This window comes from Carcharodon carcharias, chromosome 32, assembly GCF_017639515.1.
Source record: "Carcharodon carcharias isolate sCarCar2 chromosome 32, sCarCar2.pri, whole genome shotgun sequence".
Taxonomy (NCBI): Eukaryota; Metazoa; Chordata; class Chondrichthyes; order Lamniformes; family Lamnidae; genus Carcharodon; species Carcharodon carcharias.
Window position 1 is genome coordinate 17259318 of NC_054498.1, and position 144179 is coordinate 17403496.

Sequence of the window (144179 nt, forward strand, 5' to 3'; positions counted from 1 at the left end):
AGCATCCTTCACTTTGACACAATTATTGACTATGTCAACACCTTCAAATTGATTTTTTTTTACTCATTGTGGGTGTCACCAGTAAGCCGAATATTTGTTGCCCATCACTAAGTTGTCCTTATGAAGGTAGTGGTGAGCCACCTTCATTGAATACAACTGAGTGGCTTGTTAGGTCATTTCAGAAGGCAGCTAAGAGTCAACCACAATGCTGTGAGACTAGAATTGCATATAGGCCAGCAAATTTCCTTCCCTAAAGGACATTAGTGAACCAGGCAGGTTTTTTTTTGACAATCTGATAGCTTCACAATCACTGATGTCAGCTTTCCATTCCAGGTCTTAATTCAATTGAATTTAAATTTCCCAGCTACTATGGTGGGATTTGAACTCATACCTTCAGATTATTAGGTCAGGCCTAAGTAGCCAGTAACATAACCTGTATGCTATGGTACCCCTTTTTAAAGAAGCAAAATTTGTGTTGTGAAATTGAATCCAAAGACCTCATTCTTATCCCAATGGCTGGCACACGATAATACATTAGGTCCAATAATATAATAGAATGCACTGCTGAAGGAATGGGGGTCCTATGGTTAAGGTTACAGGTCTGTAAAGCCTTCTTCAAAGCATTTATAAATTCACTAGAAATAGCAATCAGAAAATATTGCCACAATTGCAATTCCAATGTTGGTACACGGAGCAACCAGTGTGATTCTAACCCCTACGCATGTGGCCTAATATAAAAGCAGAGCAATTTTAGCCCAGATCACCAAGTGGAATACCCATGTGATTGGATGGCACACTGGTTTTACTCCCTGCCTGTTGCCACTCTCTGTTGACCTCAAAGGAGAATAAAACCCAGCGAGGTATAAAGCTGGCATTACATGGTCCCTTCAGTTGGTTAAAATGAACCATAAAGTTTCTATCTAAATTGATGTGCATTCAGGACTGATCTGAATCAATCCTTGTAATGTTCTCAAGGATTCTAGCTAAATCCAAACTTGCTCCCAGAAGCAAAAAGGTTTTGTTAATATTTTTGGCAATGCACAGTGTGTTTTCAATGGTTTCACCTTGGACACCAGCTCCCTCTACTATAAAATTGAGTGAAAATTATGTCCCAACATTAAGGCTTCTCTCATATCCTTTCACCAATATTTGGACTTTGATTTTCAATTCCAAAATACCTACACATGTTCAGCCCTCAATAAGGGATTGCTAGTTCCCAGAAGTCTGGCTTATGTTGGCCCCTAATGATCATGGAGATCACCCGTTATGCTCAGGTTGACTGTTTGCCCTCAAGAGGCTTTCTGAGGAAGACATTTTGCTTCAAGGAAGTTACTTCAGTTGTAAATGTGTTAAATGGAAAATTGATGCTTTGCCACTTGTTGCCAAAAATATGTTCTCGGAAACCAAAACCTCATTGTGTGTTTTTCAAGAAATGTCTCCAAGCTCAAATGCCCCAGTGCAACACCCAAGATAAACTGAGAGGAGAATTTTGTGGCAACAAGAGTTGCTGGGGGCGGGTGGGGGGTAGGGGGCGAGACCAGGTTACACTTGGTCATCATTCCTGCTGACCCACTAAAACCACACCATCAAACCGATCCTGGCATCAAATCCAAAGAGAAGAAGAAGCTCAAGTCAAGTTGGGATACACAGCTGGGTAAGTTGCTGCAAGCAATTGGAGAAGAGCTTTGGATAGATTTTAAGTCCGTTCTTGTTTATTGGTACTCGTACATTGTCTCAGAGCAGAAGGCCGTTGAGGATTCAAGCAGCTTGTCGAAGGCGCATTTACATCTGAAAGCAGTAGGTGCTCTCGAGAGATACTTCGGGCCGAAGCAAGGTGTGATGACTGAATTATATACATTCTGTCAGAGATGCCAGGGTAATGATGAGTCCATAAAACAATATATGGAAGAGATGCAGCAATTGGCTTCTACCATGTAAAGTTGCACAATAACTAATAAACTAATTCATGACCAGTTAATCGAAAAGTCTTCAATTCCATGAATTAGGGAACACCTCCTCATGGAAAATAATGATTTAACCTGAGAAAAAGCCACAACTTTGGTGGTCCAAATTGTATCTGCCATGTTAGACTTTAAGAGGTTGCACAGAAATGCACTCTCAGGCTCAGGGTGGCAGACACAGCTTGCCCAACCAGCTCAAGTGCAAGGGATACAGGCAAAAAGGCCTCAGCAGCCTCATCAACACGTGACCCATCATGGTCAGACCCCCTCGAATAGGTGCCCAATTGGTGGAAGTGGTCATCGATTTACAACCCCACATCCAGCTCGAGGGGAAAAAAGTGGAACTCAAGATTAAAGTGGGATAACTTGGCAAAGGTGTGCAGGGAGAAACCGTGTTCCACACATGGCAGAATCTACTCTTGAGAGTGAGCTATGACATGTGTTCACTATCACGCACGGTAAAGCACCAGGTCATTTTAATAAAGCTCAGGTGAGATCGCGAGCATCTGAGTATTGCTTCTCATCGATATTGGTGCAAAAGTGTCTATATTGAGTGATAAATTCTACCATAGATATTTTCCACAACTTCCTCCAGCTCCTTAAGAGCAAGTGGTGGTGTAGTGTTAATGTCACTAGGCTAGTAATCCAGAGACCCCCAGCTAATGTGCTGGGGATGTGGGTTCAAATCCCACCACAGTAGCTAGTGGAATTTTATTTCAATTTATAAAAAATTGGAATACAAAGCTAGTCTCAGTAATTGTGACCATGAAACTATCATCGATTGTTGTAAAAACCCATCAGATTCACTAATGCCCTTTAGGGAAGGCAATCTACCATCTTCACTGGCCTGGCCTACATGTGACTCCAAACCCACAGCAATGTGATTGAATCTTAACTGCTCTCTGAAATGGCCTAGCATGCTACTCAGTTCAAGGGCAATTAGGGATGGGCAACAAATGCTGGTCCTGCCAGCGACGCCCACATCCCATGAAAGAATAAATCAGTCCTGCAGCAAACACTCTTCAAGCTTACGATGACTATCATTGTGGTTTTGGGAACCAGCACAGTTCCAGGACAATACAGAAACATCAGCCTAAACAGGTTCATGGCCTATGTAGCCAAAGGCCTAATGGGGGCAAACATTTTTGAACAGCCTGGCTTCAAACTTGAAGACCCCAACGGAGCACACATTAACACGATGGATGGTGCAGACCTGTACAGGCCACTACCCTTCTTCATTTAGCACCTTTGAGGAAATTAAGGGGTATGACATGCTTGTCATGTCGATACTCTTCCACAGAGAGCAGTGGAGGCAGTGTCACTGAATATTCTTGAAGCTGAGTTAGACAGGTTCTTCGGTGAAAACAAAATGCTGCGGATGCTGGAAATCTGAAATAAAAACAAAAAATGCTGGAAAAACTCAGCAGATCCAGCAGCATCTGTGGAGAGAGAAAAAAAAAGTTAACATTTTGAGTGTCTATGACATTTTTACTTCTCCTTAGCTCTGAGAAAGGGTCATAAGGACTTGAAACGTTAACTCTGTTATTTTTTCTCTCCACAGACGCTGTCAGACTTGCTGAGTTTTTCCAGCATTTTCTGTTTTTGTTTCAGATTTCCAGCATCCGCAGGATTTTGCTTTTATCAAGGGATAAGGTGTTGTGTAACAACAGAGGAGTGACAGGATAAGTGTGAGAGATACAAGAAATATGCACTGCATGCAAGCCTTAATAGATTAGAAATATTATGGTTGTAAAGGAAGGGGTAATAGTTGGGCTGCTATAAGAAAACATCCGAAGTGCCAACTGCTGTTTAACTTTAATGTTTTATTCTGCAATTGGTAGAAATGTTAGCTATAAATACTATGGCGGCAAAAGCAGGTCAGAGGCTAGGAATTCTGCGGCGAGTAACTCACCTCCTGACTCCCCAAAGCCTGTTCACCATCTACAAGGCACAACTCAGGAGTGTGATAGAATACTCCCCACTTGCCTGGATGAGTGCAGCTCCCACAACACTCAAAAAGCTTGACACCATCCAGGACAAAGCAACCCATTTGATTGGAACCCCATCCACAAACATTCACTCCCTTCACCACTGATGCACAGTAGCAGCAGTGTGTACCAGCTACAAAATGCACAGCAGGAACACACCAAGCCTCCTTAGACAGCACCTTCCAAACCTGTGACCACTACCACCTAGGAGGACAAGGGCAGCAGATTCATGGGAACACCTGCCACCTACAAGCTCCCCTCCAAGCCACACACCATCCTGACTTGGAAATATATCGCCGTTCCTTCACTGTCGCTGGGTCAAAATCCTGGAACTCCCTAACAGCATTATGGGTGTGCCTATAACACATGGACTGCAGTGGTTCAAGAAGGCAGCTCGCCACCACCTTCTCAAGGGCAATAAATGCTGGCCTAGCCAGCGATGCTCATATCCCATGAAAGAATAATTACAAAAATATTAAATAGACTTCACTGGGGTCAGAATTTTTAATACTTCTATCGGAACAATACTTTTTGATGAAGTCATAATAAGTTTGCTAACCGTTTATATGTTTGGCTAGATCATTAGCTGCAAGTTTCAGAGAAACACATACCTGCCCAAGTTTGTCGTTCTGATGAAAATAGCGAATTGTTTTCACACTGAAACCTAAACAACATCCTCCTTCACTTACTTCATCCTTTTTGTCACTTTTTCCACCAAATAACAATTTTTGTTTTTCCATTTCAAGTTATTCTTCTGAATAGTTGTCTTCATTTATATGCTGGAGGTCACGTATCAAAACACCTCAAAACCCCACTGTGACAGAGTGAGGTCTGTACCACCTTGCCCTTACTTGTGCGGATGTCATTTTTGGCACACCAATGTGAATCATTCACCCATTGAGTCTCAATGCCAAGTCTTCACATACACAACAGTGGTGACTGTTATTCATTGATGCAAAGTAAAAGTAAAGTCCAACTTAATCAAATGTTGTGACCTGCACTAAATTTAGGCAAATGCATTATTGCCACCCTGTTTGCCAAAGGATTCATTTTCAGGCGATATCTTTCTGCTCCTGATTACATAATCAGGAAAACCTCTGAAATCCAGTGCATGTAATTTTAATAAACATAATGTATGTTTTCGCTAAGGACAAGGCAGCCTGTGTAGAGGATTGCCTCTGACCAGATGTGACCAGATGTCAGCTGTGGCTCATCTCGTGCCTCTGAGCCATCAGCCTGCAGGACTTGAGCACAAAAGTCTGGGCTGACACTGTAGTGCTGCACTGTCAGAGGTACTGTCTTTCAGATGAGGGATGGCATTTGCTGGAGGTGACAGGGGTCTTGCCCATCAGTTGGAAAGCCAATGGGGACCCTCCATCACCTCTGTTAGGGAAGGCCAGCTAGAATTAAGTGATGAACAGGCACTTAAGTGGCCAGTGGCAGGTCTTCCATGGGATCAAGGAACCCGGGGTGGAAATCCTGTACCCCCTCTCCACCCCGCCCCCGGCCAAGAGCTACTGGTCAGAGGTTGGCAACTGTCCGTTGCAGGCATTGTCAGTGGGAGTAATGGAAGCTGCTGGTAATGCACCCAGGAAGAGGCCTAGGGTCACAGAGGGACATAAGCCACAGGCAAGTGAAGGCAGGGTGGGGGTGGTACTGGTCAGTGGGACTGTCAAGGAGTTGGCTCCCAGTGGGCTCTCTCTTCCCAATGCCAGGCAATATGTGCCTTTGAACAAAGGACCCCCACCAACCCCAACCAACAGCACCCCCACAACCCTGGGGGCCCACAAGTAAAGATGATAGGGTTTGCTTTTCAGGCTTCCTGTGTGGCCACTCCCCTGCCTACCGCTAGGTGAATACCAGCAGCAGTGGGGATGAGGGCCTTCATTGCCCATTTAAGGGCACCAGTTGATGGCTACGCAGGAAGGTCGTCCATGAACCTACCCGCCCCAGATTTAACCGGGGAAGAGGCAGGAAGGCAGCCAATTAAATACTTCCACCGCCCCCCACCTCCAAACTCGCTTCAGTGCAGGTCGTTAAGTTCTTCCCCAGATGTTATGTCTGCCCTCTTAGGTGGATAAAATATCCCATCGCGCTATTTTGAAGAAAATCAGGGGAGTTCTCCCTGGTGTCTTGGCCAATACTGACTCCACTTCATTGGCTGTAAAGTGCTTTCGAACATTCTGTGCAAGGCGCTTTATAAATTGAAGTCTGCTTTTTCTAAATGTCACTCAAGTAAGTCAGATGTTGTAGCTGTGGGGTCACTCAATGGATGCTGTAGGTCAATGGAGGGATGGACCGATTGCCATGTCCATTCTGCTCAAGTAGAACTATCTGCCTGATGTTTGTTCTGCCTTGGTCTTTAATCTGCTTACTCATTTCCTCCTTTACACAGCTCTTGTCTGATAACTGCCTATACTATTGTCTTAACCTCCTTACTGATTAAACCAGTTCCGGTTCTTTCAATGATTAAACCTGACCCAAGTTCCTTCAGCAACATGTCGGAAATTGCTGGAATTTATAACTTTGAAGTGTTTGAATGATTGACAACTGAATGTCACTAGTGGAGTTTTTTTTTGGAAAAAATACTTTATTCATAAAATATCTGGAAGAACATTACAAAACATTTCTAAATGACCATCACAAAACGTGCAATCAGATTCAACTTTTACACATGGATCACGAGGTGCTTCAATACAATCAGTGAATATTACAGTCATTTCAATGTGGTCATTACAGACAGTCAGACAGTGCAATGGTATTGGAGTTATCAACATACATCATGTTGCATTCTCAGATGCTTCAATACAATTATAATACAAATAGTATTCAATGCATACATTCATTGTGAGCCATACAGTCTAAGGATACCTTTCCTATCCCCTCAGTGCACTATAGCAGAAAGGTCTCAGCCAGCAACCTTTCCTCATTGTGCCTTTGCGGCAGCTGCCCCAGGCTTTAGTGTGTCCCTCAGCATGTAGTCCTGGACCTTGGAATGTGCCAGTCTGCGACACTTGGTCAGGGCCAACTCTTTGCACTGGAAGACCAACATGTTTGGGCAGTCCAAAGAGCATCTTTCACCAAGTTATGATCCCCCAGCTGCAGTTGATGTTTGTCTCGGTGTGTGTCCCTGGGAACAGCCCTTAGAGCACAGAGTCCTGTGTCACAGAACTGCTCGGGTCACCAGTGGAGATAGTTGAGCAATAGAGGAACACTGCTATTTTTAAGTTCTGAAACCTTTTCCAGTCTGTTAGCAGTTGGAGTTGAGAATAAGCACAATACAATTAATATATTTTAAACACTATGCTTTTCTCCATTCATTCATTTGTATATTCTTCACTGAAGGCTGACTTGGAGGCACCCAGAATCAAAAGAAGCTGCAGCGAACTCCAAACAGCTCCATAAATGTGCAATTCACACAGGGCATTGCAGAGCACTCATCACTGCTGCGCAGAGTTCAGGCAAGACATAGTCATGGAGTGGAAATGAGTAAACGAAACACGGGCGCATTGCATACTTTTGTATAACTAATCACGTGGAAGAGGAAGTATTTTGTACTGACGTTAAATAAAAAGGGGAAGAATGTGGATTAACAAATCACCTTTTCACAACCTCAGGACATCCCAGAGCGATTCACAACCAACGAATCAATTATGTTGCATAGCAAGTGAAGACCTTCCCCCATGTCCAATATTGTCCATGATTTCATCAGCAAGAAAATTGCTTCGCCTGTAGTGTATTGAAAATTGCATCATGCATTTTCTCCACTTGAGGCTACTTTGCACACATGTACCAGCAGAGGGAGTCTGCTCAGGGGGAGATGATAAAGGTACCACATTTAACAGCTCGTGCATTTCTAATTTTAAGTGCCTTTGCGGAATATATCACTGATTCTGTCCCAAGAACTTCACATCTCCTGCATGCACTTACTTTGCACCAGTACTTCCTAGTTTCACTTTCCAACTGGAGAGACCAAAAAGGAAAGGATAGCACCTTTCATGACCTCAGGCCACTTCATAGCACTTTACAGCCAATAAAGCATAGTCACCACCATTGTAGGAAAGGTGGGAATATTATGGAGGCAGATTCATCCGTAGCACAAAGTTTTTCTTTTTAAATTCAATCCGGGGATATGAACTTCACTTTAAGGTCAGCATTTGTCATCCATCCCTAATTGCCTTGCAGTCCATGTGGTGTAGGTACACCCACAATGCTGTTAGGAAGGGAGTTCCAGGACTTTGACTTCTGGAATAGAAATGCTGGGAGCTGACATGTACTTGATTCTATGCGTCGGCATGACAGTGACAAGTGGGCTCATTCCCCTCTCTGGCAAGGCACCTAATCCAAGATATCTTCACAATAAAGACTCCAGAGAGTGTAAGCTTTATATTTCTGGCCTGCACCAACAGTGGGAGAACTGTGTGTCCAGTGCTAGGGATGCCTCTCAAGGTATTGGTACCAGGCATCACAAATAGAGACATATCATACATAATGTAAGCAAACCAATAGGGTTAGATGAAATAAAATGGGAGGAGGCTTGTGTAGAGCACCAACAACATGGACAAGTTGGGCTGAATGTTCTCTGCTGAAATTTTTCATAATTCCGTATAATAATTAGTGAACATGATCCAGGACTCAAATGGATGTGGATGGAAGTAGCTTTGAATCCCTGCATGCAGAAGAAAATGGTGTGAGCTTCAAATTAACAAATCTCAGGGAGGAAGTTTAGAATAAAGCAACGTCCCTGAGCTGTGGATGAGATGTCAATCAGTTGTCCTCTCAGTGAAAAGCATTGGCGTTGACAAGTTCTGTACTCGCGCTGGGCTCCTTTTTGATGATTTCAATTGGATTAAAGCCTGTATGTAAATGATCCTGGAAGGCATATGGTCAATTCTTTGATAACACTTTGGAGCAGTTTGCTACTTTAAAGGCACCTTATGAACACAAGTTTTGTTGACATTGTTCCCATTTTCAATTGGAAAGTTACCTTTCATCATGTTTCAAGACTATTAAGCCTTAAGATTTGTGGATGGCTGTTGCGTGGCTAACCAGGGGTTACTGAAACTAGCGCTTGCAAGGTGTCAGCCGAGGCTCAGGGGTAACACTCTCACCTCTAAGTCAGAAGGTTGCAGGTACTGGTCCCACTCCAGAGATTTGAACACATAGTCCTGATTAAAACACTGGTGCGGTACTGAGAGAGAGCCGCACTGCGCGAGGTACTGACTTTTGGGTGAGATGTCAAACCAAGGTCCCGTCTGCTCCATCAGGTGGATATAAAAGGCAGCATTGAAAGTAGATAAGGGAGATTTGGGGCAAATTTATCCTTTAACCATCAACTTAAGGAAAAACAATAATCTGGTCATTTAACTCATTGCTGTTTGTGGGGCACTAGTTGGCTGCCAGATTTCCTACATTACAACATCCAGCTGCTAAAAACTTTACAACAACCCGAGGCCATGAAAGGCAGTTCAGTAATGCAAGTCTTTCTTTCGTTCATTAACATTAGTTATTGACATTTTCAATTTTGGAAACTCAGGATGGAAAATCTTTGAAAAACAAAAGGTCAGTTGCACTTTCATACCCCCAATTGTACAAACCAGCAATTAGAACATAGTGATCTTCTAGATGACGTTCAGTACTTTAGTAATTTATCAGGGTGTTTTCAGGAATGAATCTGTGTTAAAAATATTGTCACTTTGACATATTTACGCCGACACTTTCCAGATGCCAGACATCAATATTGCACCCTTGACTTTCCAATTATGTCACAATTTTATCCACCCTTTATATAAACTCTTACCTGGCTGTCAAACTGCTATCTCTAAACTCCCACGTGTCTGAGAACATGAACTACTTAGTGAAAAATGCTAAAAATACTCGGTGCATGGTCGTATCAGTTAGTGCCACGAATAAAGGGAGTTTATCACTCTGCACTTAACATCCTTTGGGAGTTTCATCATGATTGCTGAACCTGACTACACATAGAAAGAACCTGTATTTCTCCAACATCTTTTGCTGCCTCAGGTCATCCCAAAACGTGTCACCAGTAATTAGTACTTTCGAATTGTAGGAGCCATTGTGAGGTAGGAAATGCAACAACCAATTTGAGCACGGCCAAATGTCAAAAACAGGAATGGAGTAAAGGCTGGATAACCAGCTTTATTAATGTTAGTCGAGGGATTAATATTGGCAAAGGTGAGGCTGAAGCATTTGCAACAATCTGCAGCTAGACATGCCAAGTGGATGATCCACCTCGCCCTCCTCCAGAGTTCCTCGGCATCACAGGTGCCAGTCTTCAGCCAATTCAATTCACTCCGAGTGATATCAAGAAACAGCTGAAGGCACTGTATACTGCAAAGGCTATGGGCCTTGACAATATTCCGGCATTAATACTAAAGGCCTGTGCTCCAGAACTTGCTGTGCCCCTAGCCAAACTGTTCCAGTACAGCTACAACACTGGCATCTACTCGGCAATGTGGGAAACTCCCCAGGTACAACCCAACCACAAAAAACAGGTCAAATTTAGCCCAGCCAATTACCGCCCCACCAGTCTACTTTCAATCATCAGTAAAGTGATGGAAGGGGTCATCAACAGTGCTATCAAACGGCACTTGCTCAGCAATAACCTGCTCACTGATGCTCAGTTTGGGTTCCGCCAGGCTGTAATGAGCTCCTGACCTCATTACAGCCTTGTTTCAAAATGGACAAAAGAGCTGAACTCCAGAGGTGAGGTGAAAGTGACTGCCCTTGACATCAAGGCAGCATTTGACAGAGTGTGGCGTCAAGGAGTCCTAGCTAAACTAGAGTCAATGGGGATCAGAGGGAAAACTCTCCACTGGTAGGAGTCATACCTAGCACAAAAGAAGATGATTGTGGTTGTTGGAGGTCAATCATCTCAGTTCCAGGACATCACCGCAGGAGTTCCTCAGGGTAGTGTCCTTGGCCCAACTATCTTCAGCTGCTTCATCAGTGACCTTCCTTTCATTAAAAGGTCAGATGATTGCACAATTTTCAGCACTATTCGCGACTCTTCAGATACTGAAGCAGTCCATGTCCAAATGCAGCAAAACCTAGACAACGTCCAGGCTTGGGCTGATAAGTGGCAAGTAACATATGCACCGCCAGGCAATGGCCATCTCCAACAAGAGAGAATTTAACAATTGCCCCATGACATTCAATGGCATTACTATCAACATCTTGGGGGGGTTCCATTGACCTGAAAGTGAACTGGACTAGCTATATAAACACTGTGGCTATGAGAGCAGGTCAGATGTTAGGAATCCTGTGGCGAGTAACTCACCTCCTGACTCCCCAAAGCCCGTCCACCATGTATAAGCTACAAGTCAGGAGTGTGATGGAATAGTCCCCACTTGCCTGGATGAGTGCAGCTCCCAAAAACAGTCAAGAAACTCAACGCCATCCAGGACACTTGATTGGCACCACATCCACAAATGTTCACACCCTTCACCACCGATGCACAGCAGCAGCAGTGTGTACCATCTACAAGGTGTACTGCAGGAACTCACCAAGGCTCCTTCAACAACACCTTCCAAACCCATGGCCACTACCATCTAGAAGGACAAGGGCACCAGAAGTGTGGGAACAGCATCACCTGGAAGTTCCCCTTCAAGCCACACACCATCCTGACTTGGCAATATATTGCTGTACCTTCCCTGTCACTGGATCAAAATCCTGGAACTCCCTTCCTAAAAGCACTATAGGTGTACCTACACCACACGGACTGCAGTGATTTAAGAAGGCAGCTCACCACCACCTTCTCATGGGAATATGGGATGGGTAATAAATGCTGGCATAGCCAGTGACACCCATATCTCATGAATGACTAAAAAAATGGACATTGGTGAAAACTCCCCTGTTCTTCTTCGAAATAGTACCATGGAATCTTTCCCATCTGAAGGACAAGGGCAGAAATATAGTGGGAGAAAGTAATATTTTGCAGATCCACAGGCCAATATTGGAACCTATTAGCAAAAATCAGAAGGATTGCATTTATATAGCACGTTTCACAATGCCAGGATGCCCAAAAGTGCTTTACAGCCAATTAAGTACTTTTGAAGTGTAGTCGCTGTTATATTGTAGGATGGTAATTAATACTTTACAAAACAAATGCATACCTCTGAAAGATAAAGGGGTATTTCCAGGGCAAGGCACCCATGTTCTATAAGATTGGGTGCGGCCAGTCTTAAACAAGAGGAGTAGCCTTAAGTAAGGGCAAAGAATGGTGGCAAAAGTAAGGACTGACAGTATTATGGGAAGCAATTGGAGACCAATGAAGTCAATGAAACGTTATGGGCAGGAGTGTATGGTTCCCCCAAGTAAAGCATGTGGATCAAGTTCTCACTAGAAGTATATACCTGCCTCAATAGAATCAAACAATGAGAGCTAGACATAGGAATAGATACATTGGTGGTATTCAGATACACTCATGCATTAATTTACTTCAACTGCATTTGTTAAAGCCTCAGGTGGAGCAATTCCATGCTAACACAAGTGCCGTTTGTCATTAATATTTGTTGCTAATTGTTCAATTGAAAGGCCCCCTTGGTTTTGTCCCATGCTGAGGAAGAGTCATATTTGACTCGAAACATTAACTCTGTTTCTCTCTCGACAGATGCTGCCAGACCTGCTGAGATTTTCCAGCACTTTGTGTTTTTATTTCAGATTTCCAGCATCCACAGTATTTTGCTTGTATTATCTTGGTTTTGTGAGCAGGCTACTTAACCCTCTGTTCAATAAGGCTAATGATTGGAGAAAAATACACCTCATTCCACATCTAACAATAATGTCTACACTTCCAAGGTAACTCATTGGCTCAGAAAGGCTTACGGACATCCTGAGATCATGAAAGACACTGTATATACGCAAATTCTTTCTTCTTCTATTCAAGAATTGACATGGCTTGATGAAGGCACTATAAATAAAACCCAGCAGAATATAAAATGTCATTGTGAGTGAGAGAAGTATGTGGTTTTGGAAGAATGGGTTACTCTTGAGATAATGGAAATAACTGTGCAACATGTAAATCTTGTGACACTGTCACCTTAATCTTGTGAGCAACTATCAGTTCCAGGAATAATAATGATGAAATTATCAGTAAGTACTGTTATTAAGGAGTGAACCAGGAAGCAACATCTAATGTCTGTGCATGAGCAGTTAAATGTGAAAGTCAGTGAGTTGTTGTCTGAGTTACCCAACTCTACCACAAATGTCACCACACCAACACCGCACTGGGAGACTTTGGACTGAACGAAATGAAGGACATGGAGCTGAGCTACTTAGTCATTCAATACTCATTAAAAACAGTAGAAAATGCTAATGTTTTTTTAATGGAGTGATTACTGCCCAGCAACTTCTCTGGCCCTGAAAAATGCGTTTACAAGTAAGGGGTCACATTCCTTCTGATTTTAATTATTGTTAGAGGGTTTTTAAAAATTAAAAATAAAATAAATAAATCGCAGTGCATAAGTCAGCCCAACATATAAGTCAACCTTTCCTTTTCAGCTACGACATTTATGCTCACATTTGTATTCAGCCTCAATTTTTCACATCATAAATGCATGTGTTACTTGTCTAATAACTGGGGTCAAGAGAATGAGCAGATGGTACGGCTGTATTGCAAAGATGCACAGGAGTTTAAGACATGGGAATTTAGGACACGCCCACACAGAGCGGACCCCACATGGCGAAGGATGAAGAGAAAATGTGTCTTCCAACAAACTGAAGTATGAAGCTGGTTTCAAGCTAAAAGCTGTAACATCAGCTAACTTGTGTCTACATTTGAATTCAGTGTTAATGAAAAACTGGTGCGAGAACGGAAGGTGCCCTGAACACCAACTGCAGCATGAGGACAGGCACCAGCCACTGACTTTATCTTGAGAAGCATATATCTGAACAGGTCCTCAAAAAAAAGGGATAATTAAGGGGGGATTAAAAAAAACGGATAAACAATGAATAAATGAAGGAACATGAAAATAAGTAAAGAAATAAAAATAAATTTTAAAATCAGAGGGTAAAACAAGTGGTAAAGATGGAGGAGAGAGTTCATAGTCTGAAGTTGTTGAACTCAATGTTAAGTCCAGAAGACTGTAAAGTGCCTTATCGGAAGATGAGGTTCTGTTCCTCCAGTTTGCATTGGGCTTCACTGGAACATTGCAGGAGACCAAGGACAGACATGTGGGCGTGAGAGCAGGACGGGGTGTTGCAAGCGACAGGAAGGTCTGGGTCATGCTATCGGATAGACAGAAGGTGTTCCAAAAAGTGGTCATCCAGTCTGCGTTTGGTCCCCTCAATGTAGAGGATGCCGCATTGGGAGCAGCGAATGCAGTGGACTAAATTGAAGGAGGTGCAAGTGAAATGCTGCTTCACCTGAAAGGAGTGTATCGGCCCTTGGATGGCGAGGAGGGAGGAGGTAAAAGGGAAGGTGTTGCACCTTCTGTGATTGCATGGGAAGGTGCAGTGGGAAAGGGATGAGGTGTTGGGAGTGATGGACAAGTGGATCAGGGTGTCACGGAGGGAATGGCCCCTAAGGAATGCTGACAGGGAGGGGTGAGGGGAAGATGTGTTTGGTGGTGGCATCATGCTGGAGTTGATGGAAATGGGGGAGAGTGATCCTTTGAATGCGGTGGCCGATGGGGTGAAAAGTGAGGACAAGGGGGACCCTATCATGGTTCTGTGAGGGAGGGAAAGGGATGAGGGCAGAGGCGCTGGAGCTGGGTCGGACACAGTTGAAGCCCTGTCAACCACAGTAGAGGGGAAACCACGGTTAAGGAAGAAGGAAGACATGTCAGAAGCACCAATTTGGAAGGGGACATCATCAGAACAGAGGCAAAGAAACTGAGAGAATGGGATGGAGCCCTTCACCACTATTATTAACATTCCGTTTGTCTTGTGTCCGTGACACCTTCATCATTCAATCCCTTCAGCTCTGAAGAAGAGTCATATGGGCTTGAAACGTTAACTCTGTTTCTCCCTCCACAGATGCTGCCAGACCTGCTGAGTTTTTCCAGCATTTTCTGTTATCATAAGAGAAGACAAGACTCAAAGTGGTCCTAGCCTGAGTGGCTGACAGAACAAAATTAAACCCATGGGTAATTTTCAAATGTAAAACCATGGCGAGCTTCCAGTTTCCTGCAGGAGTATTTGTGCATGTCCATGACAACAGTTGAGGAATGAACTTGTGGGTTGATAATGAGTAGAATAGGCGTCCCGGTGGCTTATCTAAAGAATCTATCTTATTAGTGTGGGAAACGTTCAGATCCTTTATAACCAATGAGACTGAAGGGCACCTGCAAAGAAATAATGCCCACACTGCAGTTATACCAGGGGGTCTAATGTCCATAGTTAAACCTTTGGATATATGCCACAACAAACCATTGAAGGACCAATATCGCGCCGAAGGGAATAGGTGGATAGTTGATGGAGAAAAAACTTTTACAAAGAGTGGAAATATTCCACTTGAGATTTTGTGTCGTTTCATCGTCAAATCGTGGGATGCCATTGGTGCCCCAAGTGTCATCAGATCATTCAAAAAATGCAGAATATCTCATTCAATGGAGAGGGGAATGATTTGTTAAGGAGGGCTGACTCTGAAACTGCAAGCACCACATCTAATCCAGAGTGGGATCCTTACAATCAAGTGACTCAAAATGAAATCAATCAACTCTTTGCATCGACTGCTGAAGGCAGTAAATTTGATGGGTTTTAAAATGCTTTGAGTGTGCTTAAATGTTTCTTTGTGCAGTTAATTTATTCAATAAGCCATACCGCATTTATTTAGTATGAATTACCAGTGTTATGTGTTTTTGCACATTTCAAAATGTGGCACCCACACCCAAATCGGCGGTTTGAATTTTATACTTGACAGATAAGTTGACCCTGTTTTTGGAACAATTTTTGAAGGCTTCAGAGGTCAACTTATATACTGACATCTAGGGTACTTTCTCTTAGTGTTGCTTTTATCTCTCTGTCTTAATCTCATCTTCCTTTCCCTCTCTTTATTTTGCTTTCTATACATGATTTTACATTTTACATTGAATCAAGTATTATAACTTGCACCTCCTGGTTTAGTCTCGGTGAGGATTCTTCAATCTGATTGGCTTCGGAAACACATTGCTGCTTGCTCACACATTGTCCTGACCCTCTGGGGTGCAGGGCTAGAAATGCCTTGAGGGATGTATGGGCAGCTGTAAGTGTGATGAGTGACAAGCAGCATTTCTTCAACACTGACCACAAAACTCAGGCCAATAGATCAATGTGTCCAGCAGTTTGTACTGAGGTTACTTCCCCTTATTCTACCATTCTCCTCACTACAGCAACAGGGAGGATATGCAGGGGAAATTCATCTGCAGTGAACATAAGAACATAAGAAAATAACATAGGAATAGGAGTAGAATATTCAGCTCCTCGAGTCTGCTCTGCCATTCAATAAGATCATGGCTGATATTCCTGTGTTTCAATTTCCACATTCCCATCTAACCCCGTTAACAAGTGATTCCCTTGCCAACAAGAATCTATCTACCTCTGCCTTAAAAGTATTCAATGACTCTGCCTCCACCGCCTTCTGAGGCAGAGAGTTGCAAAGTCACACAGCCCTCTGAGACAAAAAACATCTCCTCACCTCTGTCCCAAAAAGGCAACCCCTAATTTTAAAACTAGTTCTGGACTCACCCACAAGAGGATACATCCTTTCGATATCCACCTTGTCAAGGCTACTCAGGATCTTGTATACTTCAACCAAATTGCCCCTCACTCTTCTAAGCTCCAGTGGAAACAAGCCCAGTCTGTCCAACCTTTCCTCATAAGACAACTCACTCATTCCAGGTATCAATCTAGTAAACCTCCTCTGAACCACCTCCAATGCATTTACATCCTTCCTTAAACAAGGAAACCAAAACTGCACACAGTATTCGAGGTGCGGACTCATCAATGCCCTGCATAACTGAAGCATAACATCCTTACTTTTAAGTTCAATCCCTCTTGTAATAAAAGATAGCATTCCATTGGCCTTCTTCAATGGTACAAAAGACAAAGTGCAAAGGTCACTGGTGCGCTGCTCAGCTGTGAAAACTCAACTGTTTTGGTAGGGGATAACTAAATAATCATTTTAAGTGATAAACTTCTGTAGCTTTTTCCAACAGGTTGGGGAGATAACCAGGAAGAGAGAAAAAAAATTAGCGTTTACACCAATTAAGTAATTTTGAAGTGTAGCCATGGTTGTAGGAAACAAAGCAGCCAATACGCACACAGAAAGGTCCCACAGTTATTTGACAATGACCAGGAGTTCAGCTTTACTGATGCAGGCTGAAGGGTAAATATTTGGCAGCAACTCCAGGAAGAGCTCTCCTGTGGAATGGTGCCATGCAAATCACTTATATCGATCTGAGAGAGCAAACGAGGCCTCAGAGTAACATCTGATCCAAAAGCCAGCACTTTTCACAGTGTATCGCTACCTCACTCCTGCACTGGGGTGTCATCTGTGATTATGTGCTCAAATCCTAGGGGTGGGGTTTGAATCCACAGCCTTCTGACTCAGGAGCTTGGGGGATTAAGGCTTATGTCAGGTTGTAGCATGTAAACTGAGTTTAGAATTAGGGAATTCACTTTGGCAACGCACATCCCGAGACTCTGGGATGAACAATACTGGTGGGTGGGGTGGGGGAGTGGTGTGGACAGGCAGATAGCATGACCCCCACCCCCAAAAAAGCACCATGCTACACCCTGAACCGCCCCGCAGCCATAAAGCATTGTGGGGCTGTATAACGGGGACTGAGTGGAACTTCCAGCCCTCATTGGGTGGAAGTCACGCTGTCTAGAGCTGCCGGCTAATCCAATTGGCCAACAGCTTCATCAGTCCCAGTAGCATCAGGAAGGCATCAGTGGCAACTACCAGGACTACAGGAAAAGAGGAAGAACAGACCCATGGTCCCCAGAACATCAGACTCTTGGGCCAGGAGGGTTTGGGTAGTTAGGTAAAGGGGCATGGAGGTAGTGAGGGTAGATTTAAGGGTTGGAGTGGGTAGGAAGGAAGCAGGGCTCAACCTAAGTGGGGGAGCCACCCTATAACTGGCCAAGGGCAGCCCCCGAAGAGCACACCCCCACCTCCTTCCTGCCCTTCAGACATTGAAATTTTAAAAATAGGCATCTGCTCCCACTCTGCTCCCCATGTCAAACATTTAATGGCACTTATTACCAGTGTCAACTGGCTTGACAACAACCCTAATTGACCCTTAATTGTTTTTTGAAATGCGGCAGGTGCACCGCCGATTTTGGCGTCTGCCCGCAGTATGGGGGTGAGCGGGAAGGTGGTGGGATGGGTACCCACCCAATTTTACATGTAGTCACACCCCTACTTAACCCCCACCCTGCCAGGGCCACATAAAATTCAGCCTCCTGTCTGCTAGAGCCAGTGATTCAGGCTCAAGATCCCACAATACAGTTTGAAGAAGGTTAAGGCATGTTCCTGGAATAATGCTCACACTCTCAGGGTTGCCCTCGAATGTCAAACTTCAATATTTAATGGCCAAGTGCCTCATACGGAGACACAATCAGCAGAATTTTACGACAGTGGGATTTTACATCCCCGCTGAAGTCAATGGGGTTTAGAATGTCTCGCTGAATTTTACAGCCCCCTCCCCACTGAAACGGGGCCATAAAGTTCTGCCCAATAAGTTTTTCCTACATTGTACTTCCTGTTTGGATTATGTGGATTTTTTTGTGTCTAGCCATAAAGTATTACCTGGCCGTGGTGCAGCGAGGAGGCAAGCACAGCTTGTAATGGAGCCAGTCCAATCTTCCTTAGCAGGATCAGTCATGGTTATGTCATGCTTTTGTCGACTTAACACCACTGGCTGCACATCAAGTATCACTTCATTGGTTATGAACCACTTTGGAATGTTCTGAGGACGTTGCAGTGTTGAACTGTTCTGTGTTTAATTATGTGAGTCTGCTTACTACTAATGTTCACTATGTTTGATTCGTTGCACTTGGGTGTGGACTCAGAGGAAAGTAAACAAGCTGCAAAAAGAGCTGGCAGCCAGAGCTGAAGCATGGTGTAGACATTTTAAAGCATTGTAGAAAGCGCTGTAAATAAAGTTCATCCACACTTAAAAATTAGTCTCTACATAGATCTGAGATATGAAATATACAACAGATGTGAAAGGCACTATATAAATGCAAATTCATTCTTATGGCAAAATCAATGACTGTGATACCAATAAAGGATATGAAGCAACGCCTGTAGCTGCAAGTTAATTTGCATAGTATTGTAAGTTCATTTTTCATAGTGTCGTTTTGGGGCATTCATTATCTAGCATAGATTACAATGCTAATTTTAGCATCAGTCAGTGTGAAAAAAAGTACAAGCAAACCAGCCAAGATTTCTTTGTGTGATGAAGTAGAATTACAGGACTGACATCATGTCCAGAACTTTGCAAAAGAGAAAAGCACATCGCACGGTAAATTTTGGCCTGCCAACTCAGTGCGGTTGGCAGGGGAATTGCCAGGACAGCATTGTTTATGAACATACATAGGAACATATGAATTAGGAACAGGACTAGGCCACTTGGCCATTCGAGCCTGCCTCTACCATTCAGTAAGATCACGGCTGATCAGAATGTAATCTCACCTCCACATCCCTGCCTACCCCCGATAACCTTTCACTCCCTTGCTTATCAAGAATCTATCCATCTCTGCCTTTAAAGTATTCAAAGATCCTGCCTTTTGAGGAAGCGAGTTTCAAAAACTCATGACCCTCCGAAAGAAAAAAAAAAATCCCTCATCTCTGTCTTAAATGGGCCACTCCTTATTCTTAAACAGTGACCCCCTAGTCCTAGATTCTCCCACAAAAGGAAACACCCTCTCCACATCCACCCTGTCAAGCCCCCTCGGGGTCATATATGTTTCAATCAAGTAATGGAGTAATTATCAACTTATCAGGGAACATGCAGAGCGAGACTCACAAAATGGTTGACGCTGCACCACATTACAGGCATAAAACAGCTGGCTAAGCATCCAATACGGTGGGTGGCCTATGTGTGCGTATGCCAACTGGGAAGTGTGCTCCCTGTCATCTTGGTAAAGCATGAAGTATAGGCATTTGGGAATCTTTGCCTGAATCAGGCATTAGGATCTTTCAGTGTCATAAATGCCTGCTTCAAAGCTCCTTCCCGAAATTGCGCTGCCCTGTACAATGCCAGCACCAAGCCTGTTGCCCTGGGGATAACCAAATCCACATGCGACATAGCCCTTGATCCTTAAAGGGACCGCTGGCGATGGGGGCAGGGAGTGGTGGGAGGGAGAACCAAAAAGTTCGACTTTCATAAAAATTACTTAACTGAATGTTGTCAGATCAACTGTTAGTCAACCTCCCTCCTTCTATGATTCACGTGAAAACATTTCGATTAAGCATTAAACGCTTGATGGTGGGGTACGTGGAATGGACTTTATTCATAGGTGATTGAACTACAAAGGAGTAGCTTCTGATTTCTCTCCCTCTTTTGAGCTGTCCAACTAACCATGGAAAATAATCCTGCTTCATACAACAGATTTCCCACTTCAGGCGTATATTTAATTGCCCTCAAAAATCCTTTTAAGAACCATTTGTTTACATGTTTGACCTTAGTTGCTTACTTCAAAGGTACTTCTCATAAACAAGACCTTATGGTCTATCTGTTCCTGGATCCTTTGGAGAATAGTTTATTGGCAGCTTACTTAGCTAAACATCCACTCTATGGCATGGTTATCTGATCCTTCTGCTAATGTTTATGACACTTGTCACTAAAGCCATATATTAATCACTCATTATTGGTGGCATCTCACTCAGTTATTTCCTAGCAGAGGCAATCCACTGTTTCTCTGTTTATCTTCGAAAGCCTTTTGCTCTGATATAAGTGAGTCTGAGCCTTAGAACTCTCCAACATACCTAACAGATGTGGCGCTGCAATGGCAAAAAACACTGCTCCTGGCTCTACAGCAGTCCAGAAGCAACCAGTCCTTAGTCAGCTCCTCCTGGTTGCCTCCCTACCACAGCCAACCCTCTCAGGGTCTTCCTGAGGGCTGCTGCCAGTAATAAGACCATTAGACATAGAAGCAGAAATTAGGCCATTTGGCCCATCAAGTCTGCTCCGCCATTCAATCATGGCTGATAAGTTTCTCAACCCCATTCTCCCGCCTTCTCCCCATAACCTTAGATCCCCTTACCAATCAAGAACCTATCTATTCAGCATCCCAAAACTTAAACCAGCTTCACCAGCACACTGCCCTGGCCTCCCTGCTCTGATTCAAAGGAAGCCCAAGGCACACTCAATATCATCAAGGATAAATTCCTGCACCTAGTTTGCATTGGCCGAGCGGCACTATCCAAATTCACCCCCTATATGCCTGATGCTCTTTCTCAACCATGATGTGATGGGTTATCATTTCCCATTAGAGTGGAAATGATAGATCAAGCTGAAAATTACACTGCTGCGTCAATTGTTTAAAATCGAGTATTTAATTGCGTTCGGGGGGTATTAACCTGGGATTCACTTCTGCTCCTATGCAGACTGAAACTGTGGTTGTTGGGTTAGGAGGTGCACGTGTGTACTCTGTATCGCTGTAAATAAAAGCTTATAAAAGTGTGTAAAGATATGTTCCAATTCTTTCTGGTATAGAACATGTGGTGGTTCCGATAAGCTGCGAGGTTGATTTTAAATGATTTTGGGCTGCTTTTCTCATTGTGCTTAAAACTATTTCTCAGGATGCTGGCATCACCAGCAAGGTCAAAATTTATTTCCCTAGCTCTAGTTGCCATGAATACAACCGAGCAGCTTGTTGGCCATTTCAGAGGGGAGTTGATAGTCAATCAAACTGATGTGGGACTGGAGTCACATGTAGGCCAGACCAGGTAAAGGTGGCTGATTTCCTTTCCTATAGGACATTAAGTGCACCTGTTGGGTTTTTACAGCAATCCCACAGTTTCAGGGTCACTTTTACATTTACCAGCATCACATTTCCAGATTTTCTTAGAAACATAATTCAAATTCTCAAATTGATGCAACGGAATTTGAGCTCACATTTTCCAGATTATCAGCTTTGTGCTTCTGTCATTTGAGTAACATATCTGTTCCAATGTAAGAAGATCTACAATCAAAAGTTGCAAACCTTGCCAGAGACCAAGGCTGTCAAACTTGCAGCTCATCGAAAGCTTGAAGAGTGACTCCACCTCAAAGCATGTAAGGAATTTAATTTGTGAGGACTTTCTCCCTTCAACTAGTTCCAAATGTGACAAATTATGTCGGAGATGAGACTTGTTACCATGAGAAGTTCAAAATAAGTTTATTAAGTGCAACAACTTACGAACTTAGGCAGAATTAACATGTGTTAACCTTTACTTCCCATGTCAGGCATGGACAGCTGAGCACACTGTTATGATGCAGCAGATGATGTTCAGGCAGATCAAATCCACGGGAGAAAAGATTTCAAGCACATATATAAAGGACTACAAATTATTACCTTAATAACTCCTAAAATTCTTAAGTAACCTTACTCCCCATTACACCCCCTTTATGGCAACGGTCCAAACATATAATTTAAACAGGTCCAGCAAACTAACACAATACCCTGGAAAGTGGGCTTTTCCCAGTTTCAGTTTCAGTAGACAGCAGACCTCTGAACAAACACTAGGGGCTCCATTAAGGCTGTTTCACACACTTTTACAAGTGAGAACAGTTTCTCCCTATCTACTCTGTCCAGCCCCCTCATGATTTTGAACACCTCTATCAAATCTCCTTTTAGCCTTCTCCTCTCCAAGGAGAACAGTCCAAACTTCCCCAAGCTATCTTCATAACTGAAGTTTCTCATCCCTGGAACCATTTTTTTAAACCTCTTTTGCACTCTCTCCAATGCATTCATGTCCTTCTCATCTTCTCTTCTCAGTGCTAAATGGCCATTCCATTCTGTGAGATAACGCCACCTGGTTTGAGGCTCTCCAGCCGGGGTAAAGTGCCCCTCAGAGTATTATTTATCTCAACAGAGCCTGCCCATTATTCCATCAATTAACTTAATTGCAAATGTGGAACAGCTATTCTTATGTTTGTTACCTGAACAGAGGAACTTGCTCTTTTAAAACTATAAGGCAGAGGAATCACACGGGGGATCTCATTGAAATGTATAAAATTCTGATAGGCTGGGTCAGACTGGATGCAGGGGCAACATTTCCTCTGGCTGGGGTGGTGGGGGGAGTTTAGAACAAGGGGTCACAGTCTCAGGATATGGGGTAGATCATTTAGGACTGAGATGAGGAGAGATTTCTTCACTCAGAAGGTGATGAACCTGTGGAATTCTCTACCACACAGAACTGTGGAGGCCACGTCACTGAAAATATTTAAGAAGGGAATAGATAAATTTCGAGACTCTAAAGGCATCAAGGGGTATGGGGAGAGAATGGGAGTACGGTGTTGAGATAGAGAATCAGCTATGGTTATATTGAATGGCGGAGCAGGCTCGAAGGGTGGAATAACCTACTCCTCCTCGTTTTTTTCTATGTTTCATTGAATAACATAAGCAATGATTTTTTTTTCCACCCAGGTTACGGGAACAACGTTATTCAGAAATGGGGCTAGCATTCAAATGTGCTGGGGAGAGTGTAGGAAACCACCAACTGCAATGGTAAGTCTCAGCTACGCAGCGATACGGGGCTGTGATTAATTTATCATTCCCCAGTGCTGTTGGTACGGTCGTTCAATGGGCACCCATGCGTTTGTGGTGTCCCACAAAATAGGGAGTTTCGCTATTGGGAAACGCTCTCATGCCACATGACTCGGAGTTTATAAGGCACCAGCGTTACACGTAACCCATTGCGGTCCAAGCCTTGTGAAATTAACTTTGGCTGACTCATTACCCATTAAAGCTATGCCACATAGCTGCTAAAACTCTGACAACGTGTCAGTCAATTCAGCTCATAGCCCAGTGCACCCCTTCGCTCCTCTTCAATGGGGAAAACTAGTACATGAATCTTTCAAATTAAACCAGATCAAATAATCCTGCGCCTGATGTGCTGTATAGGAAGAAAATGACACTTGCTGTTATATTGACAACATCTGACTTTCCCCTGTTCTGGGAAGCATCCCAAAATATACACCCCTAGGGCATCTATAGATCCAGGATGCAAACAAACCTTCCAAAGAATTTCTAGAATCAACACTTGTGACAAATGGAGAGTGCCAAACAGTCACTTAATGCAACTGGCCTGTCAGAAAACTTGTTATCAGGAGGTCAGGATCTCTTATGTTCACTAAAAGTTGATCATTCAGTTGCCTTTAACTTATCCTGCCCATTTTTAATCGAGAAGGGATTAAGAAAACTAAGGCAGAAACCTTATATTTCCTTCCTACATTCCGACGGTGGCTACACTTCAGAAGTACCTTATTGGCTGTGCTTTGGGATATCCTGAGGTCATGAACAGCACCATATAATTGCGAGCCTTTGTTTCCCTTCCTTTCTAAAATTTTCTTGCAGTTTCGGAAGAAACAGACAAATTACTAATCAACTGGACTAGTCAGAGGTCAGGAGAGCAGCAATTTCAGGAATTGTGGCAACGCAAGTGAAAATCTAAATACTTCTTAAATGTTACTGTTGGGCACTGGACGTGACACTGTAAATCCCTGTGCTGTTTCCCTGCCTGGGACATGTGTTCTCTCACATTAAAGGCAGACTAGATTCGCCAGTGCAAACTACATGAGGGGAGGTCATGTTTGACAAATTTAATCAAAGTTTTTGATGAGGTAACCAGGAGTGTTGGTGAGGGTAAAATTTTGATGTGTTCTACATGGGCTTTAGCAAGGCTTTTGATAAGGTCCCACATGGCAGACTGGTCAAGAGCCCATGGGATCCAAGGCAAAGCGACATGTTGGATCTAAAATTGGCTGAGAGGCAGGAAGCAGAGGGTGATGGTAGAGGGATGTTTCTGTGACTGGAAGTCTGTTTCCAATGGGGTTTCATAGGATTGGTGCTGGGACCCTTGCTGTTTGTGGTGTAGGTAAATGATTTGGACTTAAATGTAGGGGGTATGATCAAGAAGTTCGCAAATGACATGAAAATTGGTCGGGTGGTAAATAGTGAGGTGGATAGCTGTAAACTGCAGGAGGATATCAATGGACTGGTCAGGTGGGCAGAGCAGTGGCAAATGGAATTAAACCCAGAAAAACGCGAGGTAATGCACTTGGGGAGGGCTAACGAGGCAAGGGATTACACTATGAATGAAAGGACCCTGGAAAGTACTGAAGATCAGCGGGACCTTGGTGTGCATATCCACAGATCCCTGAAGATAGCAGGGCAGGTACATAAGGTGATTAAGAAGGCATATGGGATACTTGCCTTTATTAGCCGAGGCATAGAATACAAGAGCAGAGACGTTATGCTGGAACTGCATAAAATGCTGGTTAAGCCACAACCGGAGTACTGCGTGCAGTTCTGGTCACCATATAATAGGAAGGATGTGATTGCACTGGAGATGGTGCAGGGGAGATTCACCAGGATGCTGCCTGGGCTGGAGGTCAGAGCTATGAGAAAAGGCTGGCGTTGTTTTCCTTGGAGCAGCGAAGGTTGGGAGGGGATCTAATAGAGGTGTACAAGATTATGAGGGGCATAGATAGGATGGATAGGAAGGCACTTTTTCCATTAGTAGATGGGTCAATAACCAGGGGCATAGATTTATGGTAAGAGGTAGAAGGCTAAGAAGGGAGTTGAAGAGAAATTTCTTCACCCAGAGGGTGGTGAGAGTCTGGAACTTACTGCCTGAAAGGGTGGTTGAGTCAGAAACTCTAGTAACATTTAAGACATATTTAGATATTCACTTGCATTGCTTTAGCCTCCAGGGCTAAGGGCCAAGTGCTGGAAAATGGGATAAGTGTAATCAGATCTTTGTTGACCGGCGCAGACATGATGGGCTGAATGGCCTCCTTCTGTGCTGTAAATGTCTATGAGTCTATGAGCCTATGAAAAGCTGCAATTTTCCCATTCCCACATATTGAGGTCATTGCCTGGTGGAAAACGACCCATGTTAGACCTCGCCTGATACTATCTTCCACAGAATTTAACGGGTGGAGTGGACCCTTGCAAGATAGAATTTGCCTTCTCTGCTCCCCTCCCCCTTGATTCAATGGGAGGGGAAGCAAAAAGGACGTCAACGGTCAAGGGTCACAACTTCCAATATCTATAAGCATGGGCATGGTTGGACGATAGCTGCCTCTGCAGGGTCCGATTAAGTGGAGATGTGCCATCTGTTTTGAGGGTACCTGCAACCAACTGACTTTAGAGGAATGGCTCCCCTAGAGGCTACTGCCTTCAACTTTATGCCACTCGCTCCTTCCATGCTAGCACAGCCACAGTATCGGTCAACCTGTATCAAACAGTTGACCAGTGCATTGTTCAGTCTGATCAATGTGTCCTTCTCCGTTGAGTAACAACAGAATGACAGGGCTGGCCAATTTTCCAGGGGATAATAAGTGTCATCCATGTGCTTATCTCTTGGCAATGGCCTTTAGCGCTGAAAACCAGAGACCTCGTTACTTTTGTCTTAGGAGAAATGTCCATGGTTTAAGGGAAATAAAGAGTGGAGAAACTGTTCCTGCTTCAGATTTCTTGATGGATTAAAGGTTTAAAAGCCATTGTTAGTCTGCAATTAACCAATATGTAGAGCCCCAGCCATGGGGGAAGGAGGAAGTGGTAACGTTGAAATCAAAGCCAGAGCGGGACACTAACCAAGAATGTGCAGAAACCTCAATTCAGCCAGAAAGGTCAAATGCTAATCCAAGATTTATTCACTAATTATCATCCCTTTAAGGAACATTACTGTCTTCATGCCATAGAGGAAGTGGTTTCAAACTTTTTCTATACCCTTTCTTCTTCCAACGCAACCTGGTTGATCTCCCACATTCTACCCTCTGTAAAACTGAGGTCATCCAAAACTCTGCTGTCCGTATCTTAACTGATAGCAAGACCCGTTCCGCCAGTGCCCATGTGCTCACTGACCTACATTAGCCCCTGGTCGAGCAAAATCTTGCTTTTAAAACCCTCAGAAGCACCTCCAGCCACGTCTGCATGGGTTTTGCTGCATCCAGCTCTTAAAGGTAATAATTGGGCTGGCCTGGATTTTTAACTTTAAGGCCAGAAACTTACCTGCGTTGGGAGGGCTGGTTGGGAGCTGGCGGGGGCGGGGGCGGGCCCGGAGCCGATCGCCACCCGCGATTGGCTGCGCGCCGCCATTTTACACGGGCTGGCCAATTAAGGCCCAAGCAGTGTGATGCACGGCCAGTAGCGCTACCTGTGCGGGCGTGGGGGGAGGAGGGGCCTGCGCTCTTCCGCGCATGCACACAGAAGCGTGCCGAAATCTCCCTGAGGCACGGACAATAAAAGCATAATAAAATTTCTTACATAATAAAGTTAAAAATTATTTAAACATGTCCCCTCATGTGAGAGTGTCGCATGAGCTGGGACATGTGAATTGTGCAAAAATTAATCAATAATTTTATAAAAACCTTCAGGAAACCTCATCCTGCCCGTGGATGATGTTTCCTGAAAAACGTGAAGGCCGCTTGGGCTCTTCGTCTGCCCCCCACCACCCCCCCCCTACCCCCGCCGACCTTAAGGTTGGACAGGCAGTGTTGATAACTGCTTTAATTGATTTTTAATGGCCTTAATAGGCTGTTAACAGTTCAGCGGGCACGCAGATGTCTCCGGTGCCCGCCCACCGAACAAAATATCCAAATGACGTGCGATGACATCGGGACACACGCACAACGTCATCACACATCATTTTGTTGCCTTACAAGGGCGTGTGTTTGGGAGTCAGGTCAGGTTGGAATTTAATATCTACTATAGCATTAAGTAACTTGAATCTTATGCACGTATTTGACATCTTTTCTTTTGTTAATAAATATTTCAATTTAATTTTTAAAAAAATCTCTGAAGGTCCCGGTGTACTTATTACCCCTGAATTCAACGCATGCATCTTGAAGTAAATACAAATTGCAAAACCATTGCGATAGCTGGATCAAGTTTCCCTCATGGATTTAATCACATCATCTGCCACATCAAAACAAATTGGGGGCTTATCCAGGATATTTGAAATTCCTTGATTGGTTTGGAGTTTTGTGAATCTTAAGGCTACGTGTATGAGAAGCTCTTTAAATTCAGGAGTTGGTGTGAAGGAACTTTAAAGTGGTGAAACTGCAAAAATTGCTGTAACCTTTTTGAAGTAGAATATATAACTCTGATTGGGTTACAAAAATATCTAAGGGGAGGTTAAGAGTTGGAAAATAAGTTGCAGTTGATGTTACCCTGCAGGGGTAAGGAAAGCAAACATAGTTAAAAAGTGTGAGCACAGCATTTGAAGTTGGAAGTGATGCCTGACACTAGTGAGTTACAGCTGGAGGTGGTGTGACTTCAGTTAGAAATGAAGAGGCTTGAATTTGAACAAGGAATGGAAATGAAAAACCTTGAACAAGAGGCAACAGAGAAAGAAAGGTGATTCCAAAGAGAACTGGTAGAAAGGCAGGAGAGAGAAAAAAAGGCAGGAAAGGGAATTTGAAATGGCAAGGTTAGAAAAGAGAGAAAGAGAGAATGAGAGAGGGAGAGTGCCAACTTGAAAGGCTGGACTTTAAAAAAGAGACCTCAGATGCTGAGGAAGGTTCTGATCATGAAGAGAACCTTCAAGCTAAAACCCGGTGGAAATGTTTAAGTTTGTGCAAGCTCGTCTGACGTTTGAAGAAAGGGACGTAGAGGTGTTCTTTATTTCATTGGGAAGATAGCTAAACAGATGAATTGGTCATAAGAAAACTGGATGTTGCTTTTGCAGTCTAGTTTAGTGGGTAGAGTTCATGAGGTTTATGCTTCACTGTCAGAAGAAGTGTTGGTGGATTATGATGAGGTTAAAAAAAAAGACTTTTTGGAGTGCATATAAGTTGGTTCCTGAGGCAGACATTAATGAATATAAAGAAACAGCCTGGGCAGACTTATATTGAGCTGAGGGAGTGCTGCACAGCTGGAGGTGTCGTTACAGGTAGAGGGAATGAATGTTTAAATTGATGGATGCAGAGCCAATCAAGTGGGCTGCTTTGTTTTGGATGGTGTCAAGCTTCATGAGTGTTGTTGGAGCAGCACTCATCGAGGCAAGTAGAGAATATTCCATCATGCTCCTGACTTGTGCCTTGTAGATGGCGATCAAGCTTTGGGGAGTCAGGACATGAATTACTCACTGAATTCCCAGCCTCTAACCTGCTCTTGTAGCCATGGTATATATATGGCTGATCCAGTTCAGTTTCTGGTCAATGGTAACAGTCATGATATTGATAATGGGGGATTCAGCCATTGAGTGCCAAGGGGAGATGGCTAGATTTTCACTTGTTGGAGATGGCCTTGCCTGGTCATTGTGTGGTGTGAATGTCACTTGCTGCTTGTCAGCCCAAGCTGGATATTGTCCAGGTCTTGCTGCATTTGGACATAGGCTGCTTCAGTATCTGAGGAATCATGAATGGTGCTGAACATTGTGCAATCATCAATGAACATCCCCACTTCTGACCTTTTGATGGAGGGATGGTCACTGATGAAGTAACTGAAGATGGTTGAGCCAAAGACACTACTGTGAGGAGCTCCTCAGTGATGTCCTGGGACTATGATTGACCTCCATCAACCACAACTATCTTCCTTTGTGCCAGGTATGATTCCAACCAGTGGAGAGTTTTGCCCCTGATTCCCATTGACACCAGTTTTGCTAGAGGTAGAGCACAAGTCTTCAGTACTATTGCCAGGATGTTGTCAGGGCCTATAGCTTTTGAACTATCCAGTGGCTTCAGCTGTTTCTTGAAATCACATGGAGTGAGTCGAATTGGCTGAAGATTAGCATTTGCTGAGAACCTCAATAGGAGGTCGAGACCCACTCGGCACTTCTGACTGAATATTGTTGCAGGTGCTTCAGTCTTGTCTTTTACACTGATGTATGGGCTCCCCCCAGCATTATGAATGGGAATATTTGTGGAGCCTATTCCTTCGGTTAGCTGTTTAATTGTTCACCAGCATTCACAACTGGAAGTGACAGCACTAGAGAGTTTTTATCTGCTCTGTTGGTTATGGGATTGCTTAACTTTGTCTTTTGCAGGCTACTTCCACTGTTTGGCATGCAAGTAGTTCAGTGTTGCAGCTTCACCAGGTTGACACCTCATTTTTAGGTATGCTTGGTGCTGCTCCTGGCATGCCCACCTGCACTCTTCCTTGAACCAGGGTAGATCCCTTGGCTTAATAATAATGACAGAGTGAAGGATATGCTGGGCCATGAGGTTACAGATTGCGGCTGAGTACAATGCTGCTATTGAACCCACAGCACCTCATGGATGCCCAATTTTGAGTTGCTAGATCTGCTCTGATTCAATATTTAAACAAAAGCAAGAGGGAGACACCCTTGGTCCTGTGATCCTCTTGTAATATTGTAAGCACAGCAGAAAAAGTCTGCATTAGTAACATGATAAATAATCTCCTTTAAAACGTGCTCACCAGTACTATTGGGGAAAATCTTCCTCCAGGTGTTATTCTGATTCCCAGCCAGATGGTGAAATATGAAACTAGACACCAATGCTTTTCTTGATAGTAGGTTTATTCACAGAATGGAACATTACCAAATGTCTGCTTCTTACCTACCAACCCAGTGTCCAGGCCGTTTCTCTTCATACTCTTTTGAGAGGCCAGTTGAACAAATGGGCAAACTAACAAGTTAAATTAAAGTGATAGCCCCTTACAGGGGGTATTGAAGGGAATTATTGTGGAGGAATGCTGTTGTACCTTCAGAGCTGTCAGCAAAATGATAGCACAGCAGCTGCCAGATGGGTTGGTTGTTTGTGGAGGATTACAGCCTTGGAGACCTGGTGTTTTCTGGTATGGAGCAAGGCAATTTTAGCCTAATCTTCTCATTGGAAAGTTGACAGTGGGGGGAGGTGCAATGCCAGTTTTACACACATTCCGATTTGACTCCGCAACATTGGGTTTTGTTCCCACTGGTTTGGTTATAACACAAAAGCAAACGGTGCTGGAAATGGGAAATAAAAACGGAAAATGCTGGGAATGCTCAGCAAGTCTGGCAGTGTCTGTGGAGAGAGGAAACCAGGGGCCGGGACTTTCCAGCCCCTGGCACGGCAGGTCCTGCTGCGGAGGATGCGGCAAGCCATTCAAAGGTCCATTCACTTCGACGGGACCGTAAGACCCCCGCCGGCAGGAAGGAGTGGAAAATTCCAGCCAGGATAACTGTTTCAGGCCAACGTCCTTTGGTCCAATTATAACTATCCCCTGGGTGCTTTTTGTGTTGAGAGTTCCACAGCTCAAAGAAGCCAAAAAATTGGCACAAACTCTTTCATTCTCTTGGTGTTATTAAGACTAAGTAGATTAAGTGCAATTATTTTGGCACAAGTCAAAAATGATATAATATTAATAAAACACCCGCAGCCAAATATGTTGAGATGATTTCCTAAGGGAGTCAAAGGGGCAATTTTGGCTTGCTTATTTTTTAAAAGGCAACATTTGCACCAGTTAACAATTCACTGGAAAAAAAAGCGAGAAATGTGAGGTGGGAACCGTCCTACCTTCAAGGGTGCTGTCATTTATTGTGAAATGGTTCACATGGTAGAAAGCCGACATTGCAAGTGACCACTCCAAGCTTCCTTTTCCACCTCGTTAGTCACATGCTTCACCCGCACACAAAAGCTGTGGTTCCCATTGAGCCAATCGTTATTGCGTAGACCTGACTAGACTAACTCAACCAGAAACTCTCAGGAGCAAATGCCAACTTAGAAGACGTGCGCCCCAAGCCACACTTAAGTAGGGTGAAATGTTACTGAAAACACGCCGAGACTCCTTTTGCTGTGTTAATCAGTCACAGCAGTGTCTCACATGAGTCCGAGTGCTTGTTTCTGGCAACAAAGTTACCTTTTAGCGCAAGAGAGAAGCAAAGCGAGAAGCTGGAGGACAAATCGTTGTGGTTCTTTTTTTCAGAACAATCTGCTGGCTTTAGGCAGCACTGGGAGTGGCAGTACAACATTAACTCCTTCAACTTTCAGTGCAAAGATGGGGTTAGTGGCACAACTTTTCAGTTCTACAGCTTTCTGGATCAAGGTGGAGGGATAACCCACTTCCTATCGTGTCCACGGACAGTCTATACATGGCCCAGCCAGAACTGGTCACATTTTTGCGCCTTGTTGTTGAATTTGGCAAGATCTGCAACAGTGCAGGGTTCCTCTAGTGATAGACATTGCAGGAGATGTTGCATAGTCTGTGGCTCAGTTCCACATTCACAAGTTGTCGGGCAGGTTGTATATCCCCATTTGCTTAGTGACACCTTTGAACAACTTACACCAGTCCTCAGTATGTTAAGGCACTTCCAGGTTGCCCAGTTACAATTAGCTCCTGGGGGAAGGTTTTCATCCGGTAGTATTTCCAACGCTGGGGGTTGTTTGAGACCAGAAAGCCGGTCTTTCCACAAGGCGATGCTGGCTTCAGATGTATTCAGTTGAACCCACTGATTGGAGACTGATGAGACACAACCCTGCTGTACGCTTTGCTCGATTTTAATCTCCATTCAGGGTCAGGGATGTAAAGCTGGTGTCTCACCTAATCCCAGGATCCTCCTGCCTATCGAGCTAGTTTAGAATTACCCCCATTCTCTTTCTTTCCCATTACGTTACACCTGTGATCAGAGACATTGCTGTCCTTTTTGGCCCTCATGCACCCAGGCATCATCCCAACTTTAACGTTACTGAGACTGGGCATGGCAACAAAGCCAGAAAGGATCAGCACTGGTTGCTTATACACCGCGGATTAGATGCACCTCAGGCTAAGACTCAATTTAATTTGATTTAACAGTGTGAGATATACATAAAATCAGACACAGCTCCATCAGTCTATAATTGGTCACGATTATATTTATCTCACCTGTAACATTTTCCCCCTACAGACAGCTGGAGTGGAAAGGTTGATTGGTGAAATAAATTAAACTGAAGGTTTCTGCATTGCCTTCCCATATGAACCCAAGAGTCTGTTACTCCTCTTAAAGGCCAGTGTGAACTGTATTTGTTGGGACTCATTATGTTTGATAGAAAGATAAGTAAATTTACTGGGGTAGAGTTTCTGCAGGCTCTCTATCAATCTTCTTCTATAGTCATGATGGTCATTCTGGATATTAGCTATAGAGTACAATACTTTAGTGTTGGTGTCATTCGAATCCTTGAATCCAAACTAAGCTTTTTTTCATTCATTCACTGGATGTGGGTGTCACTGGCTGGGCCACGGTTTATTGCCCATCCCTTATTGCCCTTGAGAAGGTGGGGGGTGAGCTGCCTTCTTGAACTGCTGCAGTCCCTGTGGTGTAGGTACATCCACGGTGCTGTTAGGGAGGGAGTTCCAGGATTTTGATCCAGTGACAGTGAAGGAACGGCGATATATTTCCAAGTCAGGATGGTGAGTGGCTTGGAGGGGAACTTCCAGGTGGTGGTGTTCCCATCTATCTGCTGCCCTTGTCCTTCCAGGTGGTAGCCGTTGTGGGTTTGGAACGTGCTGTCAAAGGAGCCTTGGTACATTACTGCATTGTGTCTTGTAGATGTACACACAGTTGCCACTGTGCGTCCGTGGTGGAGGGAGTGAATGTTTGTGGATGTGGTGCCAATCAAGCGGACTGCTTTGGCCTGCACAGTGTCAAGCTTCTGGAGTGTTGTGGGAGCTGCACTCATCCAAGCAAGTGGAGAGTATTCCATTACAGTCCTGACTTGTGCCTTGTAGATGGTGTTCAGGCTTTGGGGAGTCAGGAGGTAAGTTACTCATCGCAGGATTCTTAGCCTCTGACTTGCCCTTGTAGCCACAGTATTTATATAGCTAGTCCAGTTCAGTTTCTGGTCAATGATGACTCCCCAGGATATTGATAGTGGGAGATTCAGTGATGGTTATGCCATTGGATGTCAAGGGGTGATGGTTAGATTCTCTATTGTTGGAGATGGTTATTGCCTGGCACTTGTGTGGCACAAATGTTACCTGCCACTTGTCTGTCCAAGCCTAGATTGTCCAGGTCTTGCTGCATTTGGCCATGGGCTGCTTTGGTATCTAAGGAGTCACACATGGTACTGAACATTGTGCAATCATCAGTGAACATCCCCACTTCTGCCCTTCTGACAGAAGGAAGGTCATTGATGAAGCAGCTGAAGATGGTTGGGCCGAGGACACTGCCCTGAGGAACTCCTGCAGTGATGTCCTGGAGCTGAGGTGACTGACCTCCAACAACCACAACCATCTTCTTTTGTGCTGGGTATGATTTCAACCAGTGGAAAGTTTACCCCTTGATTCCCATTGACTCCAGTTTTGCGAGGGCTCCTTGATGCCACACTCGGTCAAATGTAGCCTTGATGTTAAGGGCAGTCACTCTCACCTCACCTCTGGAGTTCAGCTCTTTTGTCCATGTTTGAACCAAGGCTGTAATGAGGTCAGGTGCTGAGTAGCCCTGGCTATTCAGCAACCAGCCATTTCTATGACTCCCACGTGTCTTTTGAAGCCTTTAATTGCCCATCGAATTGTAGCATGTGATTAAGTGAAGAAGCCCAGCCCATTTGATGTCAGACTTTCTGGAATTTCGATCCTATCACCTTGCCATTGCTCCACTTTGATGCTTCTTAAATGGGTCCATGCTCTAGTCATGATCACCTTTCCTCATAACTGCAGCTCAAGAAATAGTCCCCCTCCCAACCCACATTTCCACTATATTTCTCATAACATTCACAATGTACCAGAACTTATGAGCATAAAAATCAAGACTGACACTCAAGTGCAGTACTGAGGGAGTGCAGCACTGTCAGAGGTGTCATCTTTTGAATAAGACATGAAGCCAATGCCCTGTCTGCCTTTTAGGGAGAGGCAAGAGATCCCATGGCATGATTTTGAAGAAGAGCAGGCGAGTTATCCCCAATGTCCTGGCCAATATTTATTCCTTAATCAACAGCACAACAACAGATTATCTGATCATTATCACGTTGCTGTTTGTGGGAGCTTGCTGTGCACGAATTGGCTGCTGTATTTCCTACATTACGACAGCAGCTAAACTTCAAAGTATTTAATCAATTGTAAAGCACTTTGAGAATTCAAAGTATGTACTAGTGCTCAAAGAAGCGAAAAAAAATTGGCACGAACTCTTTCATTCTCCTGATATTATTAAGGTTAAATAGATTAAATACAATTATTTTGACACAAGTCAAAGGTGACATAACATTAATAAAACACGGCGCAACCAACTAGAGAACACAATAGATTTTATAAAAGAAATTCTGTTCATATTTTGTCAAGGGAGGTCAGCAATCTTTGAATTTGAAAAATGGGAAAATGTCAGTAACATTAAGTGTGCTATAGAAAAAATTAAAGAACATTGAGTTCTAAGTAAGTCAAACACAGACCACTACAGCATTGCTTAATTGTAACCCAAATAAATTCTCAGATTCAACCATATAGTTGCTGGAGACTTAAGAAGGTAGATATCGGCTGAATGGGTGGCAGGAGAGAGATTTATTGTGCACTGGCTCTTACAAAATCATAAATCTGTTTATAGAGAGAACACACTTATAATTTTACAATGCCTTAGTTACAGCAGGAATTGTGGGAGGATAAAATCCATCTCAGATGTGATGCTCCCCGTTGATGAATAGGTTGCGGAGGTTCACAATCAAAGAACAAGCACTTGGCTAAGGTAATAGGGAGCTGTGGCCTAGAATTATCTCTGGAGTCAGTGCTTTCAGGAGGGGAAGAGAGATACTTTGGGACCTCTTTTAAATAAATTGAAAATCAGGTGTTTACGTTGTACTTAAGGAGTTGCATATTCCCTGTGCTGAATTCAACTGCGGGCAGTTCTGGTTGCCATATTAAAGAAAGGATATAGACGCATTGCAGAGGGTGAAGAGAAGACTTACAAGGATGTCATCAGAAATGTGTGGGTATCAGGAAAGGATTGACAAGATGGATTTCTTTGCTATTGATTAAAAAAAAGGCCGAGGAGTGACCTAATCGAGGTCTTTAAAACTCTGAAAGGTTTTGATAGAGTAATGTGGGGAGAATGTTTCCAAATTGTGGGAAAGAGCATAAACAAGAGGCCTTCAATATAAGAAAGTCACCAAGAAGCCCACTCGGGGATCCAGAAGAAACTGCTTTAGTGGTGACAATGTGGAACTTACTACTACGGAGAGTGGCATGAAAAAAATCATGTTGATGCAGTTAAGGGGGAACTAGACAGGCATTTAAGAGAGAAGCGAGGGAATTATGATGGCAGATTTAGATGAGGAAGTGACTCAAATGGCCGGCATGGGCTGTTTGGCTGAATGGCCTAACCCATTTATCCCATGTAATCCCATTTAGCGAGATTACTGAATTGTCCCTGCATCTTTCCCCTGTTAATGGTACATAGGTGTCATGAAATGTTTTGGATAAACATATAATTATTCTGATTAAGTTTATTGCGCATTAACAAATTGAGCAGGTAAAAGGGAAATGGCTTTTAATTATCCTTTCTTATCCTAGAGCATATCTGGAAAAGGTCGACATACTATGACATTTATATTTGGTTGAAAGCTTTGGTGGGCAAATAAGAGAAAGCCAATTACCTACAATATCGATCTGTCAAATACATCAATGTTTACAACCCCCCCCACCGTGGTAGCGAGTTCCACACTCTCACCTCTCTTTAGGTGAAGAAGCTTCTTCTGAATTCCCAATTGCATTTCTTGGCAATTATCTTATATTGATGGCCCCTTGTTATACTCTTCCCCACAAGAGGAAACATTCTCTCTGTATGCACTCTGTCAAAACCTGTCAGAGTCTTGAAGATCCCTATTAGGCCACCCCTCAGCCATTTTTCAAGAGAAAAGAGACCCAGCCTGTCAATCCTTTCCTGATATTCATACCCATGCATTTCTACAAAGTGACATAGATAGGTTAAATGGGTCGGCAAAGATTTGGCAAATGGAGTCTGATGTGGACAAATGTAAAATCGTTCATTTTGGCAGGAAGCTTATTATCTAAATGGTGAGAGATTGCAAAGCTCTGAGATTCAGAGGGATCTGGGTGTCCTAGTGCATGAATCACTAAAGTCTAGTATGCAGATACAGCAGGCAATTAGGAAAGCTAATAGAATGTTATAATTTATTGTGAGGGGAATTGATTACAAAAGTAGGGATGTTATGCTTCAGTTGTACAGGGCGCTGGTGAGGCCACTTCTGGAATATTGTGTACAGTATTGGTCTATTTATTTATGGAAAGATGTAAATGCATTAGAAGCAGTTCACAGAAGGTTTGCTAGACTAATACCAGGAATGGGCGGGTTGTCTTATGAGGGAGGGCTGGACAGGTTAGGCTTGTATCCGCTGCAGTTTAGAAGAGCAAGAGGCAACTTAATTGAAGTCTTTAAGATCCTGAGGGGTCTTGACAGGGTGGATGTGAAGAGAATGTTTCCTTTTGTAGGAGGATCTAGAACTCGGGGTCACCATTTCAAAATAAGGGGTCGCTACTTAATACAGAGATGAGGAGAACTTTTTTCTCTAGGTGTGGTGATTCTTTGAAACTCTCTTTTTCAAAAGGCTGTGCAAGCAGAGTCTTTGAATATTTTTGAGGCAAAGCTAGATAGATTCTTGATTAACAAGGGGGGGTGAAAGGTTATCTGGGGTAGGCAGGAATGTGAGGTTGAGATTACAGTCTGATCAGCCATGACCTTACTGAATGGTGCAGCAGGGCTCGAGGGGCTGAGTGGCCTACTCCTGCTCCTAACTCTCATGTTCGTATATACGTATATCATCCTTGAAAAACTTTCTCTGCACCCTCTCCAGTACCTCTATGTCCTTTTTATAACATGGCAACCAGAATGGTACAAAGTACCCTAAGGGCAGGATTTTCAGCTTGGAGTGCAGGCGAGCGCTCGACACGCCTGACCCTGAAATAGCGGGCGATGATGTCGGGCGAGCATACCGGAATATTTTGGTCGGCAGGCGTGCGCAAGAGCTGGCAGTGCACCCGCCGACAATTAAGAGGCCTATTAAGGCCATTAACCGATTAATTAACGTGTATTTTTCGCCGCCCGTCCAAGGTAATGGTTGGCAGGCGGGTGAATCGGCCAGGCGGCCTTTGGATTTTTAGGAAACCTCATCCACAGGCACGATGAGGTTTCCGACATTAATTTTTAAAAAATGAAAAATGTTTTGACATAATTGTTATTATGTTTCTGTTCAGGCGAGCAAGTCCTACGTGGGGACATTTTTTTTCCCGATTTTCGAAATCTTTAGCTTTGATTTTTGAAATTCTTCAGCTCCCTGAGGCAGCTCCCTGCCTTCAGGGAAATTTCAATACACTCTACCCTCACCACCACCGCTCCCACCTACCCCTGCCCCACCCCCGCCCCCCCACCCCCGCCCCACGCACGCACAGACTTTTGCACTCAGCCTCCTCCCACTCCCCCACACTGCTCCCCCCTCCCCTCGGCAGCGCTGATTGGCCAGCCAGAGTTAAATCGCGGTCAGTGGCCGATCGCGGGCAGCGGGCCATTTCCCAGCTGCTTCCAGGCCCATCCTCCCAATGACCGGAAAATCCCGCCCTAAGTGTGGCCGAACCAAGCTTCGATACGGGTTTAGCATAACCTGCCTACTTTTCAATTCTATCCCTCTGGGAATAAAGCCTAGCTCTTGCTCTGCTTTTATTTACGGCTTTGCTAACCTGTGATGCAACTTTTAGTGATTGGTTTATATTTCTCCAAGATCCCTTTGCTCTTCCACCCCATCAAGGCTCTCACCTTCCAAGTAATAAGTGGCCTCCCTACCAAAATGTACTACCTCACATTTATCTCTGTTGAACTTCTAGAAGTTTATTAATGTCCTTCTGGAGTCTGTTGTAATCCTCCTCAGTTTTGACTGTCTCCCCCTCCCCCCAGTTTGGTGTCATCCGCAAATTTAGAAACTGTGTTTGTGATTCCAAAGTGCAAATCGTTCAGGTGAATTGTGAACGGCGGTGGTCCCAGCACTGATCCCTTTGGAACATCACTTCTGCCGCTCCGCATTCCCACTCTCTGCTTCTCCTCTTAGAAGCCAGCTAGCAATCCATCCTACCACTTGTCCCCTGACTCCACATTCTCTGGCCTTATTCATTCGTCTATTTTTTGGAAATCCAGATAAATTACACCTACGGCATCACAATTGTCTTTCTACCCTTTTAACCTTTGTCTTCTTTATCTCCTTAAAAAATTCAAATAATTCTCACAATCACTTTTGTCTGCTCCTTCAGCTTTTGACACCACGTAACATTTGATGTCCCATTGAATGATCGGTTTGCAGAGAATGTTTTCATTTTGACTTGAACGATTTGCTTACATTCCAGACCTACAACCACTTGCATTTGCATGTCACCTCTAACGTCCCAAAGCACTTTGCAGGTGCGTTGTCAAATAAGTGTTGACACTGAGCCAACATAAAGAGACGTTAGAGGACAGGTGACCCTCAAAAGCCTGTTAGAAGGAGTAAGTTTTAAGGAGCATCTTAAAGGATGCAAGAGCAGTGGAAAGGTTTAGGAAAGGAACCCCAGGGATTAGGGACTGAGGGAATTGATTTATTATCCTGAAAAGGAAGGATGTGCAGGGTTATGTGTAGAATGTGTAGTGGGGGGTGGGGGAATGGTACTAGGTGCATTGCTCATTCAGAATGGACTCCTTCTGTGCTGTTACTATGCTGTGATTCTGCAATAGGCAGCTAGTGGCATGGCCATTGCTGGTGGAGCACTTAAAATTGGGGATTCTCAAGAGGTCATAATTAGATGAGTGAAGGCATCTCAAAGGGTTGTGGGGCTGGAGGAGGTTACAGAGATAGGGAGGGGCAAGGACATGGAGGGAGTTGAGAACAGGAGCGAAAGCAGGGGCTGATGCAGATCAGCTAGTACAGGAATGATGGGTGAACAGGACTCAGTGACATGGGCAGCAGAGTTCAAAGGTCATCCATTGCGGTGGGGGAGGGGAGACCAGCCAGGAGTGCATTGGAATAGACAAGCCTAGGAAAACTGTTAATATCGATGTAGAAGGCCTTGCCCCCAGCAGTTTGGGAAGAGTTATCCCCACCAAGAGTCATTATGGTTAACTATCATTTATCAGTGAGCCTGAGGGATGAAGAATCTCTACCATTAAAGAAGGCACAGTTTCAGGAGAAGATAATCCACCGTATTAGCTTAAAGGGATAACATTTCAAAGATAACTAATTTTTATTATGTTTTGGGGTTTTCACATAGATATTATCCTCAGGTTTTGTTGTCACTCACTGCTTCCGCAAGGGGACCTCATGTCCCTTATAAACTAAAGCACATCTTTTCTTTCCCAATACTTGGTTACAGACAGCAAGACTCAGTAGCCAAACGGAGGACTCTTGTCGATGTGTTTCAGTCAGAAGCATTATGTTATGCTCTGCCACGAGGTCTTAGCTTGGGAAGATGGGTGAAGAAATGCTCAAGGCTGTAATTTAACATGGAGATTTACCTAGCAATAAACAGCCAAACTACTGAACAAACTGTAATTGCAGATGTTATAGTAATTACTCATCTCCTCAAAATCAAAGCAAGAATGCTTGTCTTATACAAATGTTCAGCATGAAATTAACTCATGAAACACACACACTTTGTTTCTGAAGTGATTAAGCCTGAACAGAGTGCCTTCCAGTTAACCCTATGGCTGCATTTGACTTCAGATTCTCCTCTAAGACTGCAATTAAATCCAGGCTAAAATAAACCTGCTAACAAAAAGAATGGCAACGGTAAATATTCCCTCGCAGGCGTCCAAAGTTGAAATGAAAATAATTGTCCAGCCACCATGTAAGCCAACAACCTGGAGTATCCATGTTGTGTCAGCAGCGTGCACACGCTGCATCCTCAGTATTAGTCATAGGAAATTGTGCATGCTTTAATTCTATAGTTTCAATTTCCATGAGAAATAAGTACCCAGATTGTTTTTTTTTTGGCAAGAACTCACCTCAGGTCCTACCTCACTAACAGTTAGAAAGCTGCTTATTATGGACAAAGACCCTCCAAGTGTGGCTTCCCTCTCCCCTCCTGTAGGAAAGTAGCTATCAGAAAACCAACTTTATTGTTAATATAAATGTCTGGTGCATAAAGGGTCAACATGTGACTGAGTACAGTACAGCCCACACAGTGATGTAAGAGAATACATGACCTGCACCTAGGGGTCAATGGAGCGTTGGACAGAGCAGTGTGTAGAAGCAAGCATGGAGACAGCTCCTTTCTTGGACCTTTACTGTACCAACTTATATAGTGTCCAGTAGTTAATAAATACTCACCGTTGAACTACCTAAAACTACAAGTACCTTAATAAGACCTACTGAACTACACCCAACACCTATCTACACTTATCATGGTAATAGCCTCCTCTACATTGAGGTGGGGTAGCAGGGTCTTTTGAGATTTCGATGGGGGGCGCAATGGGATGACCAGGCGAGGAGTCATCCCTACTATTTTGTGAGCTGTCCAGGCCCAGGTGGGGGTCCCAGGCTCAGGGTTATGAGCCACGTCCAATGGCAGAGCCTGGGAATTTTCAGTGGTGATGATGGAAGAGTTAGAATCCTAAGAATGTGTTGAGTATCCCCAGCGTTTTCTGTTTTTATTTCCAGCATCCGCAATATTTTGTTTCTTGTAACCTTATAACATTGCTGCTGTCATCGTACCTTGCAGGAACCAAGTCTTTCCTGTTTTTCCTGAAGGCTGAGGGAATTGAGCCATAAGAATGGTCCAAACCTTCCGATCAACGCCAGGACTGCTGAGAGTGACACTGATCAGCCAGAAAACTGTGCAGTTACCTGGTTACTTTTAAAAAGCCCCGACTTCTGATGCAGCAGCCAGGGGAACTGGCACAAGAATCCACACAGAGAGCAGCGAAGAGAATCAGCGCAAGAAACGTGCTCCCTTTTTATGGCACTAGCTGCTGTAAGGTAAGTTTAAAAGTCTATTGTGAATGTTAGTGAATGGGTGAATGGGATGGGTAGGCGGGTGAGTTTAGCTGGTAGGTTGGCAGGCAGCTGAGGTGACAGGTTGGTGATTTGGCAATTGGCTAGGGTGGCAGTTGGGTAGGATGGGTGAAGTGACAGGTGAATTGGGGATAGGGGATGGGGTGGCAGGTGGAGAGGGTGACAGGTGGGTAGAGTGGGTGAAGCAGGTGAAGTGACAGGTGGGTAAGGTGGCAGGTGGGTTTGGGGTAAGGGGTAGGGTGGCAGGTGGGTAGGATGGGTGATGTAGATGAGATGGCAGGCGGGTTGGGGGCATAGTCGGGTTAGGTCGGGTGGGATAGTCAGATCAGGGGCAAGTCAGGTTGATTGACGGGGGTAGTCGGGTGGTGGGGGGTAGTCACGTCTGGTTGGGGGAGTGGTCAGGTGCTCGAGGGTTAGCATGATTGAAAGTAGTAGTCAGGTCTGGTCGTGGGGCTGGTCAAGTGGTCAGGGGACAGCATGGTCAGGAGAAGGGGTCAGGTCTGACTGAGAGGGTAGTTGGGGGGGTTGGGTGGGTCAGTGTGAGTGACTGGGGGATAAGCTCTGTAAAAATCCAGGAGTTAGACTAGGAGTTTTCTGTCTAACGTTTCCTTGGTAACTTTTCGGGTAAGTCCCACTGAACTGCCCGAAGTCTCCAATTCTAACTCAGAATCAGAGACTTTTGTGGAGGGTCCCAGGGAGCAACATAGCTACCCATCAGAAGTTCAAACTTTCACTGAGGTCAGCGTGTTGGGACTTCCGCAGGATCCCAATGTGCATCTTGGGTCTTATGTCTGACCCCCAACGACCCAGAGACTGGAAGATTTGGGCCAATATTTCTCTTAATGTGATGAGATATCCCTGAACTAGAAGTGGGTGAACTGAGTTGGCAGTGAAAACGTAGCCTGATTATATATTAATGGGAAATGGGTGAAAACAGATACACAACAACTTGAATTTATATTGCACCTTTAAGGTAGCAAAACATCAAAAGGCACTTCAGGAGAGTGCTGCCAAGCAAAACCTGACACCAAGCCACAAAAGAAGGTATAAAAACAGATGAGTCAAGAGATAGACTTTAAGGAACATCTTGAAGAAGAGATGGCAGAGATGGATTGGGGGCAGAGAAGGTTAGAGACAGAGTTCCAGAGCCTAGGACCAAGGCAAATGAAGGTGAGAGTCCAGAATTGGAGGAGTGCAGAGATTTCAGAGAGTTGTGGGGCTGGAGGAGATTACAGAGGTAGGGAGGGATCCAAATCAGAAACCAGTCAATTTGAGCCACAAATGTTAATTTTACCCAACCTTCAGATTTGGTATCAGATTTGGCTGAGTGGTAATGATCTTACTCCTGAGGCTCAAAACTGATTCCCCCTGATCACTGTTAATGGCATTGGAAAAACACATTGTAAATGGAGCAAGAAAATTACAGTGTCCTGGTTTAACTCGCATCTTTTGAACTTGGCTCGGTATAGCTCCGTTGGAAAGTTGTGGGTTTAAATTCCACTCCGAGGATGTGAGCGCACATGCTAAGCGGACACTTCAGTGCAGTACTGAGGGAGTGCTCCATTGTTGGAGGTGGTAGATACTCTGATAAATGAAGGGTCTGCCCTTTCAGGTGGTCATAAAAGATCCCATATTACTGTGTAAATAAGAATGGCCTAGTCACAAATTCTTCCTTAACCAAAACAGATTAACTGGTCCTTTATCTCATTGCTACTTACAGGCATATTACTTGCTCTTAACAACAGTGACTCTGCTTCAAAATTAGTTCATCGACTGTGAAGCATTCAGACACGCCCTGAGAATGTGAAGGCCAATGTACAAAGGGAAAATGGTGCAGTAGTATTCATGTCATTGGACTAGCACTTCAGAGGCCTGGGACATGGGTTCAAATCCCACCCATGGCAGCTGATGGAATTAAAATTCAATGAATGAATCTGGAATATAATCTCAGTCACGGTGACCATGAGAACTATCATTGATTGTTGTGGGGGGAAAAAAACTCATTGGATTCACTAAAGCCCTTTAGGGAAGGAAATCTGCCATCCTTACCTGGTCTGGCCTAAATGTGACTCCAGACCCACAGCAATGTGACTAACTCTTAACCACCTGCTGAAATAGCCTAGCAAGCCATTCAGTTCTAGGGCAATTACAGACAGGCAACGAATGCAGTGATACCTACATCCCGTGAAAGAATTTAAAAAAGTCTTTTTTCATTCCCTTCCTTTAGAAGTGAGGGGATAGTTTATGTATTATCAAATAATTTGACTGCATTGAAACTGTTAGAAGTAATAGGACAGCCATTAATTGCATCAGAAGACACAATGTTGGAAAATGACCACTAACCTCGAGATCCATTCAAGCTCATTAAGTGGGGGGCTTATCCCAATGGCGGTAGGAGGGCTGGCGCAACCATGACATTTCAAGTCCCATGCCGGGACTTGAGTACCAGAGTCAAGACTGATGCTCCAGTGCAGTAATGAGGGAGTGTTGCACAGTCGGAGGTGCTGCCTTTCAGATGAAACATGAAACTGAAGCGCCATCTGCCCACTCGGGTGGATGTAAAAGATCGCGGGACACTATTTCGAAGAAGAGCAGGGGAGTTATTGCCGGTGAACTGATCAATATTTATCCCTCAGTCATCAAAACAGAAACAGATTAGCCGGTCATTATCGCATTGCTTTGTGCGGGAGCTTGCTGTACATATACTGACCACCGTGTTTCCTACATTACAATGGTGACTGCACTCCAAAAGGAACTCGTTGGCCGTAAATGCACTTGGAGACGTTTGGTGTTCATGAAAAGTCGCTACCTAAATGCAAAGCTTTCTTTGTTTTTATTTGTGAATTTGACAAGCTTGGTGTGGCCCTGACCTGTGCTTAGATGTTAACATGAGCCACCATAGTGCAGAGTCCATGAGCTGGAGGAGTTTCATGCGGCAGAAATTTGCCGTCGGCGTTCGGGGGCAGGTCTGACACGATGATGGGCAATGGCATTGGGCGTGCGCCTCAACATCATTTCCATATTTCATTCGGCCTATTAAGGCCATTAAAAATGCAATTAAACTTGTTAGGAACACTGCCCACACAACCTTAAGGTTAGCGGGGGTGGGGGGGGGGAGGGTGTGGGGGGTGGGGGGGGGGGGGGGTGTGGGGGGTGGGGGGGGGGGGGGGGTGCAGGCGAAGAGCCCAGGCGGCCTTTGCACCTTTCAGGAAACCTCATCCACGGGCGGGATGAGGTTTCCTGAAGGTTTTTATGAAATAATTAAATAACTTTTCCAAAACCCACAAACGTGTCCCAAGCTCATGTGACACTGACACATGTGGGGACATGTTTAAATCAAATTTTACTTTATCCGTTAAAAGCTTTTATAATCCATTCAATCTCCCTGAGGCAGCTCCGTGTCTCAGGGAGGTTGCTGCACTCTTTGGTGCGCAGGCCCTCCTCCCCACCGCCCGCACAGGTAGCGCTGAGCGCTACCGGCCGTGTGTTATGCTGGGTGGGCCTTATTTGGCCTGCCTGCGTAAAATGGCGGCGTGCAGCCAATCACAGGCAGCAATCAGCTCCGCGCCCGCCCCTGCCCAGCCCACCCACCGTAGGAAAAGTTCTCCCCTTGCTTCCTGCGTTGTGCCGGTGTTTAGCTTAAAGTAGGAAGCGTGGGGCCTACATGATGTTTTTCATCCACATTAAGCAGGATCTCACTAGAGGTGACAGGACAGCTAACAGACTAAGTTGGAATTTTTTTTTTTACTGTGTAGCATCTTGGTTTTAGCTCCCAACACAATAACTGTTGGTACAGCAATTCTATATGAGCATAACAAACTTTGGAATGGGGAATTCTTCTCACCGGAAGGATGGCTGAATTGGGTCAGGTTACTCTCCTCCTAACCCATTTTTTTTTATTCAATGGGCAGAGTGAGCTCCTGACGGTATCTCTTCTCTTTAATGGGAATCCAACACTGGCGGGGGAGGAATATGGGGACAGGACTTCATTCGACCCTTTGAGTGTGTTCTGTCATTCAGTGAGCTCATGGCTGATCTGTATCTTAACGACATCCATTTGCATTGGCTCCATATCCTTTGGTGCTCTTCTCTAGCATTTAATATTCTGAACTGAGGAAAAAGCCCTCCTGCTGCAGCAGAGCAATCACTGCAGCATCTGAAATAAGTGTGAAGCCAGATTACAAGTTCTGAAGGCATAGAAGTCTTCCAACTTCCCAATTCCAAATGAGTCCATCCACGAGGAAGCCAGCAGGTTGGTAGACTGAGAATCTTCCAGCGTTCACCTCACCGACAAAAGGAAAATCGACCCCCGTTGTTCCCGTTACCACAGTTCCACCTGTCCTTCTTCCTGTTGCCTCTTTGGTGACTATGAACAGACAACAAGGGAGGAGCATTGGTCAAAGATGAGTGATTTTTCTGCCATTGACATATAACCAAGTCGCAATAGACATCTGTGGTAAAGTGGTGAAGAGTGGACAAGGGAAGAATCCAGAGACAATATTACGGACAGTAATTATTAGGTGAGTTGCTCCTGCAGAAAGACAGCACTGACACAATGGGCTGAATGGCCTTCTTCTGTGCTGGAACCATTCTAAGGTTTTACAATTCTATTTCCTTGATGCTCTACCCATTTCAGCCTGTGATTGGGAAAGAAATCCTGTGATATTAGTCAATTATTTGCTGCAGTAAGACTGATCAGTGTAGGAAATAACAGAAAAACATCAGTTTTCTGAGTGTTACTGAGTAATGGGTTATCCTATCAATGGAGGGAATATTACTCACTGGGAATCTTGAACACACCTGCATTAACTGTGAACCAATTCTCTTTTAATATGTTCATTTTTTTTGGATAGTGGGGTTCACTGGCAAATCCCTAATTGCCTTTGAGAAAGTGGTGGTGAGTCATAGCCCTCTCTCAAGCTCTGTTCACTGCATCACAGATGCTGTACCCTGCAGGCTGTTGATAAAAAGGAGAATCATAGAGGGGTAGCAATGCATCAACAGGCCTTCCGAGCACACAATCGCAGAGAAAACGGAAGTGTCCCACCTCAGGCAGGAGTGAGCTGATGTTAATAGCTGCGTGGGAGATGGTGGTGCAGTGGTAATGTCACTGGGCTGGTCATCCAGAGACCCAGAACCCATTCTCTGAGGACGTGGGGTCAAATCCCAGCACATCAATTAGATTCAATTCTTTACTTTCAAAAGAGATCGGGGATTGAATGCTAGTCTCTGTAAAGGTGTTGTGAAGCTATCATTGATTGTTGTAAAAAAGAAATCTGGTTCACAAATGTCCCTTAGGGAAGGAAATCTGCCGTCCTTACTGACTCCAAGCTCACAGCAATTTGTTGACTCTGAACTGCCCTCTGAAATTGCCTAGCAAGCCACTCAGTTTAAGGGTAATTAGGGATGGGCAACAAATGCCAGCGTTGCCAGTGTCGACTGCATCTGCTGAAAGAATAAGGGCACTGCGTTGATATGTTTTCCATACATAGAACATTAAACTTTCCAATGAGTCCATTCACACATTGATCACAGACTGGTTGGCAACACTTCGGTCACATTAAATAGGATAACAGATATCTTAGCCTTAGCATTATAGATCCTCATATACAAGAGGAAAGGTTCAACAAACTGGTCTTGTTTCCACTGGAGTTTAGAAGAGTGAGGGGTGACTTGATTGAAGTACATAAGATCCTGAATGGTCTTGACAAGGTGGACGTGGAAATTATACTTCCTCTTGTGAGTGAGTCCAGATCTAGTGGGCACTGTTTGAAAATTAGGGGTCACCCTTTTAGGACAGAGATGAGTGGAATTTTTTCTCTCAGAGGGTTGTGCAGCTTTGGAACTCTCTGCCTCAGAGCTGGTGGAGGCAGGGTCATTGAATACTTTTAAGGCAGAGGTAGATGGATTCTTGCTATACAAAGGAATCAAAGGTTGTCAGGGGTAGATGGGAATGTGGAATTCAAAACACAAACAGATCAGCCATGATCCTATTGAATGGCAGAACAGAATCAAGGTGCCAAATGACCTACTTCTGCTCCTATTTCATATGTTCATATACATGAAATAAAGTGCTCTCCAGAAAACTGGTAACAGTGAAATGCAGCCCAGCTAAGAGAGAAATGATGGTGAAAGATGACACAGAGACTCTGTTCAAAGCGTAGTCACTTCTCACCCATTGCCCCCACCTCAGTCAGTACCTTCCTCTTTGCACCAGCCTCCTCGCTGTTGTAATATGCCTTTAAGGAATAGCAGCATGACATCACCAGCAGGGAAGTGTGTCATGTGATCCAGTCTTAGTTTCACTTTGGCCTGTGAGCAGAGCACACACATACCGCCCTGCTGCTGATGTCTTCGAGCTTTCTACCTTTGTATAAATGTTCTCATGTGGCTAATCTCAATAGGCGAACCTACAACGTGTTTACTCAATCCTTTATTGGTGCCTTTATTTCATTATAACAACATGGCAGTCTCCCAAAGGCCAAGTCTGCCCCTACACAGTTTCAACGGGGATAATCTTTCAGGGGTCCTCACCGGCTTCTATATCCAGAAGTCATTGCTCAAGAGCATCTGAACATTTAGACCAGGGATCTGAAAAGCCTGTTCCTACCTGCTAAAGATCCATTTTACAATGTAATAAACATAAACATTAGTTTTTAGTTGACAACTGTTGCCAAGATAATGTGTTGACTAAGATCGCACCCCCCACCAATAGGGATTAACTAACAGAGGATTAAGCAATAGTGGTCAACTAGGGATTAATCACCTCCTTCAGCTGATGAATCAGGTTGAACACTCCCTGCTGAGGCACTGAGGGCAGCAGAGGCACAGAAAGTAACTCCGTGTGCAGACCTTCAACATCAATCGCCAAGGGCCTGAATTTTCAGCTCGGCGGGTGGGTGCAATCGGACAGGATCAGCCAGGAAATGGACCGCGATTGGCCCCCAGCCGCGATTTCATGCTGGCTGGCCAATTAGCACGCGTTGTAAAGCTCAGCGCTACCGGGGGTTGGGGGGGGTGGTGGGTAGAAGAGAGCGGGGGGTGATATTTCTGCAGGCGCGGGCGAGAGCTGAGAGAAAGCTCCCTGAAGGCAGAGAGTTGCCTTGGGGAGCCGCAGACCCGAAAACCATGAAATTAAGTTTAGAAAACCAGAAAAAAACACTCCCAAGCCTCACAATCAGGCACCTGAACATGTAGGTGATAAAAGTGCTGTCCACAGATTTTTATTTTTATTTTATAATGGAAACCTCATCCCGCCCTTGGATGAGGTTTGATGAAAAATGCAAAGTCCGCTTGGCCGATTTGCACATCCGCCGACCGTAAGATTGGACGGGCCACAAAAGCTCGGAGCCAATTAAGCCGTTAATGGGCTTAATTGCCCTCTTAATTGTCGGCAGGTGCTTCCGACTTCCGACTTTTGCCAAGCAAAATATCGCACAGCGCGGGATGACTTCGGGATGCTCGCCCGACTTCTTCTCACACTATATTACAGCCGCTCGGGTCGGGCGCGCACCTACCCCCCGAGGTGTAAAATTCTGCCCCGACAGCGGCTCAGTGGCACCAATACTGACCGAGATAGCTGGGTCCAGCAGGGCATACCTGTTAGACTGGGCATGTGGCAGGTGGTGAGAGAACCAACAAGTGGTCCAGGCTCTCGCCAATCTACCTGTCGCAGATGTATTTGTCCATGAAAGTGTTGGAGTGACCATTGCATAGCCCATGTTGAGACAAAGCCTTGTCTTCACACTGAAGATATTTCCCATCATGTTGTTGTGGCACTATCACTGTGCTAAATGGGATAGATTTTGAACAGATCGAGCAGCTCAAAATTGGGCATCCATGAAGCATTGTGGGCCATCGGCAGCAGCAGAATTGCATTCAACCACAATCTGTAACCTCAAGGCCCTGCAAATCCTTCACTTTAACCCTGGTTCAGTGAGGAGTGTAGGAATGAGTGGTTTATGCTGGCCTTGCCAGCTTTAATCACATCCCTAGAATGAACAGAGAAGAATCTCAGAACAGACTGGGAACAGAGTCTGGGATCTTTTGGTCAATTATGACCTTGACGACTCATTAGCTTGACCGCTGTGGGAGCCCGAACTAACTGCTTCAGCAGACCGACACAGTCCTACAGAGTATTAAACCATCAATATAAGATGGTATCACTGGAGTGGATCCACATCTCATACTTAGGGTATGAGACTATGAAATGATGCATAGTTTATGTCACATTCATAGCAAAATAGCTCACCCATAACCATATCGTGGCATCACTACCAGGAAGGTAGGATTGACTGGAAAGTTTCTGAAACTATTGCTGGCATGCAAACCTGTCATTAGCGAGGCATTGAATGGAGCCTGGGGACAAGAACATACTGTTCCCATATTCCAGACTATTTTTTGCTAAATAAAATTGCAAGTCAATTTTTTCATTATTTATTAATTCACAGGATGTTGGTGTCACTGGGAAAGGCCATCATTTATTGCCCATCCCTAATTTCCCTTCAGGGAGGTGGTGGTGAGCTGCCACCTTGTGCCGCTGCAGTTCATGTGGTGTAGGTACACCCACCGTGCTGTTAGGGAGGAGTCCCAGGACTTTGTTCCACCAACGATGAAAGAACAATGATATAGCTCCAAGTCAGTGTGAGGTGTGACATGGTGAGGAGGTGGCGTTCCCATGCGCCTGCTACCCTTGTTGTTCCAGATGGCAGAGGTCATAGCTTAGGAAAGCTGTCAAAGGAGCCTTTCCAAGTTGCAGCAATGCATTTTGTATAAGGTACACACTGCTGTAAAGGTGCTGGTGAGGGAGAGAGTGAATTGTTAAGGTGGTGGAAGGGGTGCCAACAAAGCAGGCACCTGAATGGTGTCAAACATCTTGAGTGTTGTGGGAACTGCTCTCATCCAGGCAAGTGGAGAGTATTCCATCACACTCCTGACTTGTATCTTGTAGATGGAGGGTGTAAGTTTTCGGTCAATGGTTACCCCACCACCTCGCCTCCCCCACCCCTCCCCAGGTGGGGCATTCAGGGATGATAATGCTGTTGAATATCAAGCAGAGGTAGTTAGTTTCTCTCTTGCTGGAGATGGTTACTGCCTGACACTTGGGCCAAATGTTTCTTGCCACTGAATAGTTCAAGCCTGAATGTTGTCCAGGTGTTGCCACATTTGGGCATGGACTGCTTTGGCACCGGTGCTTCATGAATGGTAAACATTGTGCAGTCATCAGCAAATTTCCATACTTCTAACCTCATGAAGGAGGGAAGGTCATTAATGAAGCAGCTGAAGATGGTAGGACACTGCCCTGAGGAATTTCTGCATCACAGTCTCAGGGCCGAGATGACTGAACTCCAACAATCAGAACCACCTTCCTGTGTGCTCGGTATGACTCCAACCAGCGGAGAACTTTCCTCCTGATTCCCTTTCACTTCAATTTTGCCAGGACTCCTTGATGCCACACTTGGTCAAATGCCACCTTGATGTCAAGGACAGTCACTCTCACCTCAGCTCACCTGCTGAGTTCAGCTCTTTTGTCCCTGTTTGGGCCAAGACTGTAATGAGTGGCACTAGTGCAACCTAAACTGAGCATTGGCGAACAGGTATTGCTGTGTAAGTGCCACTTGACAACACTATTGGCAATACCTTGCATCACTTTGCTGATGATTGAGAATAGAATGATGGGGCAGTAAGTGGCTAGTTTGGATTTATCCTGCTTTTTGTGGATAATACTGGGCAACTTTTCACATTGTCAGGTAGATGCCAGTATTAATACCAGTATTGTAGCTATACTGGGGCAGCTCGGCTAGGAGCACGGCTCGTTTGGAGCACAAAGGGATTTTGTTGCCACCCACAGCCTTTTCTGCATCCAGTGCTTTCAGCCATTTCTCGATATCACATGCAGTGAATCAAATTGACTGAAGATTGGCATCTGTGATGCTGAGATCCTCAGGAGAACCATTAGGCCATTTCACAGGATGCTGTGATGGATCATTCACTCGCCAGTTCTGGCTGAAAATGCCTGCAAATGTTTCAGCCTTGCCTTTTGCACTCGCATGCTGGGCTCTGCTATTGTTAAGGAGGGGAATGTTCATGAAGTTTCCTCCTCCCATTAATTGTTTGATAGTTCACCACCATTCACAACAGGATGTGGTAGCACCAGAGTTTGGAACTGATCATTTGGCTGTGGGATCACTTGGTTCTGTCTGTAGCATGCTGCTTCTGCTGTTTAGCATGCATCGAATCCTAAGCAGTATCTTCAACAGGTTGGCACTTCATTCCTAAGTATGCCTGGAAAAGCTGTACATCCCCAACTGAACCAATATCAGTCACCTGCTTTGATGGTGGAGGAGTGATGTGCCAGGCCATGAGGTTACAGATTGTGGTTGAATACAATGCTGCTGCTACTAATGGCCTACAGTGCCTCATGAATGTCTATTTTTCAGCTGCTAACTCTGTTCTGAATCTATCCCATCCCAAGGAGATAGTGTTACACAATCGAGTGTGAAGACAGGACTTTGCCTCCACAAGAACTGTCATGGACAGATGCGTCTATGACAGCTGAGGTGAAGTACAAGAACAGAAGAATTAGGAGGAGTAGTCTATATTGTCCGTCAAGCCCATTCTGCCATTCAATATAATCATGGCTGATCTTGGGTTTCAACTCCATTTTCCCAGCCAGCTCTTCTCTCTGTTGATCTCCCACCAGCTTCCCTAGGCCCAGTCTGGCAGGATTCGGTCAACTGGGTCAGTAGTGGTGCTACCATCCCATTTGTGGTAATGAACATTGAAGTACCCCACCCAGAGTTCATCCTTGCTATCCTCAGTGCTTCTTCTGACTGGTGTTCAAGGAGCCAAGGATTACTGCTTCATTACCTGAGGAGGGGGGAAAGGAGGGGGATGGGGTGGTAATCAGCAGGAGGTTTCTTTGCCCATGTTTGACCTGATGCAGATTTTACAGGGTCCACAGTCAAAACTGCAGGATCCCAGGGCAACTCCTCCACAACTCAATATTTATGTGCTGCCACCTCTGGTGGGTCTGTATTACCAGTGGGACAAAACATACCCAGGGATCATGGCGGAAATGTCTGAGACATTGGCTATAGGGTATGATTCAATGATTATGACTGTGTCAGGCTGTTGCTTGTCTTGTCTATGGGCCAACTCTCCCAATTTTGGCACAAGTCTCCAGACATTAGAGTGGAGGAATTTGCAGGGTCAACTTGGCTGGAAGCCTTTATGTTGTGCTTAGATATGTTGCCCTAGTTGATGAGGAGGTGATCCATCTATTTTTATTCCTATTACATCTTTTTGGAGATGTTTGAGCAGCTTTTTAGGCCATTTCATAGCACAGTCAGTCACATTGTTGAGGGTCTGGCATCATGTAGAGGCCAGACCAGGTAGGAATGGCAGGTTTCCTTCCCTAAGGAACATTAGTGAACCAGCTGGATTTTTACAACTTAATAACTTCATACATCCAATACCAATACAAGCTTTTTCTTCTGGACGTAATTAACCATAACCAAAATAGGAGCAGAAGACTTGCTGGGGACAGAGAAACATGTTCCACGTTGCAAAAAGGTAATTTTCTGTTTGTCCATGAATTGCAAATATCAGAGATGCTCTTCTTCATACTGATATTATCGCATTGGTGCATTGGCTCTCCTTCCACAGCTTTGCTGTAGCCTTGTTCACTAGAGATGACACAAATTGAACAACATGAAGTATGGAATCAATTCCTGAAGGAGATTAACTTCGAAAAGCTGAAGAAATAGCACCATATTTTTGCATTAATTTCACAGTCTCAAGACTGATGAAGGATGAAAAGAGCCATTTATTCTCAGTCATCAAAAGTCAAGATAGGATCATGACAGTTCATGGTGCATCTAAACATGTAAAATGCGCATTTAGTTGTGAATCAGCGAGTAGCTTAACCACTTTCCTGAGGAAAAGCATACCACTCATTTCACAGCCTTTCACTAAAATTCCAGGTTAAAGAGAATTGTATAGGGAGTATCCACCTCTTTTATTTTTGACTTGAAGCTAGATTAAGGAACCAACCAAAAACATTGGATGTTAACAAGATCTGAACATTTCTTTTATGGGTACAGTTTTACTGCCAACTGAAAAGACAAATAAGATTTAGAAGTTCCATTTGGAAAAAGAAAATTAAAAAGCAATAACATATGGAAACACAAATGCTTTTGTATCTTATTGGTTAAATCAATCAAAGGTGAGCCTTATCACGCAACAATCTTTTCAAATAAAAATGCTCTGTTAGGCCTGCAGTTTCGAAACTGGTTTTGCACAGCAATAGACCATAACGGATAAAATCAAAAGCAGTACCATTGTTCTCGGATTCTCACGATGCCTTCTATGTAAATTGGGATGGTTGCGCAAGGTCTGGAAAGCTGCCACCAGTTTGTATGTGGGCATCAACCTTTCATCCCAATCAGGTTGCAAACTAACAAACGTCAATAGCTGATTGTTAAATTGAAGCCTTCTGAGAGGAAACTGGTTTGGATGTTAATTAGTTTAGTCCCATAAAGAATGAAGGGCCAAAGTTGGCCTTGCACCCCTTTCAAAATGTGTGTGTAGTTTATTTTGCTGGCGAGAATGAGACAGTTATGGCTTTGCTGTGTCATCAACTGTGCTGATAGTGTGTGTGTTTGGTAACTAGAAATGCTCGCCTTACTCCAAATGAGACTTGAAGAGTCAACCCATTTAGGCACCCATTAGACTGAGATAGGATTTTCTCAGGCTAGAGAGTGTTGGTGCAATAATCCTGCTGTTGCCATTTGCACCTCTTCCAGACCAATCTCTTGTTTCTTTACTTGTCCCTTAACCATCCCTTTTTCCTTTGCGCAGTCATCCCTTTTGTCAGTTAGTCTCACCCTGCCTTCCATCCTACCATAGACCCTACCTTTTGTTTTTGCCCCTTTTCTCTGCCTCTGCATGTGTTTAAAAATTGGTCAATCTCTAGCTTTTTTGCTGTTTTGATGAAACTCAATGGCCTGAAATGGTAACTCTGTTTTGCTCATGCCACCTGACCTGCTAAGCGTTTCCCTGCATTTTCTGCTTTTATTTCACATTTCCGACATGCTCTGCATGTAATTTGATTCCACGTAAGGGATACCAGTTCCTAGTATCCTGTTCCATCTAAATTGTTTACCATTGCCAAGTACTTCTCGGTACTGGATCTGCCTGTTTATCCACATTACATCAACTGGTAGAGTGAGTGAGACAGATAATCCTATCTCAGTCTAATTTAATGATGAGGTTACAGTGCAGGTTTGGCACTGTGGTGCTGAGGTTTCCACACACCTTACAAAGGAGAGATGTGAAGCTGCCATTATGGGCTGTTTCATCACCTTACTTTTTTAAAACAAATCTGTGGATGTCACAGGTGAACTTCCAATTTCCACGAGGTGAGAACTCTTTGCCCACCAACTGTTTTCAGCAGCTAACCTGGACTTTGGAATAGTCGAGTCAAGGTAAACAAATCCACTGCAAACAAGGGTTTCACTAGCAGGTAAGCTAAGGCATTGGCAGTCTTGGGCGATGTTACAAAGATGGAAGTAGACGGACTTAGAGATGATGCAGATATATGGTTGGAAGCTCATCTCGGGGTTAAATATGACGCCAAAGTTGCAAACAGTCTGGTCCAGCCTCAGATTGTCACCAAGCAAAGGAGCGAAAGCTCATTGACCTGCAACATTGGGCAGAATTTTACGACAGTGGGATTTTACGTTCCCGCTGAAGTCAATGGGGTTTAGAACATCTCGCCACATTTTACAGACCCCTCCCCGCCAAAATGGGGCCATAAAGTTCTGCCCATTAACTCTGTTTTTCTCTTGACAGATGCTGCTAGATTAACTGAAAGTCTAGAGAGCAGAGTTAGTAGCAGGGACTAAAGGCAATGGCTTTGGTCTTCCTAATGTTTACTTGCAGGAATTTCTTCTCATGCAACGTGTAGTGCTCAATGATTCAATCTTTGATTATGTGAGTCTGTTTACTATTGGTGTTCACTGTGCTTGATTCATTATGCCAGGGAGTGTCATTATTCCTCCTGCATCTCTTGCCCAATACCTTAAATCTGTGTCCCCTACTTCTTGTACTTTAGCTAATGGGAACAGATTTTCCATGTCTATTTTATCCAAACCTGTCATGATCTTGTACACTTCATTAAATCTCCCCTCGACCTCCTTTGCTCCAAGGAGAACAATCCCAACTTCTCCAGCCTAACCTTGTAGCTAAAATCCCTCATCCCTGGAACTATTCTGGTAAATCCCCTCTGCACTTTCTCAAGGACCCTCAAATCCTTCCTAAAGTCTGGTAATCAGAGCTGGACACAATACTCTAGTTGTGGCCTAACCGGAGCTTTATAAAGGTTTAGCGTTACATTCCCTGCTTTTGTACTCAATGCCTTTACTTATGAAGCCCAAAACCCTATATGCTTTGCTAACCACTCTCTCAAAATGTCCTACCACATGCAGAGATCAATGCACATGAACCCCCAGATCCCTCTGTGCCTACAGGCTCTTTAGAGTCCATATTTCCTCTCCCTATCCTTTCTGCCAAAATACATCACCTCACATTTCTCTGTGTTAAATTTCATCTGCCACTCATCTGCCCATTCTGCTAGCCTATCTATGTCCTGTTGCGATCGATTTGCATCATCCTCACTGTTTGCCATACGTCTAAGCTTGGCATCATTGACAAATGTTGACATTTTACTCTGTACTCTAATATCCATACATATGTTCAATGTGAACCACTCTCAATTCTCCTCATGTACTGAGTTCCAAACAATGGTTACATTACTGAGCACAGAAAATCCCAGGAGAAGTATTCTTTGTTTGCTTTTTTCCCTTCCTCATGGCTGGTTTAGAACCTCTGGTTGTCTGCCAAGCCTATAGCCTGAGGTTGGTTTGTGCCTGTAAAGATCCTGTAAGGAGAAAGAGAGAGAAAGTTTAAGCTTATGAAAGCAACACAATTTTTAGTTATGTTAAAACATGCTAAGTTCTGCAGGGTGCAAGTTCTTCTTGCTCAGTCAAGGTTTCATCATGTTCCATTGCATAATATTAAGGCCAAAGAGGCATTGTCTACAAAATTTCCTCTCCTGTCCTCCCTCCCCAATATGTGTGTGCGTGTGTGTGTGGCTAATTAAATTTGAGACGGATAGATTGCAAGGTTGAAATTATCAAAAGAGATGGGTATAAAAAGGCATTTGAAAGGCTAATGGATGAGCTAAGGACAGGGGACTTTGCATTTTTAGATAAGGGGAAAAGTGGTTGGATTTTCAAAGAGACATAAGGTTTTTACGACTAGCAAGATAAATAGGGCAGGGTTATTACTCGATTTTTCCCAAAAGTGCTGACCATAAATGACAACATAAAAGATGTTTATATTATGGGTAAAGTAAACTCCAAAGACAGGGGTGTCAATGGGATTTACAAATCAAAGAAGGAGAACTACATTTAAAGAAGGATAGAAGGCTGTGTGGGGGGGGGGTGGTGGACATATGAGATCTGAAAGGTACACTGTGTGAAGCAAACTGGGGAAAAGCCTTCAGCCACCCTGCAGAAGTCTGCTGTTCCACTGACCAAAGTTGTGTTAAAAGCCTTTGGAATTCCATTGTCGAGTGGGTGCTTATGGTAACCTTGCTGGATTGTCTCTATAAATTTAAAATCTATTTTGGACTGTTGCCTTAAAGGGGTTATGTAGTTGGGAGTCTGGTTAATTAGGAATTGTTATAATATTATGTAACTCAGTAGCTGTAGTATTGTGTATGTGTTTTATTCTTTTTTGCTAATAACTGTTTTTAATTTAATTTTTAAAATCTCTAAAGGTGTTAGTGGAGTCGTTACTTCTGAGATCAGTGCACAAACCTTCTCATAATAAATACAAATTGCAAAACCGTTGTGAGAGCATGGCCAAGTTTCCTTTATGGATTTGCTCAGCCTGGCGAGTGCCATCTGCCATATCATGACATTTGGCTTTCTGTTGGGTGTACAAGTGTGGAAACAGATTATGTGATTAAACATCACTTACAGGTCATTCACCTTACAGGCTATCCCAATGCCACAGGCAATTTTGTTTTCCACAAACACACCATTAGAATTGGGTTTAAAACGGGCGAGTTTTGACATTGGTCAGTAATAGTCATTATAAGACATCTGACCAAGTAAAAGTAGGTGAAACAGAATTAGTGAAGCAGATCGGAGTGATTACAACAAAGAAACAGCCAAACTTCAGCCAAGCAAAGGAGTTACTAGCTATGTTGTATTAAGTTGTGGACTGGTATTACTTTAACCAGAAGAAAGTTTTATTATTACTTGAAATAAACAATTGCAATTACTTAATGATAGATTCAGGTGAAAAGTATTCCTCAACCTGTTTCATCTCATTTTTTGCTGAACACAAGATAAGACAACAAAAGCAAATGAGGAAGGTCATTCAGCCCATCTTAAACTATCCATCCACAATGAATCTATCCTATTCCGGTGACTGGACCAAGTTTTATCCAATGATTCCAGTGGTTTCAGCTCCACCAATCTATCCCGGAAGTCTATTCCAACTGTTAATAAGGCATATGGTCATGGAAGGCTTCCATCACGTCAGCAGAGATTGCGTGCTCCCTCTCATCCCCTATGTATATGTGCTCCAAGTATTTCATTAAAGAATGCCCATCTCCTGTGTGTCCTAACAATATAATTAACATACTGTTGACACTCAACTCTGTCTTCAGTTGGAGAACCTTTATTTTTAAGCTGAGTCATCTAGTTCTAGACTAAAGGGAACATCCTCCCAGTATCTAGCCTGTCAAGTCCCCACAGAATCCTATACATTCCAATAAGATCACCAAAGGGGGTCCTGTGGCACAGTGGGTGACGTCCCTGCTTCTGTGCCAGAAGCTCCCTGTTCAATTCCTCCTCCAGGACTTGATGGCCAAGATGGTTGTGTTCATAACATGGCCGAATAGGTTGAGCATCAACTTGTAGAGCCTGACAACATACACCAATTGCAGGTGGTAAGAGTGGGAGAGATTCCTGGTCAGCCATGTGCTAGAAAGAAAATGGGAGTCTCTACCATCACTATCCATAGCTCTGGACCACAACATGCATGTAAAAGTGCACGTTGCCATAGCAATACAAACTCCAAAGGGGGTCACTTGGCTGGAAGGCTGATGTGGATCAGATTGGTGCCAACAGCGCAGGGTTCGATCCCTGTTCTGGCTAGGATGGAGTCGGGACTTGTCTCCTTGCCCTACCCATGGCGGAGATCATGGTGCTGTGGGTTGGAGCACGACGGAAAAATGGCAAATCTAGACAGAACGTTCTGTCGACTTTAACTACAGGGCACCATTATAATAGTTCCACTGGCCAGGTTGACAGGCTACATGGGTGGGAAAGCAGTGATGGAGTGATGGTGCGGTGGAGGGCGGGGGGGCGAGGAAGGGGTGCAATGGAAGGCACAGAGTGGCAAGGGGAAATAGAAGTTGTGATTGGCAGAAAGGAAACAGGAGGCTTCCTTTAGGGGCTAGGTGGAAGCAATCCTGCTCCCCACGGCCCACAAGGAATGCTGCAAGAGTACTTGCCTTCTCGAGCCAGCAATAGCCCTGTTGCTGGGTTTCCTGAGCCCTGGGATGTCCACCCGTCAGCTTATGTTAAATTTAATTCACGCTTCCGATTTCACTGTCGGAGCCCTACTTAAATATGTTAATGAAGTGTCCCACCTGTCAAGGACGTGATACATGTTGACTCAAAAGCCACTGTTACAAAAAGGGCAGTGGATTGGGGGCCACTTCCCCATTTTAAATTTTTTAACACTCTCCTGCCCACCATTGGGTGTGGTTAATACCCAAGGCTCTCATTTCCTAGGTTAACACTGACATTTCATTGAAATAAACATTGGAAAATTAGATCTGCAGTGGAAAGTACGGCCAGAATTCTACTACCTACTGTACAGATCATTCTGACCTAAAACAAGTGTATTTGTTACGGGCTTGTAATGTAAACACTGATTAAGCTGATAGAAAGCTATTCCCTGTTGCTTCACCAAGCTGATTACACACTTAATCAACTGATTTAGCCAGGGACAGAGGCTAATACCTACGTCAAATATGTACTTACAGTGGCATGATTTGCATGGGAAACTTTGCCTGACATGTTTTTACAAGCAGTGGATACCATGGTCCATAACTTGCAATCTCCAGACCATCGTACCCGGGAGGTACCCCAAAGATGCACTGGGGGACGCCCCACCCCCACACAGACCACCCCACCCCAGAAGTCCCCACTTAAGGATTGTACGGCAATTTCCTTGGAATTTCAAAATTTCATTGGGCAATTATCCTGCACTGAGAACCACCCAATGCTCTGATTTAAATCGCAAACTTTGGATGGTTCCGACAGTTTTACTGTAATAGTTGCCCAGGAAAAGTTGAAAGAGTTATAACCACTTATAAATCCTGGGTAACTATAGCACTGATCAACTTCCTGAAGCCCCCGTTACCCCCAATAACACCCCCCACCACCTCACCCGACTACACACAAGACTAACCCCCCCACCCGCCCCCAGCCCCTTGACTACCCTCCTGACCCCACCACAGGACCCTTCCTGACTACACCCTGACCCTCCCGACTACACTCCCGACCCCCGACTCTACCTTCCCCACTGCCCAACTGTGCAATTGCCCCCCACATCGGCCCCCCCCGCCCCACACCACCAACGCCCCCGCCTCACACCCCTCCCCAATTCCAAACCCCCCGCGCCCCCATCCCCACAATGCTGTTAGGGAGTGAGTTCCAGGATTTTGACAGTGAAGTGATATATTTCCAAGTCAGGGTGGTGAGTGGCTTGGATGGGAATCTCCAGGTGGTGGTGATCTATCTGCTGCCCTTGTCCTTCTAGATAGTAGAGGTCGTGTGTTTGGAAGGTGCTCCCTAAGGAGCCTTGGTGAATTCCTGCAGTGCATCCTGTAGATAGTACACACTGCTGCTACTGTATGTTGGCAGTGGAGAGGGTGAATGTTTGTGGATGTGGTGCCAATCAAGCAGGCTGCTTTGTCCTGGATGGTGTTGAGCTTCTTGAGTGTTGTTGGAGCTGCACTCATCCAGGCAAAGGGGAGTATTCCATCACACTCCTGACTTGTGCCTTGTAGATGGTGGACAGGCTTTGGGGAATCAGGAGGTGAGTTACTCGTCACAGGATTCCTAGCATCTGACCTGCCACAGTATTTATATGGCTAGTCCAATTCAGTTTCTGGTCAATGGTAACCCCCAGCGTGTTGATAGTGGGGGATTCAGTAATGGGAATGCCATTGAACATCAAGGGGTGATTGTTAGATTCTCTCTTGTTGGAGATATTCATTGCCTGGTGCTTGTGTGGTGCGAACATTGTTTGTCACCTGTCAGCACAAGCCTAGCCCATGTCTTGCTGCATTTGGATGTGGACTGCTTCAGTATCTGAGGAGGTGGAAATAATGCTGAACATTGTGTAATCATCAGCAAATCCCCACTTCTGACTTTATGATGCAGGGGTGGGGGGGAAGGTCCTTGAAGGTGGTTGGGCCGGACACTACACTGAGGAACTCCTGCAGTGATGCCATGAAACTGAGATGACTGACCTCCAACAACCACAGCCATCTTCCTTTGTGCTAGATATGCCTCCAACCAGTGGAAAGTTTTCCCCCTGATTCCCATCGACCTCCATTTTGCTAGGGCTCCTTGATGCCACACTCAGTCAAATGCGGCCTTGATGTCAAGCGCAGTCACTCTCACCTCACCTCTGGAGTTCAGTTCTTTTGTCCATGTTTGAACCAAGACTGTAATGAGGTCATAAACTGCGTGACCCTGGCAGAACCTAAACTGAGCATCAATGAGCAGGTTATTACTAAACAAGTGCCGCTTGATAGCACTATTGGCGCCCCTTTCCATCACTTTACTAATGATCAAGAGTAGACCGATGCAGTGGTAATTGGCTGGGTTGAATTTGTCCTGCTTCTTCTATACAGGATATACCTGGGCAATTTTCCACATAGCTGGGTAGATGCCAGTGTTGTAGCTGTACTGGAGCAACTTGGCTAGAGGCACAGCAAGTTCTGGAGCACAAGTCTGCAGTACTGTTGCTGGAATATTATCAGGGCCCATAGCCTTTGCAGCCATCCAGTGCCTTCAGCCATTTCTTGGTATCATGTGGAGCTGAAGACTCGCATCTGTGACGCTGGGGGCCTCCGGAGGAGGCAGAGTTGGATCACACACTCGGCTGGCTGAAGGTTGTTGCGAATGCTTCAATGCTTCAGCCTCATCTTTTGCACTGATGACATCGCCCCATCCCAATTGACCCCTCGGGCTCCCACTCCCCCCACCCCAGGAGTGAAGTGGCAATCGGACTATGATTGCTGCTCCACAGAAGCTGTGGCCCAATGTATGCAACATAACTGGATTTGTTGCTCATTGAATTCAACTGTCAAATAATTTAATGTTCCAAGTACTTTTCTCAGAAGACTTCCTGACAGATGGCTCGGTAGCCTCTAGTCTACCCCCAAGAGATTTCCTCAGTAGAGTTGCCAACCCTCCAGGACTGGGCTTGGCATCTCCGGGAATTGAAGGCCAGTCTCCAGGATTCTGCTGTGGGAAACGCCCAGCAGAACAATTATAAGAGCAAACAAAAGAAACAATGGGGTGTTTGTCTTTCCATTCTCCTCGGGCACTTCTCTTTATTAAGCAAAGAATTGGAGATGGTCTGTTTGACTGACAGTCAAGAACAATCCAGTTGGATAATGAGGAACCTTTCCACTTTCCAATTGGTGTGGAAAGGCAGTCCCCCACAATGGTGGACATGTCGGGCAACCAATGGCAGATTTGGTGGGGTGGGGGAGGGGGGGGGCGTGTAGCGGGGAGATGGGTGGCAGGACAATTGGTGGCAGGAGGTCATATGATGAAACCTCCAGGGAGACAACCTCCAATTTTCCTCCTTCTCATGCGTTCCAAAGTACCGAGTCTGGTGACATGCTAGACCCATGCAGCTTTCAATACCAATGGTGGCATAGTGGTATTGTCACTGGACTAGTATTCCGGAGACCCAGTGTAATGCTCCAGCAATCCAGCTCAAATCCCACCCCGGTGGATGGTGAAATTTGAATCTGGTAAACATCTGGAAGTTAACATATGATGATGATCATGAAACCATTGCCAATTGTTGTAAAAATCCATCTGGTTCACTAATGTCCTATTAGGGAAGGAAATCCCTGTCCTTACCTGGTCTGTCCTACATGTGACTCCAGGCCCACAGCAATGTAGTTGACTCTTCAATGCCCTCTGAACTAAGGCAACTAGGGATGGGCAATAAATGCTGGCCTGGCCAGCGATGCCCACATCCCAAGAATGAATGAAAACAAACTTCTGCACTGGAAGTTCAAAATTGTCTTTAACGGCAACATTGACCTGCGCATATATAGCATGTTAACGTTGTGATCCATCCCAAGGTGCTTCACAGGAGAGTTATCAGGAAAAGGATGGTCATCAAACTTTGATAAAGAGGTATTAGGAACAGTGACTAAAAGCTGGGACAGAGGAAGATTTTGAGGGGTGTCTTAAAGGAGGAGAGAGAGAGGCAGAGAGGTTTATGGGAGAGGGTTTCCCAGAGCTTAGAACCTGAATAATCTAAGACAGGGCCTCCAATGGCAGAGTGATGGAAATTGGGAGAGCCTGCAGTAGGCCAGATTTGAAAGAAAGCCCATTTTACTGATAGTACATCCAGTGACAGGGTAGATTAAAAGCAAAGTACTGTGGATGCTGGAAGTCTGAAACAAAGACAGAAAATGCTGGAAAAACTCAGCAGGTCTGACAGCATCTGTGGAGAGAAAAGCAAAGGGAACATTTCGAGTCCGTACGACGTGTGACTCTATGTTTCTCTCCACAGATGCTGTTGGACCTGCTGAGTTTTTCCAGAATTTTCTGTTTTTGTTACAGGATGGATTAATCCTGGAAGTGGCTAAGCAACCTCATCTTTGATTCATACTCTGTGCAGAACCACTGAACTCAGCAGGATGGTGGTAGCGAAGCTACAGTTGACTCCAACAGCCAGGAATTAGGATGGGGGAATCTAGCCAAGGTTCCTGATGATTCACTTACTGTAAATGTTCTTATGTGGGTGTTGGGTGAGGACAATATTGAGCTAGACTGTTTTGACTTCTGCTGTTTAACAGTCTTATACTCTGTCTAGTTTCACACCTGGATAATGACTTGCGGGGTAATTATTAGAGTGGGGTAGGAGGAGGAGGCCCAAACATCTACAGGAAGTGGGCAAAGAAAATTGAGACAAAAATAAACAACTCACAAAATAATAACAGATTGAAGGCTGGTTTTACCTGTTCAAACAAGTTAACTCCTCACAGTCCAAGGATCACAAAAGTTGCAACACTTGCCCCTTTACCTCCTCCTCCACCCTCACAATCCAAGCCCACCAAACGCATCTTCCCCTCACCACCATCCCACCACCACCCCCCCGCTCCCCACCCCAGCCTTGTCAACATTCTGTAGGGACCATTCCCTCTGGGACACCCTGGGACATTCCTCCATCACCCCCAACACCTCATCCCCTTCCCATGGCACTTTCCCATCCAACCTCAGAAGGTGCAACATCTGCCCCCTTCCCTTTCCCTCCTCCCTCTTCCCAGTCCAAGGCACCAAAACACTCCTTTCAGGTGAAGCAGCATTTCACTTGCACCTCCTTCAATTTGGTGTACTGCATTCGCTGCTCCCAATGTGGTCTCCTCTACATTGGGGAGGCTAAACACAGACTGGGTGACCACTTTGCAGAACACCATCGGTCTGTCCGCAAGCATGACCCAGACCTCTCTGGCGCTTGCCATTTCAACACACCACCCTGCTCTCATGCCCACATGTCCGTCCTTGGCCTGCTGCATTGTTCCAGTGAAGCTCAACGCAAACTGGAGGAACAGCACCTCATTTTCCGACTAGGCACTTTACAGCCTTCCCGACTTAACATTGAGTTCAACAATTTCAGACCATGAATTCTTTCCCCTATCTACACCTCTTTTTAAAATTATTTTTCCAAATTCATTTTTATCTTATTCATCTTATTTATTTTTATTCATCTTTTTTAATCCTTTTGCTCCAACCACCCCCACTCCTACTCCACTGGGCCATCGGTCACTTGTTCCATGCTGTTCTTTCACAGAGTGCTGACCCTTGTTCTGCCATTAACACATTCTGCTTTCTTACCTTTATGCCACTATCAGCCCTTTCTTTAGTCTTCACCACTACCATTAACACTCCCTTTGGCTTGTGTCCATGACACCTTTATCTATCTCTCCTTAGTCCCCAACTATCGTTGGCCCATCCAGCTTCACCTGCTCCACCCCCGCCCCCTTAAACAGTATAAATTCCATCACATTTCTACTTCACTACAGCTCTGAAGAAGAGTCATACAGACTCAGAACATTAACTCTGTTTCTCTCTCCACAAATGCTGCTAGACCTGCTGAGATTTTCCAGCATTTTCTGTTTCAGATTTCCAGCATCTGCAGTATTTTGCTTTTAACTTACAATGGAAGCTCTCCAGCTCTCTCATCTGTCCTAGTAAGTGATTCCCTAAGAAAGATCTATTTTATCTTCACGTCCCCATAGTTACAAATTCCAGAATAGATGTACGACATAGCAAGTGGTGGCAAACCAGGCAATTGCCACACAAGATGATTTTCTGGGCTTTCCCAGGGCTCTTTCTCAGAGATTAGGTTAGACGATCCCTGGGAATTCACCTGACAGTATTCTGGGAACTTAACATTGATTAATCTCTTTTCCTAGTAAAGGGATAAACATTTTCTTTGTAAGAATGGTACTAATGCTGCTGCAGACAATGCCCTGGAGGAAAGCTTGCTCTTAGCTTGTTGGTAAAACTTCTCTTATACGTTGATAATCCAGCATCAATCCTGGGAAACAATAGTGAGACTGCCCCTGTACAAGATTACAGGGGACCTGGGAATGAATAGGATTTCTTCACTCAAACGTTGGCTCTGGGAGCAGGAGCAGTAAAAAGAAAAATAGGCCTTATATTGATTTCTTTCTATTTTAGATGTGGGCTATATAAATATTCTTTTGCATCACTTTCCCATGTAGCCCCACTATGGTAGTTATGGTTTTATCTGGTGTGTAATATACCTTTGAGAGAAATGTTATAAAGGGAGAATACATGGTCTTAGTATCCAACAGTAGAGTAGCATTGGCTACCTCAGTAGTTAGTAGTGTAGCATTTGAAGTGAAAGCACATGTTTAGTTGCTGCTGAGTACCGTTGTTAATAAATTAAGAGTTTTCACCTAAGGAGTGTCTGCTGATCAACTCTATCAATAGTACCAACTCAGCCACCGCACAACAAGCCTGCGATGAGGATCTACATGATCCAACACCCCCTCTCAGTTGCTGGATGGCCAGCAGCCTTTTCAGCCACGCGATGACGAATAGGATGAGGTGGGTTGACATTGAGTATTGGGAGGGAATGTGGAAGGGATGCTTGGCTGTTTTCAGGACTGCCCTGTGTCATTGGGTGTGGGCGTGGAGGCTGGTGAGCAAGAAGAGGGTGGCTTCCCCACATGTTTGCGAGATGGGTGCACTGTTGGAACTAAGTGACCTCACAACACGGAGGACTTCCCGTGCAACAATGTGCGCGGGTGGTGATGCATTGCCCATGTCACCCCCACCTCCTCCTCTTCCTCTGAATAAGCTCCGTGCCTTCTTTCAGCTGTAGATCTAGTCCTTGCTGCTGTGCAATGCTATGCGTAGTACAGCACAGCACGACCCTGGCTGGTGTACACTGAATGGCACCTTCAAATATGTCGAGGCACCTGGAACACAACTTCAGAAAGCTGATGGCTTGTTCGATCACAAAGCATTCAGGTCATCTAGCTTTCACTACATTGCTTCCGGACCTCATTCTTGATCCAGAGGTTTCTGGGAGGTATCGTCAGCCATGTTTTCAGTGCGTGTCATGTCTCTAAGCAGCCAGTCAGGAACTCTGCTTGCAAGGGCGAAGAGATCAGGGAGGCTGGACTGACGCAGGATGAAAGCACCCTGGCAACTGTCTGGGAATCTTGCAGATATCTTTGGGGTTGCACATGAGCTATACGTTGATAAAGTAAAAGCCGCTGCTGTTGATAAACACTTCTGTGTGACCGGGAAGTACATTAATTGCCATGTATGCGTGGCCCATTAAACCTGTGAGAGGCACAAAACCGAGCACCCATACATTCTGACTTAATTGCGGTATCATAGGAAAGTTGGCACAATTTCCAGCACTGGTATGCAAACCATCAGCCATCCGTCCTATGCATTAGTGGCTTATTGACTGGGAGCTCGTGCAAGTATCTCCAGCAGAGCCTTGGAACGATCCAGAAGGCAGTGGTGATTCTGGCGGCCACTGCCAAAGTGTAACCACCAGGTGGCAAATCTTGTTCCAGCAGGCTATCACCAACAGATGTGGCAGCCGGAGCCTCGTGAGGCACTGGTGTTCCGACACATCGACATCATCCTCTGCCCGGAGGCCCTGTATGTTGTGACCTCCTGCGATCTCTGCTGATCTGCCCTCCCTCTCCCTCTCCTGTCGAGCTGCGGGTCTCTGAGCAGCAGGCTGCTGCTGTAGGTCCTGAGGAACCAAAGTTAAACCCAAGTCAACTGGCAACCCATCTCTCCCTCGGGGATTGTGCTCATGCAGCCTAATGCTCTGGAGTGAAATGCTGAGCTCAGTGGGTTGGAGCCATCTACCTGGCACACTTGAAATTTCCTGGATTTCACCCCCGCCCCAAACCCATGTGATCATCCTCATTAAAACTCTCCCTCCATATCTTTCATGCATCAAACTTTGATCCGATAACACTCCTGCAAAAGCACCTTGGGTCAATTTACCATGTTAAACGCATTCCAGGACCCCACCCTCCCCCAAGGAAATGAAGGAGAAAAATGCACTCACCTTTCTGGGCCTCTTGTAGGCAGGTTGATCTAATGGAAAAACCACAACAGCCAGGGTAAAAATTGCAATTGGGTCCTGATGACATCATCAGAACCCAACCTACATAGTTAAGAAAGGACCCCACTGATGGGTGTCCTTCTTGCTTGCTCAAGAGAGAAAATTTGTTTGGATAAGGACTTTGATCACTGTGGCTTGTCATACTCATGTGACTGCTGATTTAATTTTATGTAAATAAAGGTTTGGGGCAGTAGCCATTTTGTGCACCACACGGAACGTGGTGTTAGAAGTCTGTGTCTGGGATTGAGTGGATTGCTGTAAAAGACCTAGCAGCTGTGAAAAAAAAAACAGAGAATAATCAAAACTTCAGTCTGCAACTTCGTACAGGACATTGGCTCCAGGGTATCATTCTGCCTTGGACTATTCCAGTGCCTGTTCCCATGGAGATTTGAGATAAGTGAAATGGAAATTTTTCTAATTTCAATGATAGAATTATGAGATTGCCACAAAGTTAAACAAGAAAACTGAACAAATAGGAATAACCAAGGCTCCTTCGACAGCACCTTCCAAACCCACAACCACTACCATCTAGAAGGTCAAGGGCAGCAGATAGATGGGAACACCGCCACCTGGAAGTTCCCCTCCAAGTCACTCACCATCCTGACTTGGAAATATATCGCCGTTCTTTCACTGTTGCTGGGTCAAAATCCTGGAACTCTGTCCCTAACAGCACTGTGGGTGTACCTACACCACATGGACTGCAGCGGTTCAAGAAGGCAGCTCACCACCACCTTCTCAAGGGGCAGCTAGGGATGGGCAATAAATGCTGGCCCAGCCAGCGAAGCCCACATCCTTTGAATGAACAAAATAAGTAATTCTTACCATTTGCTGCAGAAAGAGTGTTACAAGCTGTATGTACCCTGGGTCTCGCTGAGGAGCATTAAGGATGGACTAGTGAAATGTTGGAGGCCTCGAAGACCCACTTTGAACCCTCTATTAATGTCACTTGTGAATGTCATGTGTTTAACACTGGAGTTCAGGAAGAGAGGGAGAACATTGATCAGGACACGACTACACTGAGACACCTCGCTGAGTCCTGTTTGTTTTGGCGACCAAAGGATGGTGTCATCAGAGACGTGATCATCTTCGGGACAAGCGATTCGGCAGTGGGAGCATGTCTAGGGAGAGAAGAGAAACTTAACTCTCAAGAAAACCATTGACATGTGCCGAAGCTCTGAGGTTGTCAGCTGAAGAGTAACTGTTGCACTCTGCTGTGAGGCAGTCCATACCTCCCAAGTGTAATCTAATGAAGAATAGAAAGAACAAACAGTTTTTGCTAGTGTATGATTATTTTCTTTATGGACTACGTATGACAAGTAATTTGCAAATTATAGGGCATGTAATTTTTTTTTATCTTATGAAACAGTGAGGGGGGGGGTGTTTGGATAAACACTTTTTGTACGCTGTGGATTGTCATACTCATGTGACCTCTGAAGTCATTTTATGAAATTAAAGATTTTGGGCAGTAGCCATTTTTACACACCACATGGAACAAAGTTTAAATGCGATCATCGGCAAGGCAGTGGGGATAAGCTGCTTTGGCCATTTTAGTTGCCTACCTGCCTGGGTTCTGCCAGGAGGGCAGATTTAAAATTGGCCCATGTATCTTTAATCATGAGTTGGCGCAGCATGCTACCAGGTTAGCTTTTAACATTTCAATGCAATATTTTGAATCAGGGATTCAAATACTCGCTTTGAGGTGCAGAAACCAACACATCTTCAGATCATAACAGGGAATTACATGGAATTTACAGGTTAGGAAAAGGCCATTCAGTCCAACTGGTCTATACTGCTCCACATGAGCCTCCTCCTATCTTTTGCTTTACTCTTTTGTCAGCCATGAATCTGTGGTTAGCACTCTCACCTCAGGCTCCTGAGGTTCTAGGCTCAAGTCCCACTCAAGGTCTTGAACACAAAAATCGAGGTTGGCACTCCAGAGTGGTCCTGAGGGAATGCTGTGCTGTCAGAGGTGCAGTCTTTCAGTTGACCAATATTTATCCCTCAATCAACTTCAGAAAAACAGATTATCTGGTCATTATCACAATTACTGTTTATGGGAGTTTGCTTTGTGCAATTGGTTGATGGGAATTCCCATGTTACAACAGTGAATACACTTCCGAAGTTCTTCATTGGCTGTAACTCGCTTTGAGACATCTGCATTTCATGAAAAATGCTATATAATTGCAAGTCTTCCTTTCTTTTTCTAACTCCATCATGTCATAAACTCCATTGACCATTGTATCCCTGGGTACTAAATTAGCAGTCTGTGGAGATTGTAACATTTAAGGTACAGGATGTTCCAATGCTTGATACTTTGGTTCCTGCCTAATAACAAGGGTGGAATCCTCTGGGAGTCTTTAGATAGGTCACCAGATCAGTTCAAGGGTCAGTGAACAGCTCTTCTTCAGGCAGTCAGTTTGAAGCAGTCTGTAAGCCAAAAAATACCCCACAGACAGGTACAGGCAGCGCGGCCAGTTAAAAAGTTAAAGAAAGGGCTGTGGGGAGCAGACTTTAAGTGAGGAGGGCTGTTGGAAAATGGCACCCATTTGGAGCAGTGGTGCACTGCTTGGCACGGTCATGGATCTGAAAGTGCGCATGTAAGCTAATGTTTCAGTGTGTCCAAGATCGGGAAAAGGAACCCCTGAATTGAAACTTTGCATGGTAGGCCATCATTGAAGCCGTCCGAGTGGTAGTGGCTTTTAGAGAGAATTCCACACAGAGATCTTCAAAAGATGGTGATTGGAAATCCTCATGAGAAGGATGAAGTTTCAGTGGGATTGGTTGACTCACAGTGGGACTAATATCTGGGTAATTTGTTGAGAAATCCATGCAATCAGTTTTGGTTACATCTGTCATTTACTCTGCAGTGTGGTGTATCTGACCATCTGTCAATTTACATGTGCCTCATACTAACCCTGAATGTTAAGAGTGTAAGACAGGTTTGTAAACTGTGTTATCTTTTGAACTTGTATAGCAAAGTTTGATCTTGTTTGTTCAAAACCCAGGGAATCTTGTGGCTTCATTCCAAAAGCAGGTGTCTTGAATCTCAACCTTTTTATCTACTTTTAAACACAACATTATTTCTTTCTAACTGGATCTCCCCCCATGTCCCAGGGTGGGGGTGTTCCAGAATAGAGAAAGTCAACAGTTTTTCTCCTGTTCCAAGCCTTTGCCACTCCAGGTCAATGCTTTCACAATCACCATGTCACTTTGAACATAACCCAAGTTCTATGTCAAGAGACAGATAAAAAGAACATTAATTATTTCTACCTCTCGAAAGGATAGAACATGTCTCACAGCTCCCAGGCTATCTGATGAGTCACATCACTGCTGGCATGAAGCAATTTGAATTTTTAACCTGCTGTGTGGCATTCTCTTCACGATAGCAGCACCCAGTCAGTTTGGTTTATTGAGCAGTGATACATCAGCATAAATTGCATAACCACAGGCCTTAGCCAAGTCAATACTATTGGGATTATTTCTGATTCCAGACAGACCTATTAACAGTGAGGAGCTGCCACCCTTTAATACTGGCAGCGAGCTTCATATCTGCTTTTCTCAAGGTGACAAAGGAATATAATTCAGAATGCAACTAAAAGTAGCCCATGTTAAATGATTGAGATATTTGCTTATCTAACATTCCAGATGGACAAAGATATAAAGCAGATGGTATGAAGCATGGATAGGATTGTACTTCAGTCCCAAATATCACTGGAGATGCCATTGAAAAAGAGTGCAGCCTGATCTTATCTATATCTTAGTGTTAAATCAATGTCCAAAATCACAAAGATGAAATCTGCACATGAACGCAATGTTATTTTATCAGAATTTCTTTCGTGTGAGGTATCTTAAAATATTTCACTTATTTCCTCTATCTCTGTAATCTCCCCCAGCACCACAGCTCTCCAAGATCTCTACTCTCTAATTCTGGCCTTTATAAGCATCCCCGATTTTAATATTATGGCCCTACTTTCAGCTCCTAACCCTAAGTTTTAAAATTCCCTCCCTAAACCTCTCTGCCTCCCTACCTCTCTTCCCTTAAAATGTTCCTTAAACGCTATCTTTGAATAAATTTTTGGTCTTCCTTAATATTTCCCATGTGGCTGGGTCTCAAATCTTCCTTTATAACACTCCTGTGAAGTGCCTTGGGGGCATTTTACTATGTGAAAGATGCTTTACAAATGCAAAGTTGTCACCTGTTCAATTTTTCATATATTGATGCTTCCTACAGTTAGTGCAGAATTTCTGGCAACGTATATCTAATTGCTGACAATGTAAGTCTTCCATGATATCTTCATGTCCATATACGAGGGAGAACTCCCATGCTCTTCTGCGAACTGTACCATATTGGGATTTTTTAGGTCCACCTGAGAGGTATAACATTTCAGCCAAAAGATGGCACTTCTAGGTTAGTTTAAGTCCTATAAGACCTGAACCTATAATCTTTTGACTCCGATATAAGTTGCCGGTATACTAATTATTCCATTTAGATGTGAGTGTTTCAAAGCACCCAATGTGCTTCCATGCAGTTAGTAGCACATCTCATCTGTAATATTTAGCCATCAGCCAACATTATAGAAACATAGGAGCAGGAGTAGACCATTCAGCCCTTCAGGCCTGCTCTGCCATTCAATAAGATCATAGCCGGTCTAGTTGTGGCCTCAACTCTGCTTTCCTGTCTGTCCCCCCCATAACCCTTGACTTGCTTGTCTATCAAAAATCTATCTAACTCTGCCCTGAATAAATTCAATGACCCAACCTCCACTGCTATCAGTGGAATTTCTTTTTCTCTGGGGAAGAGAATTACACAGACTAACAACCCTCTAAGAGAAGAAATTTCTCTTCATCGCCACATTAAAAAAGAGAAACCTCTTATGCTTAAACTGTGTCCCCTAGTTCTGGTCTCCCACACAAGTGGAAACATCCTCCCGGTATCTACTCTATCCAATCTCCTCAGGATCTTTTATATTTCAATAAGATCACCTCTCATTTTTTATTATTTTATTTTTTAATTAATTATTATTACTATTATTTTATTAATATAATTATTAATATTAATTCATTGGATTGAATTATCTCATTTGTGGGGCCTTGTGTGCAGAATATTTCCTATGCTGTGACACTTCAAAAGTACTTCATTGGCTGTAAAAACCTTTAGGATGTCCTGTGATTGTGAAAGGTGCTATATAAATGCAAGTCTTTCTGTATATTTTTAAATCTAAAGCTGACCCAATCATCTTGAGAACAGTTTATTCTTTTGATAATTTTGCTCCCTCCTGAAATTACTGCCTGGGGCTTTCTGATTTGGCCTTCAGCACTCTACAAATTACCACCAAGTAAAATGAGTGGTGTTATGATCCCCAGCTGAGGTTACCACTGGACAAGCCTGACCCCAGAGTGGAGCCCACTTGTTAGATCTTAACTTTTATTTGTTTGTTTAGATACGTGGAGAGAGGCTACTGCATGGACTCAGCTAATGAACTTTTCACGAAAACATAAAACATTTATTAAACAAGTAAAGTTGAACTATATTACAATACTCCTTCACCCACAGCTATACCTTTACAGATATACACAGGTAAGGTTAACTCAAGTTACAAAAGCTATCTTACACTCTAATGTTCACAGTAAGTACACAGTCCATGTAACCCAATTGGCAACCTGCGGTCAGATGCACCTGACTTTGAAACCAAGTGACAGATGCCACCTCAACCAGATGCTGTGGGTTTCTCATCAACTCGCCCCAGATGCTTGTCACACCTTGAGTTAACCAGTCTCACTGAACTCCATCTTTCACGTGAGGTTTTCCAATCTCCGCTCTCCAAGAACTCACTTTGGAACCTTCTCCCAAACTGATGCTTTCCCTCAGATACCTTCTGCAAGGGTTCACCTCCAGGGTTTCAAACTCTCCTTCTGATGTTCCTCCCACCTGGGGTCACCCCATGCATTCTTTCTCATCAACTCAGCCATCAACAGTGCCATTGCTTCACATGCTCATTGCAAATAATTACAGACCTTCAGTTATCTACTTGGACCTTCTGGCCTCTTGAAAGCTGTTCTCACTTTAAATATGCCTTCTGCAGCTTTTGTCTCTTTAAATCTGTAGCTTGGAGCCTTTCTCTTTGCCTCTCAGTCTTAACTTCACTTAACAGGACCTTCTCCATGCTCCTGTCCTTCCTTTGGCTAAAAGGTCTGCTTGGGACTTTCTCCTGTTCCACTCCCCTGGATTTTGGGGTTTTTTCTTCAGCTTGAGACTGGCTATTCATCCGCTTTGCTCCAGTCTCTCCTGGCAGCTACTTTCAAAACTAACTGAACTCAAGCAGCTTTCAAATCAAACTGCTGTTTCTAGTTTCTTCTATGTGTGTCTGTTGGGGAGATCTGCCTCTCTGGACTCCTGTTGCTAGACAACAGCCCAGTTTCTCTACTCTTGTCTGTTTAACATAGCTGCGCCAGTCATAAAACTCTCATTAGAAATGTAGGCACCTTTTAAAGTGAAACTAAAACTCAATTTGACCTTTTCCTAACACACAGGTATAGAAATACAAATCAAACTTAAACATTAAATCTAAAACTTATTCCTAACACCTACAAATACAAATATAACTTATTTAAACTACCTCTATTTCCTAACAATGGGCAGTACGATAACAGGCTGGCAAACAAAGAACAGGAAAACCCCACCCACTGACCTTTCAAGTTCCACAGACATCTGAAGTCCTCCTGAGCTTTGCACATTCATCTTGTGGGAGTTAAGGCAGTGAGTAGGAGGGCGATATTCCACTGTGGTGGCCATCACAGCTGAGAACATGGCTGCCCTCATGCACCACCCACACTCACGCTTTAAAACAGGGATCATCAGGCAACAATAGCAACAACAACTTATTTTTATATGGCACCTTTTAATATAACAATACTTTCCAAGATGCTCTATAACAGGGGCATTACAAAACAAAAGTTGTCACCACATTAGGTCAGGTGATGATAAGTTTGGTCAAAGAGGTAGACCTTAAGGAATATCTTAAAGGAGAGAGAGAGACAGCAATCAGTGGGAATGTTGCTCTTTCTCCTCTCTAGTCCAGAGTTGTCGAGACCAATTTTAACACATTAGACTTTGTTTTTGCAGAATCCTGGAACTGAGCCCAGCACATTCTGGTTTGTGTAGCTGTGCCATGCAATGCTTACTCACAAAGCCATCTGAGCATCTATTTCAACATGACTTTAAGTACTTGGTGAGTCGGGGTGTGGCTAGTTTTGTGGACAGAGGTTCGTTCAGACAGAGGGTTAGTTGAATAAACCTGCATATGCCCAAGATTCATCACTCCTTTAAGCCATGTAATTGGTTAGTGTTCAGATTATGGATGTGCCTAGGTGGAAACATGAAGGGAGCTGCAGAACTAGTGGTTGTTGTCAAGAATGGACTTGAAAGGAGTTTTCATTTATAAAGCACCTTTCACATCCTCAGGCTACCCTTAATGTGCTCCATAGTCAATCAATTACATTTCAAGTGCTCTCACTGTTCTTACAGGGTGTGTTTCCTTTCTACACATGGAGGTTTTTTTTTGGCATGTCACAGCACTTTCGCAATCTGTCAATCAAAGTACCTGTGGTCTCTGCCGCATGACACACAAAAGATGCTAATTGCCAACATAAAAGAGGAAGCTAAAATAATATTTCTTTTCAGTCCTGGATATACCAAAGGTCTATAAAGTATAAACTGAGGCACACAGCATTCGAAACGAGCGACAGGTTGGTCAAATTATTTTAACTCTGTTATTTACTCTGTCGCGTACAGAGGTCGTCTGCTTCCAGCCACAACCCATGTTTCAGACAACAACAACCTTGCACTTATATCGCACTTTTAATGTAGTAAAATAAACCAAAGTACATCACAGGTGGGTTATCAAACACAATCTAACACCAAGCCATGTTATGGAGATGGGGAGACGGTGGCTTAAATGATAATATAGAAGACCAGGCTAATGGCCTGGAGACAAGGGTTCAAATTCCACCACTGCAGCTAAATTCAATAATAATCTGGAATTGAAAAGCTAAACTCAATACTGGTGACCATGAAACTATTGTTGATTGTTTTAAAAATCCACCTGGTTCACTAATGCCTTTAGGGAAAGAAATCTGCTGTCCATGCCAGCCTCCAGGCTTCACTCTTAACTGCCCTCTGAAATGGCCTAGCAAGCTACTCTGTTCAAGGATAACTAGGGATGGGCAAAAATGCGATGCCCACATCTCATGAAAGACTATATTTTAAAAAAAGGATATTATGACAGACAGCAAAAAGCTTGGTCAAAGAGGTTTTGAGGAGGAGAGAAAGTTAGAAAGGTTCGGGAAGGGAATTTCAAAGCTTAGTAACTAAACAGCTGGAGACATGGCCACCAGTGGTGAATTGATTTAAAACTGGGGATGCACAAGGCCAGAATGGGCGGGGTGGGGGGGGACACAAAGATCTCAGAGGCTTGTAGGACTGGAGGAGGTTAGGTGAGCAAATTTTTTTTTTATCCAACTCTTCTTATCAAACTGACATTCAATAAAATATTGGGGATCTACAGGCAGCTGTTTCATGTAAACTGACTCTTATTAAGCTAATCCCATTAACTACTTTGAAATATACCGGGTAGACTGTCTCTTGATTCCAAAAGGGAGTTATTCATATAAATTTGTTTGCATTGATTGCTATATTCCAGCGGAAAGCACAAATTCTTGGAAATTTAAAATAAGGGGATATTTGGCTGGATTTAATTAGGTAATTTTGTATTGCTTCTTGATGGGGATTTTTTACTAATTAATGCTGCCTTTTGTTCAATCCATTTCAGGGAGTCACAGTCCAGTTAATTTAACGTACCACTGAAAAATTTTGCATTTACTGTCAAACAACACTGAATGGAGATATTTGATAACCATGATGGAAGCAGAATTGTCATCTTGCATTAAATAGGGGAAATTTCTTGAAGGTAGTTTATATGGTTTTTGTACTAACTCAAATTCAGATGGGAGCAGACTTCAGGTGGCTGGCTGTGTCAGTGATGGTTCAGTTGGTAGAACTCTTACCTCTGAGACAGAAAGCGATGGTTTCAATGTCTGGCTCCAGGGCTTGAGTTTAAAAATCTAGCCAGATGCTCCAGTGCAGTACTGAGGGTGTGCTGCACTGTTGGGGGGGGGTGATGCCTTTCAGGTAGGTTGTTAAAACCAATAGCCCTCGCATAGGTAGACAGAAAAGAATCTGTGGTACTATTTCAAGGGGAATTATGCTTGTGTTCTGATGAATATTTATCTCTCAACACATTTAGCTACAACACTGGACTACTTGAAAGCCAAACAGCATAAGTTGTGGAGGGCGTTTTGGTGGGGGGTGGGGGGGGAGGGGAGAGGGGGGAGGGGGTTTGGTGGAGGATGGGTGGTGGGGGAGGGTGAGGGGGGCCGGAGGGGGATGGGCACCAACATGGGTTCTTTGTCCTTGACCAACGCAAGTGACTTGAACTAGGGCATAGTCACCATGAGACGGAGGCTTGACAAAGGCCAGAGTGTTGACAAACTGCAAAACAACTCAGGATGATGTCAACACATTAATTAAATTATACAGGCAGCTGGAAATTGCAACTTAATGTGGAAAAGGAAAAGATAATGCATTTAGGAATTTAAAAGTGGAATGAGAATATAGATTTAAATGAAAATACACTGATATGCTCATGTGTTGACCCTGTAGGATGTAATCTCATGGTTTCAGACAGCAGCAATCAAGATCACAATAACAGTTTAATTGAATAACTTTGTTAGCAGTTCTGCAAAGGTACAGACTGATAAACTACAAGAACATTGTTATCGCATGGATGGTGTTTCCTTTCAGGCACAGACTATCTCTGTTTACACACCCACTCATCTGCATGCTATCAAAGAGTCAGGCTATCATGAAGCATATACATTGACATTCCTTATTTTAAAAAGTGCCGACACCCCACATATTATAACAGAATGTTAATGCATAGCAGCACAACAGTGTGCTGGCCAACTTAGAATCTTATCTGCCAACCTGGTAACCAGTGAGATCTCGAGGGACAAACATCCTTGAGAATGCAAGTGTCAGTAAATAAAGTCATCAAGATGGCCAATTCCATTTTGGATTTTATAAATAGGGGCTTAAAATAGCATATGTTTGTGCAAGGCAATGGCTAATACACATTTTAAGTGCAGTGTGCAGTTCTGGCTGCTCCATTTTGGGAAGTATATTAACACCTTATGAATTGAGCAGTATTTAGCAGAATGATGCAGCCTTTTGTTTTCAGAAAAGGCTTAAAATATTGGGATTATGTCTTCTGGAGCAGAGAAAACTAAGAGACGTTTGGATAGGGCTTTTTTGAAAAAGTTTTTGATTACATAACAGGAGAAAACTTCCTCTAGCCAGGGGAGTCGGTAACAAAAGGGTCATCAATTTGAATATTGCTGAAAAGACAGACATGTTGCTGAAGCTGTCCACTCATCAGGACAAATGCAAGAATGCCAATTTTTCAAATGATCACAACAATTTATGCTGCAGTTGAAAGGGGGCGCTGATTGGTTGGCAAATCGGCTCTGATGGGCTGAGGCATTACCATGGAGAAAGCAACAGGGAACTAAAGGCTCTCCATACTTTTGGATAATTCAAAAGTGATGCAGGACTTGAACATATTCCTTTTGCTTGCAGAGAACGGGTCCCTGTGAATGAATGTATGTCATTTCTAGCAAGCATAAATGAGCCACATTACGAGCTCGACTGGTTATCTTAAATTGGTTGTTAGTGTAGCTATTAGCACACTCAGGATTGTTCAGTGAGTGCTGCCCAATCGTGGAATCCCAACTGACAGTAAACATTTTGTTCTGGGTTCTGCAAGCACTGACTGGTCCACCACTGTCTATACTCTGCCTACCATGGACAATCAGAGGAATGTGTTGTTTTATTCGATCAGCCATTGTTGGGACCTTTGGCCTGGCATCACACTGTCACTGCACTGGTAAGCCGTTTCATGCAGTGATGACATGAGTGGTGTTTTCCACTAATAAGATGCTGCTGTCAGCCCAAAAATGATGTCCTGCCTACCACACAATGGAGCAACATCATACACAAATTTCAGTTTCATTAAAAAACAATTTAAAGACAATATCAGAGCCTCCGTTTGCAGGGGCTATTCTGAAGTATAACTCGAAGATTCTAACTCAGAGCTGGCAATGCCACAACTAGGCCGAGGCCTGATTCTGTTAAATTAGATGCCAGTAAGTGCTTACTTTCACAGGGGTCTGTGGAACAGGTTACTAAAAGGTGCTGTAAGTATGGATTCTCTGCAATCCTTCAGAAAGCAACTTGATGAGTTTCTGACAATTAAGGACATCTTCATGTATAGACGTCACATGATATATAGTTGACAACATTATTCCTTGATCTTTCTTGATAACCTACAGGGCTCAGAGAGGCATCACTCAAAGATTATTCTTAAATTGACCTGAAGACCTTTCTCCATCCCTCACTGGATAATGCATGACTTACGGGGGAGGGACTGCAGCTGGGTTAGCGATGCTCAATGGCTGCATTCTGTCTGGATGGGACAGATTTGATGGGTCAGTTGGTCCTATCAGGCCCTTGCTTTGCGCCATTCAAATGTTCTGGCACGGTTGGTTGCATTTGGCCGGAAGTTTATGGCCCCCGTTGCTGCGGGAAGAGGGGCCATAATCCATGAGCCATTCTAAACTCCATGCAGGACCATAAAATCCCACTGGTGTAAAATTCCACCCAAGTAGCTAACTCAGCATTTCTACAGAAGGAAAGAAGAATAGCAACATAGCCAAGAGTATGATCATTTGAAAGTTACAGGACAGTGAAACTTTTTCTACCAATGGGAAAGGGGAACAAAGAAAAATTAAAAGAGGTTTATAGTGACAGCAAATAAGCTCCTCCTATACACCAGATACACAATTCAAGCAAGCAATTGTTGCTTTGTTGCCATCTCAGGCTGCAACAAATAGATAGAATATAAGGCTACAGTAATGAAGTTTTCTCATATTTACCAAACACTGGTCTATGAGAAATGTAGAGACAGGAGGAGGCTATTCAGCCCCTCAAACCTGGTCTGACATTCTATTAGGTCTCAGCTGATTTAGTACTCCCTTCATCTGATCGAAGTACAGCACTGTAAATCATTCCGCTTTGGTAAATGATTCAACGTGATTCCGTTTTGTAAACGCTAGGGCCAAAGCTTTGGCTAAAGATGTAGGTCTGAAAGATTGTCTTAAAGGAATTTAGAGAGAGGTGGAGTGATATAGAGAGGGGATTACTGAGCTTGGGGATGGACTGCTGATGGCACAGCCGCCAATGGTGGAACTACTAAAATCAGTGATAAGCAAGGGGCCAGAATTGAAGGATTGCAGAGACCAAGCTTTTGTACAGCTGCCTTACTATCTTAAGTGTCAGATTTTGTGATTAAGTATCAAACTTTGTTTGATAAACTATCCCAAGGTGCTTCACGGGACTATTATTACATCAAAGGCACTAAATACAAGTTATTGTTGGTTGCAGGGCTGGAGGAGATTACAGAGATAGGGGCGAGGCCATTGAGGGAACCTCACGGTTTTGACAAGGTATCTCCATGGATTTGTGTTTTGCCTTGATATGATCTCACTATAGGTGTTGCCTGACTGGGGGATCAGTATGCACATGGGTGAAGTGTGACTGGACATTGGTAAAATTTAAGAGACAGGCATTTTGAGTGAGTTCAGGTTCATGAAAGGTGCACGGTACGAGGCTGGCTAGCAGAGCTTTGGAATAGTCAAGCCAGGAGACTCATTGTTATTTCACCATGACAGGGTTGTTAGCGCTTAAAGCATTCACATCAACTGAAATATTAATGATGTACTTGGCAGCTTATGAAGCAGGTGCTTTCTGGCAGATTGCAAGCTCTCAATTAGATTCAGTAGGAGCTATTTCTTGCACAGTTTCCCAGAATATTGCAAAACTTATCTGCACAAATTGACTATCTGCTGCAATTGTTTTGTTACCTAGTTTTAATATGTGCACTCCCAAGCAAAATAGAACCATTACATCTCTGTGGCTTTCTGGGTGTTTTGTCGCTGTAGCACAACCACGTCTTAAGAGTGAAAGTGGGGAAGAGTAAAAGATTTGCTTGGGCTAACAACCTTGTCCCCAACACAGAATGCAAAAAAATGACCTTAACTGACCTGGACAATGCTTAGACTCCATGTTCTCAGAAAGAAGGCCAAAGAACTCCCTTAAGCACTGTGAAATTTTCCTGCAGACTGTGTCATGCAACGTTCCCATAACAGTGCTAATGACTAGCTAATCTCTTTCTGGTAAAATAGAAACAAAATACTACTGATGTTGGAGATCTGAAATGGGAACAGGAAGTGCTGGAAAAACTCAACAGGTCAGGCAGCATTTGTGGAGAGTGAAACACTTTGAGTGGAATATGACTCTTCACAACTAGAAATGTGGTGATATTTATGCTGTTTCTGTACTGCCACCATTACCACTCCCTTTGCCTTCTGTTCCATGGCATCATTTTCATTGAATCTTTCCCGCCCTCTACCATATCCCAGACCTTCCCTGTTGCTCCCTCTCCCTCTCCCCTCCCCAGCTTCAACAGCGTAAAAGCCATCATGTTTCTATCTCCCTTCAATCCCATAGAAGAGTCACGCTCGGCTCGAACCATTAACTCTCTTTCTCCCTTCACAGATGGCACCAGGCTTGCTGAGTTTTTCTAGCACCATTTCTTTTAACATCTTTTTATTGCTATGGCTAAGGAAGAAATGCTTGCTCATGGCATCAGAAGATCTTGGCTGCTCTTCTTCAAATACTGGCATTTGAAGTCCCTTTAATGTCCATCAGAATCGGCCAACCTAAGGTTAACATTTTATTTGAGCAGTGCAGTGGTATTTCACGGTTTTCACAAGGTATCTCCATGGGTTTGTGTTTTGCCTTGATATGATCTCACTGTAGGTATTTGAAACTACAGCTCGAGTTCAGAGGCAGTGCCCACATTTTCATGATTTAACATAGACGTTGTTACCTTTCTAATGCAAGACATAGTGAATCACTCGCAGACTCTTGTGTTAAGTCAATTAAATTGAATAGTGCAAAATAAAAGCTGTGCCAAGACTTGAATATTTCACACACAGCCTTTCATTCCTACAAGAAAAAAGTGCTATTTGATGTTAGTGGCATGTTAATTATATTGCTCAGATACACAAGGGAAGGGCATTGCTTAGTTAAGTACTTAGAGCACTTATAAAAAGAGACTGCTAGTACAATGGGTTGGTGGTAGGAAACAGACATGTGTAATGCTACATTCTGAGAATAAACTCATTATCAGAAAAAACGTTAGTGTCTAGTTTCATGTTTCAACTGGTTTGGGATCGATATAACCTCTAATTAACAACACTCCTCTCAAATGATCCGCAATTTCCTTTCTCCAACAATGCTAATTTTTTTTGATTTCTTCATGGGATGTGGGTGTCACTGGCCGGGCCAGCATTTATTGCCCATTCTTAATTTCCCTTGAGAAGGTGGTGGTGAGCTGCCTTCTTGAACCACTGCAGTCCATGTGGTGTAGATACACCCGCAGCACTGTTTGGGAGGGAGTTCCAGGATTTTGACCCAGCAACAGTGAAGGAACAGCGACATATTTCCAAGTCAGGATGGTGAGTGGCTTGGAGGGGAACTTGTAGGTGGTGGTGTTCCCATCTATCTGCTGCTCTTGTCCTTTTAGATGGTAGTGGTCATGGGTTTGGAAGGTGCTGTCTGAGGATGCTTGGTGAGGTCCTGCAGTGCATCTTGTTGATGGTACACACTGCTGCTACTGTGCGTCGGTGGTGGAGGGAATGAATGTTTGTGGAAGGGGTGCCAATCAAGTGGGATGCTTTGGCCTGGATGTGGAATGTTGTTGGGGCTGAACTCATCCAGACTAGTGGAGAGTATTCCATCACATTCCTGACTTGTGCCTTGTAGATGATGCACAGACTTTGGGGAATCAGGAGGTGAGTTTCTCGCCATAGGATTCCTAGCCTCTGACCTGCTCTTGCAGCCACAGTATTTATATAGCTGGACCAGTTCAGTTTCTGGTCAGTAACCCCAGGATGCTGATAGTGGGGGATTCAGCAATGGTAATGCCATTGCATGTCAAGGGGCGATGGTTAGATTTTCTCTTGTTGGACATGGTGATTGCCTGGCACTTGTGTGGCGTGTATGTTACTTGCCACTTATTAGCTCAAACCTGGATATTGTCTAGGACTTGCTGCATTTGAACTGAGGAGTTGTTAATGGTGCTGAACATTGTGCAATCATCAGTGAACATCCTCACTTCTGACCTTATGATAGAAGGAAGGTCATTGATGAATCAGCTGAAGATGGTTGGGCCAAGGACACTAACCTGAGGAACTCTTGCAGTGATGTCCAGGAACTGAGATGATTGACCTCCAACATCGTCGCTCCTTTGAACATATTTCTCTGGCACTTCCTAAGCATAGTATGCTATCCTTCCAAACTCTTCTTTCTCTTCCATTAAGACAAGAGTCAGTCTCCGATAGATGAGTTCTACCTCACATAGACCCAATGTACACTCCAGTCAGCAGACATAGAAAGCCGATACAAGTCATCTCAGAAGCTCCACTCCTTCCTTCATACCCACAAAGACAAGAAATCTCACACAATAAACCAGGAATTTACAGCATACCATACGATTCCAGACTTGTCTACATTTGGGAAACAGGCCACAGCCTACACACTAGACTCAAGGGACATCATACCTGTTTCAAACACAGTGAATGGGACAAGTCAGCTATTGTCAAACACACTCAACTTAATAATCACCACATCCAATGGACCAACTCTAGACTTATCTCATCCATCGCAAACTGACATACAAGGTATGTCAGGGAGGCCATGGAGATTTACCAAAACAACCATTTCCAAAGTGGCGGCCTTCTCATCGGTAACAACTGGCTACCCTTACACAAGAAACACATTCCCATCCATTCTGCACAGCTGACCAATCAGTAGCAAGAATGTTAACATGTACCGACCTGTAACAAGGACAACTGCCTGACCAATCAGCAGTAAGATCTTGCCTATCTTCCCATCTTCCGCTATATATAACCACCTCTTTCACCTGTTTCAGTCACTCCTCCAGACAATGGTATGCTGCCTGAAACATCGAGGGCCACCAGTTCTCCTAGGGAACTTATTTAAGATAAGGCTTGCTCTTTTCAGAGCAAATTTTACATGATGTAACTGTAAACCCATCTTACTATTCTTTCCCCTTGTTTCGGCACAGCATTGAGTATCTCTCATTGCACCAGTTGCTTCTCTGACTCACCCCTTTCACTCATTTCTTTCTTCCTTTAACAATGTACAGAATTCTAAAGCCACCACTTCTCCATTTGATTCAACTGCTCACCTACTCAACTGGGGTGATACCCTCACAATGACCTTTGTTTCTTACTTATAAAGAAAAAACAATATTTCATATTAACAGATGCACTGTGGGTTTTATCTTGCTGCCTGTTGGCAGTTACAGTGGGTTTTTGTAATGACTCAGCACCCACCACACCAGCGGACAATATATCCTGGTGAATCTGTCGAAGGGTCATGAGGACTCGAAACGTCAACTCTTTTCTTCTCCGCCAATGCTGCCAGACCTGCTGAGTTTTTCCAGGTAATTCTGTTTTTGTTTTTATCCTGGTGAATCTCTGGGAAAAGATTAGAATAACATGAGGCTGTACTTACATTGGTTTAGCTCATGCTCCCTGGTCCTCCCCGATCTATTAATGGAATAACCTATCTAAAGATACGCTACCCAGCCCCTTAATTATTTTTTAGGCTTCTATCCAGTTGTCACTAAGTCTAAAGTGTTCTAAATAGAGCAAGGGCTTTAAGCTGACAAATAGTTAAGAGCCTATGAGCTTGAAACCATTCTCGTGTCTCTCCTCCAGCCTGTTTCCAAGGTTACCACATCATCTGCCATGAGGGGAGAACCAAAACAGGGCTCAGTGCCCCAAATGTGGTCTGAAATTGGTCATTGATCTGTGCAGTAACAAAATTGTGCCATTCCTTTATGCCATGCCACTGGCATGTGTCTGTAACTTAGCACTCCAACGGCGAGCAGATTGGAAGGTCTGAATGAATCCTCTATCTAGGTGATTCTCCAGCTTGTCCAAGGCAGAGGAAATAGTGGAGCCCAGAGTCCACATGGTGCCAGTATGATCATCCCTGAGACATGCACCTACTGGCGGCACAATCACCTGCAAGGGGGACTCAGCTACACTGTCCACAGAGCTGACCACCTGCTACATGGTCAATGCCATCGATAGGCCATGACCCCATTCAACTTGGAAGCAGCCTCCTCCACACACAATATAATGCTATTGCTCCTTGGCAGGCTAACCAATGCTTCCACCAACTGTTGGTGCACAGGAAAGCTTGTTCTTTTGAAATATGCACCTCCAAAACCTTGTCCTATTGTTTACTTAAGTAGAGCAAGACTCCAACATGCCTACCAACCACCCATTTCCTGGGCTAAAAACAAAAAAACTGCGGATGCTGGAAATCCAAAACAAAAACAGAATTACCTGGAAAAACTCAGCAGGTCTGGCAGCATCGGCGGAGAAGAAAAGAGTTGACGTTTCGAGTCCTCATGACCCTTCGACAGAACTTGCGTTCGAGTCCAAGAAAGAGTTGAAATATAAGCTGGTTTAAGGTGTGTGTGTGTGGGGCGGAGAGATAGAGAGACAAAGAGGTGGGGGGGGCGGGTGTGGTTGTAGGGACAAACAAGCAGTGATAGAAGCAGATCATCAAAAGATGTCAACGACAATAGTACAATAGATCACATAGGTGTTAAAATTAAAGTTGGTGATATTATCTAAACGAATGTGCTAATTAAGAATGGATGGTAGGGCACTCAAGGTATAGCTCTAGTGGGGTTTTTTTTTATGTAATGGAAATAGGTGGGAAAAGGAAAATCTTTATAATTTATTGGAAAAAAAAAGGGAAGGGGGAAACAGAAAGGGGGTGGGGATGGGGGAGGGAGCTTACGACCTAAAGTTGTTGAATTCAATATTCAGTCCGGAAGGCTGTAAAGTCCCTAGTCGGAAGATGAGGTGTTGTTCCTCCAGTTTGCGTTGGGCTTCACTGGAACAATGCAGCAAGCCAAGGACAGACATGTGGGCAAGAGAGCAGGGTGGAGTGTTGAAATGGCAAGCGACAGGGAGGTTTGGGTCATTCTTGCGGACAGACCGCAGGTGTTCTGCAAAGCGGTCGCCCAGTTTACGTTTGGTCTCTCCAATGTAGAGGAGACCACATTGGGAGCAACGAATGCAGTAGACTAAGTTGGGGGAAATGCAAGTGAAATGCTGCTTCACTTGAAAGGAGTGTTTGGGTCCTTGGACGGTGAGGAGAGAGGAAGTGAAGGGGCAGGTGTTGCATCTTTTGCGTGGGCATGGGGTGGTGCCATAGGAGGGGGTTGAGGAGTAGGGGGTGATGGAGGAGTGGACCAGGGTGTCCCGGAGGGAGCGATCCCTGCGGAATGCCGATAAGGGGGGTGAAGGGAAGATATGTTTGGTGGTGGCATCATGCTGGAGTTGGCGGAAATGGCGGAGGATGATCCTTTGAATGCGGAGGCTGGTGGGGTGATAAGTGAGGACAAGGGGGACCCTATCATGTTTCTGGGAGGGAGGAGAAGGCGTGAGGGCGGATGCGCGGGAGATGGGCCGGACACGGTTGAGGGCCCTGTCAACGACCGTGGGTGAAAAACCTCGGTTAAGGAAGAAGGAGGACATGTCAGAGGAACTGTTTTTGAATGTAGCATCATCAGAACAGATGCGACGGAGGCAAAGGAACTGAGAGAATGGGATGGAGTCCTTACAGGAAGCGGGGTGTGAGGAGCTGTAGTCGAGATAGCTGTGGGAGTCGGTGGGTTTGTAATGGATATTGGTGGACAGTCTATCACCAGAGATTGAGACAGACAGGTCAAGGAAGGGAAGGGAAGTGTCAGAGATGGACCACGTGAAAATGATGGAGGGGTGGAGATTGGAAGCAAAATTAATAAATTTTTCCAAGTCCTGATGAGAGCATTAAGCGGCACCGAAGTAATCATCGATGTACCGGAGAAAGAGTTGTGGAAGGGGGCCGGAGTAGGACTGCAACAAGGAATGTTCCACATACCCCATAAAGAGACAGGCATAGCTGGGGCCCATGCGGGTACCCATAGCCACACCTTTTATTTGGAGGAAGTGAGAGTTGAAGGAGAAATTGTTCAGTGTGAGAACAAGTTCAGCCAGACGGAGGAGAGTAGTGGTGGATGGGCTATCCTTGCTGCACCACATTGAAATGAAGAGAACATTCTTACCTTGGCTACTCTGGCAAGGTCATTGAATTTCTTCCTATGCTATCATGCTTCAGGGCTCAAAACCACAGGTATTAACTTGTCTGAACACATATTTAACATCAAAAGGAAGGAGAGACTCCTTCCTGGTCCTCATTTGCTTCATCAACACTTCCACTGCAATGTCACAAAAATGGGGTGCTGTCAACATGTAAACTGATAAAAGGTGCTTCCCTCCAACCACCACTAATAAGTCATCTCTCCTTTAAGAATTGCTAAGTGCCTTTAATGTGTGTCAGGGCCGCTAGATTCCCTCAATCCTGAGGGGTGAGCCACAAATGAGCAGCGTGATTTGCACTGGCAGCTCACCCACCAAATGTAAATGAAGCCAGATTATCCACTGGGCTGAGCCCTGGATAATGTTGGGCCCAAGGCCTCCCAGGACATGCAACGTATCTTTGTTTTGAGTGTATTAGAAAGTGAATCAGGATCAAACTTAACTTCATTGTTAATTTGGACATATCTCATTGAGACTTCCAAGATCCTGAAGCGGTTTGGCAGGGTAGACACTGAGAGATTGTAGAACCTAGCGCGCAGGGATACGGTTTCAGTTTAAGGGGCCAGGCATTTAGGGCTGAGATAAGGGGGAAATTTCTTCACTCAAAGTGTTGTGAATCATAGGGATTCTCTACCCCAGAGGGTTGTGGGTGCTCCAACTTTGAAGACATTTAAGATTGAGCAAGAGAGACTTTTGGTCTCCCAGGGATTCAACAAATATGGGGAGCAGGCAGGAAAATGGAGTTGGGGCAGGAGGTCATCTGTGATTGTAGTGAATGGCAGAGAAGACTTGATGAGCTGTATGATCTACTCCTGCTCCTATTTCTTATGTTCTTATGTTTAAAACATCCCAAGGTTGAGGTTAGCACAGCTGTGGAAAAGACGTTGCAATTGAAACATGCAAAAATGTTTCACTTCTGCTTTTTTTCACTTTCAAACACAATGCCATGGTCTTAAAATATTGTGGGAGAGAAACACAGCGGGAGACTGCAGCTCACAGACAACCACAAAGTGATAAAATTAGTACTTTTTCAGGCCTTGCAATGTGGTAAGGAGAGATTATCAGTGAGATAAATTCAATTTTCTCATGCTACAGTGTGAGACCAAATGAATTACAGGAGGTATAACATCAAATGTAAAGCCACAGAATCTAAAGAATGTAACATAGGAGGTCATTTGGCCCATCGTTCTGTGCCAGCTCTTTGAAAGAGCTTTCCATTAGTCCCATTTGCCTGCTCTTTCCCAAAAGAATTGCAAATTCTCCTTATCAAGTATTTATCCAATTTCCTTTTGAAAGTTACTATTGAATCTGCTTCCACCATCCTTGCAGGCACAGCATTCCAAATCACAAATTTTTTTTACGAAACAATTTCCCTTCATCTTCCTTCCGGTTCTTTTGTCAGTTATTTTATTTCTTGAGTATTGCTGATACTGGTTACCCTGGTGAGCTAATGGCTACACTGATCAGATCATTTTGTGCTGTATATCACACAAGCTTATGAACAGGCCTAAGGCTATCACTTTCCACCCTGAAAGATGCCCAGTTCACCTCAGATTACCCTGGAAGGGCAAGGTATCTCAAAAATTTGAGCAATAAGTGAAGCTGGCTGTTTCGCGCTGTTACAATGCAGTAGCCTCATGAGTGGAATTCGCCACGAACAGGACACTGCCGTCAAGCCAAAAAGACGTCAGCCTATCACACAAATGAGTAATGTGGTGTATGAATTTCAGTGCCAGTTTGATGCTAGGTATGTAGACCGTACGACCGAAAGACTGGCGGATCGTATCAAACAGCATGTCCCTTCCGCTGTTTGCAACAGGCAAGGTACAAACTGTACCCAACCAGTCCATGCTTGCAAAACTGAAAACACAGTGTCCAACATTAGATGATGTGATTCCTCGATTGGACAACATTTGCTAAACAATCCTCAGTGTGCTAAAAATTACTCTGACAACCAATTTAAGATCATCAGTCGGGATTGCAGTATGGTGCATTTGCATGTACTGCAAGTTACATTATTAATACACAGGGCCCTGTTCTTTGCAGACAGAAAGAACATGTACACACAAAGCGCCTGTTTCAGCTAAACAAAATAAGTAATAACCATTCGCTGGTCCATTCCTCAGGGCAATGCCTTGACTAATCAGAGTCAAGCTGCCCAGTTTAAATTTCAAACAATGCTTGGCAGTTAACTGTCAGCCACCATTAACTGGTGCATTCTCCATGGCAATGCCTCTACCAATCAGAGTCCACTTGCCAACCAATCAGCACTCTCTTCTCACACAGCATAAAGTTGTTGCTTCCCCTGACATTGGTATTCTTGCGACTGTCCTGATGAGTGCAAGATGAAAAGCTTCGACAAAATATCTTTTTTCAGCAATACTAAAGTTCTGTACTACCAAATGACTATTTTAAATCTTTTCATCCATTTACTAACTTCTATAAAATCACTATAAGAGACAATGCAAATTTGCGTAGCCCATAAACACTGCATGACTGTTGTGCCTCCTCTTCTGCCACATCTTGGACTTCCCAGAAGAGAAACAATTCCTCAGTGGTTTCTTAGCCACTAAATACATAATGTGATAGATCATTTGGCCAAGGCTGAATCGCTGAGTTCAGATCCAAGAATCTGACAAGATTCCTCATTTTAGTCATTATCTATTTTAGCCTGCTGGGAACAGTTTGTGGTTTCGAGTTGCCAGCACAGTCAAGGCTTGGTTCTGATAAAACTCAAATTGTTAGCACCGCTCGTCCAGGTCTGCACATGAGGTACGGACACTGGCGGGAGGTGTCAGATGATCAGAACTGCCTGCCTTACCTGCTCCAGGTGTGAGCTAAGTAGACATTTCTTGGAAGGTGTTGAATCATGAAGAGTTTGGATAGATTAAATGAAGAGAAACTGTTTCTAGCAGCTGAAATGTCAGGAAGCACTAAGGTGTAGTGCCAGATTTTGAGGTGCCAGAGCTCTAAGAAAACATGTTAGCCACATCATTTCTAAATCTAGTGTTACATTGTTTTCCTATATATTGATCATTTGAGTTCTCAAAAGTCAGTAAAATTATACTTTTGAAGTGAAAAATATTAGTGCACCCCCACTGCCATCAATCTCTTTCTCACCCCTCTCTCCGACAACCTCCTCCACCCCCAACGGCCCCAACTTCCCGGCTCTCCGCATGAGCAATTCATTAGTCCCATTATCCAGCCTTCTCCCTGTAACCTTGCACCTTTTCAGTTAGTGCTCCAATTCCCTTTTGATTGAACCTACCTCCACCACATTCTCAGGCAGTGCATTCCAGACCTTAAACACTCGCAGCGTGAAAAAATTTGTTCTCATATCTTTTCTGTTCCTTTTGCCAAGTACTTTAAACCTGTGGCCTCTTGTTCACGATCCTTTTACGAATGGGAGCAATTTCTCCCTATCTACTCTGTCCAGGCCCCTCACAATTTTGAATACCTTTATTAAATCTCCTCTCAGCCTTCTTTTCTCCAAGGAAAATAGTCCTAACTTCTCCTATCTCTTCATCCAATCCCATGAATATTTTTTACACTCTCTCCAATGCCCTTCACATCCTTCCTAAAGCGCAGCACCCAGAACTGGACACAAGCTCCAGCTGAGGCCAAACTAGTGTCTTATACAAGTTCAACATAACCTCCTTGCTCTTGTACTCCATACTCCAAAACCTAAGGTACTCTAGTCTGTGCTTTATTAACAGTGCAAATGAGGCTAACTGGTGTCAGGTTTTCTTTTGATAAACCTTAGTAGCCAATGATTTGACATTGCCCCAAATTACTGGCCGTGGTTCTATTTTATTCAGTGTAAGCAAGATTTGACAGACCAATGTGTGAGCAGCGGTTCCAAGACACTTTGCATTACCCATTACACCCTGGTTAGAAGTTCAATCTCCACACAACTGCTCCTGGTGTCTCCATTGCCCGTTGGTGTGATGTGCCTGGTCTCCTGCACCCCAGCCCAGCCTTCCGTGTGGGTTCACCTGTGGGATGTCCCATCCAAATATTTCTACACTTTAACTGCTTAGGAAATCCATTCTTATACTTTCTCTACACAGTAGAGCCTGTGGAGACTGGTTTAACCCAATCATTAATCTGTCCAGTTATCAAAGATGCCACATACTCATTTGCCTGCCCTGGTCAGGTCAGTATCTCATGACCCCTGATTCCATCTATTTTCCTAAGCCTGAATCCTTATCAGCTCAGGCCTGAGTAAACAGAGACATGCTGTTGTCCTTGGGTGCCTATCTATCTTGTCTGGGATTCAAGACACTACTGTTATTCTTTGTCTCTTTATCTCAATCTCTGGAATTCACCCAATTTGTTAACTTTTGGGTCCCACACACACACAGAGGCTGGCTTTTTCAAAGAGCTACTATCCAACTTAAGGAAGGCCCAGCACCTGAGTTTTTCTCTATTTTTGCCTCACAACCGCTTCACATGAGAGCATATCAGAACAGGGTTAAACAAAATAGTTATCGACAAGAATTATCATAATAATTGGTGAGAACTCTAATTTACAATCAATTGATTATAGCTTTTAAGTTGATCCTTAGTTAGCAAGAAAACTGAAGCAGGAGCTCCCCAGGATTCGCACACTGGCACTTGTTGTTTAGTTCAGGTAGTTAACGCATGAGTTTTGCTACCCTCAAGATTGTGTGTCAATCCGCGATTGGTTGAACTCTGTGTCCACATGATAACCCAGTGCGATACAGGGTTGTACTTAAACTTAGAATGATACATTTACACTGCCTGCGAGTGTGGTGGAGGCACATGTACAATCGTGGCTTTCCAAAGAGAATGAGGTAAGCACCTGAAGAGGGAACTTGCAGGGCTACGGGGCAAAGGACAGGAGAGTGGGACTAGCCGAGTTGTTCTTGAGGAGAGCCAGCACAGATGTGGTTGGCAGAATGGCCTCCTTCTGTGCTGTGGCCATTTTATGGCTCCAGGAAATCAGAGCAATCTAATGCAGCCAGGCACAGGAGTGGAAAAATCTGCTCCATCTCTTCCTTAACGATTTGTCTGCTTTTCCATCATCCACCTATCCAATCTAATCTTGTTTGTTGACATAGTTTCTGACTCAATCACCTGCCTTGGAAGTGAATTCCAAAGCCTCACACCTCAGTAAAGATGTCTCTCTTGCTTAAGCAATTATTCTAAACTTCTTACATTGTATCCAGAACACCTTTTGATTTAATTGTGAACGTATCTATTTCCTGTTAGAGGCTGTTAACATTGAAAGGGAAACTCAAACACCCAACGATCAAATTATGTCACAAGATTCCACAGTTTAAAACAAATGAATTTTCCGATACAATAAACAAGAACAGCAAACACTACTAAATAAACACTGCCTTAGGGAAAATACTTATACTCTACATCGTAAAGTATAATAAAACACATTATACTTTAGACTAAAATTCTCAACTGAACCTACCCTTTTCCCTTATGACTTCCCCCCACCACCCCCAGAAAGTCTTTGGCTACTTGTCAGACTCTTGCATGTTCCTTCACTTTCTGGGACCACACCGTGGTGCCACAGCTCTCCGAGATTCATTCTGATTTCTCCCCAGTGTTCCAGGTATTCTACGAGGCATGAAATGTCATGGGGATCCTTCCATTAGCTTTTGGCTAAGCGATCCTCCAATCTTTCTCCAAAACCTCACGACTGTGGACCCCTCGGCTCCAGCGTAGGCTTCGCCGCACCCTTGTCCAGTGCCCCCACCTCCGAAATACCCTTGGGGCAGAATTTTCCGTTTGACGTGTAAAATGACGGGCGGTGATGTCGGACGAGCGTCCTGGTGTCACCGCGCGCCATCGCGATATTTCGCTGGGCGGGCGCGCAATGAAGTCGGACGTGCCCCCGCCGTTAATTAACGGGCCACTCAAGGCCCTTTAGTGATCAATCGACACCGATTTTTCGGCGCCTGTGCGATCTCCAGGTCAGTGCCCAGGCGCAACGGGCAGGTGGGTAGGAGACATTTGTATTAACCTCATCCACGAGCGGGAGAGGAGGGCTCGGTGGGGTCGTGACTCTGCTCCGTGAAGTATTTATTGTTGAAAGTTTTTCAAACTTGCCTGTGTGATCTGCTGTACTTCAAAACGCATCCCAGCTGCTTTTTCTGGACTCTTAACCTTCAGGTCAACACTCTGCAGTGAGGAATCTTTTCCAGGCCTGTTGGTTTCAGGAAGCCTTCCCTTAGCCTGGGTATGGGATCTGATCTGTCCACTGGAGGCAGCTCCTCTGAGGAGGAAGGGAGAGCTAGGAGGGGGTGGGGGCCAGGAGTGCATATTCAGCCTCCAGGGGAGCCACCTTTGGGAGGAGTGGCGCAGACACAAGGGGCGCAGGACCAAGAAATAGTCCAAGGTGAAAGGGGCTGCAGAAGACGCCACTATCCTGCTGCCAGGGTTTACAGGCGGTGAAGCAGCTACCTCAATATGTCTGAGGTACAGTGCCGAAGGAGGCTCCAACTGTCAAGATGATTGGGCCTGAGCTCGCCCCTAACTGTGTGGGTGGACACCCCATGCCAGCGGCTCTGAAGGTCACAGTTGTCCTCAACTTCTATGCCTCTGGCTCCTTCCAGGGCTCGGTGGGTGGTCTCTGTGGAGTCTCCCAATCAGCTGCCCACACTTGTGTCAAGCAGGTCACAGACGCTCTGTTCAGACGAGCATTGACCTTCATCCACTTCCGCTGGGACCAGACAAGCCAGACACAGCGAGCCAGAGGCTTCGCGGCCATTGCTGGCTTCCCCCGTGTCCAGGGTGCTATAGACTGTACACATGTGGCCATCAAGGTGCCAGCAGGTGAGCCCGGTGCCTTTGTCAACAGGAAGGGCTTCCACTCCATGAACTTGCAGATAGTGTGTGACCACAGGATGCAGATTCTACAAGTCTGTGCAAGGTACCCAGGCAGCTCCCACGACGCCTACATCCTCAGACACTTCCAGGTGCCGGGGCTCTTCAGTGCTCCAGCCCGGCTGGATGGATGGTTGCTGGGAGACAAGGGCTATCCCCTCAGAAGGTGGCTCATGACACCTCTCCCCATCCAAGAACAGAAGCTGAGCAGCGGTACAATAGGAGCCACAGCACCACAAGGGCTGTGGTGGAGAGAACCATCGGTCTTCTCAAGATGCGCTTCCGATGCCTGGACCGTTCAGGGGGTGCAATCCAGTATCCCCCAGATCATGTCTCGGTGATAGTGGTTGCATGCTGCACTCTCCACAATCTTGCACTGGAAAGGGGGGACACAGTGGATGATGAAGATGTCGACGCAGTGGCTGCGGCTGCACATGATGTGTCCAGCAGTGAGTCCAAGGATGAGCAGGCACAGGGAACAGCTGAGGGGGTAGACGCTGACCTGGGCATACTGCAGGAAGGCAGCGACACCTGGGAGGCTTTAATCCAACAAACCTTCAGCTAGCACAACTTCAGGACATGTCTGGGCTGCAGGCTCCATACTCGACACCTAAGTGAAAAATCTGCCAGGTCAGCAGCACTAACTAAGGGCCTTGTAAATAAAGCTGAATGTCCAACAAATCACTCATTACACTTTTGTCAATCGTACACATGCACAAGAAATGAGGCACCCTCAGCCATGGTCACACATCTGCATTTAATATGTGAAGCAAAAGAACTTATCACAAAGGGAAAACAATAAAACAGTGAAAAATAAATCATAAAGACCTCATCTCGGACCAACACAAAAGCACCAGTGATAATCCCATGGTTTGCCTAAGGTGCCTTATGTTTACATTTCCAGGTGCTACGTCTTGGTGCTGCCCCCTCGCTGGGAGTGGCATCTGAACCAGCTGCTGACTCTGCTGTCCTGTTGGCCTCGATGACCTTGGTGGTCGTCCTCTGGCCCGTGGAGCCTGTGCTGGCCCTGCTGGGAGGGAGCTGCCAGTCTCACAGTCGGCATCTTCCCAGACGTCACAGCCTCACCGGATGTGACTGTCACTGGGACAGGGGTGGAGGAGCTGCTGGCCTTATCCAGAGTGCCCTGAGAGGAACCCACAGAGACGACAGGCAGCTGCTGCGCCAATGTGAGGTCTCTTTGGACCTCCCTGCTCACCGTGGATGGATGGATGGGCACCGAGCTGGGAAACTTGATGTTCACACCATCTCCCACACTGCCACTGACCAGCTGAGGTCAATGCTGATGTGAGGGCTTTCTGCTCTGAGCGCATTCCCAGGAAGCCCTGATGGGTCTCCTGGAGGAGCCTCTCAACGAGAGTCGCCACTATCTCCATGGAGGATGCATGGCGCTCGGACATGTGGCTCATTGCTTCGGCGATTGTCCGCAAATACTCCTCCACCACGGACACCAAGTGAAACACAGCCTCATGTATCTCCCCCAGATGCTCCCGCACATCCAGCCGCATTTCCTGCAGCTGCTGCATCGCAGACGACTCCAGAGGTACATCATCAGGCACAGACTGAGCACGTACCCGGTCCCCTGCAGTCCTCCGACTGCTGGCGCCATTGGCACTCTCTGTCTCTGCCAGCTCCTCCAGTGACTGTGAAGTGCTCTCACCGCTGTGCCCCGGGAAACTAGCCGATGTTCTAACTCCCACTGAGGGCTAGTATCTGCGCTGGTGCCCGCCTGGCAGAGATCGTGTGATGCTGGGCCCTCAGGTGTGAGAGGGGGCATCTGCTGCTCCTCCTCCCAGCCCTGCTCCACTGATGCTGAAAGGAAGAACAAGGACAGTGGATCAGTTAATGATCAGTTAATGACCAAGTGCATCCCGGTCCCCTGGATCTCTATGCGCTCATCCTTTCATAAGCAATGGTCAAGCCATGTTCCAAAGTTAAATCAATTAATATTCTGCACTGCCATGGCTGTTGAGAGAACAATGCTGACCTCACTGTTGGGCATAAGTACCTGGCTGTGACACCCCAGCCTCACCAACACCAGTGGACCTGGGCGCATGGCGTCTCTCCAAATCTAAGGCCTCCTGCTCAAACTGACTGAGAATGACGATCTGTGCCTGGCCACCGCTAATCCTCTCATGTTCTGCCCATTATGAGCATTCTTCTTCTGAAAAGGAGAGAAGAGCATTGATTGGTGCAAATTGCACATGGACTCTGCTCGCGGACGGCCCATCCCAACCAGAGTGGGACATATCAGGGCTCCAGTGCCCCCTCACCCCGCTACTGCTTACACAAAGATGCTAGGCCTGTTCCCCACTCACCCACCATCCCCCCTCTTGGCCACATGCTGCCTATATCACATTAGGCACCACACGGTATCTCCTTCCATAGCAAGGAGGCGCAAGCGTGTGGAGCCCGGAGGGCAGCAGATCGATCAGTGCCAACGCCACCTTGAAGCTCCCCTCCCAGCATCTCATCACCCTGACTAGGACATGTCCTGGTGTTCCAGCTCTGCGCCCAGGTGCAGCTCCTCCAGGTTGCCCCCAAACCAGTCGTGTAGGACTCTGTGTACCACAAGCTGCGGGGAGGAAAAAAAATCTCCTCATGACTCATTTAGGCTGACCCGGGCATGGGCACTATCTGCTGGCCCACCCAGCAAAGGAAAAATGCCATCAATGATTCAATGCAGTCACTACACTCAGCCTTGGTGGTGGGAGTGCGGGGCAGCAGTGGGGGGATGAAAGCCTACCTGCTGGGTTAAGTGACCAATGCCAACATGGTACTCACCCTGCCAGAGCGCAACAAGTCATTGAAGCTCTTATGACACTGGATCCAGGTGCGCCGCACCACATTGCAGGAGCTCACCACCTCCGCCACCTCCTCCCAGGCACGTTTCGTCATCTGGGGGGGTTCTCCTCCTCCCACCCTGGGGGACCAACGCCTCCCGCCGTGCTGCCACCTCCTTGAGGAGGGCAGCAAGGCAGTCATCCGCAAAACAAAGGGCACAATGTTCCCCCCCCCCCACCCCCACCCCCGCCCGTCCTACCCTCCAGCCTGGCCTGCTCACCTCTGCTGTGGCCTAGCACTGGCCATTGTGAGCAGCCTCCGGGAGGCTGCCAGGCCTTCTTTTAAACGGACTGCTGGGTCGCCCATTGGACCCGGTGGCCTGCGCACGTCCACTGCCACCCGTGCCCTCCCGCTATCCTCGAGAGTCGGGAGATGTGCTGGGCGGGCCTTAATTGGCCTGCCCACATAAAATGGCAGCGTGGACCTGATCACGAGCAACGATCGGGTCTGCGCCTGCCCGTCCACGCTCCTTCTCCACCCCCAAGCCAGACGGAAAACTCTGCCTTTGATTCCTGACAGCCCTTTTGCTTCAGGCCTACAGCTGCTCCAAACAGGACTCCGCCATTTTCTGCCTGGTGAACTCAGGACTTATACCTTCCAACTGGGCTGCTTTTAGCTCCAACCCCAAAGACCTTCTGGAAAAATCCCACAGACAACCCCCCCCCAGAATTCCAACCAGCCTGAATTGCTCATCCCTATGGCAACAGAGATTAGTTGAGATGTCCGATAGGTTTTTAGAGTCACTTTTAGCCTCAAGGTCAAACCTCTTGACCCCGAGGTCCACATGAATAACTTAAGTTTCTAATGACGTCAGGGAAATTCTCCTCAGACTTACTGTCTGCATGCACTGCAATGGTTCAAGAAGGCAGCTCACCACCACCTTCTCAATAAATGCTGACCTAACTAGAAACATCCACATCCCATGAATGAATAAAACAAATGAAGGCTGGCTGCCACTTTTATGGCTTTCGCCCTGCTAATTTTGACCTCAGAAGTGCACATGGAACCCTTTGAATTATCATTACTTGGGATGTTCTGGCAATTTCTTGACCTCCAACGTTTTAATAACCTTGAGATAAAAGAAAAAGAACTGTGGATGCTGGAAATCCAAAACAAAAACAAAAACAGAAATACCTGGAAAAACTCAGCAGGTCTGGCAGCATCGGCGGAGAAGAGCACAGTTGACGTTTCGAGTCCTCATGACCCTTCAACAGAACTAAGTAAAAATGGAAAAGGGGTGAAATATAAGGTGGTTTAAGGGGGGTTGGGACAAGAAGAGCTGGATAGAGGGCCAGTGATAGGTGAAGATAACCAAAAGATGTCACAGACAAAAGGACAAAGAGGTGTTGAAGGTGGTGATATTATCTAAAGGAATGTGTTAATTAAGGGTAAAAAGCAAGACAAGCAAGGTACAGATAGCCCTAGTGGGGGTGGGGTGGGGTGAAGGAATCTAAAAAGGCTAAAAGGTAGAGATAAAACTATCTGCTGGCCCACCCAGCAGAGGAAAAATGCCATCAATGATTCAATGCAGTCACTACACTCAGCCTTGGTGGTGGGAGTGCAGGGCAGCAGTGGGGGGATGAAAGCCGACCTGCTGGGTTAAGTGATCAATGCCAACATGGTACTCACCCTGCCAGAGCACAACAGGTCGTTGAAGCTCTTATGACACTGGACCCAGGTGCGCCGCACCACATTGCGGGGTCCATTGTTTTATCTCTACCTTTTAGCCTTTTTAGATTCCTTCACCCCACCCCACCCCCACCAGGGCTATCTGTACCTTGCTTGTCTTGCTTTCTACCCTTAATTAACACATTCCTCTAGATAATATCACCATCTTCAACACCTCTTTGTCCTTTTGTTTGTGACATCTTTTGGTTATCTCCACCTATCACTAGCCCTCTACCTAGCTCTTCTTGTCCCAACCCACTACCCCCCCAACCCCCCTTAAACCAGCTTATATTTCACCCCTTTCCTATTTTTGCTTAGTTCTGTTGAAGGGTCATGAGGACTCGAAACGTCAACTGTGCTCCTCTCCGCCGATGCTGCCAGACCTGCTGAGATTTTCCAGGTATTTTTGTTTTTGTTTTTGTTTTAGTAACGTTACCCTTACAAGCTTAACCTTATAGCCGCTTGGCAGTACAGAACTTGGATATTGCTGAAAAAAGAAACATGCTGTCAAAACTTTTCATCTTGCACTCATCAGGACAGATTCACAAGAATACCAAATCTCAAAGGAGCAACAAATTTAATCTCCCCAAAACTCAAAATTACCTCTAAAATATTAACATGAACCATGAACTAGATGACTAAGGTGTCATATGTTGCCACATAATCTGTGCTGTTTGAATAAAAAGAGATAAAAAACTTTCCAACTCTTATCCTTGTATTTCTATTTCCTCATAACAGGCAGTATCTGAGCAGACCTTTCACAAAGCTTCAATATCTCCCCCATAGTGTGAAGCCCAATACTCCATCCAATACTCTCACCAAGGTTTTATTGAGATTTTATAATGGCTCATCATTAATAGAATAAGGGTTATTTTCATTGAATGTAATGGAAGAGAAGAAACATTCACACACAGAGAGACGAGGAGACTGGTAGTGTTCTAGTGGTTGTGGGCTGTGTACAAGTTCCCCCGGTAGGAAAAATAAAAAAAACTTGTCTATTTAGTATCTCTTGGCTGCCTGCTAGACCATCTCACGTGTGGCTGAATCTGCCAAATTATCAGTGAGATGTTATCCATTAAGGTTAAAGAATTAGAATTGACTGTTCAGGCTGTAATGTTTGGACATGTAGCAATAGATGGGAGTCAGTTAGCTCAATTGTCTAGATGGCTAACATATAGTGCATAATAATGCTAACAGAACAGGTTCAATTCCTGTACTGGCTGGGGTATCTCTTAGGATCTGCCTCCTTGCCCTGTTCCATAATGAATTCATAGCATAAGCCATGATTAAGCCTGCCTCAGATAAAGGTGGACATCCTATCTTCCCAGGGATACCAATATCAGATTGTACAGTCAAATGGCAACCATAGAATAGGTCATTCATCCTAATGAATGCTGTTACTATAAAGAAAAATTCAGTACATGCTCAAGGAACAGCAGCTCATCTTTCTATCAGGCACTTTGCAGACACATAGGCTGGGATTTTCTGGTCTTGCCAGAACAGGCATCATTACAGGATGGGGATATTTGGAGAGGCGTTAATGACTCTCCAAAGTTTCTGGTCTTGCCTGTGACGATACCAGCCAATGGCGGGGCTGGAAAATCCCGGCCATAGCTTTAACATTAATTTCAATCACTTTAGGTCATAACCATTGCTCCCATTTTCTCAGGCAGTAGTTACTGGTAATGGCTCTGTTGCAGTCATTTACACCTCCTCTGGACCCATCTAAAGAAGAAGAGAGAGGCAGAGCAGTGTTGAGAGGGAATTCCAAAGCTTAGGTCCCAGGCAGCTGAAGGCACAGCCACCAATCGTGAAGTGATGAAAATCAGTACACTGGAGTTGGAGAAATTCAGAGATCTCAGAGGGCTGTAGGCTGGAGGAGGTTATTAGACCAATCACTCTGAGACCAGTGCCTGCAACATAGAGAGCTTCTGAGTATTTTCTCTATTGCTTCCAAAGTAAATTTGTTACAATGACTCTCTTGTTGTTGACCTAACATCTTCATATCTGGCTTAGTAGATCCTTGCACAACTTCTGTTCAATAGTTTTTGACCTGGACATTGATTGATAGCATATTTACTTAATATCCCAAAACATAACCATGTTGTTGCTTCATAAGTCAGGATTGTCTGACCGTTATGGGAATAAATCTCATGCAGTTTTGCTTTACTAATTAGAGAAGTAGAGAAGACTATACTTTAGTGCCAATGCTGGACACACAGGGGTAAGATGGAAGAGAGGCATTGAAGAATAATGTTTCCTTGCACTCTCCACATCATATTGAATATACGCACTCATGTTCTATCATCATAGATGTGGTTATTTTATCAGAATTTAAAGCTGCCTCTGGGAGCAGAGCAGCAGAAATAGATCAACGTGTTGGGGAGGCAGTGGCATAGTAGAGTGTTGTCACAGACCAGGTCAGGTACATTCTCTCAAACATTGTGACTGGTTAACTAATCAGCCCATGCTTGAAAAACTGCAAAACTCAAAACATGGTATCCAACATTAGATGTGATTCTGCAATTCAACAGCACTTGCTAAACAATCCTGATTGTGCTAAGAATTACACTGATAAACAATTTAAGATTATCAGTTGGGGTCGCAGTGTGGCTCACTTGTGCATGCTGGAAGCTACATGTATTTACACACAGGGCCCTATCCTTTGCAGATAGATGGAGCATGTCCACATATTGCATCTTTTTCAACTAAACAAAAACTTGGGGGACAGCCATTCCCTGGTTCATTCCCCAGTGCAATGCCTTGACCAATCAGAGTCAACCTGCCTGGTTTGAATTTAAACAAAAGCTTAACAATTAATTGTTCCCTGGTGCATTCTCCATGGCAACACCTCTACCAATCAGAATCTACTTGCCAACCAATCAGTATTCTCTTGTCATGCAGTATAAATTGTTGTTCCCTTTACGATTGGTATTCTTGCAAATCTGTCCTGATGAGTGCAAAATGGAAAGCTTTGACAGCATGGCAACAGACACATAGGAAAACCACCACCTGGAAGTTCCCCTTCAAGCCACTCACCAACCTGACTGGAAATATATCACCCTTCCTTCACTGTTGCTGGGTCAAAATCCTGGGACTCCCTCCCTAATAGCACTGTGGGTGTACATACACCAAATGGACTGCAGCAGTTCAAGAAGGCAGCTCACCACCAGCTTCACAAGGGCAATTACTGACAGGCAATAAATGTTGGCCTGTGGTGTAGGCACTCCCACAGTACTGTTAGGGAGGGAGTTCCAGGATTTTGCCCCAGAAAAAGTGAAGGAACGTCGATATATTTCCAAGTCAGGATGGTGACTAACTCGGAGGGGAACTTCCAGGTGGTGGTGTTCCCATCTATCTGCTGCCCTTGTCCTTCTAGATGGTAGTGGTCTATGGTTTGGAAGTTGCTGTTGAAGGAACCTTGGTGAGCTTCTGTAGTGCGTTTTGTAGATGGTACACACTGTTGCCACTGTGCATCGGTGGTGGAGGGAGTGAATGTTTGTGGATGTGGTGCCAATCAAGCGGGCTGCTTTGTCCTGGATGGTGTCAAGCCTCTTTAGCGTAGTGGGAGCTGCACTCATCCAGGCAAGTGGGGAGAATCCCATCACACTCCTGACTTGTGCCTTGTAGATGGTGGACAGGCTTTCGGGAGACAGGAGGTGAGTTACTCGCCACAAGAGTCCTGGCTTCTGATCTGCTTTTGTAGCCACAGTATTTATGTGGCTGGTCCAGTTCATTTTCTGGGCAATGGTAACCCCCTGGGCTCGGGATTGTGAGAACCTGTGTTGGAGAGCAAAAAGAAACACGTTAAGGATCTGCACCGTCTGTGAGCTCATCATATTTCCTTGCATGTCTCCTGTGTGCCCATATGCCAGCACCAAGCTGGATGCATTCTCACTCTGATGCTGGGCCATTCCAGCCTTACCATCTGCGATCGCTCAGCCATCCTTGTCTCCTGCCTCTTCCTCAACAGGAAAATTAGGGATGGGCAATGAATGCTAACCTTGCCAGTGATGCCCACATCCCATGAAAGAGTAAAAAAAAGGTGACATCTAATCCCCTTGTCTGCACACATCCCCAAGACACATACTGGCCAGTCGCTGGTATGTTGCATCCAATCGCTCGCTCAAGCCAAACTGGCACATGCTTTTGCCTCAATTGTCATATGGTCCTGAGGCTGATCACACATTCAGCTGCCTGGCCTAGCTGCCCATTCACAAAGATACATTGCTTGATGGCCCCCATGAGAGAACCATTGTAACACATGACTGTGCCAATTACCCTTCTGGATTGGAACAGGTCATTAACCTTTTTCCTGCACTAAACCCAGAATCTACAGTTGCTCACTTCCTTTGTGCTCTCTGTCCAGGCTGTCTTGGTTAGGAGGAAGAGTTTTCCATTGCCATCTATGGGGAGGAGCATCTCCTGCCATTCCATGATAGGCTGGAGGAGAGTCTGCAGGAAGGTATCACTAAACCCTGGGGCTGTTTTCGCTCTTGATTCCAACATTTCCAAGGTGCAATTGAAGGGTCTTGGACATGATGGGGGCAGGGAGGCATGACAGAATAATAATGTTGGGGGGGCTGGAATGATGGGGCAAAAGTTTGCTGGGAGGCTGGATATGAGGAAGGGTGCAACAACAAATGGATCAGAATACTAAACAACTGGACCTGGTTGTGGGAAATGAGTTGACCCAAGTGGATTGAATATCAGTGGAAGAGCGTATAGGGGACAGTGACCATTGTATCATAAGGTCTGGGTTGATCAGGGAAAAGGACAAGGAACAATCCCGAGCAGGGATAATTAACTGGGGGAAAGCCAACTTCGATGGGATGAGAGTGCATCTGAGTCGAGTGAGTCGGAATCAAATGTTGATGGAAAAGATGGTAGCCGATCAGTGGGCCACCTTCAAAGAAAAGGTATTGCGGGCAATGTCAAGGTATATTCCCTTGAAGGGGAAAGGTAGGCCGAATAGATCCAGAGCGCCCTGGATGATGAGAGAGATAGAGGCAAAGATGAAAAGGAAGAGGTGCACGTACAACAGATGTCAGGCAGAAAATACAATTCAGGCTGAATATAGAAAGACTAGAGGGGAAGTGAAGAAACTAATAGGTAAATAAGGAGAGAGCACAAAAAGAGACTGGCAGCGAACATAAAAGGGAATCCCAAGGTCTTCTATAAGCATATAAATAATAAAAGGGTGGTTAAAGAAAAAGAGTAGGCCTGCTTAAGGATAGAAAATGGGGGCTTGCATGTGGAGGAAGAAGAAATAGTAGAGGTATTAAACAAAAACTTTGCATCTGTCTTTACAAAGAAAGAAGATGCTACCCAGAGAGGAGGTAACTGGTACACGCGAAGGATTTACAATTGAGAAGAAGGAAGTGTTAGAAAGAATGTCTTTACCTAAAATAGATAATGTACCAGGACTGGATGAGATGCATGCGAGGGTACTGAGAGAAGTGAGCACTAGTGATAATCTTCCAGTCTTCCTTAGACACAGGGGTGGTGCCAGAGGACAGGAGAATTGTGAATGTTACACCGTGGTTCAAAAAGGGGTGCAAGGATAAAGCTGACAACTACAGACCAGTCAGTTTGACTTCAATGGTAGGGAACCTTCTGGAAACTATAGTTCGGGACAAAATCAATAATCACTTAGACAAGTGCAGGATAATTAAGGAAAGCCAGCATGGATTCATTAAGAGAAAATCATGTTTAACTAACTTGCTGGAGTTTTTCTGAGGAGAAAACAGAGAAAGTTGATAAGGGAAATGCTGTTGATGTGGTATATATGATTTTTCAAAAGGCACTTGATATAGTGCCACACAACAGACTTGTGAGCAATATTCTAGCTCTTAGCATAAAAGGGAAAGAAGCACTTGGATAAGAAATGGGCTGAATGACAGGAAACAGTAGTGATAAATGGTTGTTTTTGAGATTGGGGGAAGGTCTGTAGTGGAGTTCCTCAGGGATCAATGTTGGGACTCTTGCTGTTCCTGATATATATATTTATGACTTAGGCTGTGGTGTTTAGGGCATAACTTCAAAATTTTCAAATGATACGAAGATTGGAAAGAGTGTCAACTGTGATGAGGAATAGTCTTGATCTTCAAAAGGACATAGACATGTTGAAAGATTGGACAGACAAGTGGCAGATGAAGTTCAATGTAGAGAAGCATGAGATGATACATTTTGGCAGGAAGATATGGGGAGACAGTATAGAATAAAGGGAGAAACTCTAAAGGATGTTCAGGAATAGTGTATATATGTACATAGGTCATTGAAGGTGACAGAGCATGTTGAGAGAGCAGTTAATAAAGCATATAGTACCTTAGGCTTTGTTAATAGGAGCATTGAGTACAAGAGTAAGGAAGTCATGTTGAACTTGTATAAGACGCTAGTTAGGCCTCATCTGGAGTACTGCATCCAGTTCTGGGTGCCATACTTGAGAAAGGATGTGAAGGCATTTGAGAGAGTAAAGAGGTGATTACAAGAATGATTCCAGGGATAGCGATGACAACAGATTGGAGAGGTTGGCACTGTTTTGCTTGGAGAAAAGAAGGCCGAGAGGAGACTTGATAGAGGTATTCATGATCCTGAGGGGTATGGACAGGGTAAATAGTGAGAAACTGTTCCCACTCAAGAGAACATTAAGGACTAGGGGGCACAAACCAAAATAATTGGCAAAAGGAGTAAGACTGATGTGAGGAAGAATTTTTTCACCCAGAGGCTGGTTAGAGTCTGGAACGAACTTCATGAAAGGGTGTTGGAGGCAGGTTTGATCAAGGTATTCAAAAGAGAATTGGATTGCTATCCGAAAAGAAAGAGTGTTGCAAGGTTACAGGGATAAGGCAGGGGAGTGGGACTCGGTAGAATGCTATTTCAGAGAGCCAGTGCAGACTCGATGGGCCAAATGGCCTCCTTTTGCACTGTAAAGCTTATGTGATTCCGAGAGGAGGTGGGCGTGCAGGTTTTGGCTGTGATGCAGAGTTTCCCTGTTTGTCCAGGGGCTTTTTTATAGCTTGCCCTTACCTGCTGAATTGTCACCTGACAGTGGGATCCAGCAATGAATATTCATCCCACTGTTTATTAACACGTGTCTCGTGTGCTGCTGGACTTTTAATTTGAATGTTAATTCTGTGTGCGTCGGCTCCTGCCAGGCAAGTGGAAGTTGCAGCCACTTCTATTTCCCCCATCAGGACCCACACAGCTCTGATTAAACTCTGCCCATTCTATTTAGATCAGTACTAGTTCCACATCAGAGCAATTTTTCCTCTTGACATGCTTAATTAATTCCTTCCTGTAAAAGCCTTTGCTTTTTGCCCTTTGAGGGACCAGCTGACCCCAGTTGTAACACTCTAGTCTCAGATTCTGAAAATGCCATGTCCTGACCATGACATCTTCAGTTAAAAGTCCTTCCTCATCCAACCTACCTCTGCCCAGCCAGGGTGAAGAGGGTCAGGCCACTTGTGGCTGTCCGGTGGAACCATATGCCAGTCGACGTGAGTCAGCACCTTGGGGCAAGAAGGAGAGGAGAAAGAATGAAGTATTAACTTTTAAACTCAAAGCTTTGCCCAGTGCAGTAAAAGCCCTTCAGAAGTATTTTGAAGCAATAAAATAACAGTGTCTTGCAGGCACTGCTCAGGGTTTGTAACACACCACCACGTAGTCAGGCGATACCACGGCTGTGAACACACAATTTTGAAAGACTCTGAGTTGAGCAAGTGGTTTCCTCGCAATGACGATGAACTATTGCAACAGCGTAAGTTGATCAAGTACAAGATAAATTCTCATTTACATAAAGCTGTTGTATACCTTCCAAAAACATTATAGATCATGGCACATAAACTGAAGTAACCCACAGTGCAGTGGCTTGTTATGTCAGTAAACACAACAAGCTCCCATAAGCAGTTGAAGAGGAAGGGCTATCCAAGATAGTGTGAACCATCTCAACAGATTCATCGCGGTAGATTTTCAGCTCTACACTCAGGCATGGTCGATCAGACAGACACTCAATTCAACTGCGATCAGCAAAAATTAAAATTGGGCAGGGTCTCTAATGGTCACTGATCGGCAATGCGATCTTCATGGCTGGGCATGTGGTTAAAAATCTACCTCACAAGAGTTGTGATATTTTACAGAAGGAGATCGGCTCGCCAAAGGAGTTCTTCATTTAACCTCTTTGTCTGCTTTCTGCTGATAGCTCTGAAGGTTTTCCCTTTCAAATATAAATCCACCTCCGCTGCTGAAAGTACACAGACATGTGCATGTGCATGTATGTGCGAGTGCGCAATATGTATGTGTGTATATGCTTGTACTTGAGACTTTGAGTCTATACACTGGGTACAGATGGGACCAGGCTTGGCATGGTGCGCACCCCCTCCAACAATGAAATAGTTGACAGCACTAATGGCCGAGAATCACACATTCATAATGGCTTCTTCGGTGAAGTAGTGGTTGAACACTGCTTCCTGTGAAACCAAAACCTGAGTCAGGAGTCAACGGCTGCGAAAATGGACGGAAGGACAGAAAACTGGACAATGCTGTGCCTGGTTCGCGATGAGTGGTAGAAATGCTGTTTAGCGGGGTAGAGAGTGTGGTGGAAATTCTGTTTAGCGGGGAAGAGAGTGTGGTGGAAATGATGCTTAGTGCAGAAGAGGGTGTGGTGGAAACGCTGTTTAGCGGATCCGAGAGTGTGGTGGAAACGCTATTTAGCGCGGCAGAGAGTGTGGTGGAAACGCTGTTCGTTGTGGCAGAGAGTGTGGTGGAAACGCTGTTTGTTGCAGCAGAGAGTGTGCTGGAAACGCTGTTTAGTGCAGCAGAGAGTGTGGTGGAAACGCTGTTTAGTGCAGCAGGGAGTGTGGTGGAAACGCTGCTTAGTGCGGCAGAGAGTTTGGTGGAAACGCTGTTTAGTGCAGCAGAGAGTGTGGTGGAAACGCTGCTTAGTGCGGCAGAGAGTGTGGTGGAAACGCTGTTTAGTGCGGCAGAGAGTGTGGTGGAAACGCTGTTTAGTGCGGCAGAGAGTGTGGTGGAAACGCTGTTTAGTGCGGCAGAGAGTGTGGTGGAAACGATGTTTGTTGCGGCAGAGAGTGTGGTGGAAACGCTGTTTAGTGCAGCAGAGAGTGTGGTGGAAACGCTGTTTGTTGCAGCAGAGAGTGTGGTGGAAACGCTGTTTAGTGCGGCAGAGACTGTGGTGCAAACGCTGTTTAGTGGGGCAGAGAGTGTCGTGGAAACGTTGTTTAGCGAGGCAGAGAGTGTGGTGGAAACGCTGTTTGTTGCGGCAGAGAGTGTAGGGGAAACACTGTTTAGTGCGGCAGAGAGTGTGGTGGAAACGTTGTTAGTTGCAGCAGAGAGTGTGGTGGAAACGCTGTTTAGTGCGGCAGAGAGTGTGGTGGAAACGCTGGTTAGTGCGGCAGAGAGTGTGGTGGAAACGATGTTTAGCGCCGCAGAGAGTGTGGTGGAAACGCCGTTTGTTGCAGCAGAGAGTGTGGTGGAAACGCTGTTTAGTGCGGCAGAGAGTGTGGTGGAAACGCTGTTTGTTGCGGAGGAGAGTGTGGTGGAAACGCTGTTTAGCGCGGCAGAGAGTGTGGTGGAAACGCTGTTTAGCATGGCAGAGAGTGTGGTGGAAACGCTGTTTAGCGCGGCAGAGAGTGTGGTGGAAACGCTGTTTAGTGCGGCAGACAGTGTGGTGGAAACGCTGTTTAGAGCAGCATAGAGTGTGGTGGAAATGCTGTTTAGTGCGGCAGAGAGTGTGGTGGAAACGCTGTATACTGCAGCAGAGAGTGTGGTGGAAATGCTGTTTGTTGCGGCAGAGAGTGTGGTGGAAACGCTGTTTAGCGCGGCAGAGAGTGTGGTGGAAACGCTGTTTAGCGCGGCAGAGAGTGTAGTGGAAACGCTGTTTAGAACGGCAGAGAGTGTGAAGGAAACGCTGTATAGCGCGGCAGAGAGTGTGGTGGAAACGCTGTTTAGTGCGGCAGACAGTGTGGTGGAAACGCTGTTAAGAGCAGCATAGAGTGTGGTGGAAACGCTGTTTAGTGCGGCAAAGAGTGTGGTGGAAACGCTGTTTACTGCAGCAGAGAGTGTGGTGGAAATGCTGTTTGTTGCGGCAGAGAGTGTGGTGGAAATGCTGTTTAGTGCGGCAGAGAGTGTGGTGGAAACGCTGTTTGTTGCGGCACAGAGTGTGGTGGAAACACTGTTTAGTGCGGCAGAGAGTGTGGTGGAAATGCTGTTTGTTGCGGCAGAGAGTGTCGTGGAAATGCTGTTTAGTGCGGCAGAGAGTGTGGTGGAAACGCTGTTTGTTGCGGCAGAGAGTGTCGTGGAAATGCTGTTTAGTGCGGCAGAGAGTGTGGTGGAAACGCTGTTTAGTGCGGCAGACAGTGTGGTGGAAACGCTGTTTAGAGCATCAGAGAGTGTGGTGGAAAAGTTGTTTAGTGCGGCAGATAGTGTGGTGGAAAAGCTGTTTAGCGGGGCAGAGAGTGTGGTGGAAACGCTGTTTAGTGGGGCAGAGAGTGTGGTGGAAACGCTGTTTAGTGGGGCAGAGAGCGTGGTGGAAACGCTGTTTAGTGCGGCAGAGAGTGTGGTGGAAACGCTGTTTAGTGCGGCAGAGACTGATGTGCAAACGCTGTTTAGTGGGGCAGAGAGTGTCGTGGAAACGTTGTTTAGCGAGGCAGAGAGTGTGGTGGAAACGCTGTTTGTTGCGGCAGAGAGTGTGGTGGAAACACTGTTTAGTGCGGCAGAGGGTGTGGTGGAAACACTGTTTAGTGCGGCAGAGAGTGTGGTGGAAACGCTATTTGTGGCGGCAGAGTGTGGTGGAAACGCTGTATAGTGCAGCAGACATTGTCGTGGAAACGCTGTTTAGTGGGGCAGAGACTGTGGTGCAAACGCTGTTTAGTGGGACAGAGAGTGATGTGGAAACATTTTTTAGCGAGGCAGAGAGTGTCGTGGAAACGCTGTTTAGAGCGGCAGAGAGTGTGGTGCAAACGCTGTTCAGTGCGGCAGAGAGTGTGGTGGAAACGCTGTTTAGTGCGGCAGAAAGTGTGGTGGAAACGCTGTTTGTTGCGGCAGAGAGTGTGGTGGAAACTCTATTTGTTGCGGCAGAGAGTGTGGTGGAAACGCTGTTTGTTGCGGCAGAGAGTGTGGTGGAAACTCTGTTTCGTGCGGCAGAGAGTGTGGTGGAAACGCTGTTTGTTGCGGCAGAGTGTGGTGGAAACGCTGTTTAGTGCAGCAGACAGTGTGGTGGAAACGCTGTTTAGTGAGGCAGAGAGTGGGGTGGAAACACTGTTTAGTGCGGCAGAGAGTGTGGTGGAAACACTGTTTAGTGCGGCAGAGAGTGTGGTGGAAACGCTATTTGTTGCGGCAGAGTGTGGTGGAAACGCTGTTTAGTGCAGCAGACATTGTGGTGGAAATGCTGTTTAGTGGGGCAGAGACTGTGGTGCAAACGCTCTTTAGTGGGGCAGAGAGTGATGGGGAAACGTTTTTTAGCGAGGCAGAGAGTGTCGTGGAAACGCTGTTTAGTGCGGCAGAGAGTGTGGTGCAAACGCTGTTCAGTGCGGCAGAGAGTGTGGTGGAAACGCTGTTTAGTGCGGCAGAAAGTGTGGTGGAAACGCTGTTTAGTGCGGCAGAGAGTGTGGTGGAAAAGCTGTTTAGTGCGGCAGACAGTGTGGGGGAAACGCTGTTTAGTGCAGCAGAGAGTGTGGTGGAAACGCTGTTTGTTGCGGCAGAGAGTGTGGTGGAAACACTGTTTAGTGCGGCAGAGAGTGTGGTGGAAAAGCTGTTTGTTGCAGCAGAGAGTGTGGTGGAAAAACTGTTTAGTGCGGCAGAGAGTGTGGTGGAAACGTTGTTTGTCGCGGCAGAGAGTGTGGTGGAAACGCTGTTTAGTGAGACAGAGAGTGTGGTGGAAACGCTGTTTGTTGCGGCAGAGTGTGTGGTGGAAACGATGTTTAGCACGGCAGAGAGTGAGGTGGAAACGCTGCTTAGTGCAGCAGAGAGAGAGGTGGAACCGCTGTTTAGAGCAGCAGAGAGTGTGGTGGAAACGCTGTTTAGAGCAGCAGAGAGTGTGGTGGAAACGCTGTTTAGCGAGGCAGAGAGTGGGGTGGAAACGCTGTTTAGTGCGGCAGAGAGTGTGGTGGAAACGATGTTTGTTGCGGCAGAGAGTGTGGTGGAAACACTGTTTAGTGCGGCAGAGAGTGTGGTGGAAACGCTGTTTAGTGCGGCAGAGAGTGTGGTGGAAAAGCTGTTTAGCACAGCAGAGAGTGTGGTGGAAACGCTGTTTAGTGCGGCAGAGAGTGTGGTGGAAACGCTGTTTAGCACGGCAGAGAGTGAGGTGGAAACGCTGTTTAGCGCGGCAGAGAGTGTGGTGGAAACGCTGTTTGGTGCGGCAGAGAGTGTGGTGGAAAAGCTGTTTATTGCGGCAGAGAGTGTGGGAAACGCTGTTTGTTGCGGCAGAGAGTGCGGTGGAAACGCTGTTTGTTGCAGCAGAGAGTGTGGTGGAAACGCTGTTTAGTGCGGCAGAGAGTGTGGTGGAAACGCTGTTTATTATGGCAGAGAGTGTGGTGGAAACGCTGTTTATTACGGCAGAGAGTGTGGTGGAAACGCTGTTTGTTGCGGCAGAGAGTGTGGTGGAAACACTGTTTAGTGTGGCAGAGAGTGTGGTGGAAACACTGTTTAGTGCGGCAGAGAGTGTGGTGGAAACGCTGTTTGTTGCGGCAGAGAGTGTGGTGGAAACGTTGTTTGTTGCGGCAGAGAGTGTGGTGGAAACGCTGTTTAGTTGGGCAGAGAGTGTGGTGGAAACGCTGTTTGCTGTGGCAGAGAGTGTGGTGGAAACGCTGTTTAGCACAGCAGAGAGTGTGGTGGAAACGCTGTTTAGTGCAGCAGAGAGTGTGGTGGAAACGCTGTTTAGTGCAGCAGAGAGTGAGGTGGAAACACTGTTTAGAGCAGCAGAGAGTGTGGTGGAAACGCTGTTTAGCGAGGCAGAGAGTGTGGTGGAAACGCTGTTTAGTGCGGCAGAGAGTGTGGTGGAAACGCTGTTTGTTGCAGCAGAGAGTGTGGTGGAAACGCTGTTTAGAGGGGCAGAGAGTGTGGTGGAAATGCTGTTTGTGGCGGCAGAGAGTGTGGTGGAAACGCTGTTTAGCGCGGCAGAGAGTGTGGTGGAAACGCTGTTTAGTGCGGCAGAGAGTGTGGTGGAAATGCTGTTTAGTGCGGCAGAGAGTGTGGTGGAAACGCTGTTTAGTGCGGCAGAGAGTGTGGTGGAAACGTTGTTTGTTGCGGCAGAGAGTGTGGTGGAAACACTGTTTGTTGCAGCAGAGAGTGTGGTGGAAACGTTGTTTGTTGCGGCAGAGAGTGTGGTGGAAACGCTGTTTAGTTGAAGCAAAGAGTGTGGTGGAAACGCTGTTTGCTGTGGCAGAGAGTGTGGTGGAAACGCTGTTTAGCACGGCAGAGAGTGTGGTGGAAACGCTGTTTAGTGCAGCAGAGAGTGTGGTGGAAACGCTGTTTAGTGCAGCAGAGAGTGAGGTGGAAACGCTGTTTAGAGCAGCAGAGAGTGTGGTGGAAACGCTGTTTAGCGAGGCAGAGAGTGTGGTGGAAACGCTGTTTAGTGCGGCAGAGAGTATGGTGGAAACGCTGTTTGTTGCAGCAGAGAGTGTGATGGAAACGCTGTTTAGAGGGGCAGAGAGTGTGGTGGAAATGCTGTTTGTGGCGGCAAAGAGTGTGGTGGAAACGCTGTTTAACGCGGCAGAGAGTGTGGTGGAAACGCTGTTTAGTGCGGCAGAGAGTGTGGTGGAAATGCTGTTTAGTGCGGCAGAGAGTGTGGTGGAAACGCTGTTTAGTGCGGCAGAGAGTGTGGTGGAAACGCTTTTTGTTGCGGCAGAGAGTGTGGTGGAAACACTGTTTAGTGCGGCATAGAGTGTGGTGGAAACACTGTTTAGTGCGGCAGAGAGTGTGGTGGAAACGCTGTTTATGGCGGCAGAGTGTGGTGGAAACGCTGTATAGTGCAGCAGACATTGTGGTGGAAACGCTGTTTAGTGGGACAGAGAGTGATGTGGAAACGTTTTTTAGTGAGGCAGAGAGTGTCGTGGAAACGCTGTTTTGAGCGGCAGAGAGTGTGGTGCAAACGCTGTTCAGTGCGGCAGAGAGTGTGGTGGAATCGCTGTTTAGTGCAGCAGAAAGTGTGGTGGAAACGCTGTTTAGTGCGGCAGAGAGTGTGGTGGAAAAGCTGTTTAGTGCGGCAGACAGTGTGGGGGAAACGCTGTTTAGTGCGGCAGAGAGTGTGGTGGAAACGCTGTTTGTTGCGGCAGAGAGTGTGGTGGAAACACTGTTTAGTGCGGCAGAGAGTGTGGTGGAAAAGCTGTTTGCTGCGGCAGAGAGTGTGGTGGAAACAATGTTTAGTGCGGCAGAGAGTGTGGTGGAAACGTTGTTTGTCGCGGCAGAGAGTGTGGTGGAAACGCTGTTTAGTGAGACAGAGAGTGTGGTGGAAACACTGTTTGTTGCGGCAGAGTGTGTGGTGGAAACGATGTTTAGCACGGCAGAGAGTGAGGTGGAAACGCTGCTTAGTGCAGCAGAGAGTGAGGTGGAACGGCTGTTTAGAGCAGCAGAGAGTGTGGTGGAAACGCTGTTTAGAGCAGCAGAGAGTGTGGTGGAAACGCTGTTTAGCGAGGCAGAGAGTGGGGTGGAAACGCTGTTTAGTGCGGCAGAGAGTGTGGTGGAAATGCTGTTTAGCGAGGCAGAGAGTGGGGTGGAAACGCTGTTTAGTGCGGCAGAGAGTGTGGTGGAAACGCTGTTTGTTGCGGCAGAGAGTGTGGTGGAAACACTGTTTAGTGCGGCATAGAGTGTGGTGGAAACGCTGTTTAGTGCGGCAGAGAGTGTGGTGGAAACGCTGTTTAGCAAGGCAGAGAGTGTGGTGGAAACGCTGTTTAGTGCGGCAGAGAGTGTGGTGGAAACGCTGTTTAGCACGGCAGAGAGTGAGGTGGAAACGCTGTTTAGCGCGGCAGAGAGTGTGGTGGAAACGCTGTTTGGTGCGGCAGAGAGTGTGGTGGAAACGCTGTTTGGTGCGGCAGAGAGTGTGGTGGAAACGCAGTTTGTTGAGGCAGAGAGTGTGGTGCAAACGCTGTTTGTTGCGGCAGAGAGTGTGGTGGAAATGCTGTTTAGTGGGGCAGAGAGTGCGGTGGAAACGCTGTTTGTTGCGGCAGAGATTGTGGTGGAAACGCTGTTTAGTGCGGCAGAGAGTGTGGTGGAAACGCTGTTTAGTGCAGCAGAGAGTGTGGTGGAAACGCTGTTTAGTGCAGCAGAGAGTGAGATGGAAACGCTGTTTACAGCAGCAGAGAGTGTGGTGGAAACGCTGTTTAGCGAGGCAGAGAGTGTGGTGGAAACGCTGTTTAGTGCGGCAGAGAGTGTGGTGGAAACGCTGTTTGTTGCGGCAGAGAGTGTGGTGGAAACACTGTTTAATGTGGCAGGTAGTGTGGTGGAAACACTGTTTAGTGCGGCAGAGAGTGTGGTGGAAACGCTGTTTGTTGCGGCAGAGAGTGTGGTGGAAACGTTGTTTGTTGCGGCAGAGAGTGTGGTGGAAACGCTGTTTAGTTGGGCAGAGAGTGTGGTGGAAACGCTGTTTGCTGTGGCAGAGAGTGTGGTGGAAATGCTGTTTAGCTCAGCAGAGAGTGTGGTGGAAACGCTGTTTAGTGCAGCAGAGAGTGTGGTGGAAACGCTGTTTAGTGCAGCAGAGAGTGAGGTGGAAACACTGTTTAGAGCAGCAGAGAGTGTGGTGGAAACGCTGTTTAGCGAGGCAGAGAGTGTGGTGGAAACGCTGTTTAGTGCGGCAGAGAGTGTGGTGGAAACGCTGTTTGTTGCAGCAGAGAGTGTGATGGAAACGCTGTTTAGAGGGGCAGAGAGTGTGGTGGAAATGCTGTTTGTGGCGGCAAAGAGTGTGGTGGAAACGCTGTTTAACGCGGCAGAGAGTGTGGTGGAAACGCTGTTTAGTGCGGCAGAGAGTGTGGTGGAAATGCTGTTTAGTGCGGCAGAGAGTGTGGTGGAAACGCTGTTTAGTGCGGCAGAGAGTGTGGTGGAAACGCTTTTTGTTGCGGCAGAGAGTGTGGTGGAAACACTGTTTAGTGCGGCATAGAGTGTGGTGGAAACACTGTTTAGTGCGGCAGAGAGTGTGGTGGAAACGCTATTTGTGGCGGCAGAGTGTGGTGGAAACGCTGTATAGTGCAGCAGACATTGTGGTGGAAACGCTGTTTAGTGGGACAGAGAGTGATGTGGAAACGTTTTTTAGTGAGGCAGAGAGTGTCGTGGAAACGCTGTTTAGAGCGGCAGAGAGTGTGGTGCAAACGCTGTTCAGTGCGGCAGAGAGTGTGGTGGAAACGCTGTTTAGTGCAGCAGAAAGTGTGGTGGAAACGCTGTTTAGTGCGGCAGAGAGTGTGGTGGAAAAGCTGTTTAGTGCGGCAGACAGTGTGGGGGAAACGCTGTTTAGTGCGGCAGAGAGTGTGGTGGAAACGCTGTTTGTTGCGGCAGAGAGTGTGGTGGAAACACTGTTTAGTGCGGCAGAGAGTGTGGTGGAAAAGCTGTTTGCTGCGGCAGAGAGTGTGGTGGAAACAATGTTTAGTGCGGCAGAGAGTGTGGTGGAAACGTTGTTTGTCGCGGCAGAGAGTGTGGTGGAAACGCTGTTTAGTGAGACAGAGAGTGTGGTGGAAACACTGTTTGTTGCGGCAGAGTGTGTGGTGGAAACGATGTTTAGCACGGCAGAGAGTGAGGTGGAAACGCTGCTTAGTGCAGCAGAGAGTGAGGTGGAACGGCTGTTTAGAGCAGCAGAGAGTGTGGTGGAAACGCTGTTTAGAGCAGCAGAGAGTGTGGTGGAAACGCTGTTTAGCGAGGCAGAGAGTGGGGTGGAAACGCTGTTTAGTGCGGCAGAGAGTGTGGTGGAAATGCTGTTTAGCGCGGCAGAGAGTGTGGTGGAAACGCTGTTTAGTGCGGCAGAGAGTGTGGTGGAAACGCTGTTTGTTGCGGCAGAGAGTGTGGTGGAAACACTGTTTAGTGCGGCTGAGTGTGGTGGAAACGCTGTTTAGTGCGGCAGAGAGTGTGGTGGAAACGCTGTTTAGTACAGCAGAGAGTGTGGTGGAAACGCTGTTTAGTGCGGCAGAGAGTGTGGTGGAAACGCTGTTTAGCACGGCAGAGAGTGAGGTGGAAACGCTGTTTAGCGCGGCAGAGAGTGTGGTGGAAACGCTGTTTGGTGCGGCAAAGAGTGTGGTGGAAACGCTGTTTGGCGCGGCAGAGAGTGTGGTGGAAACGCTGTTTGTTGCGGCAGAGAGTGTGGTGGAAACGCTGTTTGTTGCGGCAGAGAGTGTGGTGGAAACGCTGTTTAGTGGGGCAGAGAGTGTGGTGGAAACGCTGTTTGTTGCGGCAGAGAGTATGGTGGAAGCGCTGTTTAGCACGGCAGAGAGTGAGGTGGAAACGCTGTTTAGTGCAGCAGAGAGTGTGGTGGAAACGCTGTTTAGTGCAGCAGAGAGTGAGATGGAAACGCTGTTTACAGCAGCAGAGAGTGTGGTGGAAACGCTGTTTAGCGAGGCAGAGAGTGTGGTGGAAACGCTGTTTAGTGCGGCAGAGAGTGTGGTGGAAACGCTGTTTGTTGCGGCAGAGAGTGTGGTGGAAACACTGTTTAATGTGGCAGGTAGTGTGGTGGAAACACTGTTTAGTGCGGCAGAGAGTGTGGTGGAAACGCTGTTTGTTGCGGCAGAGAGTGTGGTGGAAACGTTGTTTGTTGCGGCAGAGAGTGTGGTGGAAACGCTGTTTAGTTGGGCAGAGAGTGTGGTGGAAACGCTGTTTGCTGTGGCAGAGAGTGTGGTGGAAACGCTGTTTAGCACAGCAGAGAGTGTGTTGGAACGCTGTTTAGTGCAGCAGAGAGTGTGGTGGAAACGCTGTTTAGTGCAGCAGAGAGTGAGGTGGAAACACTGTTTAGAGCAGCAGAGAGTGTGGTGGAAACGCTGTTTAGCGAGGCAGAGAGTGTGGTGGAAACGCTGTTTAGTGCGGCAGAGAGTGTGGTGGAAACGCTGTTTGTTGCAGCAGAGAGTGTGGTGGAAACGCTGTTTAGAGGGGCAGAGAGTGTGGTGGAAATGCTGTTTGTGGCGGCAGAGAGTGTGGTGGAAATGCTGTTTAGCGCGGCAGAGAGTGTGGTGGAAACGCTGTTTAGTGCGGCAGAGAGCGTGGTGGAAATGCTGTTTAGTGCGGCAGAGGGTGTGGTGGAAACGATGTTTAGTGCGGCAGAGAGTGTGGTGGAAACGCTTTTTGTTGCGGCAGAGAGTGTGGTGGAAACGCTGTTTATTGCGGCAGAGAGTGTGGTGGAAACGCTGTTTAGTTGGGCAGAGAGTGTGGTGGAAACGCTGTTTGCTGTGGCAGAGAGTGTGGTGGAAACGCTGTTTAGCACAGCAGAGAGTGTGTTGGAACGCTGTTTAGTGCAGCAGAGAGTGTGGTGGAAACGCTGTTTAGCGCGGCAGAGAGTGTGGTGGAAACGCTGTTTAGTGCGGCAGAGAGTGTGGTGGAAATGCTGTTTAGTGCGGCAGAGAGTGTGGTGGAAATGCTGTTTAGTGCGGCAGAGAGTGTGGTGGAAACGCTGTTTGTTGCGGCAGAGTGTGTGGTGGAAACGCTGTTTGTTGCGGCAGAGAGTGTGGTGGAAACGTTGTTTGTTGCGGCAGAGAGTGTGGTGGAAACGCTGTTTAGTTGGGCAGAGAGTGTGGTGGAAACGCTGTTTGCTGTGGCAGAGAGTGTGGTGGAAACGCTGTTTAGCACAGCAGAGAGTGTGGTGGAAACGCTGTTTAGTGCAGCAGAGAGTGTGGTGGAAACGCTGTTTAGTGCAGCAGAGAGTGAGGTGGAAACACTGTTTAGAGCAGCAGAGAGTGTGGTGGAAACGCTGTTTAGCGAGGCAGAGAGTGTGGTGGAAACGCTGTTTAGTGCGGCAGAGAGTGTGGTGGAAACGCTGTTTGTTGCAGCATAGAGTGTGGTGTAAACGCTGTTTAGAGGGGCAGAGAGTGTGGTGGAAACTCTGTTTGTGGCGGCAAAGAGTGTGGTGGAAACGCTGTTTGACGCGTCAGAAAGTGTGGTGGAAACGCTGTTTAGTGCGGCAGAGAGTGTGGTGGAAATGCTGCTTAGTGCGGCAGAGAGTGTGGTGGAAACGCTGTTTAGTGCGGCAGAGAGTGTGGTGGAAACACTGTTTAGTGCGGCTTAGAGTGTGGTGGAAACACTGTTTAGTGCGGCAGAGAGTGTGGTGGAAACGCTATTTGTGGCGGCAGAGTGTGGTGGAAACGCTGTATAGTGCAGCAGACATTGTGGTGGAAACGCTGTTTAGTGGGACAGAGAGTGATGTGGAAACGTTTTTTAGCGAGGCAGAGAGTGTCGTGGAAACGCTGTTTAGACCGGCAGAGAGTGTGGTGCAAACGCTGTTCAGTGCGGCAGAGAGTGTGGTGGAAACGCTGTTTAGTGCGGCAGAAAGTGTGGTGGAAACGCTGTTTAGTGCGGCAGAGAGTGTGGTGGAAAAGCTGTTTAGTGCGGCAGACAGTGTGGGGGAAACGCTGTTTAGTGCGGCAGAGAGTGTGGTGGAAACACTGTTTGTTGCGGCAGAGAGTGTGGTGGAAACACTGTTTAGTGCGGCAGAGAGTGTGGTGGAAAAGCTGTTTGTTGCGGCAGAGAGTGTGGTGGAAACAATGTTTAGTGCGGCAGAGAGTGTGGTGGAAACGTTGTTTGTCGCGGCAGAGAGTGTGGTGGAAACGCTGTTTAGTGAGACAGAGAGTGTGGTGGAAACACTGTTTGTTGCGGCAGAGTGTGTGGTGGAAACGATGTTTAGCACGGCAGAGAGTGAGGTGGAAACGCTGCTTAGTGCAGCAGAGAGTGTGGTGGAAACGCTGTTTAGAGCAGCAGAGAGTGTGGTGGAAACGCTGTTTAGAGCAGCAAAGAGTGTGGTGGAAACGCTGTTTAGCGAGGCAGAGAGTGGGGTGGAAACGCTGTTTAGTGCGGCAGAGAGTGTGGTGGAAACGCTGTTTGTTGCGGCAGAGAGTGTGGTGGAAACACTGTTTAGTGCGGCATAGAGTGTGGTGGAAACGCTGTTTAGTGCGGCAGAGAGTGTGGTGGAAACGCTGTTTAGCAAGGCAGAGAGTGTGGTGGAAACGCTGTTTAGTGCGGCAGAGAGTGTGGTGGAAACGCTGTTTAGCACGGCAGAGAGTGAGGTGGAAACGCTGTTTAGCGCGGCAGAGAGTGTGGTGGAAACGCTGTTTAGTGCGGCAGAGAGTGTGGTGGAAACGCTGTTTGGCGCGGCAGAGAGTGTGGTGGAAACGCTGTTTGTTGCGGCAGAGAGTGTGGTGGAAACGCTGTTTGTTGCGGCAGAGAGTGTGGTGGAAACGCTGTTTAGTGGGGCAGAGAGTGTGGTGGAAACGCTGTTTGTTGCGGCAGAGAGTATGGTGGAAACGCTGTTTAGCACGGCAGAGAGTGAGGTGGAAACGCTGTTTAGTGCAGCAGAGAGTGTGGTGGAAACGCTGTTTAGTGCAGCAGAGAGTGAGATGGAAACGCTGTTTACAGCAGCAGAGAGTGTGGTGGAAACGCTGTTTAGCGAGGCAGAGAGTGTGGTGGAAACGCTGTTTAGTGCGGCAGAGAGTGTGGTGGAAACGCTGTTTGTTGCGGCAGAGAGTGTGGTGGAAACACTGTTTAGTGTGGCAGGGAGTGTGGTGGAAACACTGTTTAGTGCGGCAGAGAGTGTGGTGGAAACGCTGTTTGTTGCGGCAGAGAGTGTGGTGGAAACGTTGTTTGTTGCGGCAGAGAGTGTGTTGGAAACGCTGTTTAGTTGGGCAGAGAGTGTGGTGGAAACGCTGTTTGCTGTGGCAGAGAGTGTGGTGGAAACGCTGTTTAGCACAGCAGAGAGTGTGTTGGAACGCTGTTTAGTGCAGCAGAGAGTGTGGTGGAAACGCTGTTTAGTGCAGCAGAGAGTGAGGTGGAAACACTGTTTAGAGCAGCAGAGAGTGTGGTGGAAACGCTGTTTAGCGAGGCAGAGAGTGTGGTGGAAACGCTGTTTAGTGCGGCAGAGAGTGTGGTGGAAACGCTGTTTGTTGCAGCAGAGAGTGTGGTGGAAACGCTGTTTAGAGGGGCAGAGAGTGTGGTGGAAATGCTGTTTGTGGCGGCAGAGAGTGTGGTGGAAATGCTGTTTAGCGCGGCAGAGAGTGTGGTGGAAACGCTGTTTAGTGCGGCAGAGAGTGTGGTGGAAATGCTGTTTAGTGCGGCAGAGAGTGTGGTGGAAAAGCTGTTTAGTGCGGCAGAGAGTGTGGTGGAAACGCTTTTTGTTGCGGCAGAGAGTGTGGTGGAAACGCTGTTTATTGCGGCAGAGAGTGTGGTGGAAACGCTGTTTAGTTGGGCAGAGAGTGTGGTGGAAACGCTGTTTGCTGTGGCAGAGAGTGTGGTGGAAACGCTGTTTAGCACAGCAGAGAGTGTGTTGGAACGCTGTTTAGTGCAGCAGAGAGTGTGGTGGAAACGCTGTTTAGTGCAGCAGAGAGTGAGGTGGAAACACTGTTTAGAGCAGCAGAGAGTGTGGTGGAAACGCTGTTTAGCGAGGCAGAGAGTGTGGTGGAAACGCTGTTTAGTGCGGCAGAGAGTGTGGTGGAAACGCTGTTTGTTGCAGCAGAGAGTGTGCTGGAAACGCTGTTTAGAGGGGCAGAGAGTGTGGTGGAAATGCTGTTTGTGCCGGCAGAGAGTGTGTTGGAAATGCTGTTTAGCGCGGCAGAGAGTGTGGTGGAAACGCTGTTTAGTGCGGCAGAGAGTGTGGTGGAAATGCTGTTTAGTGCGGCAGAGAGTGTGGTGGAAACGATGTTTAGTGCGGCAGAGAGTGTGGTGGAAACGCTTTTTGTTGCGGCAGAGAGTGTGGTGGAAACGCTGTTTATTGCGGCAGAGAGTGTGGTGGAAACGCTGTTTGTTGTGGCAGAGAGTGTGGTGGAAACGCTGTTTAGCGGGGCAGAGAGTGTGGTGGAAACGCTGTTTAGCGCGGCAGAGAGTGTTTTGGAAACGCTCTTTTTTGCAGCAGAGATTTTGGTGGAAACGCTGTTTAGCACGGCAGAGAGTGTGGTGGAAAAGCTGTTTAGGGGGGTAGAGAGTGTGGTGGAAACGCTGTTTGTTGCGGCAGAGAGTGTGGTGGAAACGCTGTTTATTTGGGCAGAGAGTGTGGTGGAAAAGCTGTTTAGTGCGGCAGAGAGGGTGGTGGAAACGCTGTTTAGCACGGCAGAGAGTGTGGTGGAAACGCTGTTTAGTGCGGCAGAGAGTGTGGTGGAAACGCTGTTTAGTGGGGCAGAGAGTGTGGTGGAAACGCTGTTTAGTTGCGGCAGAGAGTGTGGTGGAAACGCTGTTTAGCTACGAAAGAGAGTGTGGTGGAAACGCTGTTTAGTGCAGCAGAGAGTGTGGTAGGAAACGCTGTTAGTGCAGCAGAGAGTGAGGTGGAAACGCTGTTTAGAGCGGCAGAGAGTGTGGTGGAAACGCTGTTTAGCGAGGCAGAGAGTGTGGTGGAAACGCTGTTTAGTGCGGCAGAGAGTGTGGTGGAAACGCTGTTTGTTGCGGCAGAGAATGTGGTGGAAACACTGTTTAGTGTGGCAGAGAGTGTGGTGGAAACACTGTTTAGTGCGGCAGAGAGTGTGGTGGAAACGCTGTTTGTTGCGGCAGAGAGTGTGGTGGAAACGCTGTTTGTTGCGGCAGAGAGTGTGGTTGAAACGTTGTTTGTTGCGGCAGAGAGTGTGGTGGAAACACTGTTTAGTGCGGCACAGAGTGTGGTGGAAACGCTGTTTAGTGCGGCAGACAGTGTGGTGGAAACGTTGTTTAGCACGGCAGAGAGTGTGGTGGAAACGCTGTTTAGTGCGGCAGAGAGTGTGGTGGAAACGCTGTTTGCTGTGGCAGTGAGTGTGGTGGAAACGCTGTTTAGCACAGCAGAGAGTGTGTTGGAACGCTGTTTAGTGCAGCAGAGAGTGTGGTGGAAACGCTGTTTAGTGCAGCAGAGAGTGAGGTGGAAACACTGTTTAGAGCAGCAGAGAGTGTGGTGGAAACGCTGTTTAGCGAGGCAGAGAGTGTGGTGGAAACGCTGTTTGTTGCAGCAGAGAGTGTGGTGGAAACGCTGTTTAGAGGGGCAGAGAGTGTGGTGGAAATGCTGTTTTTGGCGGCATAGAGTGTGGTGGAAACGCTGTTTAGCGCGGTAGAGAGTGTGGTGGAAACGCTGTTTAGTGCGGCAGAGAGTGTGGTGGAAATGCTGTTTAGTGCGGCAGAGAGTGTGGTGGAAAAGCTGTTTAGTGCGGCAGAGAGTGTGGTGGAAACGCTTTTTGTTGCGGCAGAGAGTGTGGTGGAAACGTTGTTTGTTGCGGCAGAGAGTGTGGTGGAAACGCTGTTTAGCGGGGCAGAGAGTGTGGTGGAAACACTGTTTAGCGCGGCAGAGAGTGTGGTGGAAACGCTGTTTGTTGCGGCAGAGAATGTGGTGGAAACACTGTTTAGTGTGGCAGAGAGTGTGGTGGAAACACTGTTTAGTGCGGCTTGACTGTGGTGGAAACGCTGTTTGTTGCGGCAGAGAGTGTGGTGGAAACGCTGTTTGTTGGGGCAGAGAGTGTGGTGGAAACGCTGTTTGTTGCGGCAGAGAGTGTGGTGGAAACGCTGTTTAGCGAGGCAGAGAGTGTGGTGGAAACGCTGTTTAGCGCGGCAGAGTGTGTGGTGGAAACGCTGTTTAGAGCAGCAGAGAGTGTGGTGGAAACGCTGTTTAGCGAGGAAGAGAGTGGGGTGGAAACGCTGTTTAGTGCGGCAGAGAGTGTGGTGGAAACGCTGTTTGTTGCGGCAGAGAGTGTGGTGGAAACACTGTTTAGTGCGGCATAGAGTGTGGTGGAAACGCTGTTTAGCACGGCAGAGAGTGTTGTGGAAACGCTCTTTGTTGCAGCAGAGATTTTGGTGGAAACGCTGTTTAGCACGGCAGAGAGTGTGGTGGAAAAGCTGTTTAGCGGGGCAGAGAGTGTGGTGGAAACGCTGTTTGTTGCGGCAGAGAGTGTGGTGGAAACGCTGTTTAGTGGGGCAGAGAGTGTGGTGGAAAAGCTGTTTAGTGCGGCAGAGAGCGTGGTGGAAACGCTGTTTAGCACGGCAGAGAGTGTGGTTGGAAACGCTGTTTAGTGCGGCAGAGAGTGTGGTGGAAACGCTGTTCAGTGCGTCAGAGAGTGTGGTGGAAACGCTGTTTAGTGGGGCAGAGAGTGTGGTGGAAACGCTGTTTAGTGCGGCAGAAAATGTGGTGGAAACGCTGTTTAGTGTGGCAGAGAGTGTGGTGGAAACGGTGTTTAGTGCGGCAGAGAGTGTGGTGGAAACGCTGTTTAGTGCGGCAGAGAGTGTGGTGGAAACGCTGTTTGTTGCGGCAGAGAGTGTGTTGGAAACACTGTTTAGTGCGGCAGAGAGTTTGGTGGAAACACTGTTTAGTGCGGCAGAGAGTGTGGTGGAAACGCTGTTTGTTGCGGCAGAGAGTGTGGTGGAAATGCTGTTTGTTGCGGCAGAGAGTGTGGTGGAAACGTTGTTTGTTGCGGCAGAGAGTGTGGTGGAAACGCTGTTTAGTGGGGCAGAGAGTGTGGTGGAAACGCGGTTTAGCACGGCAGAGAGTGAGGTGGAAACGCTGTTTAGTGCAGCAGAGAGTGTGGCAGAAACGCTGTTTAGTGCAGCAGAGAGTGAGGTGGAAATGCAGTTTAGAGCGGCAGAGAGTGTGGTGGAAACGCTTTTTAGCGAGGCAGAGAGTGTGGTGGAAATGCTGTTTAGTGCGGCAGAGAGTGTGGTGGAAACGCTGTTTGTTGCGGCAGAGAATGTGGTGGAAACACTGTTTAGTGTGGCAGAGAGTGTGGTGGAAACACTGTTTAGTGCGGCTTGAGTGTGGTGGAAACGCTGTTTGTTGCGGCAGAGAGTATGGTGGAAACGCTGTTTAGCACGGCAGAGAGTGAGGTGGAAACGCTGTTTAGTGCAGCAGAGAGTGTGGTGGAAACGCTGTTTAGTGCAGCAGAGAGTGAGGTGGAAACGCTGTTTAGAGCAGCAGAGAGTGTGGTGGAAACGCTGTTTAGTGAGGCAGAGAGTGTGGTGGAAACGCTGTTTAGTGCGGCAGAGAGTGTGGTGGAAACGCTGTTTGTTGCGGCAGAGAGTGTGGTGGAAACACTGTTTAGTGTGGCAGAGAGTGTGGTGGAAACACTGTTTAGTGCGGCAGAGAGTGTGGTGGAAACGCTGTTTGTTGCGGCACAGAGTGTGGTGGAAACGCTGTTTGTTGCGGCAGAGAGTGTGGTGGAAACGTTGTTTGTTGCGGCAGAGAGTGTGGTGGAAACGCTGTTTAGTTGGGCAGAGAGTGTGGTGGAAACGCTGTTTGCTGTGGCAGTGAGTGTGGTGGAAACGCTGTTTAGCACAGCAGAGAGTGTTTTGGAACGCTGTTTAGTGCAGCAGAGAGTGTGGTGGAAACGCTGTTTAGTGCAGCAGAGAGTGAGGTGGAAACACTGTTTAGAGCAGCAGAGAGTGTGGTGGAAACGCTGTTTAGCGAGGCAGAGAGTGTGGTGGAAACGCTGTTTGTTGCAGCAGAGAGTGTGGTGGAAACGCTGTTTAGAGGGGCAGAGAGTGTGGTGGAAATGCTGTTTGTGGCGGCAGAGAGTGTGGTGGAAACGCTGTTTAGCGCGGTAGAGAGTGTGGTGGAAACGCTGTTTAGTGCGGCAGAGAGTGTGGTGGAAATGCTGTTTAGTGCGGCAGAGAGTGTGGTGGAAAAGCTGTTTAGTGCGGCAGAGAGTGTGGTGGAAACGCTTTTTGTTGCGGCAGAGAGTGTGGTGGAAACGTTGTTTGTTGCGGCAGAGATGTGTTGGAAACGCTGTTTAGCGGGGCAGAGAGTGTGGTGGAAACACTGTTTAGCGCGGCAGAGAGTGTTGTGGAAACGCTCTTTGTTGCAGCAGAGATTTTGGTGGAAACGCTGTTTAGCACGGCAGAGAGTGTGGTGGAAAAGCTGTTTAGGGGGGTAGAGAGTGTGGTGGAAACGCTGTTTGTTGCGGCAGAGAGTGTGGTGGAAACGCTGTTTAGTGGGGCAGAGAGTGTGGTGGAAAAGCTGTTTAGTGCGGCAGAGAGCGTGGTGGAAACGCTGTTTAGCACGGCAGAGAGTGTGGTTGGAAACGCTGTTTAGTGCGGCAGAGAGTGTGGGGGAAACGCTGTTCAGTGCGGCAGAGAGTGTGGTGGAAACGCTGTTTAGTGGGGCAGAGAGTGTGGTGGAAACGCTGTTTAGTGCGGCAGAAAGTGTGGTGGAAACGCTGTTTAGTGTGGCAGAGAGTGTGGTGGAAACGGTGTTTAGTGCGGCAGAGAGTGTGGTGGAAACGCTGTTTAGTGTGGCAGAGAGTGTGGTGGAAACGCTGTTTGTTGCGGCAGAGAGTGTGGTGGAAACACTGTTTAGTGCGGCAGAGAGTTTGGTGGAAACACTGTTTAGTGCGGCAGAGACTGTGGTGGAAACGCTGTTTGTTGCGGCAGAGAGTGTGGTGGAAACGTTGTTTGTTGCGGCAGAGAGTGTGGTGGAAACGCTGTTTAGTGGGGCAGAGAGTGTGGTGGAAACGCGGTTTAGCACGGCAGAGAGTGAGGTGGAAACGCTGTTTAGTGCAGCAGAGAGTGTGGCGGAAACGCTGTTTAGTGCAGCAGAGAGTGAGGTGGAAATGCAGTTTAGAGCGGCAGAGAGTGTGGTGGAAACGCTGTTTAGCGAGGCAGAGAGTGTGGTGGAAATGCTGTTTAGTGCGGCAGAGAGTGTGGTGGAAACGCTGTTTGTTGCGGCAGAGAATGTGGTGGAAACACTGTTTAGTGTGGCAGAGAGTGTGGTGGAAACACTGTTTAGTGCGGCAGAGAGTGTGGTGGAAACGCTGTTTGTTGCGGCAGAGAGTGTGGTGGAAACGCTGTTTGTTGGGGCAGAGAGTGTGGTGGAAACGCTGTTTGTTGCGGCAGAGAGTGTGGTGGAAACGCTGTTTAGCGAGGCAGAGAGTGTGGTGGAAACGCTGTTTAGCGCGGCAGAGAGTGTGGTGGAAACGCTGTTTAGAGCAGCAGAGAGTGTGGTGGAAACGCTGTTTAGCACGGCAGAGAGTGTGGTGGAAACGCTGTTTAGTGCGGCAGAGAGTGTGGTGGAAACGCTGTTTGTTGCGGCAGAGAGTGTGGTGGAAACACTGTTTAGTGCGGCAGAGAGTGTGGTGGAAACGCTGTTTAGTGCGGCAGAGAGTGTGGTGGAAACGCTGTTTGTTGCAGCAGAGATTTTGGTGGAAACGCTGTTTAGCACGGCAGAGAGTGTGGTGGAAAAGCTGTTTAGCGGGGCAGAGAGTGTGGTGGAAACGCTGTTTGTTGCGGCAGAGAGTGTGGTGGAAACGCTGTTTAGTGGGGCAGAGAGTGTGGTGGAAAAGCTGTTTAGTGCGGCAGAGAGGGTGGTGGAAACGCTGTTTAGCACGGCAGAGAGTGTGGTTGGAAACGCTGTTTAGTGCGGCAGAGAGTGTGGTGGAAACGCTGTTCAGTGCGGCAGAGAGTGTGGTGGAAACGCTGTTTAGTGGGGCAGAGAGTGTGGTGGAAACGCTGTTTAGTGCGGCAGAAAGTGTGGTGGAAACGCTGTTTAGTGTGGCAGAGAGTGTGGTGGAAACGGTGTTTAGTGCGGCAGAGAGTGTGGTGGAAACGCTGTTTAGTGCGGCAGAGAGTGTGGTGGAAACGCTGTTTGTTGCGGCAGAGAGTGTGGTGGAAACACTGTTTAGTGCGGCAGAGAGTTTGGTGGAAACACTGTTTAGTGCGGCAGAGAGTGTGGTGGAAACGCTGTTTGTTGCGGCAGAGAGTGTGGTGGAAATGCTGTTTGTTGCGGCAGAGAGTGTGGTGGAAACGTTGTTTGTTGCGGCAGAGAGTGTGGTGGAAACGCTGTTTAGTGGGGCAGAGAGTGTGGTGGAAACGCGGTTTAGCACGGCAGAGAGTGAGGTGGAAACGCTGTTTAGTGCAGCAGAGAGTGTGGCGGAAACGCTGTTTAGTGCAGCAGAGAGTGAGGTGGAAATGCAGTTTAGAGCGGCAGAGAGTGTGGTGGAAACGCTTTTTAGCGAGGCAGAGAGTGTGGTGGAAATGCTGTTTAGTGCGGCAGGGAGTGTGGTGGAAACGCTGTTTGTTGCGGCAGAGAATGTGGTGGAAACACTGTTTAGTGTGGCAGAGAGTGTGGTGGAAACACTGTTTAGTGCGGCTTGAGTGTGGTGGAAACGCTGTTTGTTGCGGCAGAGAGTGTGGTGGAAACGCTGTTTGTTGGGGCACAGAGTGTGGTGGAAACGCTGTTTGTTGCGGCAGAGAGTGTGGTGGAAACGCTGTTTAGCGAGGCAGAGAGTGTGGTGGAAACGGTGTTTAGCGCGGCAGAGAGTGTGGTGGAAACGCTGTTTAGAGCAGCAGAGAGTGTGGTGGAAACGCTGTTTAGCGAGGAAAAGAGTGGGGTGGAAACGCTGTTTAGTGCGGCAGAGAGTGTGGTGGAAACGCTGTTTGTTGCGGCACAGAGTGTGGTGGAAACACTGTTTAGTGCGGCATAGAGTGTGGTGGAAACGCTGTTTAGTGCGGCAGAGAGTTTGGTGGAAACGCTGTTTAGCACGGCAGAGAGTGTGGTGGAAACGCTGTTTAGTGCGGCAGAGAGTGTGGTGGAAACGCTGTTTAGCACGGCAGAGAGTGAGGTGGAAACGCTGTTTAGCGCGGCAGAGAGTCTGGTGGAAACGCTGTTTGGTGCGGCAGAGAGTGTGGTGGAAACGCTGTTTTTGCGCGGCAGAGAGTGTGGTGTAAACGCTGTTTGTTGCGGCAGAGAGTGTGGTGGAAACGCTGTTTGGCGCGGCAGAGAGTGTGGTGGAAACGCTGTTTAGTGGGGCAGAGAGTGTGGTGGAAACGCTGATGGTAGCCGCAGAGAGTGTGGTGGAAACGCTGTTTAGTGCAGCAGAGAGTGAGGTGGAAATGCAGTTTAGAGCGGCAGAGAGTGAGGTGGAAACGCTGTTTAGCGAGGCAGAGAGTGTGGTGGAAATGCTGTTTAGTGCGGCAGAGAGTGTGGTGGAAACGCTGTTTGTTGCGGCAGAGAATGTGGTGGAAACACTGTTTAGTGTGGCAGAGAGTGTGGTGGAAACACTGTTTAGTGCGGCTTGAGTGTGGTGGAAACGCTGTTTGTTGCGGCAGAGAGTGTGGTGGAAACGCTGTTTGTTGTGGCAGAGAGTGTGGTGGAAACGCTGTTTAGCGAGGCAGAGAGTGTGGTGGAAACGCTGTTTAGCGCGGCAGAGAGTGTGGTGGAAACGCTGTTTAGAGCAGCAGAGAGTGTGGTGGAAACGCTGTTTAGCGAGGAAGAGAGTGGGGTGGAAACGCTGTTTAGTGCGGCAGAGAGTGTGGTGGAAACGCGGTTTGTTGCGGCAGAGAGTGTGGTGGAAACACTGTTTAGTGCGGCATAGAGTGTGGTGGAAACGCTGTTTAGTGCGGCAGAGAGTGTTGTGGAAACGCTCTTTGTTGCAGCAGAGATTTTGGTGGAAACGCTGTTTAGCACGGCAGAGAGTGTGGTGGAAAAGATGTTTAGGGGGGTAGAGAGTGTGGTGGAAACGCTGTTTGTTACGGCAGAGAGTGTGGTGGAAACGCTGTTTAGTGGGGCAGAGAGTGTGGTGGAAAAGCTGTTTAGTGCGGCAGAGAGCGTGGTGGAAACGCTGTTTAGCACGGCAGAGAGTGTGGTGGAAACGCTGTTTAGTGCGGCAGAGAGTGTGGTGGAAACGCTGTTCAGTGCGGCAGAGAGTGTGGTGGAAACGCTGTTTAGTGCGGCAGAGAGTGTGGTGGAAACGCTGTTTAGTGCGGCAGAGAGTGTGGTGGAAACGCTGTTTAGTGTGGCAGAGAGTGTGGTGGAAACGCTGTTTAGTGCGGCAGAGAGTGTGGTGGAAACGCTGTTTAGTGCGGCAGAGAGTGTGGTGGAAACGCTGTTTGTTGCGGCAGAGAGTGTGGTGGAAACACTGTTTAGTGCGGCAGAGAGTGTGGTGGAAACGCTGTTTAGTGCGGCAGAGAGTGTGGTGGAAACGCTGTTTGTTGCGGCAGAGAGTGTGGTGGAAACGCTGTTTAGTGGGGCAGAGAGTGTGGTGGAAACGCTGTTTGTTGCGGCAGAGAGTGTGGTGGAAACGCTGTTTAGTGCGGCAGAGAGTGTGGTGGAAACGCTGTTTAGCACGGCAGAGAGTGTGGTGGAAACGCTGTTTAGTGCAGCAGAGAGTGTGGTGGAAACGCTGTTTAGTGCAGCAGAGAGTGAGGTGGAAATACTGTTTAGAGCAGCAGAGAGTGTGGTGGAAACGCTGTTTAGCGAGGCAGAGAGTGTGGTGGAAATGCTGTTTATTGCGGCAGAGAGTGTGGTGGAAACGCTGTTTGTTGCGGCAGAGAGTGTGGTGGAAACGCTGTTTGTTGCGGCAGAGAGTGTGGTGGAAACACTGTTTAGTGCGGCTTGAGTGTGGTGGAAACGCTGTTTGTTGCGGCAGAGAGTCTGGTGGAAACGCAGTTTGTTGCGGCAGAGAGTGTGGTGGAAACGTTGTTTGTTGCGGCAGAGAGTGTGGTGGAAACGCTGTTTAGCGAGGCAGAGAGTGTGGTGGAAACGGTGTTTAGCGCGGCAGAGAGTGTGGTGGAAACGCTGTTTAGAGCAGCAGAGAGTGTGGTGGAAACGCTGTTTAGCGAGGAAGAGAGTGGGGTGGAAACGCTGTTTAGTGCGGCAGAGAGTGTGGTGGAAACGCTGTTTGTTGCGGCACAGAGTGTGGTGGAAACACTGTTTAGTGCGGCATAGAGTGTGGTGGAAACGCTGTTTAGTGCGGCAGAGAGTGTGGTGGAAACGCTGTTTAGCACGGCAGAGAGTGTGGTGGAAACGCTGTTTAGTGCGGCAGAGAGTGTGGTGGAAACGCTGTTTAGCACGGCAGAGAGTGAGGTGGAAACGCTGTTTAGCGCGGCAGAGAGTCTGGTGGAAACGCTGTTTGGTGCGGCAGAGAGTGTGGTGGAAACGCTGTTTTTGCGCGGCAGAGAGTGTGGTGTAAACGCTGTTTGTTGCGGCAGAGAGTGTGGTGGAAACGCTGTTTGGCGCGGCAGAGAGTGTGGTGGAAACGCTGTTTAGTGGGGCAGAGAGTGTGGTGGAAACGCTGATGGTAGCCGCAGAGAGTGTGGTGGAAACGCTGTTTAGTGCAGCAGAGAGTGAGGTGGAAATGCAGTTTAGAGCGGCAGAGAGTGAGGTGGAAACGCTGTTTAGCGAGGCAGAGAGTGTGGTGGAAATGCTGTTTAGTGCGGCAGAGAGTGTGGTGGAAACGCTGTTTGTTGCGGCAGAGAATGTGGTGGAAACACTGTTTAGTGTGGCAGAGAGTGTGGTGGAAACACTGTTTAGTGCGGCTTGAGTGTGGTGGAAACGCTGTTTGTTGCGGCAGAGAGTGTGGTGGAAACGCTGTTTGTTGCGGCAGAGAGTGTGGTGGAAACGCTGTTTAGCGAGGCAGAGAGTGTGGTGGAAACGCTGTTTAGCGCGGCAGAGAGTGTGGTGGAAACGCTGTTTAGAGCAGCAGAGAGTGTGGTGGAAACGCTGTTTAGCGAGGAAGAGAGTGGGGTGGAAACGCTGTTTAGTGCGGCAGAGAGTGTGGTGGAAACGCGGTTTGTTGCGGCAGAGAGTGTGGTGGAAACACTGTTTAGTGCGGCATAGAGTGTGGTGGAAACGCTGTTTAGTGCGGCAGAGAGTGTTGTGGAAACGCTCTTTGTTGCAGCAGAGATTTTGGTGGAAACGCTGTTTAGCACGGCAGAGAGTGTGGTGGAAAAGATGTTTAGGGGGGTAGAGAGTGTGGTGGAAACGCTGTTTGTTGCGGCAGAGAGTGTGGTGGAAACGCTGTTTAGTGGGGCAGAGAGTGTGGTGGAAAAGCTGTTTAGTGCGGCAGAGAGCGTGGTGGAAACGCTGTTTAGCACGGCAGAGAGTGTGGTTGGAAACGCTGTTTAGTGCGGCAGAGAGTGTGGTGGAAAAACTGTTCAGTGCGTCAGAGAGTGTGGTGGAAACGCTGTTTAGTGGGGCAGAGAGTGTGGTGGAAACGCTGTTTAGTGCGGCAGAAAGTGTGGTGGAAACGCTGTTTAGTGTGGCAGAGAGTGTGGTGGAAACGCTGTTTAGTGCGGCAGAGAGTGTGGTGGAAACGCTGTTTAGTGCGGCAGAGAGTGTGGTGGAAACGCTGTTTGTTGCGGCAGAGAGTGTGGTGGAAACACTGTTTAGTGCGGCAGAGAGTGTGGTGGAAACACTGTTTAGTGCGGCAGAGAGTGTGGTGGAAACGCTGTTTGTTGCGGCAGAGAGTGTGGTGGAAATGCTGTTTGTTGCGGCAGAGAGTGTGGTGGAAACGTTGTTTGTTGCGGCAGAGAGTGTGGTGGAAACGCTGTTTAGTGCAGCAGAGAGTGTGGCGGAAACGCTGTTTAGTGCAGCAGAGAGTGAGGTGGAAATGCAGTTAAGAGCGGCAGAGAGTGTGGTGGAAACGCTGTTTAGCGAGGCAGAGAGTGTGGTGGAAATGCTGTTTAGTGCGGCAGAGAGTGTGGTGGAAACGCTGTTTGTTGCGGCAGAGAGTGTGGTGGAAACACTGTTTAGTGCGGCATAGAGTGTGGTGGAAACGCTGTTTAGTGCGGCAGAGAGTGTGGTGGAAACGCTGTTTAGCACGGCAGAGATTGTGGTGGAAACGCTGTTTAGTGCGGCAGAGAGTGAGGTGGAAAAGCTGTTTAGCGCGGCAGAGAGTCTGGTGGAAACGCTGTTTGGTGCGGCAGAGAGTGTGGTGGAAACGCTGTTTTTGCGCGGCAGAGAGTGTGGTGGAAACGCTGTTTAGTGCGGCAGAGAGTGTGGTGGAAACGCTGTTTGTTGCGGCAGAGAGTGTGGTGGAAACGCTGTTTAGTGCGGCAGAGAGTGTGGTGGAAACGCTGTTTAGTGCGCCAGAGAGTGTGGTGGAAACGCTGTTTAGTGCAGCAGAGAGTGTGGTGGAAACGCTGTTTAGAGCGGCAGAGAGTGTGGTGGAAACGCTGTTTAGCGAGGCAGAGAGTGTGGTGGAAACGCTGTTTAGTGCGGCAGAGAGTGTGGTGGAAACGCTGTTTGTTGCGGCAGAGAGTGTGGTGGAAACACTGTTTAGTGTGGCAGAGAGTGTGGTGGAAACACTGTTTAGTGCGGCAGAGAGTGTGGTGGAAACGCTGTTTGTTGCGGCAGAGAGTGTGGTGGAAACGCTGTTTGTTGCGGCAGAGAGTGTGGTGGAAACGCTGTTTGTTGCGGCAGAGAGTGTGGTGGAAACGCTGTTTAGCGAGGCAGAGAGTGTGGTGGAAACGCTGTTTAGCGCGGCAGAGAGTGTGGTGGAAACGCTGTTTAGAGCAGCAGAGAGTGTGGTGGAAACGCTGTTTAGCGAGGAAGAGAGTGGGGTGGAAACGCTGTTTAGTGCGGCAGAGAGTGTGGTGGAAACGCTGTTTGTTGCGGCAGAGAGTGTGGTGGAAACACTGTTTAGTGCGGCATAGAGTGTGGTGGAAACGCTGTTTAGTGCGGCAGAGAGTGTTGTGGAAACGCTCTTTGTTGCAGCAGAGATTTTGGTGGAAACGCTGTTTAGCACGGCAGAGAGTGCGGTGGAAAAGCTGTTTAGGGGGGTAGAGAGTGTGGTGGAAACGCTGTTTGTTGCGGCAGAGAGTGTGGTGGAAACGCTGTTTAGTGGGGCAGAGAGTGTGGTGGAAAAGCTGTTTAGTGCGGCAGAGAGCGTGGTGGAAACGCTGTTTAGCACGGCAGAGAGTGTGGTTGGAACCGCTGTTTAGTGCGGCAGAGAGTGTGGTGGAAACGCTGTTCAGTGCGTCAGAGAGTGTGGTGGAAACGCTGTTTAGTGGGGCAGAGAGTTTGGTGGAAATGCTGTTTACTGGGGCAGAGAGTGTGGTGGAAACGCTGTTTAGTGCGGCAGAAATTGTGGTGGAAACGCTGTTTAGTGTGGCAGAGAGTGTGGTGGAAACGGTGTTTAGTGCGGCAGAGAGTGTGGTGGAAACGCTGTTTAGTGCGGCAGAGAGTGTGGTGGAAACGCTGTTTGTTGCGGCAGAGAGTGTGGTGGAAACACGGTTTAGTGCGGCAGAGATTTTGGTGGAAACACTGTTTAGTGCGGCAGAGAGTGTGGTGGAAACGCTGTTTGTTGCGGCAGAGAGTGTGGTGGAAATGCTGTTTGTTGCGGCAGAGAGTGTGGTGGAAACGTTGTTTGTTGCGGCAGAGAGTGTGGTGGAAACGCTGTTTAGTGCGGCAGAGAGTGTGGTGGAAACGCTGTTTAGTGCAGCAGAGAGTGTGGTGGAAACGCTGTTTAGAGCAGCGGGGAGTGTGGTGGAAACGCTGTTTAGCGAGGCAGAGAGTGTGGTGGAAATGCTGTTTAGTGCGGCAGAGAGTGTGGTGGAAACGCTGTTTGTTGCGGCAGAGAGTGTGGTGGAAACACTGTTTAGTGTGGCAGAGAGTGTGGTGGAAACGCTGTTTGTTGCGGCAGAGAGTGTGGTGGAAACGCTGTTTGTTGCGGCAGAGAGTGTGGTGGAAACGCTGTTTGTTGCGGCAGAGAGTGTGGTGGAAACGCTGTTTAGCGGGGCAGAGAGTGTGGTGGAAACGCTGTTTAGCGCGGCAGAGAGTGTGGTGGAAACGCTGTTTAGTGCAGCAGAGAGTGTGGTGGAAACGCTGTTTAGGCGGCAGAGAGTGTGGTGGAAACGCTGTTTAGTGCGGCAGAGAGTGTGGTGGAAACGCTGTTTGTTGCGGCACAGAGTGTGGTGGAAACACTGTTTAGTGCGGCATAGAGTGTGGTGGAAACGCTGTTTAGTGCGGCAGAGAGTGTGGTGGAAACGCTGTTTAGCACGGCAGAGAGTGTGGTGGAAACGCTGTTTAGTGCGGCAGAGAGTGTGGTGGAAACGCTGTTTAGCACGGCAGAGAGTGAGGTGGAAACGCTGTTTAGTGCGGCAGAGAGTGTGGTGGAAACGCTGTTTAGTGCGGCAGAGAGTGTGGTGGAAACGCTGTTTAGCACGGCAGAGAGTGTGGTGGAAACGGGTTTTAACGGCTAGTTCAGGCAGAGAGTGTGGTGGAACGCTGTTTAGTGCGGCAGAAGGTGGTGGAAACTGTTTAGTGCGGCAGAGAGTGTGGTGGAAACGCTGTTTAGTGCGGCAGAGAGTGTGGTGGAAAGCTGTTAGTGCGCAGAGAGTGTGGAATCTGTTAGACGCTGAAGTGTGGGGAAACTGAGAGCAGAGGTGTGGAAACGCTGTTTTTGCGCGGCAGAGAGTGTGGTGGAAACGCTGTTTAGTGCGGCAGAGAGTGTGGTGGAAACGCTGTTTAGTGCAGCAGAGAGTGTGGTGGAAACGCTGTTTAGAGTGGCAGAGAGTGTGGGGAAACGCTGTTTAGTGGGGCAGAGAGTGTGGTGGAAACGCTGTTTTGTGGGGCAGAGAGTGTGGTGGAAACGGTGTTTAGGGGGCAGAGAGTGTGGTGGAAATGCTGTTTAGTGGGGCAGAGAGTGTGGTGGAAACGCTGTTTAGTGCGGCAGAGAGTGTGGTGGAAACGCTGTTTAGTGCGGCAGAGAGTGTGGTGGAAACGCTGTTTTGGGCGGCAGAGAGTGTGGTGGAAACGCTGTTTAGTGCGGCAGAGAGTGTGGTGGAAACGCTGTTTAGTGCGGCAGAGAGTGTGGTGGAAACGCTGTTTAGTGCGGCAGAGAGTGTGGTGGAAACGCTGTTTAGTGCGGCAGAGAGTGTGGTGGAAACGCTGTTTAGTGCGGCAGAGAGTGTGGTGGAAACGCTGTTTAGTGCGGCAGAGAGTGTGGTGGAAACGCTGTTTAGTGCGGCAGAGAGTGTGGTGGAAACGCTGTTTAGTGCGGCAGAGAGTGTGGTGGAAACGCTGTTTAGTGCGGCAGAGAGTGTGGTGGAAACGCTGTTTAGTGCGGCAGAGGGTGTGGTGGAAACGCTGTTTAGCATGGCAGAGAATGTGGTGGAAACGCTGTTTAGTGCGGCAGAGATTGTGGTGGAAACGCTGTTTAGTGCGGCAGAGAGTGTGGTGGAAACGCTGTTTGTTGCAGCAGAGAGTGTGGTGGAAACGCTGTTTAGTGCGGCAGAGAGTGTGGTGGAAATGCTGTTTATTGCGGCAGAGAGTGTGGTGGAAACGCTGTTTAGAGTGGCAGAGAGTGTGGTGGAAATGCTGTTTAGTGCGGCAGAGAGTGTGGTGGAAATGCTGTTTAGTGCGGCAGAGAGTGTGGTGGAAACGCTGTTTAGTGCGGCAGAGAGTGTGGTGGAAACGCTGTTTAGTGCGGCAGAGAGTGTGGTGGAAACGCTGTTTGTTGCGGCAGAGAGTGTGGTGGAAACGCTGTTTAGAGCGGCAGAGAGTGTGGTGGAAATGCTGTTTAGTGCGGCAGAGAGTGTGGTGGAAACGCTGTTTATTGCGGCAGAGAGTGTGGTGGAAACGCTGTTTAGTGCGGCAGAGAGTGTGGTGGAAACGCTGTTTAGTTCGGCAGAGAGTGTGGTGGAAACGCTGTTTAGTGCGGCAGAGAGTGTGGTGGAAACGCTGTTTAGTGCGGCAGAGAGTGTGGTGGAAACGCTGTTTAGTGCGGCAGAGAGTGTGGTGGAAACGCTGTTTAGTGCGGCAGAGAGTGTGGTGGAAACGCTGTTTAGCGCGGCAGAGAGTGTGGTGGAAACGCTGTTTAGTGCGGCAGAGAGTGTGGTGGAAACGCTGTTTAGTGCGGCAGAGAGTGTGGTGGAAACGCTGTTTGTTGCGGCAGAGAGTGTGGTGGAAACGCTGTTTAGTGCGGCAGAGAGTGTGGTGGAAACGCTGTTTGTTGCGGCAGAGAGTGTGGTGGAAACGCTGTTTAGTGCGGCAGAGAGTGTGGTGGAAACGCTGTTTAGTGCGGCAGAGAGTGTGGTGGAAACGCTGTTTAGTGCGGCAGAGAGTGTGGTGGAAACGCTGTTTAGTGCGGCAGAGAGTGTGGTGGAAACGCTGTTTAGTGCGGCAGAGAGTGTGGTGGAAACGTTGTTTTTTGCGGCAGAAATTGTGATGGAAAGGTTGTTTAGTGCGGCAGATAGTGTGGTGGAAACGTTGTTTTTTGCGGCAGAGAGTGTGGTGGAAACGCTGTTTAGTGCGGCGGAGAGTGTGGTGGAAATGCTGTTTATTGCGGCAGAGAGTGTGGTGGAAACGCTGTTTAGTGTGGCAGAGAGTGTGGTGGAAATGCTGTTTAGTGCGGCAGAGAGTGTGGTGGAAATGCTGTTTAGTGCCGCAGAGAGTGTGGTGGAAACGCTGTTTAGTGCCGCAGAGAGTGTGGTGGAAATGCTGTTTAGTGCGGCAGAGTGTGCTGGAAACGTTGTTTGTTGCGGCAGAGACTGTGGTGGAAACGCTGTTTAGAGCAGCAGAGAGTGTGTTGGAAACGCTGTTTAGAGCAGTAGAGAGTGTGGTGGAAACGCTTTTTAGTGCGGCAGAGAGTGTGGTGCAAACGCTGTTTAGAGCAGCAGAGAGTGTGGTGTAAACGCTGTTTAGAGCGGCAGAGAGTGTGGTGGAAACGCTGTTTAGTGCGGCAGAGAGTGTGGTGGAAACGCTGTTTAGTGCGGCAGAGAGTGTGGTGGAAACGCTGTTTAGTGCGGCAGAGAGTGTGGTGGAAACGCTGTTTAGCGCGGCAGAGAGTGTGGTGGAAACGCTGTTTAGTGCGGCAGAGAGTGTGGTGGAAACGCTGTTTAGTGCGGCAGAGAGTGTGGTGGAAACGCTGTTTAGTGAGGCAGAGAGTGTGGTGGAAACGCTGTTTAGTGCGGCAGAGAGTGTGGTGGAAACGCTGTTTAGTGCAGCAGAGAGTGTGGTGGAAACGCTGTTTAGTGCGGCAGAGAGTGTGGTGGAAACGCTGTTTAGTGCGGCAGAGAGTGTGGTGGAAACGCTGTTTAGTGCGGCAGAGAGTGTGGTGGAAACGCTGTTTAGTGCGGCAGAGAGTGTGGTGGAAACGCTGTTTAGTGCGGCAGAGAGTGTGGTGGAAACGCTATTTACTGCGGCAGAGAGTGTGGTGGAAACGCTGTTTAGAGCAGCAGAGTGTGTGGTGGAATCGCTGTTTAGAGCAGCAGAGAGTGTGGTGGAAATGCTGTTTGTTGCGGCAGAGAGTGTGGTGGAAACGCTGTTTATTGCGGCAGTGAGTGTGGTGGAAACGCTGTTTAGTGCGGCAGAGAGTGTGGTTGAAATGCCGTTTAGTGCGGCAGAGATTGGAGTGGAAACGCTGTTTAGAGCAGCAGAGAGTGTGGTGGAAACGCTGTTTAGCGCGGCAGAGAGTGTGGTGGAAACGCTGTTTAGTGCGGCAGAGAGTGTGGTGGGAACGCTGTTTGTTGCGGCAGAGAGTGTGGTGGAAACGCTGTTTAGTGCGGCAGAGAGTGTGGTGCAAACGCTGTTTACAGCAGCAGAGAGTGTGGTGTAAACGATGTTTAGCGCGGCAGAGAGTGTGGTGGATACGCTGTTTAGCGCGGCAGAGAGTGTGGTGGATACGCTGTTTAGCGCGGCAGAGAGTGTGGTGGAAACGCTGTTTAGCGTGGCAGAGAGTGTGGTGGAAACGCTGTTTAGTGCGGCAGAGAGTGTGGTGGAAACGCTGTTTAGCGCGGCAGAGAGTGTGGTGGAAACGCTGTTAAGAGCGGCAGAGAGTGTGGTGGAAATGCTGTTTGCTGCGCCAGAGAGTGTGGTGGAAACGCTTTTTTTGCGGCAGAGAGTGTGGTGGAAACGCTGTTTAGTATGGCAGAGAGTGTGATGGAAACGCTTTTTAGTTCGGCAGAGAGTGTGGTGGAAACGCTGTTTACTGCGGCAGAGAGTGTGGTGGAAACGTTGTTTAGAGCAGCAGAGTGTGTGGTGGAATCGCTGTTTAGAGCAGCAGAGAGTGTGGTGGAAATGCTGTTTGTTGCGGCAGAGAGTGTGGTGGAAACGCTGTTTATTGCGGCAGAGAGTGTGGTGGAAACGCTGTTTAGTGCGGCAGAGAGTGTGGTTGAAATGCTGTTTAGTGCGGCAGAGAGTGTGGTGGAAACGCTGTTTAGTGCGGCAGAGAGTGTCGTGGAAACGCTGTTTAGTGCGGCAGAGAGTGTGGTGGAAACGCTGTTTTCTGCGGCAGAGTGTGTGGTGGAAACGCTGTTTAGTGCGGCAGAGAGTGTGGTGGAAACGCTGTTTGTTGCGGCAGAGAGTGTGGTGGAAACACTGTGTAGGGCGGCAGAGAGTGTGGTGGAAACGCTGTTTGTTGCGGCAGAGAGTGTGGTGGAAACGTTGTTTAGTGCGGCAGAGAGTGTGGTGGAAAAGCTGTTTAGAGCAGCAGAGATTGTGGTGGAAACGCTGTTTAGAGCAGCAGAGAGTCTGGTGGAAACGCTGTTTAGCGCGGCAGAGAGTGTGGTGGAAACGCTGTTTAGTGCGGCAGAGAGTGTGGTGGAAACGCTGTTTGTTGCGGCAGAGAGTGTGGTGGAAACGCTGTTTAGAGCGGCAGAGAGTGTGGTGCAAACGCTGTTTAGAGCAGCAGAGAGTGTGGTGGAAACGCTGTTTAGCACGGCAGAGAGTGTGGTGGAAACGCTGTTTAGCGCGGCAGAGAGTGTGGTGGAAACGCTGTTTAGCGCGGCAGAGAGTGTGGTGGAAACGCTGTTTAGCGCGGCAGAGAGTGTGGTGGAAACGCTGTTTAGTGCGGCAGAGAGTGTGGTGGAAACGCTGTTTAGCGCGGCAGAGAGTGTGGTGGAAACGCTGTTTAGTGCGGCAGAGAGTGTGGTGGAAACGCTGTTTGTTGCGGCAGAGAGTGTGGTGGAAACGCTGTTTTTTGCGGCAGAGAGTGTGGTGGAAACGCTGTTTAGCTAGGCAGAGAGTGTGGTGGAAACGCTGTTTAGTGCGGCAGAGAGTGTGGTGGAAACGCTGTTTAGTGCGGCAGAGAGTGTGGTGGAAACGCTGTTTAGTGCGGCAGAGAGTGTGGTGGAAACGCTGTTTGTTGCGGCAGAGAGTGTCGTGGAAACGCTGTTTAGCATGGAAGAGATTGTGGTGGAAACGCTGTTTCGTGCGGCAGAGAGTGTGGTGGAAACGTAGTTTGTTGCGGCAGAGAGTGTGGTAGAAACGCTGTTTAGCGCGGCAGAGTGTGTGGTGGAAACGCTGTTTAGTGCGGCAGAGAGTGTGGCGGAAACGCTGTTTGTTGCGGCAGAGAGTGTGGTGGAAACGCTGTTTAGCATGGAAGAAATTGTGGTGGAAACGCTGTTTCGTGCGGCAGAGAGTGTGGTGGAAACGCTGTTTGTTGCGGCAGAGAGTGTGGTGGAAACGCTGTTTTTGTGGCAGAGAGTGTGGTGGAAACGCTGTTTAGTGCGGCAGAGAGTGTGGTGGAAACGCTGTTTGTTGCGGCAGAGAGTGTGGTGGAAACGCTGTTTAGTACAGCAGAGAGTGTGGTGGAAACGCTGTTTGTAGCCGCAGAGAGTGTGGTGGAAACGCTGTTTAGTGCGGCAGAGAGTGTGGTGGAAATGCTGTTTAGTGCGGCAGAGAGTGTGGTGGAAACGCTGTTTAGTGCGGCAGAGAGTGTGGTGGAAACGCTGTTTAGTGCGGCAGAGAGTGTGGTGGAAACTGTGTTTATCGCGGCAGAGAGTGTGGTGGAAACGCTGTTTAGTGCGGCAGAGAGTGTGGTGGAAACGCTGTTTAGTGCGGCAGAGAGTGTGGTGGAAACGCTGTTTGTTGCGGCAGAGAGTGTGGTGGAAACGCTGTTTAGTGCGGCAGAGAGTGTGGTGGAAACGCTGTTTAGTGCGGCAGAGAGTGTGGTGGAAACGCTGTTTACTGCGGCAGAGAGTGTGGTGGAAACGCTGTTTAGAGAGGCAGAGAGTGTGGTGGAAACGCTGTTTAGCGCGGCAGAGAGTGTGGTGGAAACGCTGTTTAGTGCAGCAGAGAGTGTGGTGGAAACGCTGTTTAGAGCAGCAGAGAGTGTGGTGGAAACGCTGTTTAGAGCAGCAGAGAGTGTGGTGGAAACGCTGTTTAGTGCGGCAGAGAGTGTGGTGGAAACGCTGTTTAGTGCGGCAGAGAGTGTGGTGGAAACGCTGTTTAGTGCGGCAGAGAGTGTGGTGGAAACGCTGTTTAGAGCAGCAGAGAGTGTGGTGGAAACGCTGTTTAGAGCGGCAGAGAGTGTGGTGGAAACGCTGTTTAGTGCGGCAGAGAGTGTGGTGGAAACGCTGTTTAGTGCGGCAGAGAGTGTGGTGGAAACGCTGTTTAGAGCAGCAGAGTGTGTGGTGGAATCGCTGTTTAGTGCGGCAGAGAGTGTGGTGGAAACTCTGTTTGTTGCGGCAGAGAGTGTGGTGGAAACGCTGTTTATTGCGGCAGAGAGTGTGGTGGAAACGCTGTTTAGTGCGGCAGAGAGTGTGGTTGAAATGCTGTTTAGTGCGGCAGAGAGTGTGGTGGAAACGCTGTTTAGTGCGGCAGAGAGTGTGGTGGAAACGCTGTTTAGCGCGGCAGAGAGTGTGGTGGAAACGCTGTTTAGTGCGGCAGAGAGTGTGGTGGAAACGCTGTTTGTTGCGGCAGAGAGTGTGGTGGAAACGCTGTTTAGTGCGGCAGAGAGTGTGGTGGAAACGCTGTTTAGTGCAGCAGAGAGTGTGGTGGAAACGATGTTTAGCGCGGCAGAGAGTGTGGTGGAAACGCTGTTTAGCGCGGCAGAGAGTGTGGTGGATACGCTGTTTAGCGCGGCAGAGAGTGTGGTGGAAACGCTGTTTAGCGTGGCAGAGAGTGTGGTGGAAACGCTGTGTAGGGCGGCAGAGAGTGTGGTGGAAACGCTGTTTGTTGCGGCAGAGAGTGTGGTGGAAACGCTGTTTAGTGCGGCAGAGAGTGTGGTGGAAAAGCTGTTTAGAGCAGCAGAGAGTGTGGTGGAAACGCTGTTTAGAGCAGCAGAGAGTGTGGTGGAAACGCTGTTTAGTGCGGCAGAGAGTGTGGTGGAAACGCTGTTTAGTGCGGCAGAGAGTGTGGTGGAAACGCTGTTTGTTGCGGCAGAGAGTGTGGTGGAAACGCTGTTTAGTGCGGCAGAGAGTGTGGTGGAAACGCTGTTTAGTGCGGCAGAGAGTGTGGTGGAAACGCTGTTTAGTGCGGCAGAGAGTGTGGTGGAAACGCTGTTTAGTGCGGCAGAGAGTGTGGTGGAAACGCTGTTTAGTGCGGCAGAGAGTGTGGTGGAAACGCTGTTTAGCGCGGCAGAGAGTGTGGTGGAAACGCTGTTTAGTGCGGCAGAGAGTGTGGTGGAAACGCTGTTTAGTGCGGCAGAGAGTGTGGTGGAAACGGTGTTTAGGGGGCAGAGAGTGTGGTGGAAATGCTGTTTAGTGGGGCAGAGAGTGTGGTGGAAACGCTGTTTGTTGCGGCAGAGAGTGTGGTGGAAACGCTGTTTAGTGCGGCAGAGAGTGTGGTGGAAACGCTGTTTAGTGCGGCAGAGAGTGTGGTGGAAACGCTGTTTAGTGCGGCAGAGAGTGTGGTGGAAACGCTGTTTAGTGCGGCAGAGAGTGTGGTGGAAACGCTGTTTGTTGCGGCAGAGAGTGTGGTGGAAACGCTGTTTAGTGCGGCAGAGAGTGTGGTGGAAACGCTGTTTAGTGCGGCAGAGAGTGTGGTGGAAACGCTGTTTAGCGTGGCAGAGAGTGTGGTGGAAACGCTGTTTAGTGCGGCAGAGAGTGTGGTGGAAACGCTGTTTAGTGCGGCAGAGAGTGTGGTGGAAACGCTGTTTGTTGCGGCAGAGAGTGTGGTGGAAACGCTGTTTAGTGCAGCAGAGAGTGTGGTGGAAACGCTGTTTAGTGCGGCAGAGAGTGTGGTGGAAACGCTGTTTAGTGCGGCAGAGAGTGTGGTGGAAACGCTGTTTTGTGCGGCAGAGAGTGTGGTGGAAACGCTGTTTAGTGCGGCAGAGAGTGTGGTGGAAACGCTGTTTTGTGCGGCAGAGAGTGTGGTGGAAACGCTGTTTAGTGCGGCAGAGAGTGTGGTGGAAACGCTGCTTTTTGCGGCAGAGAGTGTGGTGGAAACGCTGTTTAGTGCGGCAGAGAGTGTGGTGGAAACGCTGTTTATTGCGGCAGAGAGTGTGGTGGAAACGCTGTTTAGTGCGGCAGAGAGTGTGGTGGAAACGCTGTTTAGTGCGGCAGAGAGTGTGGTGGAAACGCTGTTTAGTGCGGCAGAGAGTGTGGTGGAAACGCTGTTTAGTGCGGCAGAGAGTGTGGTGGAAACGCTGTTTAGTGCGGCAGAGAGTGTGGTGGAAACGCTGTTTGTTGCGGCAGAGAGTGTGGTGGAAACGCTGTTTAGTGCGGCAGAGAGTGTGGTGGAAACGCTGTTTAGTGCAGCAGAGAGTGTGGTGGAAACGCTGTTTAGAGCGGCAGAGAGTGTGGTGGAAACGCTGTTTAGTGCGGCAGAGAGTGTGGTGGAAACGCTGTTTAGCGCGGCAGAGAGTGTGGTGGAAACGCTGTTTAGTGCGGCAGAGAGTGTGGTGGAAACGCTGTTTAGCGCGGCAGAGAGTGTGGTGGAAACGCTGTTTAGCGCGGCAGAGAGTGTGGTGGAAACGCTGTTTAGAGCATCAGAGAGTATGGTGGAAACGCTGTTTAAAGCAGCAGAGAGTGCGGTGGAAACGCTGTTTAGAGCAGCAGAGAGTGTGGTGGAAACGCTGTTTAGAGCAGCAGAGAGTGTGGTGGAAACGCTGTTTAGTGCGGCAGAGAGTGTGGTGGAAACGCTGTTTAGTGCGGCAGAGAGTGTGGTGGAAACGCTGTTTAGAGCAGCAGAGAGTGTGGTGGAAACGCTGTTTAGAGCAGCAGAGAGTGTGGTGGAAACGCTGTTTAGTGCGGCAGAGAGTGTGGTGGAAACGCTATTTACTGCGGCAGAGAGTGTGGTGGAAACGCTGTTTAGAGCAGCAGAGTGTGTGGTGGAATCGCTGTTTAGAGCAGCAGAGAGTGTGGTGGAAAAGCTGTTTGTTGCGGCAGAGAGTGTGGTGGAAACGCTGTTTATTGCGGCAGTGAGTGTGGTGGAAACGCTGTTTAGTGCGGCAGAGAGTGTGGTTGAAATGCTGTTTAGTGCGGCAGAGATTGGAGTGGAAACGCTGTTTAGAGCAGCAGAGAGTGTGGTGGAAACGCTGTTTAGCGCGGCAGAGAGTGTGGTGGAAACGCTGTTTAGTGCGGCAGAGAGTGTGGTGGGAACGCTGTTTGTTGCGGCAGAGAGTGTGGTGGAAACGCTGTTTAGTGCGGCAGAGAGTGTGGTGCAAACGCTGTTTACAGCAGCAGAGAGTGTGGTGTAAACGATGTTTAGCGCGGCAGAGAGTGTGGTGGATACGCTGTTTAGCGCGGCAGAGAGTGTGGTGGATACGCTGTTTAGCGCGGCAGAGAGTGTGGTGGAAACGCTGTTTAGCGTGGCAGAGAGTGTGGTGGAAACGCTGTTTAGTGCGGCAGAGAGTGTGGTGGAAACGCTGTTTAGCGCGGCAGAGAGTGTGGTGGAAACGCTGTTAAGAGCGGCAGAGAGTGTGGTGGAAATGCTGTTTGCTGCGCAGAGAGTGTGGTGTAAACGCTTTTTTTGCGGCAGAGAGTGTGGTGGAAACGCTGTTTAGTATGGCAGAGAGTGTGATGGAAACGCTTTTTAGTTCGGCAGAGAGTGTGGTGGAAACGCTGTTTACTGCGGCAGAGAGTGTGGTGGAAACATTGTTTAGAGCAGCAGAGTGTGTGGTGGAATCGCTGTTTAGAGCAGCAGAGAGTGTGGTGGAAATGCTGTTTGTTGCGGCAGAGAGTGTGGTGGAAACGCTGTTTATTGCGGCAGAGAGTGTGGTGGAAACGCTGTTTAGTGCGGCAGAGAGTGTGGTTGAAATGCTGTTTAGTGCGGCAGAGAGTGTGGTGGAAACGCTGTTTAGTGCGGCAGAGAGTGTCGTGGAAACGCTGTTTAGTGCGGCAGAGAGTGTGGTGGAAACGCTGTTTTCTGCGGCAGAGTGTGTGGTGGAAACGCTGTTTAGTGCGGCAGAGAGTGTGGTGGAAACGCTGTTTGTTGCGGCAGAGAGTGTGGTGGAAACGCTGTGTAGGGCGGCAGAGAGTGTGGTGGAAACGCTGTTTGTTGCGGCAGAGAGTGTGGTGGAAACGTTGTTTAGTGCGGCAGAGAGTGTGGTGGAAACGCTGTTTAGAGCAGCAGAGTTTGTGGTGGAAACGCTGTTTAGAGCAGCAGAGAGTGTGGTGGAAACGCTGTTTAGCGCGGCAGAGAGTGTGGTGGAAACGCTGTTTAGTGCGGCAGAGAGTGTGGTGGAAACGCTGTTTGTTGCGGCAGAGAGTGTGGTGGAAACGCTGTTTAGAGCGGCAGAGAGTGTGGTGCAAACGCTGTTTAGAGCAGCAGAGAGTGTGGTGTAAACGATGTTTAGCACGGCAGAGAGTGT